Consider the following 144,179-nt stretch of genomic DNA (forward strand, 5'->3'; position numbering starts at 1 on the left):
CTCTCCTACGAGAGTATATAGATGTCTTTGCTTGGTCCTTGGAAGAGCTCAAGCGGGTAGACCTGAGTGTAGTGACTCATAACATACCCATGACACCTAATACAATGCCAATCAAGTAGTATCCCATGAATTCAATGCATGTCCATGCCATCAAGAAATAAATTGACAGGTTAATGACAGCATGATTCATCTACAAAATTGAGCACATGGGCTAGGTTTCACCCATAGTCATTGTATTGAAGAATAATGGAAAGATTAGAGTGTGTGTCAATTACAAGAAGGTTGACTAACGTGCCAGCTATTTTCCAATGACTTGTGTGCACTATATTCAAAGACATGCTTAGGAAGGAGTTAGAGGTCTTCATAAATGACCTGTGTGTTCACTCTACTTGGAGGGAACACTTAGACAAACTTTGAGTGGTCTTTGAACAATGTCAAATATATCGTCTCTCGTTGAACCCCTTGAAGTGCTAGTTTTGGGTAAATCATGAATGCATCTTAGGGCATGTAGTGTCGAAGAATGGCATTGCCACAGACTTCTCAAAGGTTAGGGTCATTGTCGATCTTCCACCTCCAATTGATTACAAGGGCATTTAATGCTTCTTAGGCCATACATGGTATTCTCGATGGTTTGTGTTAAACTACGCATTGATTGCTAGACCTCTATACAAGCTGCTGATCATATTCGAATGGACCGAGAAATGCCAACGAGCATATGAGGAACTAAAAAATTCTCTGACTAGCTGGCCTGGTAAACACAACTTGGATTACCCAATGAGCTTTGCTAGCAAACAACTCACTAAGACCGAAATAAATGACTCAACAACAAAGAGAGAGGGCTTGGCCATGGTATATGCTGTAAAGAAATTTCGGCATTATCTTTTGGCTACGCCTTTTATCTCTTTGTTGACCATCAAGCCTTGTTGTATCTTGTTAATAAAGCTTGAGCTACATGACCCATCGCTCGATGGCTACTTCTGCTTTTGGAATTTGACTTCTTCGTGGTGGTACGTAAAGGGAAGCAGCACTACATGGCTGACCATATGGCTCACATCCCCATAAGAGAATCCATCGAGCAAGGCATTGTAGACGAACTGCCAGACACACATCTATTCGGCTTTTCCAATGAAAGGGATTTGCTTAGAGCCAACATGACACCGTATTGGGCAAATGACATAGTTTAAGTGCTTGAGCACAGACTACCTGAATGACCAATAGAAAATGTATTAAGTGGCTCATCTTGAAGATCTAACCCTATCAATTGATAGCATGCAAACTCTACAGATTGGGGCAAGACGAGTTGCTACGCAGATGCGTGTGTGAGCATGAGATGCATGACATACTCACATAGGCACACGGTGGAATCGCAAGAGGATACTTCAGCAGAGACATGACAGCCCACAAGGTACTGCAATCGCAGCTGTGGTGGCCTACTCTTTTTCGAGATGCAACACAATTTGTAAAGCATTGTGATGAGTGCCAACAAACTAAGGTCCCTATTCATAAGGATCACATGGAGCTAATCCCAATCATTGCACAACAACACTTCGAGAAATGGGGGATTGACTTCATTGGACCCATTAGTCCCACGGCACAGTATTTACAAGCTAAATACATCATTGTCACCACACTATCTAACGAAATGGGCAGAAGGACGAGCTACGAGAAAAAATGATGCTAGGACCACTGCCAAATTCTTATGGAAGCAAGTGATCTCACGATTCGACTGCCCCATCGAACTTGTTAGTAGTGACCAAGGCACACACTTTATCAACGAAGTGATAGCTCATCTCCTATCCACCTTCCTAATCACCCATCAGAAATCTTCACCTTATTATCCCCATGCAAATGGACAAGTTGAATCCACAAATAAAATCTTGATGAATGTCTTGACCAAGGTAGTCTCTGCTTCGTGCAGTGACTAGGATAACAAGTTGATGGCGGCCTTGTGGGCCTACTGCACGGCTTATAAAACAGCTAAGGGTTAGACTCCCTTTAGATTGACCTATGGAACTGAGACAATTCTACCCTTAGAGTTCTTCATCCCTAGCCTAAGGATAGCCCTTCAAGAGAGATGGGATGGGAAGGAGGCATGGACGGAACGCTTGGTTGAGCTTGAATGCTTATCAGAAACTTGACTTCTAGCCACCCATGTGCTAATATGCGAGAAGGCAAAGTGCAAAAGCTGGTTTGACAAGCATGTTAAGCAGTGAGACTTTGAATAGGGTGACTTAGTACTGATGTACTCAGTCAAGGGACATAAACAGAAAATGAAGTTTCAGGGGTTAGGACCTTTCAAAGTTCGAATCATCAACCGAACTGGCAATGTAGAACTCGAAACCCTAGAAGGTGATGGCATTGGCTTATTCAATGGCAGCTGCATAAAGAAGTACTTTCCTACCTCGCACCCACTATATGAGCCTCCAATGCTAGCATTCCCTTTCAAAGTACGAGTAGCCACTATCGCTGAGGTGGACAATGAGGATGAGGAAGCTGTAGAACCAGCTTACCTAAGCATAACGGTCATTGCCAAGCACACATGCACCCTTAATGCATTGATCGATGAGGGAGCTGATTTTAATGTCTTAACTCGTGATCATTGGACCCAAATTGGTAAACTGCAGTTACAGCCCACTAACACTAAACTCAGTCCGTATGGGAGCTGATCATATGCACTCTTGGGAAAGTGCAAGGTTTTAGTTTCTATCAAGTCTGAAAGCATGCCAATGATCTTCTATATGTTGCCCAAAACTAAAGATGCAAGAACACAGTCATTGTTAGAATGAACCTTTAAGAAGCAAGCTCATGGCAATGTCAACTATGAGTCGCAGCATATCCACCTAGCCATGGGTAACATCTACATAGTTACAGCTTTCAACAAGGGCGGCGTGACTCCTTCCAAGTTCGCAAAGCCACCAATAGAGAGATCCATTGTCAAGTCTAAGGAGAGGAGTCGTGACTCTCATCACAACCCACAAAGCCTCAATGCTAGCAACCAGCTGAACCCAACACTGAAGCCCATGAACCCCAGTTCAAATGGGTACCTAAAAATCAAGGACCACCACCTAGGAGCAGACACCCACGACCTCGCAAAGCTAAGGACCCATACTCGAAACCTAGGAGGCATGGCAGAAGTTACCAATATCGATGAATGGTCAAGCCGCGATGGATCCCAAAGACCTTATTGCAAGCGCAAGGTTACTATGAGGATAACACCCACGTTTGGGTACCTAAAGCCAAGATAGAAATAGGCACTCCTCAAAAGCCACCCTCAAACTTGACCACACGAACCATTGTGGCAAGTCCAGCACTCATGCCACAAAAGAATCAAGCTGCTAAGTCCATAGAACCTCCAAAGCCTAAATCAGCAGGGCCTAAACCAATCTATCCCCCAAAACCGCAGCCTGTTACTAACAAACCACACAAATCTAGCACCCCTAGTGCCCCTTAGACCTCAGAGAAGCACCTAGTAGAGAGAAGTTGAAATAGCTTGCTGACAATGAATCCTCCTTCTTGCAAAAATGATACACTCTTCGATTGCAATGGGAGCTAGAGGGATGCCAAATAATGACCAATGCTAAGCAGCAACGTGCAATCAAGGCATCGGAATACGACCCAATATATGTAGCTCCAACTTCCTATAGGGTATTGACTACCATCCGTAATTGACCTCTATAGCAGAATGCATTAAGGGACATCCCTATTTAGATCGCCTTCTCACTGAGGAGGAGCTGCACATTACTAGCAGAGTGGACTCTAGTGACTTCTTGCTTGATGTCCTCACTTACATTACGCATGTAGGCATCTGCCCTTTTGACATGGATAGCTATGCTAATTTAGAATATAATCCGAATTTATATGCTTGGCTCATGCGAAAGTAAAACACTCATATTATGTGTTGAAGGCCCTCCATCCTCTAACCCTTTAATCCTAGGAAGGATTCTCCTCATTTCAGACGGGGAAGGCGGTAAGGCGAATCAAACCAAACACATAAGAAAAACAATAAAGGAAAATCACACATTGGAAACCTTAATGGTAGGATGAAACAACTTGTGATTGAGAAAAATGTCAATAAAATTTGAAATCAATAGACTACATTTCAGTTCAGCAAGTATGTTCCCTTTTGCTTGTAATTATTCTAAAAAACATTAATGGTCAATATGGCTTCATGATAGGCACCCATCATGGTAGGTCAAGAAAAGGCTAGCAAATTACCTTTTTCAGAAGAAGAGCAGGCAAAATACGACCTTTCGGTGGAAAGAAGGGCCTTTAACTAGTTTAAGTTTCAGCATGTCTTCAACCTAGAAGACATGGCCATTGAAGAATGGGTTGTGAGGTAGATCATTGAGCAATACAACATGCAGAAATGCATGGAATCAGTAAGCCAAGGAGTAGACTACATCCATTGTGTAGAGTTCTTACGGACTTTTCACAGGAATCGCAGCACCGTGACTGTGCGAGAGGGGGAGGAAACTCGTCAGGTGCAGGTTGAATTGACCCCGGAGATGGTAGAAAAAGCATTGGGCTTGGCAAAAAAAGTAGAGAGGAAGCCTAAGAGAGACATATATGCCTTTCTAGGAATATACAAGGTGAAGATCCACACCAACAATGACGTCAGCTTGGCAGATATTCCGGATCCCGAAATCGAACTCCAAGTCAAGATGGTGCACGTGTTGTTCTCTAGTCAGAGGTACAACACAATCATGAGCCGGATTAATGTACTCTTATTAGAGAGCATTGCAGCACGGTCGGTCTTGCTGGATGAGGTAAACCTCAATGATTTTGTGAGGAAGACCATTGAGACCTCGGCAAAGGCTTTGGCAATAGGAGGACAACCCGCCCGGAGGAGAATTCCCTGCCACAAAGGTTAAAAGGAAAGCTTCATCTTCAAAGGCCTCAATCATTGGATTTGGTGGGTTCCTTACCACCATCATCAGAGAAGCCTTGGGGCAAGGGCAGGAAGGAGGAGAAGGAGTGGATGAGACACCAAGCAGGTCACCACCTCACCAAGAACAAGAGGCATAGTCCAGCAAAAGGACGTTGAGTGAGGAAAAAGAAAACAGGGAGAAGGAAGAGCAGTCTAGCCGAGGAGGGGTTAAGAAGAGGAAGAGCAGTCTAGCCGAGGAGGGGCTAAGAAGAGGAAGAGTGTTCAAAGATGAGAGAGAGAGAGAGAGAGAGAGAGAGAGAGAGAGAGAGAGAGAGAGAGAGAGACAGGGAAACACCATATCCATGAGCCTTTAGGCTCTCCAAGTCTTTTCTTGATATTCCACACACAAAACTAAAAAGCACACAATACAATGTAAAGTAACCTAGTCTAAGTGTTGACTAGACTGACTAACTCTAGTCAGGTCACCTACTAACACAAATCCGACTTATTTACTGTAGTCACATGGAGACAGCACACACCTAGCTATCACATATGTCGGTTACACACCAAGACATACTGACGGGTGGAGCTTGATTTCTAACACTCCCCCTCAAGCTCAAACCAAAAAACTCAAACCATCTGCATCACTCCAAGTAGCTGTCTAAAGTGAATGAACTTATCTTTACCAAGTGATTTGGTAAAGATGTCTGCTACCTGGTCTTCAATCTTCACATGCTCCAAGTCAATCTGATCTGCTAAAACCATTTCCCTGATGAAATGGTAGTGAACCTCAATGTGTTTCAATCTTGCATGATAAACAGGATTGCTTGCTAACATGCCACTGCTCAAATTGTCACAGTACAACTTGACTTTGCTGTCCAAGTGTACTCCCAAGCCATTCAGCAACTTCTGTAACCACTTAGCTTCACAAGCCGCTAAGGCCGCACCACGATACTCTGCTTCCGTACTGGACAATGCAACTATAGGTTGTTTCTTACTCTGCCAAAACTGATCATGCTACTACCCAATCCAAATGCATAGCCACTAGTTGACCTCCTGTCATACGTGCAACCAGCCCAATCAGCATCAATGTACCCCATCAAGTCAAGGGGTTTCCCATATGCATAAAATAGCCCATGATCTGTGGTACTCTTTACATATCTCAGAATTCTCCTGACTGCATCCAAGTGTGGTGTGCGAGGCTTCTGCATGAACTGACTGATCAGCCCCACAGCATAACTCAAGTCAAGTCTAGTGATCGTGAGATAGATCAAGCTGCCTACCATCTGTCTGTACATAGTAACATTCTCAATCTCTGTCCCAACATCAATCTGCAGCTTGACATTTTGCTCTAAAGGTGTATCCATAGGCTTGCAATCAACCATACCATATTTCTGTAACATGTCATGAGCATATTGCTTCTGTAGCAGCCATATGCCTTGAGGTGTAGAGACAACCTCAATCCCCAAAAAATATTTCAGCTCTCCAAGGTCCTTGACCTTAAACTCGGCCTGTAAACATGTCTTTATTTCAGCAATCCCATTTTCATCATCTCCTGTAATGATTAAGTCATCAACATAGACAACTAGGAAAATATAGCCACTATCTGTCTTCTTCACAAACAGACTATGATCAGCATCTCCCAATCGGAAACCATGTTGCTGCAAATAACTGCTGATGCGAGCATTCCATGCTCTAGGTGCCTGTTTCAGCCCATATAATGCCTTTTTCAGCTGACATACATGTGCTGAAAATTTTGGATGCACATAGCCTTCAGGCTATTCCATGTAAACCTCTTCTTGTAATTATCCATTGAGAAAGGCATTCTTTATGTCCATCTGCCATTGTTTCTAGCCTCTAGCTGCTGCCAAAGCAATCACAGTTCTAACTGTAGCCATCTTTGCTACAGGGCTGAAAGTCTCCTCATAATCAAGACCATACTGCTGCGCATACCCTTTTGCAACCAGCCTGGCCTTATATCTTTCCAATGAACCATCTGATTTACATTTTACCTTATACACCCACTTGCAGCCAATAGGTGTTTTGCCCTCAGACAACTGTACCAAATCCCATGTGCCATTTTCAGCCAAAACTGAATATTCCTTATCCATAAGAGCACGTCAATCCTCATCTGCAACTGCCTCATCAAACTTACTTGGTTCTCTAAAACCTGTTACTTTTGTCATATAAGCATAATGACAGGCTGAATATCCAGTGTAAGTGTATCTATCAACAGGTCGTCTGACCCTCTCTGATCTCCTGAGCTGTGGCTCACTGTGAGCTTGCCTCTCATGAGGCGGCACATAGCGACTCTGCCTAGCACCTGGCGTCATAACAGACGGAATCCCCAATTCACTGTCTAAGCTATCACTGCTAGATGAATCATAACCTGCAGTGAGTGGACCTGTTACATCTTCAAAAACCTTTTCTTTTCCCTTATCTGTTCTCCCCCTCACTGACATATCCATGTCAGTAGATGCAGTAGTGCGACTTCACAATCGTCCTGTCCAAGGACTCACTGTAGATGATACATCACCTGTCTGACCACTCATGGAAGTACTCTCTGCAGGAGTATTTTCAGCATGACTCATACTGGGTGAGCCATCAGTAGGCACTGCAACAGGATTCCCATACCAGGATGCTAACTCATCAAATACCACATCTTTGCTTATGAGTGTCTCATGCGAAGAAGGTACATAACACTTATAAGCTTTCTGTTCCTGTGCATATCCTATAAACACACTTTTCACTACCTTAGGATCCAATTTCTTCCTCTTCTCATCCGGTATATGCACATATGCAATGCTGCCAAATACCTTCAAGTGCGAAATATCAGGTTTATGACCATACAGCCGCTCATACGGAGTGACATCATGAATCCCTGCTATAGGGGTTCGATTCAGCACATAGACAGCAGTCATCACTGCTTCAGCCCAATAACTATTTGGCAGACATTTTTCATTCAGCATAGCTCTAAGTGACTCCATCAAAACCCTATTTTTCCTCTCTGCAACACCGTTTTGCTGCGGTGTATAACTATATGTGAGCTGTCTTCTGATCCCATATTTAGCAAGATACCTGTCAAAGTAATTTGAGACATGTTCACCTCCTCCATCTGATCTCAAGCATGATATGTAACAGCCCAATTCATTTTTAGCATGCTTCTTGAAGTCTTTGAATGCATCAAACACATCATCCTTATGCTTTAAAATATAAAGCCAAGTGTACCTACTGAAATCATCAATGAATGAGACATAATACCGTGCACCACCAAAAGAAGCATTATGTGAAGGACCCCAGACATCAGAGTGCACCAACTGTAAAGGCCTAGTGCTGTTTTTTTACATGTCTCATGAAAGGAAACCGTGCCTGCTTCCCAAACTGACATGCAGGACATACATGACCAAAATGATTATACTTGAATTTAGATAATCCAAGTACTACTTCCTTCTGCTACATAGATTTCAGCTTTTGTACATTGACATGTCCAATCCGCTTGTGCCAAATCTCTACATCCCGAATGGCACTCTCATCATGAGCAAACATGGCTGCCTTAAGTCCCGGAATGGTCGCATCCAAAGTAAACATCCTGCCATCTCTTTTGCCCTTGGCAATTAGCTTGCAACCATTTCCATACTCCTCAATGAAACACCCATCTTTCTTAAACCTCACTTGCAAATTCTGTTCTGCCATTTGACCCACAGACAACAGATTCTTTGTTATGGTCGGTACATGTAATACATCATGCAGGCCTTTCTTCTTGCCATCAGGCATCATAAGAGGAACAATCCCTTTATGCTTTATGTCATGTTGGGTGTCATCCCAGTACATAGATGACCATGTGTACCTGCAACCATCTCATCAAACCACTCTCCATGCGGTGTCATGTGGTTTGACGCTCCAGAGTCAATGTACCATCTGTCATCTCTATCATGTCTCGATGCATTTCTAGATACATGCTGCATGGAAAAGAGTCTATCAGCTGGCTCATCATGAGCACCACTGGAAGATGCATAGTGCCCATGCTGTCTTTCATTTGCCTTCATATCTCCCTGCTTCTTGTAACAATTCTTTGCAATATACCCATACCGGCCACAATAATGGCAATCCTTGTCCCTGTTGGACTGACCAGATGACTGCCATGAACCAGATCCACCACCTCTACCTCGGGTGATCTCCCCCTGCCTCTAAACCCGCCAGATCCACGTTGGCCTTGTGTATTTGCACCATGCCAATTACTCTGCTGCTGCTGCTGCTATCCATAAGCATTACGAGTGTCACCACGACCTCTAGATCCTCTGCCATGCTGGCTAGAGTATAACACAGTATCTCTACTCTGAGATGCACTGGAACCTGTATTCAAACCAAGTTTGACCTCCTCATGCAGCAACAAAGCAACTAGCTCTTCCCAGGTAGGGGGCTCTTCTCTAACAGAAATGGATGTGTCCAAAGCTTTGTACTCTTTTCCTAATCCATTCAAGGCAACAGCAATCATATCATCTTCTGATACACTTGAGCCAATGGTAGCAAGTTGATAAGCTATGGTCTTAATCTCCGTGGTATACACCTGGATGCTCCTGCCATTCCTAGACATGTTGTTAAACTGTTGTTTCAACTGGATCTTCCTTGCATGTGTCGGGGTTCTATAATTTTTCATCAGTATGTCCCAAGCATCCTTCGGAGTCTCACATCCAGTGGTTTGAATTACCATAGCATCAGATATACATAGAGAAAATCAATGCAGCACCTTGCATGCTCTTTCATTCCATAGCCTGTAAGCTCTTTTTTGTTCGTTAGTTGGATTCTGTGCAGGCAACTTAGGAGCAGCCTCATCTCCTATACATAGATCCCAATAACCTCTGCCAACCAGAAAGTTTTTCATTCTGAATTTCCATAATGCAAAGTTCTTGTTGTCCAACTTCTCTCCAACTATCTGAGTGATATTGTCAGTCCCATGTGCATTAGCCATGATGCAATAGACTGTCTATCAAGTGCCTGACTCCCTACAGACCAATAAGTATGACTGACCAAGTTTAGTCCGTAACAGTTTATGACAGTTTTTTGCACTAAATTGTAGGAAAAAAATAGGGTATTTCAGCCCACTAACACCCCAAAACAACCCACAAACAAGTGATCTCAACTGTAGGTATAATTGTCAATACATAAGCTATGTGTTTGCTTCAGCTTAAGCTTCTGTAACCTCACTGCCAGCGTACATACATGCAGTCTGAAAACTGTAAACTGTGAGTAACCAGCAGCAATTTCAAGTCCAAAACTCAGTGGTAATCATGTCATACATGTTCCAAAACCTCCCAGATAGCTGCTAGTACATTTGGCAGTCAAGATATGAGCATAAAGGCACAGAACAATGCATAACCAGCACATACAACTGTCAACAAATTTAGTTGCAGATTGCAGTCAACCAAAATTCAGCATAACAAGCTCCAAGAAGCTCCAAAAAAGTCTTCCAATCATGTCATACATTTACTTTGTAGTGGCAAGTTCAATACATGAGCATCTGAGTAGGCATAGACAACCTGTCTTCGTTGACCAATGGCATAAACTTCATGAACTATTTGTGATTAACCAAGTCAATGTGACTGCATTTACTTCAGCTTTAGAATTCAGTTTTCAATGATGCTCATTGCTTGCTTCAATCCTCCATACATTCAGTATGTATAGGTCAGTTCATATAGATGATGGAACCCCCAAGATGACCTGTATTGCTTCAGTAATACACAATGCTTGTCATTGACTGTGTATGATAGTTTTCAACCTGTCAATGATTTTCAAATTTGAGTATTCTGAGCAAGAAATCTCAGCTCCAAGACATTTGATCCAATGTATACATGCTTTGATACATTCTTGTGCTTCAAAGATGCCTTCTGAGTGTAGTACAAGGCTCCTGTATGTCAATAATGACTAAATGCATGCTGTCCATTCATGTTTACAGTAGTTTAGAACTAATTACAGATCTGTGTCTATTACTCGAGCTCATAACAGAGCTCCCACACAAGCATTTACCTCTTGTACTCTTCAGATACCTTCAAGAGTGAGCATACATGCCCTATGAGTCTTGTCCAAGTGCCCCATTGATGTTTGACAGGTTGCAATCCATCCAGCTCAACATGCGCAGTTCACGCTAATTTCCAGATTTGGTTTGACAGCTGGTCCTCCTCATCATGAGGCTCAATGAGCACTTACATATGCTCAAAGATGCCCACCAAGACTCCCAGAAAGGCCTCAATCACTGTGATAAAGCATAGAGTACAAAATGAGCAAATGCATACCTTAACAGAGTAATGGCAGCCTATTTTTTTTTCAAAAAACCTTGTTCTTCAGCTTCTTCAAGTCTTATTGACTCCCTCCTGCTCCAGAGAGCTCAACCTGGCAAGCTCTGATACCATGTTCAAAGATGAGAGAGAGAGAGAGACAGGGAAACACCATATCCATGAGCCTTCAGGCTCTCCAAGTCTTTTCTTCATATTCCACACACAAAACTAAAAAGCACACAATACAATGTAAAGTAACCTGGTCTTAGTGTTGACTAGACTGACTAACTCTAGTCAGGTCACCTACTAACACAAACCCGACTTATTCACTGTAGTCACATGGAGACAGCACACACCTAGCTGTCACAGATGTTGGTTACACACCAAGACATACTGACAGGTGGAGCTTGATTTCTAACAAAGAGCAGTCTAGCCGAGGAGGGGCTAAGAAGAGGAAGAAGAAAATTGCACAGGAAAAGCAAGAAGAGGAGAGGAGGAAAAAAGAGAAAACAAACTTGCAAAAGGCTTGCAAGGAGTCCAAAAAGGCCGAGGAGGAAAGAAAGAGAAAGTAAGAAGAGGAGGAGGAGGAGTTGAGAAGAAAGGAGGAGGGAGACATAGCCCTTGTGACACATAGGTCCATCGAGCAGCAGTCCAGGCAGAACAAGAGCCGCGGAGCCCACGACCCTGCTTAGGGATGAAGGACGAAGCTCAAGTACCCATGTGCCACAACTCTGCCACCTACATTGTAAGAAGGCAAGGGCAAGGGAAGGAGCAAGGCCCTAGTCACCCCCATTCCTAGTCTCTTGGCACCCACCACCATCATCGCCATATCTACACCTGGTTCTACAACCCAGGTGGATGCCAGCACCCTAATGGCTTGGGTCCAATACTTCATGAATAAAGAAATAAGCCAAGGAGTAGGAGAAGGGACCCCTCTTGTAGGGACCAAAAGGCCGGCAACAACAAACGTCGAGTCTAGACAAGACCCAAAGAGGCACAAGTGGCAGCCTCCACAACCTCTGTCCCCGCAACAAAGAGCCCACTTGCAGCGTACAATGAATATATCAAGGTGCTTCTCTTTCAACTAGAGAAAGCCAAGGAGGAGAAAAAAATCACAATAGTAGAGCTCGAAACCGAAAAAGAGGCCATGGTTGCATCCCAGTTGGAGAAAACACGCCAAATAGCCATGGCCCAAAGGGAAGTTAATGAGGCGAAGGAGTAGCTACAAAGGCTAAAGGGGGGACAAAAGTTGAATTGCAAGTAAAACTAGATGAAGAAACCGAGGCCATACACTGCTTGCGAATACACAATAATGAAGAGATTGTGGGGATTTGTGAAGATCTGCAAGCTGAAATGGAAAAGATCACTAAAGCCACAAAGGAATTGGAGGCGCTAAGGGAGGAGCACACATGTATGAAAGAGAGGTGGAAAAATTGACACAAGAGGCATCCTCAGCACAGGAAGAGTAGCAAAAGCTAAGAGGAGAGATGGAAGATCAAGAACGGAGGCTAACAGTGCTAGCTCAGAGGCAAGGGAAAAGCCTCGAGGACATGAAGAGGAGAGTGGACGAATGGGCCAATCAGAATGAAAGAAGAGTTAAAACCTTGGCACACCACCTAGCTTAGGTGGAGAAAGACAAAATATTGGCTAAAAGCAGAGCAACGAATGTCCACATGAGTTTTGAGGCCCAACAGCACGCCTTCCTCAATATACTACTTGATGTCACTCGGACAAAGGAAAGGGAGGCTGTTGAGACAATTAAGAAGAAGCTTGGGATTGCACACAGGGCCCTAAAGGCAGGCCTGTTGATGCCAGTGCAACCAGTAAGAGTTCGCCTAAGCTCCGAAGAACAAAGAAAGTATTTGTTGCAAGCGGGCCTGACCCCACAAGAGGTAGATTCATTAGGGTTCGCCGAAGGGGCGCAGCAGGAAGCCCAACAAGAGGAAGAGACTAGATTGAACTTCGAGATGGGACCTCATGAAGAGGAATTAGTCCCATAGCCTCCCTCCCCACCATAGCCTGTTGAGATATCGAGCTCCACTCGTGATACGCCAGGGTGACCGTTGTGTATTTATGTCACCGACTTGTCAGTTGCAGACGCGGTTGGTACACCGCCCATGAATAATAGCTACATGATAGCTATCCTTATCTACTCTAGTTCGTGGCTCAGTTAGTATGCAACCTTAGTTAGTTGAGTTTGGTTTGAGACCCATATATAGGGTTCTTCTATTTCTTTGTACTTGAGTTCTTTTGGCTTACACAACTAAGAAGAGGAAAACTGTTTTCAGCCTCCACCCTTGTGTGTCTTCCCCCATTGTGCAAGCAAGAAAGCTTCAAGAGAGACTCCTTCCTTCTCTCCCACAATCTTGACATGGTATCAGAGCCTTGTTCGTGGTAAGGAGCTCAAGAAAGCAAGCCAAGCTCGCGGTGTTCTGGTAAGAGGAGCAGTGTTGCTTTCATTTTCTGTTTTGGGAGCAGATCTCTGCAGGTAGCACATCCGGAAAGTGCAGGAGTGCATTGTCTCAGGTTGAGACGCCCTTCGCGGTGAAGCAAGAGGGCAGTATATGCTGTGCGCCCGGGCTTTAGCCCTCGACGACCTTGTTTTTTTTATTTGAGGCCATTTCGGGGCCTGTTTTGGAGGCGGAACTTTTCTGCACGCACTCAAGAAAAGGCCCAATTTTATGCTGTGCAGCCACTGTTCTACAGGTCGGTGAATAGTTACTGTAAAAATTGCATTGTATGCTTGTGCGCAGAGACATTGGGAGTTACAGAATCATCCCTGTTGCCTGTTGATGCAAAATCGTCACTAGAAAGTGACTGTGTGGTCAAATACCACTTTCGCCAGTTTTGCAGATTTTCCCTTGTGAGGGTGAAGCTGTGGTTTTTTGCAGTGACAGAATTTTTTGCAGTCTTCTGTAATGGCATCTGATTCTCTTTCACAGATTGTCACTAAAAAGCTTGACAAGAACAACTTCCAAGCATGGAAGTTTAGAATGACGAATTTCCTTATGGGAAAAGCATATTGGGAATTTGTTGCAGGAAATGAAGAAGAACCAGTTCTTCCTGATGTTCCCAATCAACAGCAAATGCAGGCATTTAAAGCATGGCATGAGAGAGCTAGGAAAGTTATGTATTGGCTGTCTATCAGCATTTCAGACTCTATGATTGTGCATATTCAGAATGCAAGTACGCCAAAGGAGGCATGGGATACTTTGTCAAAAATGTATAGCACAAATACGCAAGCCAGGAAAATGCAGCTCAAGCAAGAGTTGCACAATGTGCAAAGAGAAAATATGAGCATCAATGACTACCACATGAAGGTGAAGAAGATTGCAGATGCACTTGCTTCCATTGGGTCACCAGTGGAAGATGATGATTTAGTTTCTGTGACCTTGAATGGTCTAAGAAAGGATTATGCACAGTTTCGGATATCCATTTCAGTTCGTGAAAGATTTCCTAATTTTGAGGAGCTGATTGCTCTTCTAATTTCTGAGGAGCAAAGAAATGGTGGTGCATCTTCTTCAGGAGGAACTTCAAAAGAAGCTATCTTCTACTCAAATGTTGGAAGAGGTAGAGGCAGAGGTAGAGGAGGCCGATATGGAGGCCGTGGTAGAAATCAGAATATGCAGCAAACTCAAGAAAACCAGTCCTATGGAGGAGGACGTGGTAACTCTAGAGGCAGGGGGAGCCGAAGAGGTCATGGTGGATGGCAAAGAGGCCAAAATGCAAACAGTAATGTTGAATGCTACTATTGTGGTAAAATGGGTCATATGGCTAAAGACTGCTATAAAAAGCAGAATGACATCATGAATGGAAAACTGCAACAAGGAAATTATGCATCCTCTAGTAGACAGGGTGATGACAGAAATGAGCATCTGTTTATGGTGCAGCACATGAACAATTCTGTGACAAGTGCAGAAGAAAGCAATGATGTATGGTATGTTGACTCAGGTGCATCAAACCACATGACAGGTCATGCAGAATGGATGGAGGATGCAAGGAAAATGGAAAAACCAGGATTTGTGGAGACTGGTGATGATACTGCACATCCTATTGTGCAGATTGGAAAAATTCCCTTGTCTATGCAGGATGGGAAAAAGAAATACATGTCCGATGTATTTCATGTCCCGAATATCACCAAGAATCTGGTTTCTGTTGGCCAAATGGTTGAACAGGGCTTGCAGGCCAGATTTAATCCTCATGGATGCTTTGTTGAGGATATGAAAAATAAAGGTCGCTTGATAGCAAAAGGAAAGAAGAAGGGCAGAATGTTTACATTGGATGCAGACATGTCTGAATTGAGTGCAGCAATGTTTGCACATGGGACCGGTGTAGTTGCAGATATTGATATCTGGCATAAACGCATTGGTCATGTTAATGTACAGCGACTTAAATCAATGCAGGCCCAAAATATTGTTGCAGGTTTGCCGAAATTCAAGGTTGCAGAAATGCATAAGGTATGTGAAGCCTGTCAATTTGGAAAACAGGCAAGGAAACCATTTCCTAGACATGTTCAAGAGAGTAAGAAGCCATTGGAATTAATCCACTCTGATGTGTGGACAATTAAAGCTGCATCTCTTAGAGGCTGTCATTATTTTGTCACTTTTATTGATGACTATAGCAGAAAAGTTTGGGTGTATTTTATGAAAAAGAAAAGTGAAGTTTTTGGGCATTTCAAAACTCTTAAAGCTATGGTTGAAAAAGAAACAGGCTTGCAGATAAAATGCCTAAGGTCAGATGGAGGGGGAGAGTACCTCTCAAATGAGTTTGCAAAGTTCTTGCAGGAGCATGGCATAAAGCAGCAATATTCATGCAGTTATACCCCACAACAAAATGGAATTGCAGAAAGGAAAAACATGCATATTGGAGAGGTATCTCGTGCCATGCTCAATGAAAAAGACTTGCCAAATTTTTATTGGGCTGAAGCAGTTGCTACAGCAGTCTACATAATGAACAGGACTCCCACTGCAGCAATACATGGAATGACTCCAGAGGAGAGGTATACTGGTAGGAAACCAGATATTTCTCATTTGAAAATTTTTGGTTGCATTGCCTATGTACATGTGCCAGATGAGTTGAGATCCAAGTTGGATCCAAAAGCTGAGAAGTGCATCTTTATTGGTTACTCTCTGCAGCAAAAAGGGTATAGATGCTATAACCCTTCTACTCGTAAGTTTACAGTGAGCAGAGATGTTGTTTTTGATGAGATGAGTAGCTGGTATAAACCAGTAAATGCGATTGATGATGTAGATGCACAAAATGGTAATGCTGCACAAAATTCACAGCAGCAGTCACAAAATATTAGTGGACCTGGAGTGTCCTCTAATAGTGGTTCACATTCTTCACCATGGACAAGCAGATTGAGATCAGGAGAATCTTCTCAAAGTAATGCAGATAGTGGTATGCAGGTATCACGAAAAGGAAAAGAGAAGGTTGATCAGTCCATGTTTGATGTGAATGCAGGTCACTCTTATGTGGATGGTGAATCCAGTGGCTCAGAACAGAGCATTGATGATGAGTTGGGTATTCCTTCTATTGTTACACCTGGAGTAAGGAAGACCAGGGATGTTTTGAGAGCACCTGAGAGTGAACCTACTTTGCGCAGGTCTACGAGAGCTAGGTATCCTGTGAATAGGCTGAAATATGATGGATTTACAGCCATTCACTATGCATATATGGTCAAAGTGATACAGGAACCAGAACCCACATCTTTTGAGCAAGCCATGGGAAAAGAAAAATGGGAGAAAGCCATGGATGAAGAAATGGATGCCTTGGAAGCAAATGCTACATGGGAGTTAGTACCTTTGCCTAAAGGTAAGAATGCAATTGGCTGTAAGTGGGTTTATAAGGTGAAGCACAATGCAGATGGTTCTGTGAACAGATACAAGGTAAGATTAGTAGTCAAGGGGTATACACAAACATATGGCATTGACTATGAAGAAACATTCAGTCCAGTTGCAAAGATGGCAACTGTAAGAGCAGTCATTGCTATGGCTGCATCAAAGGGATGGTCTTTACATCAGATGGATGTAAAGAATGCCTTCTTGCATGGTGATTTGCAAGAAGAGGTCTATATGGAGCAGCCACCAGGTTATGTGCATGCTGTTCATCCTGAGTTTGTTTGCAGGTTGAAGAAAGCATTGTATGGCTTGAAGCAAGCACCTAGAGCATGGTCTGACAAGATAGGACAGTATCTTGTCACTATTGGCTTTCAGATTTCCAAGGCAGATTTCTCACTTTATGTGAGAAAAACAGAGAAAGGTATTATGCTACGTGTCATTTATGTTGATGATTTGATTATGACAGGTGATAGTGATGAAGATATCCTTAATGTGAAAATGCTATTGAAGTAGAAGTTTGAGATGAAGGATTTGGGAGAGCTGCGTTATTTCTTGGGCATTGAGGTGATTAGATCACCAAGTGGGATACAACTCTTGCAGAGGCAGTATGGATTGGACATGCTGTCCAAATATGGGATGACTGGCTATAAGCCTATTTCAGTTCCTTTGGAGCAAAATGTGAAGCTAAGCACAGATGCAGGTGAGCTTCTAGAAGACCCTACTATGTACAGACGCATAGTAGGAAGTTTGATTTATATGACTATTACCAGGCCAGATTTGAGCTATGCTGTTGGATTGGTAAGTCAGTTTATGCAGGCTCCAAGGAAACCACATTTGGATGCGGCTAGACGCATACTCAGGTATGTGAAGTCCACATTGCAGTATGGACTATTTTATGAGACTGGGGTTCAAATACAGTTGCATGGATACACTGATGCTGATTGGGCTGGTAGTATTTCTGATAGATGATCTACCAGTGGATATGTGTTCTCTTTTGGGAGTGCTGCAGTCACTTGGAGCAGCAAGAAACAGCCTACAGTTGCCTTGTCGAGCACAGAGGCTGAGTACAGGGGTGCAGCAATGGCTGCATGTGAGGTAGCTTGGTTGCATAAGCTACTTTATGATACGCATCAGTCTACAGATGGACCAGTTGTCATTTATTGTGACAACATGAGTAGTATACACTTAGCAAATAACCCAGTCTATCATGCTAGAACAAAGCACATTGAGGTGCATTATCACTATGTGCGAGAGAGGGTTTTACTAGGTCTTATTGATCCAGTTTATGTCAGCACAGAGGATCAGGTAGCTGACATATTCACGAAGGCATTGGGCGCAGAGAAGCTGCGCAAGTTCAGAGACCTGCTTGGTGTGCAGAAATTGGGATTGAGCTCGAGGGGGAGTGTTGAGATATCGAGCTCCACTCGTGATACGCCAGGGTGACCGTTGTGTATTTATGTCACCGCCTTGTCAGTTGCAGACGCGGTTGGTACACCGCCCATGAATAATAGCTACATGATAGCTATCCTTATCTACTCTAGTTCGTGGCTCAGTTAGTATGCCACCTTAGTTAGTTGAGTTTGGTTTGAGACCCATATATAGGGTTCTTCTATTTCTTTATACTTGAGTTCTTTTGGATTACACAACTAAGAAGAGGAAAACTGTTTTCAACCTCCACCCTTGTGTGTCTTCCCCCATTGTGCAAGCAAGAAAGCTTCAAGAGAGACTCCTTCCTTCTCTCCCACAATCTTGACAAGCCAGACGACCAGCAACAGGTGGACACCTCTGAATAAAGAAGAGCCATACTCAAGGAAAAAAGAAAACATATGGTGGAGGAAGCAAGGAGAAGGCTGAATGCCAAACCGATACAAGCACCACCCGCGCCAATTCCACCAAGCCAGGACATTGTCCCAACAAGCTTCCACGCTAATTTGGTGATCTAGGAACAACAAGAGACCTCCAAAAACCCCTTTGACTTGAACTTCCAGTTCCCCGCTAACTTGCGTAGGGTTTTATCAATCAAGGTGGTGGAAGAGGTAATCAATATTCGAAAGCAGGCTTGGGGAAAAATGGGTAATGAAGAGAGAGCAGAACCCCACCCTTTGAGGCAGAGAGGATGCCGAATTTTGGTAGGACAAAATTTTAGGTCATGAGATCAATGTCGGGCTACGAGTGCCAGCCTACATGGAGAAGGCACCTCAATGACATAAATATAGACACTTGGGTGGTGTACTGCAACACCCTCCCATTCGAGTGTAACAACCCGATATTCATGCCATACCCTTAAAGAATGGGAGTGGATTTTGAACACAACATCCATGGCCAGTACGACTTCCCTGTGATCTATAATGCAAATTGCATCACACCGGCGGAGGAGGCCCTTAGCTTCACCCTAGAGAATCTGGGTGACTCCATAGTCTGTTTTGTAGATCAATTCTCCTCGTGCCCTAACCCTGCATTTATTACTACCTGTAATTACCTTAGGCTACTTAGGATCCTACTTAGGCCAAACCCCACCCCAAAAGAATGCAACCTTCCATCCCTTTTCTTTGATCCCAATGCCATAGATAGTTGCGCCATGGCTCAACTAATAATGTGCATCGCTTTTCTTCCCTCATGTTGATTATCCCTTCTAGAATATATGAATGAAAGCCGCTTTATGCACTGCAATCATCCATTTCTCTCTACCACCACCTTGCAAGTCTGCCTAAACCTCAAGGGGTACTTGCATAGTCTGTAATTTCTAAATAAGTCTCTTAGACCCCCTTCTCCACCCCACTTGGACGATGAAGCCTAGCTCTTGTCTTGCATCTGTAGTCCCAAAAAAAAAAGGAAAGAGATATCACACAAGACACCACGAGTTGCACGTCAACCACAGCCACTGCATCTAGGGGTTCTCAAGTTAGATGCATCCAGTGGCCTCAGTCGGCCAGCTCCGTGCCTAATCCCCTGGCCCTTTTTGATCCCCCACTACACATGCTTATGAAAGGGAAGTAGAAACCCAGGAGGAAGAAGCTTGGCGGTGAGAGCTATGGCGGATGGAGAGCAAGAGCAAGAGAGAGAAAGACTCAAAAGTGGGAACTGCAACAACCACAATGTGTGGTCGGGCCTTCCTTTATTCAAATTGTCACTAAAAGAAAAAAGAATAAGTGACTGTGATAGGCGCTCACCACCTGCAGTGTGTAGTGGTGGGTACTGTCAGTGTAGTAATACACGGGCAGCTAGGCGGAGGCGCCTTTACCCCCAACAACCTCCCACTTAAAGGCGAATCTGCCCCAGTGAGAGAGGAAAGAAAAGAAAAGACAGTACATGTACACATATACAATAGGATGAGGAAAAAGACGTCATCTCATCCAATGCACATCAATCTCTTGAAGAAGACAAAGCGCTTTGTAGTGAGGCTCTTCGTGAGCAAGTTTGCACGATTTTTCTCAATCAAAATCTTGACAAGGTCAACAGACCTGTCCTCAATGACCTCACAAATGAAGTGATATCTCACCTCAATATGTTTCATCTTCACATAGAAGACTGGATTCTTAGCCAACTAAATGGCACTCATAGAATCCGAATGCAGTGTAGGCATAGCATATGTCATACCAAGGTCTGCAATCAAACAGCCTAACCAAATAGCCTCCTTACAAGCCTCTATGGTTGCAATATACTCGGTCTTTGTAGTAGAAAGAGCCGTACACTTTTGCGCCTTGGACATTTAAGAGATAGCCCCTCCAGCATAAGTGAACACATAGCCAGAAGTGGACTTCCTACTATCTGCATGTCATGCATAATCAGAGTCAGTGTACCCCACGACTCCTATATCCTAGTTGCCATAGCAAATACACATATTTGTTGTGCCCTTCAAGTACCTCATGATACCCTTCACGACATCCCAATGTTTCTTGCAAGGTGTAGACATATAACGTGGCACAACCCCAACTGCAAAAGCATATATCTGGACGGGTGGCTATCATGGCATACATAAGATTGCCGGCAACTGATGCATAGGGAATCTTGGTCATCTCGGCCCTCTGCTCATCTATCTGTAGACAATCGGCCTGTGAAACCTTCACAAGAGAAGGTAATGGACAGCTAATAGGCTTAACATCCTACATATGGAAGCACTCAAGGACTTTATGAATGTACTTCCTCTAGGACAAATAGAGTAGTCCCTGAGATCTGTCACGTGTAATGCACATACCAAGTATATGAGAGGCCTATCCTAGATCTTTCATCTCAAAGCTCTTCTTGAGCTGAGCCTTAAGAGCATCTAGCTCCTCATGAGCTGTCCCTGCTAAAAGCATGTCATCCACATAGAGTACCAAAATCAGTAAAAAACCATCACGGGCTTTCTTCGTGTACAAGCACGGATCCATAGCATTGCGGCTGTAGTCCTATGACTGCATGAATGCATCAAACTTATGGTACCATTCCCTAGGTGCCTGCTTCAAGCCATATAGACTCTTCTTTAGCTTGCACACTAGGTGTTCCCTACCAAGGTCTGCAAAGCCCTTATGCTGCTCCATATAAATCTCATTCTGCAAGTCCCCATATAAAAAATTCGTCTTGACATCCATCTAGTACAAGTCCAAGTCAAGCTGTGCAACCAAGGCCAAGACTAAGTGTAGGGTGGTCATCTTGACCAGAGGAGAAAAGACTTCATCAAAGTCAACACCATGCTCCTGCTTAAAGCCCTTAGCAACCAATCGAGCCTTTTATACTAGCTTGGGATGTCCAGTGGTGCTTTTCAACTTGTACACCCACTTGCATGGCAAAGCCTTCTTAGGAAACCAAATCCCAAGTCTAATTCTTATGCAATGAGTCAAGCTCAGACTGCATAGCCCTCTCCCAAGAGTGACAATCACCCCTGTGCATAGCCTCATCATAAGTGAGAGGCTCTCCTACGTCTGTAACCAGTACATAATCCATAGAGGGCGCAAAACGGTCAAGAGGTCGTTTATCTCTAGTAGAACGTCTCAACCCAGGCTCTGTTGCATGACTGACATCATGTCTAACATTGGCATGTCTAACATCTGTGCTAGGAGCATCAAGTGATGCTGCACACGCTATCTAGCTGGCCATGGAGTGGGCTGTACGAGAGCAGGTGGCTCCTCCTGAAAGATAACTCTGCGTACCTCAACCACTCTCTCAGGGTGCATATGCATTTTGTCCTCATGAAAGATGACATCATGACTACAGATCACTTTCTGTGCCTGCAGATCCCATAGATGGTAACCCATCTCTCACGCATCTCCATAGCCAATGAAAATGCATTTGACACTCTTAGGATCCAGCTTATTGTGTTTGTGCTTGGACACATGACAGAATGCCTCACATCTAAAGACACACAAATGATCATAAGATGGGGGCTTGTCTTCCCATACCTCCTCTGCAAACTGAAAGTCAATGCCACTGCTAGGTGACCTGTTAATGAGATGCACTGCAATAGTAACTGCTTCAGCCCAAAAGTGCTACGGTAAGCCAGCCTGGCTAAGCATGCTACAAACCCTTTCCTGAATGGTCCTATTCATGCGTTCAGCCATACCATTTTGGGGAGGGGTGTAAGGGGCGGTCAGTTGATGCTTAATACCCCGCTCATCAAAAAACTGCTCAAAATCACATGATACATACTCACCCCCATTATTTGACCTTAGGCATTTTAGCCTTTTTCCAGGCTAGTTCTCTGCTAATGCAAGCCAACATTGAAATGTGTCTAAGACATCGGAATTTCTCTTTATGGGATAAGCCCAAACCTTACATAAGTAATCATCTATGAAAGTAACAAATACTTTGCCCCACCGAGTGACTAATAGGGCATGGGCCCACATACATTTGAGTGCACAAGAGCCAAGGGCTCACCCATGCGTTTCTTACCAGACTTTTTATGTGTATTCCTAGTCTAGCTGCCATACAAACAATGATCATAAGAATCAAAATGTGAAGAGTCAAAAGGCGGAAGATACTACAAAGCACGGAGCATTTTCATTCCTTTAAGAGACATATGCCCCAAACGAGCATGCCAAAGGAATACATGGGGGGATAGAACCCACGGACTAAACATGATTCAAGGTAGCTGCAGATACAAGTAAGGGATAGAGGCTACCAGACTTGGCACCTCTTTCAAGCACAAGCATGCCACAAGTAATCTTCCATGCAGAGTCTCCAAAAGACACAAAATACCCTGCATCATCAAGCTGTCCAGTTGACATAAGGCTGTGAGTCAACACACATAGCGGACATCATGAAAAACAAAAGAACTGCCAAAAGGAATCTACAGCCTAACATCTCCAATACCCATAATGTTAAGAGACCTCTCATCACCAAGACACACAGAATTAGAGATGTTACGATAGGTATGAAACCAATCTCTACAGGGTCTCACATGAAATGATGCACCTGAATCCAAAAGCCAACACTACGCATACATAGAATGTATCTCAGAAGCCTGTAAGGCATCGCATGAAATCCTCATCTGAATCAGTGACCTGTATGACATTAACCTCTTCTATCTTCACACTGGACTTTGCAGATACAATACTGCGCTCAGAAGACTTTTCCTGCACTTTCTCTTTTCCCTTTTCCTTGCGCTTATCATCGTGCACCTTATGGTACTGCGGCCTAATATGTCATGCTTTCCCACAATAATGACAGGTAAGATTAGACTTCTATCCACGGGACTTACTATAGCCACGTGACTTTGACCTGGACTTCTGAGAGTCCTTTTCCTTATGATCATTATCATACCTACCATGTCTGCCACCTCTAACGATCAATGCATGTGAAGAGCAAGAAGCATCATTGTTTCTCTTGTTGATTTCCTCAGTCAATAAAGCACTCTCAATATCTTTGATTTTCAGCCTATCAAGCTTGTTCGTGCATATGGAAATACGGAAGACATCCCATGATTCAAGCAAGGTATCAAGCAAAAACAACGGGTGCAAGTTGTTTTTTAACTCAACACCCTGTGACAACAGATTCTTCATGATAGCATGAAACTAACTGAAATGAGATGATAGGGATGTCCCCTCCTTCATGCGAAGGTCCATTAACTGTTTCAGCCAATACATCTGTGATGTAGGACTCTATTGTGCATAAAGCTCCTAAATCTTCTCCCATAAGTCCCATGCACTCTAATTCTCATCTTCAATAACATTATGATGGACCTCTTCTGAGAGTGACAAGATAATGGTAGACTTGCATAGCTCACCAACTTCCATCCAAACATCATCATCCATATCCTCAGGTTTAACACCCTTGAAATGCAAAGGGTTTAATCTGTAACTTCTACACCAAAACCTGTCATATCTAGGACTTCCAATACCCATAGTTGGTACCATCCAACTTGGCAATGTTAAAGAGAGGTGTGTCTTTCAGATGACCAGCCATACTGTCCCAAATCAAAGCAAAAAATGCAAAATTGCAAGTTGTTGTAATTAGTAGAAAATGCACTAAAACCACTACTAAAACTAGTTGAAAGAGTAGATATCACCAAGAGAACCACCTGTCCACCAAATATGACCAAGATAACATCAAACAGTAAGCATTACCCTCATACAAGTGCTCGAAATCTGCAGATTTCAGCTTGCTGGAATAAATGACAGCATTATGTTAAACTGTCCCAAAGTGAAGCAATCACTGATACATATGTCACTGCAACTGCTAGGTAGCAAGATACATCCAACAATGAGTGTCAAGGGGCAAGAATGTACCAAGAACTGTCAAACCAATAACCTGTCAGGCAAGAGATGTCTCATAGGTCTAGAAGTCATGCATGTAATGGGTCTCGTGGTAAGAGAAGAGACCAAGCATAAGCACAACTGATAGAGCAAGAAGCTCAATGCATAACCATCCAGGATGCATAAAAAACAAACAAACTTGTGACAGAGATAGGTGCCTGCCCCAATAGGTGTATCAAATCAGCCCACTACAGTCTAGCTCCAGACATAAAGCTCTCAAGAGAGCAAATGCATGTAACTATCCCACAAGCTCAAGCTCAAGTGTAAGTAAAACTCTGTGTACATATGAATATGCCAAGAGGCTCCCACTGGAAGTAAAGTCATATGCAAATAGAGCAAGTAATGGTCAAATACATCGAGTACATAGCATCAGACATTCCAAATCCCAGTAGGGTACATCCAAAGCATAAATCCCAAGCTATCGCAGACCCGTAAAGCATAAGCCTGAAAACAATCAAATAGCATGTAACTGACAACCAAATGTAATGCCTAGTAGGTCTAAAATGCTCAAATACATCCAAAGACGAAGCTCCAAGTGACTGTCAAGCATGGGCAAACCAAGTGGCATGCATATCTGACCAAAGCAGAAATGCAAGAAGCCTAAATGCCAAGTAGTGACAATATGCATAAACCGGTCCAAAGCATGCCAACTAAAGCCAAATGCCAGTGAATGACAACCAAGTCGGAGCCTAATCCAAGCTCAAAAGCATTCCAGAACCAAAAAGAAGCATTTAAAAATCTCCAAATACATCGGTACGATCATTCGAATCTCCGGTAAGCACCCCGTATCCAAGAACCAATGCGCATAGACCAAGTAAATGAGCTTCAGCCCACTGTATTGTAGCAACATATTCAGTGTCAAATGAAGCTCAATCAGTACCCAAATCTGCTTCAAATCAATCCCAAAGCATAGACATAGCATCCCATAACATCCGGGCATCATCGGCATCAATAGGCATTGAACGGGCAATGCCAAGAAGCATCAAACATTAAATGTCAAGTGTTGCCCTGTTTGTGACAGTCCTAGGACTGAGTATACAGTAATGGCTAAAGGTGGAAGCACTTGTATCGATCGCTGGGAGCCAAGATCCAATGCCGTGGAGCCTGAAGATGATCAAGAAGGTTGCAAACAGTGTCGGGAAGCCGGGGAAGGAGAGGGAAATGCCAGGAGGAGATCTACCCAACCCCCTAAAAATGCACCGCATTTTGCGTTGGCTACTCCTGGGGGCTGGGGGGTCTTCAGCAGTGCTACTGAGCACTTGGCAAGGATTAGGGGGCTCTGATGCAGCCCTGTAAGGTGCTAAATGAAGGCCGGAAGATCGGGAAGGATGCGGGAGATCAAAACATACCTGCAAATGAAGGTGCCATGGCTGCCATTGAAGCTCGAGTTGAAGCTCTTCAAATTTGGGCTGAAGAGAATGCCGGGCAAGCTCCAATGCCTTTGCTTTGATACGAGTTGAAAGGGAAGTAGAAACCCAGGAGGAAGAAGCTTGGCGGTGAGAGCTATGGCGGATGGAGAGCAAGAGAAAGAGAGAGCAAGACTCAAAAGTGGAAACTTCAACAACCACAATGTGTGGCCAGGCCTTCCTTTATTCAAATTGTCACTAAAAGAATAAAGAATAAGTGACTGTGATGGGCGCCCGTCACCTGCAGTGTGCAATGGCAGGTACTATCAGTGTAGCAATACACTGGCGGCTAGACGAAGGTGCCTTTACCCCCAACAGCTTAGGGCACATCAAGGGCAGGATATACTTGGGGAGGTAACACTCGCCTAAGGTTAGACCTGTCACCCTAAGCTACGCACACTGCACCCCCTCCCCTTATGCACAAACTGGGTCCCCAAGTGCGGGACAACACCCAGGCTCGTCACATGTGGTTCTGTGGTTCAACCCAACTCCTAGTTTTTCCACTAGCACAAGCACAATGCACCACACGGTAGAGCAGATGCCCCTAGGTAGTGCACCTTCCTTTCTTTCCAAGTACAAACAAAGGCCCCAACCACCAACTTTGGAGGCCCCATCATCCATGCAATGTGCCCCCGGCTTCCACCACTTTAACTAGTTCAATAGCTTCTTCCCAAGATCAATTCCCCCAAGACCCCATCATCATCGACTCACACGACCGCCCTTTTAACTCACTAAACCTTCACCAACTTGAAACTATAAGAGTCCTAGAACTACCACCCGTCTAAGAGGGAGGTCATCTTATCCAACATGTCTCCATGCAAACGAAACACAACAGATACAAATCCAAGCAGCCGAGTCAAAAAGTAAATGAAGAAGCTCATTTAGAAGAGTGCAAGACAAGGCAAACTCACCAAAAAAAGAGAGACCTTGTCAAAGAATGAAGGATGCTCTCTCAAAGACGATGGAGAGCATCAAATGTTCTACAAGGATCTCTCAAGGATGAGGGGAAACTCCCGAGATCGCAAGTTGGGTCACTTAAAATAGGTGGCCTATAAGAAAGTCGGACACAGCAGAGGAAGCAAGAAGAAAAACAGTCGAACGTGCTAAAAGTAGATGGACGGTGGAAGGGAAGCTAGGAAGATATGAGGACTATGGAAAAGAGGGCCTAGGCTATAGCCAACCATATAAAAAAAAGGGGATACCAGCCCATGGGATTTTAGGGCATGTATATAAAGTTCAAAAAGTGAATGAAAGCTCATTCTTTGGTATGTGGCAAAGTGGACTCTTCTTCTTCTCTCCTTCTCTTATCTTCCCTTTCTTACTTGCTTGTGAGTGCTTAAGGGAGGGAGTGTGAGTGAGTGAGAGAGTGTATGTGTGAGGGTGAGGGATCTTGGAGGTGAAGCCCTCCACCATCTCCTCTCTTCTTCTTCTGTTCCCTTCTCTCGTCTCGCGCATGGCTATGGAGGATGGAGCTTGGAGGAAGAGGCTTGAGGATGCTTGAGCTTGCATCACGAATCGTGGAGCTATTGAAGTGCTTGAGAGAGGAAGTAACTCAATCGGGCACCAAGGTAAGCTCACTACACTCGTAGAGAGGGATAGCGCATTAGCTATGTGAGAGGTAGCCATGAGTGCTCGCTTGAAACACTTGAACAATAAGCGGTCCGTGGGTGTTAGCAGTTGAGCTTGAGCTCTCGCCTCTACAAACCTACTGGCACTGCACCCACTTATCCTTGTACATTATTCCCCAACAAAACTCATTGTACTATATTCTCCACTAACCACTACACTACCATAGTGGTGTATGAATCACACCACATGTGATCCAAACTTTTGTTTCTTTGAGACTTCTATATAAGGCCTTCTTAGTGGCCATTGTAAAACAAGATATGAAGAAGATACAAGTTATTACTCTTAATATATTCTCTTCTATTCAAATCTCAAGGATACTCAATGCTTAATCTCTCTCTCTCTCTCTCTCTCTCTCTCTCTCTCTCTCTCTCTCTCTAACTTTATGTTGCTATCTTACTACGCCCCACTAGGCACGGAGCGAATGTAGCGGGACATAGTAAGAGAGCAACAGAAAGGGACAAAGAGAGAGACAAAAGCATTGAGTGCCCTTGAGATTGTAGCAGGAGAGAGTATATTAAGAGTAATAACTTGTATCTTTTTTACAATGGCCACCAAGGAGGCCTTATATAGAAGTCTTAGAGAGACAAAGGATTGAATCTAAGTGCGGTGTGAGTCATACAACACTATGGTAGTGGTGTGCTTCATGGAGAATATAGTACACTATTTTTGAATAGGGAACAATGTACAAGGCTACCTGAGTACAATGTTAGGTTTGTAAGAAAGTAAATCAGAGAGTACATTGGTCTTTCTAGGGATGTGCTCAAAAGTCACATCCAACTCATCAAAAAAGAGAGACCACTTGAGTAATCTTTTGTTAAATAGTGTATTTTTTGTGAGATATTCATGCACATGTTGTAAATCTGTGCGGACTATAAAAGAAACACATTCCACAAAAATTCTAAAGGCTTTAATTGCTTTGATGATGCCTAATATTTCCCATTGGTATGAAGGATATTTTTTATGTGTTTGGGAAAACATATTGGAGGTATAGTAATATATTTGTATTTGGTTGTCCTTTTCTTCTTTTTTGCTATTGAAAGGTCTTCACAAAGCACTGCTCCCCATCCAATATCAGAGGCATCTATATATACAATTAAGGGATAACTTGTTGGTAAATGAAGAGGATGCAATTTTTGGATAAGTAATTTTATTTGCTAGAGCAATTATGTGTGGAGTGGTCTCCATTCAAAATTATTTTTCCTAAGGAGTTTAAGTAGCCTAAGGGTTGTTGGAGCATTTTTACATTTAGAATAGTATCAGGAAACTCTAAAATCTTTTTAAGGACATGCTTTTGAAGCTCAATCATACCATGGTGAATTTGCAAGCCCAAGAAATCTATCTTGGTTACAAAGTTTAAGATGATTAAGGTGTTCTTGAATGGTCTAAAAAAAAAACTAAGATATCATCTATATACACCCCAAAAAATGAGAATTGTGAAAATATGGACTCTATCCACCCTTGAAAATAAATGGGGGCTATCTTAATGCCAAAGGGAAGGCTGTCCCATTGATAGTGTCTATGAGGGATACAAAATGCTGTTTTGTATATGTTTTTAGCCAAGATGGGCAATTGCCAAAACCCTGATTTTAAATCAAACCTACTAAAGACCTTTGCCTTCCAAATTTGTTTGGCAAGAAGATCTTTGATCAAGATAGAATGACCATGACTAACCAAGAATTTATTGAGAGGTTATAGTTAATCACTATCCTCTTTTTGCCATGTTTCTACCCATAATGTTTATTCACATAAAAAGCTTGGCAAGTCCACGATGAGTTGGTAGTGTCAAATTAATCCTTTCTACAAATGATCATCAATTTTTCGTTGATAGAGGGCAAGATCTTCTTCTTTCATAACTTTGTGCACAACCTTTGTAGGAACAACATTGTCCTTTAAGGGAAGAGAGATAGAGAAATTTTGGCATTTTTCTTTAAATAAGAGGGGATCTTCAAACATGTAAGCTTGCATAACTTGCTGGATTTGGTGAACAATCTCTTGGTGTTTCTGTAGTTCCTATTGTAGCCAATTCTTTGTGTTTTTTACCTTTATATGAGCAAGAGGGTGAGAAAAAGTATATATACTATGACCAAGCTTTTTTAGCAAAGGGATGCTAGTCTTTTTCCCCAAATAAGAAAAAGTAATATGTTATGCCCAAAGAGTGTAGGGTACTAAATATTGAAGGACATCAATGTCAAGAAGGAGATCATACCTCATCTGCTTCATTGGTTGAATTTCAATAGGCCATTTGAATTCACCTAGATGAAGATAAGCCTTGGTTATATTGGGCAAAGTGATCTTTTTATTATTGGAGAGTTCCACTATAATAGGACTACTGTGCTCACCGCATCAAATGGGAAGAGTTCATAAGGAGCAATTGTCAAACTTGAGCCAGTGTCAACAAATAAATTGAACTTGCCTAAAGAACATAGTTTGACACAAATATAGTTAGGATTGGTCCACCTCCTTCTAATGCATTTATGTTGAGTTTATGTTTATGGTGGGTAGTTCTGATTTGATTAATAGTTTTCAAAGAAGAAGAACCTTAATTAATAGGAGGCGAGGCAAGAGGAAGAGAGAGGAAGCAAGCTCCTACAAAACACATGTAGCAGCCTAGGCAATGTGTTTCTGTGTTCTCAATACCCTTTTGAAAGCCTTGCAAAGAGTATTAAGTTCAACTTGAATGGCTTGGAATGCTTTGATGACTTCTACTAGTTCTCCATTGGTACAAGTAGAAGTATTAATGAAATCATCCATAAATTTCTGTAGAGTCCTAGGCTTGTGCATTTGCTCCAGTTTATGAGGAATGAAAATATTAGCCTTTTTATAGAGTTTCTAAACTCATCTTGTTCTAGGAAAATCATGTGGGTTAGAGAGCAATTCTTCTTTGACTTTCTCCTTTTGTTTCTTTTTCTTTCTGTCTTTGGAAGAAGAAACTTCAGAATCAAAACCAGAAGTAGAAGCCCCCTTATGATTAGACTCATCATTGGAAGAGGCATGCTTGGACTTTATTTTCTTTAGATGTAATTGTAGAGGACTTCTAGAAGTAGAAGTGAGATATTTTTATTTACCTTTTGGATTAAAGGAGGAAGAAGGGTAATGAGCATTAATAGTTTGGGTATCATCATCAATCTAGTCTTCATCAACACTTTGATTTACTTCCCACTAAGAAGTAGAAAAGGTAGAATGGATTGAAAGGTTGCTGGTAGTGTTAACATTTGAAGTGTCATCTTTGGGTTGCAGATGTAGGGCTGGTTTGTATGAATTACCTTCATATTCAAACTTAGTAAAAACATTTAAGACTTTTACAAAATTATTCTCAATTAGCTTCTTACAATGAGAACATATTCCATTTGTAATCTGTGGATGAGCACATTGAACATGAGTATTAAGGAGAAATTTCAAAGTATTAACTCTTTGAGATGGAGAAACCTTCAAGATAGGTTGTTGTTGCTACTATAAGACAATGGTATTTGATGCTTTAGAAAGCATAGAAGGATCCTAGGGTAGCACACAACACAATTGTTTTTCCTTTGATGTTATGCACAATCAAAGGCTTTGGAGGTACTAGCTCTTGTTTTTGAAGAGATCGTACATCCAATTGCCACTCTCGAGGAAGAGTGGACTAGTTCATACATTCCAATAGAAAACTTTGAATATTTTCATATGCCTTCATTATGATGGTTTGACCCTTGTCTTTGTCACTATTGACACCTTCTAATACTCCAGGAATAGCGAGAGACATGCACCTAAAAATTATACTTGGATAGCTAAATGTGTAGATGTTGTTTTCATGTGTAGACTTGAAGTTCAAACATAAAGGATTTGTAAATCACTCAGGTAGGGGTCTTTTGTGGAAATAACATAATTTGGACAGAGTTTAAAGAAGATAGGGCCATTTGACAAAGAAAAGATTGCAACTCCTACTATCATATCCATGATTTCTTTATGGTGGGTATCTAATATAGCTCCCATACATGATACATTAAGACCATGAAGAAACAAAGGGATTATGCCTACAATTATGTATCCAACCATGATGAAACAAAGGGATTATGCCTACAACTATGTATCCAAGATGCAAGTAAGGATATTTTTAATGGTTTTTTGTATTTTATGCATAACTAGTGATAAAAGATTTACATCTTGGTCATTGGAAGTAGAATCACCAATAGTCAGAATACCTTGATCTTCAACATAAAGATTGGAAGTACGAAATTTGAAGATATTATTCTCCCCATAGATGTTTCCTACACCTATTTGTGGAAGGATCCATTTTGCACTCGGATAATAAGCCAATTCCCCAAAGATTTGTAGTGTTTTGACAAGCTGTTGAATGCTAAGGTAAAGGTCCCTTGAGTTGAAGAAGCCATAGGGATTACATGACAAAAGAGGATTTATGCACTTGATGAAAATGGCCAACACTTAGAAGCCTCATACTTTACAAACAACAACATGGCAGATATGCAAGCTTACGCCACTTATGACCTTAAACAACTTATAGCACAACAACTTCGCTTCTCTCGTAACACTAGTAACGCAAAGCTGTCGTGAAATGGTATAACATTCCAAACGTGCAAAGTGCACAAGGGATGCCTGTGTTAAATTATCTAATAGATATAAACATTATTTAGATTATCCTAATCTTTGCTTAATATAAAGAGAGAGTGTGTATATGTGCTCTTTTGCTATTAGAGTATAGCAAAAGAGCACATATACTAATAGCAAAAGAGCACATATACACACTCTCTCTCGCGCGGCGTGTCAGATCGTTTTGATGTAACGACGGAAGCATGCGCTAAACACAAGAGATGCGAGGGAGTCTGCAGCAGAAAGAAGCGACACACGAGTGGCCGATAAATTGAAAAACTCTCTCTTTTATCTCGCTCTCTCTCTCAGCTCCCCCGCCACCCATGATATTCTTGAACCCCTGCAAGAAGAATCTGCTCCAGAAAGGGGCCAGGCGGGCGATGGAGGCCGGGCCAGCGGCCTCCCTGCTGTCGTCCTCTTCCTCATTCGCGACACAATTCGCGCCCTCCGCCTCCGCATCCACCTCCTCCGCCTCTTCCTCCCCCTCCCCCTCCCCCTCCGCCTCCTCCTCCTCCACCTCTTCTTCTGCAGCTGCAGCCATACCCTCTCTCAGCTGCTCCCTCCCTTCCCGCACCTCCCCCTCCCTCTCTGCCTCCAACAGCACTGGTCATCCCTCCAGGGGCCACTGCTCTCCCATCATGGCTGCCTCCGACGCTGCAGCTTCCAGCACCTGCAGCAGCAGCCACCATCGAGCCGCTTCCGCCATAGATTTCCTAATGCTTTGCCAAAGACTCAAGGTCAGTCCCTTCCACGTCCAAAATGTTGATTATAGTCCACAAGTTCTCACCGAGGCAATGCACAGAGTGATATTTCGTCGGTTTTTTGTAACGAAATGGCTTCTTGGAGATCAATCGTGATCTCTCTTCCAATTGCCAGTTTTAAATTTGAGCTTGCGTGTCATAACAAGTATGATTGCGTGAAAGGTTGATCATAGTTGTGCTATTTTGGCCTTGAAAATAGAAAGACTGAACCATTATTGCAAAATAGTCCTCCTCTCAGAGTGGAGATTCAGGGAATGGATTTGCGATACAGATCGAAGGGATATGATAATTTAAGATACCTGGGAAAGTGAGGATGGCATTTAAACAATTGGACACGGTTGGAGTATTTATGCAAAACTCTTTACTCAGGAAATGTGGTTACCATTTGCAAACGATGAAATCCATGGCATGATCTTCGTGCATGCATGGCGTCCCTAAAATAAAACCGTCATATTGACAACTGAAAGTTTCTCTTTGAAGCTACACAAGAGGTAATGTGTGTCATGGAGGAACCTTAACATGGCAATCTATTTAAGGTCGTGTGGATGCAACTATGCGGGTTGTAGATGGAGTTGGAGATTGGGACTTCTGTGGCTGTGGTCTGCGGACATTGCTTTTGGTACGGAGAAGCTCATTTGAACAGTAATTTGCTGCTTATGAGCAGCATAGTATATTCCCAACAATTATTTCAGGCAACGAACTTTCAAACTCCGTGTTGATACTTCGTATATCCTTCTTGGCTTTTCTATTCCACTATCCTTATTGGATTTTCCATTCTATTCCCTATAAAGCATAGTTTCGAGCACAAACATAGTTGGTTAGGAATGTGATGCAAGATAGTATATTGCACTTCATCAAATCCCCAATCACTAGAAAGACTTGCCGATCAACCTAAGTGGTAGCTAACCTATAAGTGGTAATCTATTGCGTGATGGAGGGAGGGTGGGAATTTCTTCGAGGTGTATAGCTAACCTATAAGGCTGTAGTATGCGTCCCGTCCAAACAAATCATTGCCATCATGGAGGTAGAGGTGGTTGATGCCATAGAGGAAAAACATGAGATGTCCAGGCTGTGGAGGTACCCCAGTAGGACAGCAAATGCAACTCTGGTGTTCCTGGGCAGAAAAATGCAGATTCAATACTTGCAACACACTGTAGGATGTCCACCAAGAGTCTAAGCTTGCTCCCCATGAAAGAATGCAATTCTGTCCCAGCTTGGCTGTATGAAAACATAAGTATTTCCTGCATGTGCCCTGTGAAAAATTTGCAAGTCTGTCCTGCTTGGCTGAACATTGATCTTTACTGCATACTGCCATGCAAATACATCTCCTTTGGATGCGAATGTGGCTTATATATGTTGTCCATGTGTTGCCTGAAATGCTACAATAGGTGGCTTTCCACCAATTGCAGCTGTTCCTGGTGGCTGTCCACCAGAATATGAACCTGTCTGCATCTCCTTTGCTGAAAATGCAGCTATTCTGGTACCAAAAGGAGCAGTAGAAAGTTACCTTAGGTGATGGAAACATTGGTCTAGGTATGAAACTGTACCGTGTGCTGAAATGCCAATATATGGACCTGATTGGAAGGCTGTTAGCAGCCCGAACTGACAAAAAACACTGGCAAAATGCCTTAGTTGGCTGAGGTGGCAGAATCTGATGTCAGCCCAACACAAATAATACTGTCAGTAGCAAAAGCACATTAAATGACCTTAGTTGATGCTAGGCAGTACCTCTTCTGAGATAATATACAATTTCACATGTTTGTGGGGGCCCAAGCCTTAATTTGTGTCCTGTATTGGTTGCTTGATTGTTGGCTGATCTAATTAATGTTGGTCATTTCTTGTTTTGCCTAAAGAACGAAAGGCATGTTGTGTTAGATATGCTCAATGCCACATCCTTGTATGGTGCCACCAATGCTCCATGGTGCTCAAAGTTGTGAGGCCCCCATTATGAGGAGAAGCCATGTGATAGCCCAAACATTGATTGGGTCCTTACTTTGCTGTAAGATGAGGCCTACATGACCAAGTGGTAAAAATATGATCTATGTGGGTCTAGCTTACATGTTAGATAGAGCAATTAATGAAGTAGGAACTCAAGCCACACTACATCAAGTGGCGGGTCCCTATTTTGGGTCTAGGAAATATTTCATAAGGGTAGATTCTTGGAATGTTCCTAGGATATTCCTAGAAGGAACATTCTAGAACATTCCTGAAGGGGGAATTCTAGGATGTTGCCAAAAGGCACATTCTAAAACATTCCTACAAGAAACATTCTAGAACAATCCTAGAGGAAATACTCTAGAACATCTCTAGAATACTTTGCCCTTGGCACCTGTAAAAGGATGATTTATGCACCCAGTCAAGCATCATCATCTAGCAAGCTTTAAGGATTTCACTTAGAATGTGTCTAGATCTCCATCTGAGCTTCATTGGAGAAGTGCATGGGTGGACAAAACCATCATTGTATTGCTTTGGTTGCAAATAATGCAATCTGAATTCTTCTCTAATATGTTGTGTGTTTTAATTCTTGCTTAGATTTTGTTCTCTGTGCCATGCAATTTTACATGATATCAAAGCCTAGGGGGCTCTAAGGATTGAAGAGTACAAGAGAGTGAGGGCTTTAATAGCAAAAAGGAGTGATATCTATATCAAGAAGTGGTTTTGGCACATTAGAAATTGGTTCCAACAAATCAAGAAGTGTTCTAGCGCATCAAGAAGTAGTGCTGTTGTATTGGTGATTTTGACATTGAGGACTGGTCCTCAATGTCATGAAGACAAGTTAGGTGGTCTACGGAAGTTCAAAATTACAAGTATCCTTGAAATTTTTGAACTTTTGGAGATACTGTCGGGGATTGACCCAAAACCATAGTTTACTAGCGAGCCATCAAATCCAAGCATAATAGTTCCTCAAAACATTGATCTACTACAAGCTTGGAAATAAAGGAATGTAGGTACATCGTGTTCCTTAGTTACAAGCACTTTTGACAATGGTTTGATCTTAATTCAATATACAACCAAGGCATTAGACTTAGTACAAATTGCAAAACCAAATAAGGATTTGAAACATAGAGAATTAGTTGGCAAGAAAGAAGTTTGTTGAAGGAGAGATGACAAAAGCATTAATCACTTGGTTTAGAATTTGTGGAGCTAAATAGTTGGCGTTGAGATACAATTTAGGAGCTAGATTGGTAATGTCTTTGGGTATGTCTACAAAAGTTTAATGGGTTGGTTGTAAAATTAACACTCAAGTGAGACCTCAAGCATGGATGTTTGATGAATTTTGCGCATTACTAATGGAGGAGTTGTGGTTTGAAGCCCTAAGAAGGAAGCATTAGTAGAGATATTGCATTCTTTGCCAATGTAAAAGTCCACCAAAAGTGATGATAATAAAGAGAAAAAGAGTGGCAAGGGCCATCACGCAAGGACAAGGGAACCTTTTCAATGTGTGAAATTGGGTGGCATGAATCATTATGCACTTGACAGCCTCCCAATGTATTTTGCCAGGATTTGACATAAACTTGCTAACAACTCTCACTATAATATTTCCACACAATAAAAGTTAGTTGGTTAGTTTGAAAGTTAGTTAGTCAATTAATAAGTTAGTAAGATTACTATCTAAAGACTAACTAAAGAAAAGAAAAAAAACTAACGTTAATAATTAATGATTTTTATTTAATTAAAAATATATGTTAAAAAAAATCGAGAGTCATAAATCCGATATTTTTCTCGGATTGATAAGAACCATAGCCACCCTTCACGAAAGTTACAACATGAATAAGAGAGATGAGCTAGATTAATCACTAATGTTAATGTGTATAGTAAGGATGGTCTAAAAATATTAGATTTTTGGACAAGACTAGAATATTTTAGATATTTTAGATATTATCCTAAAAAGAAATGGAGATTTCTAAAACTGGATGTCATTTAAAAGAAAAGACAAGTGATGTTTAAGTTAGTTTTAGAGATTTTATCAAAAGAAAAAATAAAGAGAGGGATTTGCGAAATCGTGCGCACTGCGATCGTAGTCTACAGACAGAAAACAACACTTTGAATAGAGAAAAGAACGAGTGAACTGAGATCTTTTTAATGAAGTGTCTTGGGGTTTTACCCCCCTTTCGGAGCCAATGGAACCATCAGATTTATGATCTGAGCATCAGATCACTGATTTTCCAAGATCCCTCTCCACAAAGAGCTCATCTTTTCAGCCACAAGCCTCTTCTCTAATTCACTATAAATATGAGGCATGGGGAGGCATAAGAATATAAGGCATGGAGAGGCACAAGAAGCATAAGGAGACCCCGAGAGGCTGCGAGAGAGAGGTAGAGAGAAGGATATCCCTCCAAGAGATTGTGAAAGAGCTTGAGAGAGAGAGTAGTTACCCCGAGAGACTGCAAGGGAAAGAGTTATCTTAATTCCCTCTATCTCGATCCTCGACTTAACCATCTTCTCTTACACTCTCCCATCTCGAATCTATTCTGCCTTCTTAATCTCTTGTGTCTACTTGCGAACGATGGCCCATGTGCGGATGGCAATCCCATAACCAACAACGAAGCTTCAGACGAAGGCATCCTCGTCAATCCAATTGTGGTACTGGTCGTAAGTAATGTATTTCCAAATTGATAGATGCTTGTTTTGATTCTCATATGAGATACGTCAGGCCCCATACTATGATGCACGAGTATAGATCATTTCATCTTACGTATTCAAAAGATCGAGCTTGCAAAGTGCATGTATTAAGGAAAGTTAATTGCACCTAGTTGCATATGGCTTATTCGTTGATAGAGCAATTACAAGGAAGAATTGGTTAGGGGTTATGGATGGCATAATCATGACATTAAAAATTGTGCATACAAGAGTTAAGTAAATTTTACATAGAATCGCTCTTTGATCCCAAGGGGAAGAGCAAATATGCGATGGAAATATTATCGCAATTATTTTTGCATTGTTTGTAAAGAATACGATTGGTTTTTTTGTTGGTTAATCGAACAACATCCTAAATGCTTTTACATTCAACTAGTTGTTGGATGATTGTTCCAAGTTCTTGTGATTTATGCTAAATGCATGACAAGGGTCTGTGATGACAAGTTGCTATGAAGATAAATGAACGTTTCCCTAGAAATTGATATTAGGGCTGAATGCCTTGTTGTGTTGGATTCTTAAAGGATTTAATTAATGAAGGATATATTGCACGGGTGGATCACCTCCATGATCGCACCGCGGATTAACCCGAGAGGGCACTGCTCGATTCATGGGCTGAAGGTCGAGTGGTGAAAAGGCCAACCACGGGAATGATGTTTCGCTCCTAGACAACTTGCGGGTTAGGTGGAGCTCTGGACACCCCTTGCTAGGTCTAGAATGGAGTTGAAAATCTTCATGGCTTTCAACGTCTGGGCATGTTGGGAGATCCTATTCTAGATAAATGATTGAATTTGTGGTGCCATGTGATTTGGACCAGTTACTTCTGCAGGGCAGAAAGAATATTTCTGTTGGACAGAAGGGATACATAATTTCTCTTGTATGGGCGGGAGACAAAGATTAACTTGAAGATAAGTTAAGGAACTTGTTTGTCAATAGATTTGCTTGCTCTGTTTTCGTGTTTGTGCTATAAGTTATGCGAACGAACTATGTTGCCTAAAAGGCTTAATTAATGAAGTTGACTTTAAGTGTCACACATAAATGTGGTAGAACCTAATTAGAAAACTAAAGCTATTAAGGGAAGCGGGTGGGTGGAATCCCCGACGGATTTGTCTTACGGCAGGGTGGTCCTAGAGAACTGGGAGGCTTTTCACAAGATTTTACCGTCGTTCGACCTTTAGGTATTGTTAGGTTACAATCCGACTCATGCCGTTTTAGGGGACTGGAATGCGACTATGTCCTACGGGCAGAGAGGTTGAGTAGCGCATCCCTCTCGTTTGCCATTCTCTTTGAACCAGGTGCGGCATGGGTCTGCTTCGGCTTGGGTATCTCTGCGTAAAGTAGGATGTCTAGGATCCGATGCTAGAATGCTGTTAGGAGACCTTGGCCACTAGGAGCCCAAATTTCAGGTCGATCCTAGTGGGTTCGGCTGTGAACGTTCTGTTGGGAGGGGAATTCGGAAAACCCTAGGTGACAAAACTCAGAACATTCCATGGGAGTGCTGGGCAGCGACACTTAGATTCGTTTCTCAATAGACTGCTAAAAGCGTGCCTGGACAGCCACGGGCACCTTACACCCACTGCATGAGCAATGTCTGGACAAGTAGCAACCATAGCATACATAAAAAAGCCACAAGCTGATGCATAAGGGACTCCTTTCATAGCATTTGCATCCACGTCATCCTTTGGGCTGTTGGCTTTACTAAGCTTAAGGTAAGGAGGTAAGGGTACCCCAAAAGGCTTAGCTTCAGCTATGTTAAATTTGTCCAGTACCCTTGAGATAAAAACAACAATTTCTGCATTTTATCTTTGTGAATCCTCATGTCCAAAATGTGCTTTGCATTCCCCAAATCTTTCATGGAGAAAGTTGATTTCAGCTGATTTTTGAGAGCATCCAAGCTAGTCTTTCTTCTCCCAGCTAGCAACATATCATCCACATACAAAACAAGGTATGATGGGGCTATCATCTGTATCCTTTTTCATGTACAAACAATGATCTACATGGCTGCGTGTAAACTCATGAGATAGCATAAAAGTGTCACACTTTTTATACCATTGCCATGGTGCTTGCTTTTGATGCCAGGAGACATATTCCACGGTGGATTCCGTAAAATTATATTTATTTGCCGGGGCTCATACACAAGGTGGATTCCTTGTGCGAAAAGTTGACGGGGACGCCTGTCATTTTTGGGCATCACGTTAATTTAATGTGCAAGTGGGTGATTCCATAGTGGGTGATTCCGCAAAATACATATTTAAATTAATCGACGTTTATGAGTTTAGAGTGCGCACTCATATTAAATTAAGGTTAGGACAGAGTTCCAACCTATTTATTTATTTTGTAGCTGAAGACTGCTAGGTATTCACTTTTGTCGGTTTAATTTTATTATTTTCTAACAATTGTGAATGCTTCAGTTGATATGTAGAGCAGGCAACGGTGGCATTGGGAAGCACTAGGCGATAGCGTATATTCAAGTTATTTAGAAGAAATTATCATTTTTGATGGATGTGCGTCTTAGATGTGGGGCTAATATTTATTTTGACGCGGTTATTTATTGAAGCATTTGACATATATTTATTATTTTGTATGCGCATGGGCACACGGTTTAAATATTCATTATTGGTCATTGTATTTGGGCACAGCCCGACTCTTGGGACGCCCAACCGCTTTATTCTTTATTTGAACAAAAGCAAACACAAAAGCTAAAGCATGCTAATTGTAAATTTGGGCTATTTTATTAAATACATGCTTTGTGAAGTGCTCACACAAGCTATGGGGGGAGATTGTACCCAATTGGTCTTTTTGCTTCATGTCGTGCAAGTCTATTCTCTTGGATTTTGAGCTTAAAGTAGAGTTTTTTGTTCTTGGGGACCTTCCGACGCTCGCTCCTTCCGACGCTCGCTATGTATGCATACGACATCCGATTTGTGCACCAGCTTCAACCCATACAGGCTGCGTTTTAGTTTACACACCATCTGCTCTTTTTCAGGAACTACAAAGCCCTCAGGCTGTTTCATGTAGATTTCCTCATCAATGTCACCATTCAAGAAAGTTGTTTTTATATCCATTTGATACAGCTCTAAGTCCAATACAGCAGTAAGAGCAAAAAGCACACGTAGAGTGGTCATCTTCACAACAGGTGAGAAGATCTCTTGAAAGTCAATCCCTTCCTTCTATGCATACCCTTTAGCAACCAGTCTTGCCTTGTACTTGGGTTTCCCATCAACTGTCTTTACTTTGTAAGCCCATTTGTTTGGAAGAGGCTTCCTTCCTTTGGGCAACGACACAAGATCCCAAGTATCATTGCATATAGAGATTTAATCTCTTCCTGTATAGCTAGCTTCCACTTATCGCTGAATTCGCATGACTTGGCCTCTTTGTATGTAAGAGGCTCACCCTCATTTGTAAGCATCACATAATGACACAACATTACGGTTGCGAATAATTTTCTTGGACTGAGGTAACCACACTCTGTAGCCAAATTCACTCTCATCACCATAGCTCATGAAAATACCTTTGGTGGATTTTGGGTCAAGTTTGTTCCTCAGCTCATCTCTAACATGCACAAACTTATTACAACCAAATATGCGTAAATGGTCATATGAGGCTGATTTGCCAGACCAAATCTCCTCAGGGATGCCATTATTTAAGGACCTGTTTGGAGAGCGGTTGCAAATGTGAACCGCGGTTTTGAGTGCCTCTCCCCAAAATTCATGAGGGAGATTAGCAGTGGACAGCATACACCGTACTTTTTCACATAAAGTCCTATTATATCTTTCAACCATCCCATTTGAAGGACTGTAAGGAGTTGTAAGCTCCCTCTTAATACCATGCAAGTCACAAAAGGACTTGAATTCAGTACATGTGAACTCACCCCCATTATCAATTCTTAAGTATTTCGGCTTTCTACTTGTTTGAGTGGTCACAGATGTTGAGTGAAGAGCACAGCCGAGAGAGATGAAAGTCAAGCAGGAGTGAGCGAGAGAGAGTGTGACGGCTGGAGAGAGAGTGAGCAAAGAGAAAGTACGATTTGATAAGAGTGTACAAACAATGTGTTGGTACACAAAGAATAAAATGTATTTATACTTAGGGCACGTAAAGGATGCATTCACATGTACAATGTGCGTGTACTATATACGGGGGGGTTTAAAGCGGGCCTTTATCCCAACAACCTCCCACTTAAAGGTCCGATGTGAACCTCTAGCTAACTGACTCCCACTTGTCGTATGCAATGCTCGTGCTGAGCTTTGCTTAGACTTTTAGTGAAAACATTTGTAGGGGTGTCTTGTGTTTTAATCTTCGTCAATGTGTGAGTTGACTATCTTTCAGAATTTGTTTGATGAAATGATATCGCACATCTATATGCTTTGTGCGTGAATGATACATGGCATTCTTAGCCATATACACAACACTGTGCAGTACCCTTAGATATGCCGAGATCCTGTGCAAGTCTGCTCAACCATATAGCTTCCTTAGAAGCTTTAGTAGCTGATATGTATTCAGCTTCAGTGGTAATTAGTGCAACAATGTTCTGCAACCTGGAACACCAAGAAACAACCCCACCAGCAACTATAAAGACCTACCCGCTGGTGGATCTACGAGTGTCTAAATCACCTGCCATGTCTGCATCACAATAACCCTGCAAACCAAGTGTATCCTGCCCATAGCAAATACTTTTCTTTGTATACCCTTAAGGTATCGAAGAATACACTTGACAGCCTCCCAATGTGCTTTGCCAGGATTTGGCATAAACTTGCTAACAACTCCCACTGCATGAGCAATGTCTGGACGAGTAGCAACCATAGCATACATAAGAGAGCCACAAGCTGATGCATAAGGAACTCCCTTTATAGCATTTGCTTCCATGTCATCTTTCGGGCTGTTGGCTTTGCTAAGCTTGAGATAAGGAGATAAGGGTACCCCAAAAGGCTTAGCTTCAGCCATGTTAAATTTGTCCAGTACCTTTCCAATGTACTTTTCTTGAGATAAAAACAGCAATTTCTGCATTCTATCTCTACGAATCCTCATACCCAAAATATGCTCTACATTCCCTAAATCTTTCTTGGAGAAGGCTGATTTTAGCTGATTTTTGAGAGCATCCAAGCTAGTCTTCCTTTTCCCAGCTAGTACCATATCATCCACATACAAAATAAGTATGATGGGGCTGCCATCTGTATCCTTTTTCATGTACAAGCAATGATCTACATGGCTACGTGTAAACTCATCAGATAGCATAAAGGTGTCAAACTTTTTGTACCAATGCCATGGTGCTTGCTTCAGCCCATACAGGCTGCGTTTTAGTTTACACACCATTTGCTCTTTTTCAGGAACTACAAAGCCCTCGGGCTGTTTCATGTAGATTTCCTCATCAATGTCACCATGCAAGAAAGTTGTTTTTACATCCATTTGGTACAGCTCTAAGTCCAATACAGTAGTGAGAGCAAAAAGCACACATAGAGTGGTCATCTTCACAACAGGTAAGAAGACCTCTTGAAAGACAATCCCTTTCTTCTGTGCATACCCTTTAGCAACCAGTCTTGCCTTGTACTTGGGTTTTCCATCAACTGTCTTTACTTTGTAAACCCATTTGTTTGGAAGAGGCTTCCTTCCTTTGGGCAACGACACAAGATCCCAAGTATCATTTGCATATAGAGATTTAATCTCTTCCTGCATAGCTAGCTCCCACTTACTACTGAATTTGCATGACTTGGCCTCTTTGTATGTAAGAGGCTCACCCTCATCTGTAAGCATTACATAATGCAAGGAGGGTTCAAACCTATGTGGTTGCCTTCTTACGTATGTAGACCTGCGTACACAATGATCAACATTTTCAAGAATTGGGTCTACATCTAGAGGTATCTTACTTTCAGCATTTATTGGTTGCTGTAAGCCATTTTCAGCATGCTGTTCATGCTGTACAGCACCTTCATTTTCATTACCAGCACCTGCATTTTTATAATCAACAAGCCTATCTTGCTGTCCATGACCTCCTTGTGCTCCTATTTGCTGTCCATCATTATCTGGCTCAAAAATAACTGGCTGATTATCAGTTTCAGCCTGTGGTACAGCACCATGAGGCTCATTTTCAAAAATAATAGGTGGCTGCAAACTCTGAAATTTCACCTTTTTCATATCTTCATTAGAGGCTAAAGTACCTTTCGGCAATTTTGCCTCATTAAACACAACATTATGGTTGCGAATAATTTTCTTGGATTGAGGTAACCACACCCTCATCACCATAGTCCATGAAAATGCCTTTGGTGGATTTTGGGTTAAGTTTGTTTCTCAGCTCATCCCTAACATGCACAAAAGCATCACAACCAAATCTGCGTAAATGGTCATATGAGGCCGATTTGCCAGACCAAATCTCCTCAGGGATGCCATTATTTAAGGACCTGTTTGGAGAGCGGTTGCAAATGTGAACCGTGGTTTTGATTGCCTCTCCCCAAAATTCATGAGGGAGATTAGCAATGGATAGTATGCACCGCTCTCTTTCACATAAAATCCTATTATATCTTTCAGCCACCCCATTTGAAGAAGGGCTGTAAGGGGCTATAAGCTCCCTCTTAATACCATGTAAGTCACAAAAGGACTTGAATTTAGTCGATGTGAACTCACCCCCATTATCAGTTCTCAAGCATTTCATCTTTCTATTTGTCTGAGTGCTCACAAATGCACGAAAAGTTTTAAAAACACAATGCTTTCTCACAGCACAGAGAGAGAGAGAGAGAGAGAGAGAGAGAGAGAGAGAGAGAGAGAGAGAGAGAGGAGAGTGAGCATGACACTCGATGCTTGGTACAATGACGAGTGTACCTCTTTAGGTTTTAGATAGATATATAAGAAAGTACAAATGTGCTAAGGGTGTGTTCACACCTGAGCATATATAAAAGGCACGATGGCCCTTTATTCCCAACAACCTCCCACCTAAAGGCAATGTGTCTTAAGAGGAGAAAAGAATTAGCTAAGTCTAGATATGTACAAAGCTGAAATACATATACCTATCCAACTCCCATCATCTATCGGCAATGAGCAAACTGCTATGCTGCTGGAAGACCCTTCATGAGAAGATCTGCAGGATTATCATCTGTATGCACTTGACAAGCTCAATGCTCTTGCTGTTAAGTATATCTCTAATGAAGTGATACTTCATCTGTACGTGCTTCATCTTTGTATGAAAGACGGGATTCCATGCTAGCATGGTAGCACTCTGACTATCACAATGGAGAACAGGTAACTCTATAATGTCAAGCTCTCCCATTAGATGTGAAAGCCATAAAGTCTCCTTGCATGCCTCAGTGGCAGCCACATACTCTGCCTTTGTAGTAGACAATGCAACACACTTTTGTAGCTTGGAGATCCAAGAGACGGCTCCTCCTGTGAAGGTAAACACATACCTAGAAATGGACTTTCTGCAGTCCGCATGACCAGCATAGTCTGCATCTGTAAATCCAACGATAGATGCCTTTTGCTTTCCAAAGCAGATACACAGATCCTTTGTGCCTTTGAGGTATCTCATAATACCTTTCATTGCTTCCTAATGCTTTTTACTAGGGTTTGCCATGTGTGTGCTAACCACTTCCACTACAAAGGCAATGTCAGGACGTGTAGCAACCATAGCATACATCAAACTGCCAACAGCTGAAGCATATGGTATCTTGGCCATTTCAGCCTTTTCATCATCAGTTGTAGGGCTGTCCTCTGCACCGAGTTTCACATATGGAGACAATGGAACCCCAAAAAATTTCCCCCCCTCCATATTGAAACGCTGCAAAACCTTGGAGATATACTCTTGCTGAGATAGATAGAGTAATCCTTTTGACCTATCTTTGAGTATTCGCGTGCCAAGAATGTGATTTGCATCACCAAGATCCTTCATGTCAAAGCTGCCATGAAGACTTTGCTTCAGTGAATCCCAAGACATGTGTATCCCTGTCAGCAATCAGCATATCATCTACCTACAAAACCAAGATAAGCAGGTTGCCATCTGCTGCCTTGTTGGTGTACAAGTAGTGATCCACTTGATTTCTATGAAAATCTTGAAATTGCATAAATGTATCAAACTTATGATACCATTCTCTTGGTGCTTGTTTTAGTCTATACAAACTCCTTTTGAGCTTATATACCTTTTTCTCTTTCCCTTTTACCACAAACCCTTTAGGTTGCTGCATATATATGTCTTCATGCAGATTATCATGTAAAAATGCAGTCTTTACATCCATCTGTATGAGCTTCTTATCTTCAGCTGCAACTAAGCTCAAAATGGTTCTCAATGTAGTCATCTTGACTATAGAAGAGACGATCTCATCAAAGTCAACTCCATGTTCTGGCTTGTACCCCTTCACAACCAATCTTGCTTTGTACTTTGGCGAGAAACCAAAAGTGACCTTCATCTTGTAAACCCATTTGCATGGAAGGGTTTTTGGCCCTTTAGGTAATTGCACCAAGTCCAAAGTGTCATTTTTTGCATTTGCAGGTTCATTTACAGCAGGTATTTGCTGCTGTACAACGGGCACATTTTGTTGTCCAAAAGGTATTTCTTCTCGGAATACAACCCTACCAACCTCCTTAGTCTTTTCGAACTGTTTATGCATGCAATCTTCTCGGAAGATAACATCATTGCTGCGTACTATTTTCCTTTTCTCGGGATCCCATAATCTATACTCCATTTCATCTTCATCACCATATCCTAGGAAAATACATTTACAAGACTTTGGTTCAAGTTTGTTGCGTTTTTCCTTACGTATGTGCACAAATGCTTCGCAACTAAACACTTTCAAGTGTGCATATGATGGTGGCTTTCCCGACTACGCTTCTTATGGAACTCCCCCTCCCAAAGACCTGTTTGGTGACCGATTAATCAAGTGTACGGTTTTCATAAAAGCCTCTACCCAAAAACCATGAGGTAAAGCAGCATGAGACAGCATCGTACGGACCTTATCGTGTATGGTCCGATTCATACGCTCTGCAACTCCATTTTGGGGTGGATTATGAGGGGTAGTGAGCTCCCTCTTTATCCCTTTTCTATCACAAAATGCTTGAAAGGCCTTGGACACATATTCCCTACCATTGTCAGAGCGAAGACACTTAAGTGTCTTATCAGTCTGATTCTTAACCAATGTCAATAATTTTTGAAACTTGTCAAGCACTTCGTTCTTGCTATAAATAGGGTAAACTCATACCTTCCATGTAGCATCATCGACAAAGGTTTCAGCGAAAGAGATTTCAGCGAAAGAGACTTCTTATGAGACGTTTGTGTATGTTTACCATAAACACAATGATCACAATGCTCAAAATCAGCATAACAAAGACAAGGTAAGTAACCCAAACGAGGAAGCACTTTCATTCCAGTTTGACTCATGTGTCCCAACCGGCCATGCCACAAAGAAACAATTGGCTGCTCGGTCACGGCAATAACATGGTCACGCATACTAGATACATGGAGAGGATACAAGGTATCACTTTTACAACCTTTGGTAGTCACTCTAGATCCCTTACAGATCTTCCATTTCCCATCACCAAAGGTGGTATGAAATCCATTGTCATCTAGCTGCCTTGTGCTAATTAAGCTCTTATTGAGTTGATGAAGTACATGCCGTACATGCTGAAGTGTGAGGACAGAACCATGCTGAAACTGTAACTGCACAATGCCAATACCTACAATGTCACATGCATAGTTGTCCCCAAGATGGACAACACCATGTTGGCCCCGTGTATAGTCAGTAAACCACTCACGATTAGGGGTGACATGAAAGGAAGCACCTGTATCTAGAATCCAAGTATGCATGTCATCATCCGTATCTGCAAGTAAAGCATGTATACTAAAGTGTGAAGAGATAAAGAGTACGTCATTCCCACTGTCATTGTCATGAGTGACTACACTCACCTCTTCAATTTTGACACTGCTCTTCTTAGGCTGACTCTCTTTCTTCTCTTCCTTGCTATCATCTGTCTTCTTTCCCTTTCCTTTCTCTTTCTTCCATTTGTAACAGTCACGTTTAAAGTGACCCTTCTTGCCACAATGATGGCATTCAACATCTTTACCACGTGATTTACTGTGTTCCTTGCTATTGGATTTGCCCCTAGTATGCAAAGCACTGGAAGACTTACTGGATGCATTGTTTTGCCGATTCATTTCTTCCATGAGTAGAGCACTCTCTACATTAGCATACATAAGGATTGCATTAGAATTGCTCATAGCAGTCCTGAATGTATCCCAACTCTCTGGCAAGGTGCAAAGCAGGAACGTAGCCTTAAATTCTTCATCAATCAAGAACTTCATGGCAACCAGCTGGCTGAAAATGGAGTTAAACTTACTCAAGCAAGTAGACATTGCTGTACCCTCTTTCATACGCAAATCCATAAGCTTTTTCAGCCAATAAACTTTGCTTGCGGCACTCTTCTGTGCATACAGTTCTTCCAATCGAGTCTAAATAGCATAGGCAGAATCCAAACCTTCAATGTTAAATAGCAAGGCATCAGAAATTGATAGCTCGATGGTTGAGCATGCAAGCTCATTTAACTCATCCCAGTCTTCCTGTTCCATATCTGCGAGCTTTGCCCCTTTGGTCTTAATCGGCTTTGCCTGCTTCTTGTGCAACAGGATATTATGGCACTGTTTTGGACCTCTAAGTTATGTGCTCCTTCAAGGTTCTTAATCTGCATGAGATGACTGTTGTCATTGCTGCCAGCCATGATTTTCAGTCCAAATGTGACAAAAAACTTTCAGCAAATGTAGACCCAAACTGTCACACAAGTGACCAAGGTACAAACAAGTACCAACCAGCAATAAATGACCATGTAAAAGTAGAAATTTCAGAAGCACTAAACCTTGTGCTACAGCACTCCACAACTGATTACAGTTGTTCCAACGACAAATACATCAAATTGCATGAGAAGTCCCAAATTTTAGCTGCAATTTCTGTTGTACATGCACCCACGCGCACAAAATTTGACACGCGCAGTCAAAAGCCCCAAAATTTTTGTGCTCAAAGCATTAACCATGCATTTGCATTGTCTCTGATATGCATATAATAGGCCAATTTTACCAAAATAGAGCAATTTCAGCAAAACCCCCAAAATTTTCAAGTGCTAGGTGTCCAAAAAGCACAAATTTCACCGAAACAGTAAAAGCCCCGAATTGCACGGGTTCCAATGTGCATTAATGTTGAGAAATTGAGTAAATTTCAGCCCAATTCTTGCATGTACATGAAAAGCTCCAAATGTTGAAGGTAAAATGTCACAAATTTCTGCAAATTTTGAGACAAATATCATTGTTATGTCTTGCTTGTATCAAATCTAGACATATCCCCAAATTGTTGGTATAAATCTGCCCAAAATCCTGAACTGTGCTTACACGCACGAATGCCCGCAAAGGAAAGGGGGTAAAAATTGATTTTTTGAGCAAAATATGACCCGGGGGGGAGGGGGGGCCCATTGACCCGCCACCTTGGGATGCGACCGTGCAGTTGGCGGCTGCCACGCGCTAGACCCGTCGCGTCCTACCTGTCACGTCTGCTCTTCTGTCCATCGTCGCCTGGTCACTTGCAACGAGATCGCCTGCAGCGCTCGCCCTGTCCTGGTCACACACAACGAACCTGTCGCCCGCAACAGACCTGTCGACTACTGCCCATCACCTTTTGCTGGTCACGCCTGCCTGCTTTCCAACAGTTACTGTCGCCTTGGCAGTTGCCTTCTCACCCAGCTCACACCTAACTATGCCTTGAGAAACGTGAACTCCTAAGCTGTCTCGAGAAGCGTGCACTCCTTGCCAGCTCTAATACTAGTTTGTTATGACAGAGAGCGCGAGGATTGAGACACGCAATGCTTTCTGACAAGAGAGAGAGAGAGAGAGAGAGAGAGAGAGAGAGAGAGAGAGAGAGAGAGAGAGAGAGAGAGAGAGAGAGAGAGAGAGAGAGAGAGAGAGCATGACATTTGATGTTCGGTACAATGACGAGTGTACCTCTTTAAGTTTTACATAGATATATAAGAAAGTACAAATGTGTACTGAATCCGTACGTAGAACGTGCTTTGATACCAAATGTTGGAAAATGACATCCAACTATGGAGGAGAGAAAAGAGAGACCATGAGAGTGCTGAAGCAAAAGACTAGAGTGTACTTGTTGAATTGAAAGAATGAGAATGAAAGGTACAAGATACGTCTAAGATAGACCTAGCTTTAACTCAACTAGAGTTGATTAACTCTAAGAGTGGTGAAACAACTTATTAACTTTAGTTGTGTTCACAACACTAAGAATTGAAAAAGAACTAAAGACTAAAATATTGGGCATTGCCCATAGAATTGGCAAATTCTAACAGCAGCCATTCAGATTAGTTTTTAGCTAGAGGAGGAGAGAGAGAAGGCTGTTGGTCCATTTTTTGAATAGAAAACAACAGATTATAGTAGGTGACAACCATTTGGAGTCATTAATAGCCACAGCAAGAGAAGGTCCATTAGAGGTTGATGACATGATTAATTAGCTGGTAATAGGATTTTGGTGCTCCCAGACTATAGGTGAGTGCTTTTCTTACTGATTTAAACAGACAGTAGGCAGATTAGACGGTTTCTCCGCGAGAAATCTCTGAATTTTCTATCTTTGGTGTTCACTTACCTCCTCTAGTTAATTCTCAGAAGATCTCAGCTTATCTCAGGCATTTAGAGTAGATCTTAGTCGAATTTAGTGGATAGTAGAGGGAATTCTGTTGTAAACCCTAAATTTTTGCAGAAATTAGGGTTAGCAGCCACCTCGAGACCTGTGCCATTAGTAGAAGGCATTGTACATTGAATTTAGCACCAGAAATTCGTGAAATTATTAGGGAATTCAGATGCTAGTCCATCCGTTGTGAATTTGGGTCAGAATTTGGCTAGTTGGGGTCCAATTAGAGCAAGTCCTTGGTGAAATTCAAGGGGAAATTTGCCCAATTTGTGTGCTGATTGCATCTACAGCAAGGGGCTTTTGGATCAGCCAAGGAGATTGTGAAATCTTTGCTTGTACCCAATCCATTAGTCAACAAAGCTAAAGAAATACCGAAAAAAATGCGAAGTTTGGGATGAATAGGGTGTCTACTGTTCAAGAATTTTAAGGTAAATTGTGCATTTTCAGTTTATGTTATTTATTGATTGCTATAATTAAGTGTTTGATGAGGAATTACCACCCTATCTAAGAAGGATGGTTTCATAAGGTGTGTGTGCCCGCCGATGATTAGAATATCTGCAATAAACTTTTTTACTTGTGTCATGATACGTCGAGCCCTGGACACCCTAGCAGTGATCAGGATCTTAAGTTCACCGGCCATTTTTGGCAAATGGTCTTCCAAAAACTGGAGACTTGATTGTCCATGTTGTCCTAGGAATATCTTGAAATTGATAAATAGACCGAACGGACGAATCAAACCATGGAGGATATGCTATGCGTATATGTCTCTCGTAGACAATTTGATTGGGAGTGTTACTTTCCTCCAATTGAGTTTGCTTATAACAGTGCTAAGCATTTGGCTATTGGTTATAGCCCATTTATGCTTATGTACACCAAACCATTGATTGTTACATAACTTAGGGGGTGAAAATGTAGTCTGTAGTTGACTTTTTGCACGATATACAAGAGATGTTGACAATTGCTAGGGAAAGTATTGAAACAGCCCCGGTTTGTGCCACGTTTTATGCTAACCATATTGTACTCCCAAAGGGCTCCAAGAAGGCATGTGGGTTTACCTTAAAGTCCCAAAAGACTCCAATTCAATGATTGTTGGCAAGTGTTATAAATTATAAATTATCTTCGAGGTATTGTGGTTCTTTCCAGATTACCAAGAAGACAAGTAGTGTATCCTATGAGTTGGACTTACCTTCGGAAATATGAGTTTACCCTATATTCCATGTGAGTTGTTTGAAAAAACAATTGGGGCAAGGTGACTAGATTGTTTTGATTGAGGAAGTCTCGCGGCTTGAGGATACTACTTGTTATGTCCAAGTTGAACCTGACCTTAAGACTAATTGATCCTGTCGGACCATTTATCTCGAGTATTTGTTCAAGTGGAAAAACTGTGTGAAGGCGGAGGGTACTTGGGGATTACGCTAATTTGAAGAGTCGTTTTCCTCTGTCCTTGAGGATACTGCTGAGGATACCAATTATTCACAAGGGGATAAGTACTGTCCTTGCATATCCGGATGGGTGCTAGTGGTATTGGTCATAGTGGTTGCGAAATGACAGTGTGTGAATGCACTAAGGACACTTCAGGGTTAGGATAGTCGAGTTTATTTTAATCAAACTCAAGGCCCTATTGGGCACATTCATTGTGTGATCACCACTCTTGGGACTCTTTGCCCATTGGTTGACACATTTGTACATCGGGATGGTATGGGCTGGTGGTATGAGATAGCAACCCTTGGGATATAGTCGTGACTCGGAGTGTTGCTAGCTCCTAGGTGTAGGGGTAAGCTTGTTTGGCTCTATGTCTGGGAGGTGAGTCGGATGCCCAGTCCCTTTTATTGTTAGTTTGGCTTGCGTTGTGCCTTATGTGCAAGTTGAATCCGAGGGGGACATTTCATGAGGGTTTGTCTACAAAGTGTGTAAAGAACCGTAGGATGAGAAAGGACCCCCTCTGAAGCCAAAGGAATGGGATCTCCCTTTGAAGAAGAGAGATGAGTCCCCTTTGAATCCCCCCCTAGACAAAGATAGGGAATCAAGAAACTCATGGATCATGGACTCTGGAACATCTAAAGACGAAGGAAATGCCATTGGGAGGGCCAAAGAAGGTAGTTGAGGCTCCAATGATAACTCCCGATGATGCAATGAAAATGGGGTAATTAGAAGATGTTTTAGCTCTCACAACCTGTCTTTGCCTTCTCGGATGCAGAGGATCTTTTTGGCTCTTTGAGCGCCTTTGGCTCTGATACCATATCAAAATATTATTGATGTGGAAGCAAACTAGAGAGATAGTAGGGTTTGCAGGGAGAAACATAGTGTGTACAACAAACATTAAGAGAGAAGAGAAACTCTGAAAACATAGAAGAAGAAGAAGATGAATGATGAATCATTGAATCATGCTAAGTGAATCAAGTTGAGACAGCGGAGCCAAAGCCCTAAATATAATTGCATTGTCCTGTTTGAATCAACGGCAAAACATATAGGGAATCTGCACAATGAAGGGAGCTAAATGTAGTCCTCTTGCAGTAGGGTATCAAAGGTAATACTGAATGGTGAACGAGAGGATAGCTATTTGTAGAGGGAGCGAAGCGTAGTCCTTAAGAGCTGCCAAAGATGAAGGATATGCCAAAATCTCTTGGAGATGATGATTGCTATCAAGGCGATTGCTAGGCATCTAGCTGATGTAAACGGCTTAATTTGTTGCAAATGAAGCTTGATGATGATGCGAGGTGAGGAGGGCTAATGCTACATGATGTAGGCTGCAAAACGCCAAGTGGAGATGGATGCAGAAGCTGTTGGGCGTAAAGGCCCTTTCACTATTCTTGTGTATATATTCACTTGCACATGTGAGCACACCCTTGCAGGTGTAAGTGTACCATACCCTAAGTATAAATACATTCTTTTATTCTTCGTGTGTACCACACTGGTACACACCCATCTCTTGAATCTCCACTCTCTCTGCACTGCTGAATATGCCTCCACTCTCTCTGGACTGGTACACACCCATCTCTTGAATCTCCACTCTCATTGCACTGCTGAATATGCCTCGATTGATGCACACACTACTTGAGTGCTTCTTCTCGTACCCCTTCAAATTGGTATCAGAGCTTCGGCAAGAGAGTGTGCATTTCCGGAGCATTGGATGGGTCAGTCTCTGCATGTGAGTGTGAGCCGATGGGTAGTCGAGATCAATTGGTGGTCAGTTTGACCAGACAGATGCTAGGATGAAGTGCAGGTCGTGTTTTCTGCAGGTGATAGGCAAGTGTGACCAGTCGGCGGTCAATTTTTGACTAGGCGACAACGTTTTCCAAGCTGTCGGCACTAGACGCAGGTTGAACAGGTCAGTGGTGACCAGTGGCGCGATCCCAGCACGTGACGGGCGACAAGAGACACATCACAAGTCAACGGCTGGTTGATTCGACACATTCGAACCATTTTTTGACAGTTTTTAAAAAAAATTATTTTCAGCAACCAGGCCCCCTACTCACTGATAGGGCTTCGTGCATGTAAGCACAATGCTTAGATCTGTGCAGATTTATGCCTAAAAATTTGGGGCTTTTCATGGATTTGATGCTAGTCATGTAGAACAGTGACATTTGACCCAGAAATTGTAGACATTGTGCGCATTTACTTCAAAAATTTGGGGCTTTTCATATAGAAGTGGAATTTTGCTCAGCTGAGCCAATTTCACTGTGATTTGTGCACATTTGGACCCCGAAATTTGGTGGTTTTGGAGAATTTGTGAAATTTCTGCAACATTTGCCTGTATTTGACACTCGGGATGATGTATTAATGCAATTGAAATTTTGGGGCTTTTTGCATGGGTGATGCATTTTGAGCCGATTTGTGCATTGACAATGAAATTACAACAGATTCACTGCTGAGTGGGAGAAATTTGGAATCAGGATGTATTAAATGTTGTAAAAGGACAGCTTCTCTTGGTACATGTATTGTTGAATGCTCATTATGCAGTGAAATAGTGGTACATACAACACTTGGTTTATTGCATTTGGGTGTTACCGTGACGTATTATTGAAGTAGGAGCTATCATTTATGCATATGTATCGGATTCGATTCATGTACATCCTGTAATCAGCTCTTGGGACTGAAATTGCAGCAAAATATGTGCTTCTTGGACATCTTTGGAAAGAGTGGGATGAAGAATGGGTGGAGTTAGTGCCGTGTTTATAGGCATAGATTGTCTCATGTGGCACCCACTAAAGTCTCTCGGGTGTTGCCCCAACACTACATAATGATCAAAATAAAGCTGTTTTGGGGCTGTAAATGGAAATCAAAATAGGAATGAAGTAGGGAAAATGTATTCAATGACTTGGTTTCTCAACATGGTGTAGTAATGAACTCCCAGGAGTTGAAGTTGTCAATGTGAGAGTGGAGGTAGGATCAAAGCTCAGCACAGAAAACAATAGACAGTAGAGAGTGAAGCACGACACCTAATGCAATAGACTGAAAGAGAGTAAATTGAAAGTACAAGGTACAACCCTTAAACCTTAGGGTTGTAGGGGGGTGTTCACACGCGAACACGGTAAGTGCCCGTAAGTGTGTGTCATAAGCACATACGAAATAATACCATAAGTCTAGGGAAAAAAACCTCTCCTACCGAGAGTAAAAAGTGCTGCAATGTTCTACTGATCACCGATACTCCGATGTGAGCGTAGGCGTAAGTGAGGCGTGAGTGAAATACCCAATAAACCCCCCTGGAGTGAAGAGTGATCAAGAGTACAAGGATCATCCGCCACCAAAGGAGATCAAGTTTAAAGCATGGTGAAATGCTTCAAATTTTTCATGAGGAAGAGCTTTGGTGAAGATGTCTGCCACATTACTGGTGGTAGGATAATAGACAAGGCTGATATCACCTGCATGTAGCCTAATGTATCTCAATGTGTTTCGTGCATGCATGTAACGTTGGGTTCCGTGCCACTACAATGGCACTCTGACTGTTAGTGAACAAAGGAGTAGGCTCCGTAACAGATACATCCAGATCAGCAAGCGAGCGTCTAATCCATACACATTCAACTGTGGTAGTGAAAGTTGCCTTGTATTCAGCTTCACATGACGATGTGGCAACAGTGGACTGTTGCTTGCTAAGCCAAGATATGCAAGACGAGCCAAGAAAGAAACAATTGCCACTAGTGGAGTGACGTGAATCATAATGTCACAAGACTGTGACAACTATTACCTTTTTGTTGATTTCTAATCCATACACATTCAACTGTGGTAGTGAAAGTTGCCTTGTATTCAGCTTCACATGACGATGTGGCAACAGTGAACTGTTTCTTGCTAAGCCAATATATGCAAGACAAGCCAAGAAAGAAACAATTGCCACTAGTGGAGTGACGTGAATCATAATGTCACAAGACTGTGGCAACTATTACCTTTTTGTTGATTTCTTTATTACATATTTTATTTGGTTTTTCTTTTTGGAAGGATCCCTCTTGAAATCTAAACGCCTGAGTTGCATGGCCAGTATGTGAAACAGACAGGAATGTCTAGTGAGTCTAGACTGGACAGTTAAGGTCCAGTACAAGTCTGGAAGAGACCGATGGCACTGTAGATTGACAAGTCTGGAAGAGACTTGTGAAAGTGTATATGGACAAGTGTGTTGAAGAACTAGCCTGGAAGAGACTAGTTCAAAGTGAAGATGGACAAATCTTCAAGAGATTAGTCCATGTGGAGTCATTAGTGAAAATTCACTTTCAGTTGAGCTACATTACAAATTTGGATGTAGCCATAGTCCACAAAGATGGTCAGAAGACTAGTGGGATGCAATGGAAGCAACTCCTAAAATTTAGGGAGTTACTATTTTTGGACCTCAAAATTTGTTCGCGTCATTATCTTCGTTTTTGCACGAAGATTAATCCTATGGTCTGTGCCGGGATCAAATTCTGCACCGAGCATGGAGAAATTTAGACCGGAGGGCTGATATGGGAAATATTTTCCAATGCTGCCACTTGGCACAAATTGGTGCACTTACCTCTTTAAAGAGGGCTGGCGTGCAGTTTTTGGGCAAAAAGGGGCTCATTTTGTGAAGGGGGAGATGGATTGCTGCAGATGGAGAGCTCTTGAGAGCTGGTCTACCTTGTCTATGATGCACAGAGGGCTGAGTTTGCTTCCTATGCTCTCTCTTTCTCTCCCTGACAGTATGGTTATGCTGCAGAATCAAGGGCCTTTCTTTTGATTCAGGTACAGCTGTGTGGAATATGCTGTTTTTGCATGAGGCAAGAGCCTCTTTTCTCCAGGAACAGGAGCAGTTGTTTGTTGCCCACAAGCAGGAACAGGCGAGGGTGGTAACCTCACCAAGCAAGTGTCTGAAACAACATTAAATCAGTTCTGATTCTGGACTGTTTAGAGGTTATTTTAGAGCCCAATTGATGTTAGAATTGTGAGAAATGCGGGATCTAGAGCATGGCAAAACCGGAAGCTATGGAGGATGAAATGAGAAGTGTGGACTCATGATGGAGAAGACAAAGACACTGTTTGTTACACAAGTGAATTAGGTTCCAAGATTGAGACTTGGACTCATAAACACAATCTTGTGTATGTGGACAATGACATTGACACTTCACTGATAAGAAAAGAGTACTATCATTGCATTAAGAAAGGAAGCAAGTACAATGCTTTATAGGAAAGTAGGAAACTGCAGTAGGCACCATTGTGCATATGGGATAAGTTAGCCTGCATATCCTTGACCCTGAAGCTCCATACAAAGAGACTGTTTAGTGAGTGTGATTGCTGATTCTCAACACCCCTCCTCAATCACAACTAGAAAGGCACAAAGTGTGTAGAGGCTATAATGAGAACCACCTGCAAAGTGTGGGCATACCACAAACATGGCAAAACACCAGAGGCTATCGCAGAAAAGGCTAAGTGTGGGTACCATAAACATGGTGGACATCTAGAGGCTGTAACAGGGGCCTCACAAAGTGTACAGGGATTGTAATGCCAAGTTACATAAGGAGTTTACAAAGCTTATGGCAGGAAGCATTAGGGCAAGGAAGTACAAGGCTTTTAAAACAGTCTATTAGAGTTATGAGAGTAGAAGGACTGATGAGTCTTGTCCTTCCGATCCTGGTGGTCTTCATCTTCATCTTCTTCTTCCTTTGCTCCATTTTCTTCTTCTTCTTTGACTGCGACTAGATAGGCCTTTTGGGATCTCTTTCTTGCGTGGCAGAACTTCTCGGTGTGTCCGGTCCTTTTGCAGAAGTCACAGAAGAGCTGATCCTTCTTGCCTTTGTACCTGTTGCCAACATATAATGCATGCTCATCTGTAGAGGTACTTGGTTCTTCCTTAGTTTTTAGCTTCTTTTCTTCTTCTAACAGTGATGCCTGGATATCAACAAGTTTAGGATTTGGCATGTTGATTAAAGTTGTTGATACATTATTATATTCAGGAGGCAAGCTTTTAAGTAGAACACCGATGCAAACATCTTCATCCATTTTAATGTTGATTCCTGCAAGTTGGGTTAGGAGTCCTTCCATGTAATTAAGATGTGTGGCAAGTGATGTGCTGGACTTTATTTCAAGCCTGAAGAACTCAATCAGGAGACCATACTTTGATGATTTAGATTGTGCACCGAACAGGGTGTCAAGTCTTTTCCATGTATCCTGTGAGGTCTCACAGTTATCCACATGGTGGATATAACTGTTGTCTAGCTCCAGTTTGATAATGGCCTGGGCTCTGTCATCATTCTTTTGCCAAGTAGTTGTAAGGTCCGCGTCCCGAGGTTTCTTCTCTTTGCCATTTGTGATGGCCCAGAGACCCTTTTTCATCAAGATGAGCTTGATGCGGGTTTGCCAGGTGTGGAACCCGACTCCTTTGAATCGAGCATTTGGAGAGTCTTTTCCCATGCTAGACTTACGGGAACAGTAGCAAATCAACTTCAGACTTATTAGATTTGAGCAGCAGAAGAGTTGGTTGAGAGACACAAGTGCTAAAAAACACTAACTGAGTGTCAATGAATACCAAATCTGCAAAAGTCTTTTACTCTTTTAAAATCCAAGTGATTTTCCCCTTCTTGATTTGATGCTGATACCTTCAAATCTGAGTGACAGTACTTTAATGAACTTTAGAGAGTATTGCTCAGTGATTAAAATCACTGTTGATAACTTCAGTGAGAGAAACAGTGAGAAATGTCAGAATTTTGAAGCTTTGGCTATGGCTTCTGCATTAGGGTTTCTGGGGGCAGCCTGGTTTTTTGCTGATTGCAGGAGCTACAGTGGATCATTTTCAAAAATTTTTATATGCCTAGGAAGCTGACTTCATGGGCTATCAAAGCCCCATGATAATCGTCAACATCGTGGACTGTATACAGCACGCAGGCAGCTCGAACGTAAGCAGGCGCAGTTCTGACAGATTTCCGCGATTTCCGCAATGCTGGAGCCAAGGCGCAGTAATGCAGTCGATTTTTGTGCCAGGATGAATCGCCTTGAGTAGAGGAACAACTCCCTAGAAGAAATCGTGGCTGAAATGGCCTGGTTGAGGAGTTATTGAAGCTCCAAGTAAGGTAGGTCCTGTCTGGCTATGGCAGACACAGAGCAGAGATTGAGGATTTTCACAATGCTGAGCTCCAGATGGTCCAATGTCCTAGATTGATGTGATACAGGGAAGCTTTGTGAGTTGGGGAATACTTTTCCAGAAGGAAGCTCCAAGAGATTTGACCTGTGGAGTGAGATATAAGCAGCTCAATCTGACAGGGTGCTGCTGGCTATGGCTGCCATGGAAGCTTCAGAGAGAGTAGAGTTGGGAGATGAAGTCATGAACTGACATTGAGCTAGACTGAGGTTGAAAGGAATCAAGAGAGGCTAGAGAAGCAATGCCATGCCCAACTGGGCTCTGATACCATGTGAGAAATGCGGGATCTAGAGCATGGCAAAACCGGAAGCTATGGAGGATGAAATGAGAAGTGTGGACTCATGATGGAGAAGACAAAGACACTGTTTGTTACACATGTGAATTAGGTTCCAAGATTGAGACTTGGACTCATAAACACAATCTTGTGTATGTGGACAATGACATTGACATTTCACTGATAAGAAAAGAGTAATATCATTGCATTAAGAAAGGAAGCAAGTACAATGCTTTATAGGAAAGTAGGAAACTGCAGTAGGCACCATTGTGCATATGGGATAAGTTAGCCTGCATATCCTTGACCCTGAAGCTCCATACAAAGAGCCTGTTTAGTGAGTGTGATTGCTGTTTCTCAACAAGAATCAAGGGGCACTTGGCCCAGATGATGCAGGACAGTGCAGGGAACAATATGAGCTGAGAACAGGTGTCAGAACAGGTCTGAACCAGTAGTTACAGTGGGCTGAACAGTACATAGAATAGTATGAGTTGAAAACAGGTTTTAGAACAGGTCTGAACCAGTAATTACAGCAGGCTGAAATGGTCAATTCTGCACTCCAACCAGAAGTTTCAGACTTGGGCAGAGTTTCCCCTCTTGGTCAACTTGTTTTGGGTCAGTAATTGTACTGTTATGCTGTCAAATTTCACCCAGAATAGGTGAAAGACAGCCCATTGTACTTTCTCTCTTTTCAAAAATAAAGAAATACCGCAAGGGGCGCCTGACTTAGGGGCTAACAGGGTGTCTGTGTGGCAACAGGAGCATTCTAGCTTCTTGTTTTTCTTCTTGATTCTGTGTCTTTAAGTTCAGGTAAAGTGGGCGACTGTGAATTGGGTGAAAGCATTTATATATTTTGGTTGTACACTACCGCCCTTCCCAGTGAATAGGCCGGTTACACATAATCACCAGCCCAATCAGAATCACTGTAAGCATGTAACTGCAGTGGTTCCCCCTTGGCATAAAGCAATCCAAGAGATCTAGTACCCTGCAAGTAACGGAAGACACGCTTAACAGCTTGCCAATGTGACATGCGTGGCTGATGCATATATTTGCTCAGGGCTGAAACTGCAAACTGTATGTGTGGCCTAGTGTTGCATAAGTAAATAAGACATCCAACTGTTGGAGCATATGTGTGTATATCAAACAAATCACTGTCATCATGTAATGACAATTTAAGTTCAGGTTCCAGTGGTGTACAAATTGGTTTGCAATCCTGTAAGCCAAACTTCTCAAGAAGTTTAACAATGTATCTTGACTGTGATAACCCAATACCTCTAGCATCATGTATGAACTGAATGCCCAAGTAATAATGCAAAGACCCCAAGTCTGACATGTCAAAAGTTTGCTGCAAATTTTGTTTAAATGCTGAAATCTGATCAACATGTGTCCCTGTAAGCAAGAGATCATCAACATAAAGACAAATGATCAGCATGGAACCCCCCTCTTTACATACGTAAAGGGTAGACTCAGATGAGCTGTTAATGAATCCTTGGCTAAGCAAGAAAGGATCTATCTTTGCATATCAAGCTCTAGGAGCTTGTTTCAAACCATACAAAGCTTTTTTCAGCTTGCATACCAAGTGTTCCAAGCTCTCAACTGCAAAACCAATGGGTTGCTGTACATATACTTCCTCATGAAGTTCCCCATGTAAAAATGCAGTTTTAATATCCAATTGATGCACAGTCCATCCATAATGAGCAGCCAAAGCAACCATAGACCTTATGGTCGTCATACGGGAGGTAGGAGCAAATGTCTCCTCATGGTCAATGCCTTTTTTCTGTGCATAGCCTTTAGCTACAAGCCTTGCCTTGTATTTGGCAATGGATCCATTTGCATTCCGTTTCAGGTTGTAGACCCATTTTGTTCCAATGGCTTTCTTCCCAAATGGCAAAGACACAAAATCCCATGTTTGATTCTTAGTGATAGAATCCAATTTAGCTTTCATTGCTGCCATCCAATGCACACTCTGTTGTGCATCCTCAAAACATTCAGGCTCCTCTTCATCAAAGGTGCCTGCTGCCATAACGAACTCCATGTTATGTGCAGTATCATGCATACGAGCTTGCCGTCTAGTACGACCAGCCATGGGTGTATCCAAATGACTATCTTTCATAGTCTGTAAATACCACCTAGGCATTTGTCTTGCCTCTTGACTGTGCATAAGCTCTTGCTGAATTTCAGTTTCAGCACTTTGCTGAATATTCAGATCAGCCAATGGTTGATTTTCTGCATTTCCAAAAGGAGTAGCTGGCTGAACATTGAGTTCACTTGCTGAAACTCCAGCCGAATCACCAAATGTAATGGGTAGCAGCCCTTCAAATACATCATGGGCAGCCTAATATGTATCTAAACCAGCCAGGGACAATTCTGATTTTTCATCAAATAGTACATCCCTATTGACAAACATAGAGTTTCTAGCCTTTGCTCTCACTGCTATATCCCATAAAAATGCATTTGACAGCCTTGTTATCCAAGTTTTTCCTGAGTACCTTTGGAATATGTGCATATGCAAGGCACCCGAAGGTACGAAAGTGTCCAACAGAAGGTTTCCGGCTGTTCCAAGCCTCATAAGGTGTAATTTTCTTCAATGCTTTGGTGGGGCATCTGTTCAAAAAATGGCAAGCACACATGACGACTTCCATCCAGAAACTGTGAGGCAAGCTCTTTGCCTTCAGCATACATGTGGCCATCTCCAGGAGTGACCGATTCTTTCTCTCTGCAACCCCATTCTGCTGTGGAGTATAAGCAGTAGTGTACTAATGGACAATGCCCTTCTGCTTCAAAAAAGAATTCAGCATAGAGGACATGTATTCCCCCCCTCGGTCCGAACGGAGAGTCTTAATTTTACAACCAGACTGGTTTTCAACAAGTGCAATAAAAGCCAAGAATGCATCATACACTTCTGACTTTTTGACCATAGAGCAGACCCAGCAAAATCGTGTAAAGTCATCAATAAAAGTCACAAAATAGTAACATCCTCCCAATGACTTTGTCTGCATAGGTCAACATACATCTGAATGCACTAACTGTAACCTGGCTGTTGCTCTAAAAGCAACATCACGGGGAAATGAGAAACAATGCATTTTTTCCAAAATACATCCTTCGCACAAGTGCTCAGGAGGTCTCTCCAGTAGAGGTAATCCATCTAGCATCTGCGTACGCTGTAAGAGTATCAAGCTGCCAAAGTTCACATGCCCCATCTTGGCATGCCATAACTCTGCCTGTAGCATAGCAGGAGTAAGAGTAGATTCCAAGTACGCTGAGTGATCAACTAAAAGAGCATCCAACTTGTATAACCCATGACATAAAGTGCCTGTTAAGACCAAAGTCATGTGTTCTTTGTCTCTCACCATGCATCGGTCATCATCAAATGTGACCTGCAATCCACAACGTGCCAAAGAAGAGATAGAAAGCAAATTCTTCTTTATGCCTGGCACAAATAAAGCATCCTGTAGGCAGAGAATAGAGTGTGAGCCATCAATGGCTGTAAGCACAATCTCCCCAATATCTCTAACAGGGTATGATGCATTGTTGGCGCACTGTACAGACTTGTCAACTGGAGCTGCATGAACAAATGCAAATAAATCTCTGCGAGATGTAATATGCCTAGAAGCACCATTGTCAAAAAACCAAGTGCCTCCATCCTTAGTAGAGCTGAATGCTCGATCTGCCCAAGAGGTGTCATAACTGTATGTGTAAAAACAATAGTCCCTGTCTGCAACAAAGGACGCAGACTTAGTAGCAGTGGAAGGAGTATCAGAAACAGGTATATAGACTTGTGGGGCCTATATTTCTTAAGACTTGATGGTTACAATTAGATATTTGATGATGTCATGGAGAAGATATGCCATCCATATTTATTACTGACGGGCTGTCTGGCGGCACACCTTGACGACTGACGACTGACAGGCTGTCTGGCGCTGACGAACGACGGGCTGTTTGACGCTGACGATTGACGGGCTGTCTGGCAGCACGCCCTGACGATTGATGACTGACAGGCGGGACAGTTTTGACTGACCATAGACGCAGGCAACTGAAGACTGGCAAGGCACTGGTGCTGGGCGTGGAGGTAGGATCTAAGCTCAGCACAGAAAACAATAGACAATAGAGAGTGAAGCACGACACCCAATGCAATAGATTGAAAGAGAGTAAACTGAAAGTACAAGGTACAACCCTTAAACCTTAGGGTTGTAGGGGGGTGTTCACACTCGAACACGGTAAGTGCCCGTAAGTGTGTGTCATAAGCACATATGAAACAATACCATAAGTTTGGGGGAAAAAACCTCTCCTACCGAGAGTAAAAAGTGCCCCCTAGTGTCCTACTGATCACCGACACTCCGATGTGAGCGTAGGCGTAAGTGAGGCGTGAGTGAAATACCCAACAGTCAAGGATACACTCCACTTTGCATTACCAAAGGGAGTAGTTCGCATCATCAAGTTGATCTTCTTCGAGGAAAGAACAAAGTATTGGCACTTGAACAAATGGAGCCATCACGGCTATACAAGGACCTATAGTATAGGCCCTTTAAGAAAGATGTAGAGAAATAGGGGGTAGAAGGGGGACTTTGAACTTCTTGATCTATCAAAGCAAAAACGAGGCTTTGAATGTCAAGCTTTGTGCTGCTCTTCATGACGATTGGATTGATGTGACCAACTGAAGATTGAATATTCTCTATACTTGAGTCATCGAACTTATTGAACTAGCAGTCCATAACTCTTCAAAAGAACCTATAAGCATGCTAGGAAATGTGTGTTTTGGTGTCGGGTTGCCCAAAGAGAGGGTAAATTAGTTACACCCTACAAAAGGAAGTTGTAGTTGTCTCGCACGCTTCTTACGGCATGAGACCCCCTGTAGCTACATGCAGTTTAGATTGCATGCGCACTTGAGAGAGCACCTCTCATTGTGCACATAGTGTTTATTGCACACGTTAGGAATTTATGTCACTTGCTAGGAACCTTGGATTGAGAGGGTAAGGAGCAAGGTGTGTTAGAGGGTTCTGAAGGATGTTGACAATGGTGAGAAGGCTTGTTTTCTCCTGTCAACACCAAAAGGACCACCTTTTTATGAGAGAGCTTGTGAGTTATGGGACGAACAATGTAGAAAATCTGCATTTTTTGCGACATATCTGCTCCAAACAGCAACCTGAGTGTGGCCCTTCTCTTCGTAGAACCTAGTCCTCACCTATGTGATGATACCATGTGAGGCGCAATGGAAGAGGAAACACAAATGCGGAGAGAGAAGGGAAGAGAAAGACTGCGATGAAAGAAGAGAATGGAAGAAGCAAATCTGCAATGAACTCCAAAAAAATGCTGAATATAACTAGGACTGATCAGTTCCTGCATGCAGCCCAAGGTGTTAGTGAGGGCACCCGATCAGGCTGATGCGGAAGGCAGCATCGGAAGACAGAGAAGAGTCCTTGTATGTCAGAGCATGCTGAAGCCTGCGAAGGGTGAATCTGTGAATAATCAACCAACCAATTGGGCCTACTATAAATAGCAAGAAATGCCCAAATCTGGCGGACTTGGTCAATTGGCCCCAAAAATGCTCGCTAACTTGAGTAAAATAGCAAGAACATGCTGTCACCTACCGGATCAGCTGGTTGCCTCATCCTGGCCAGTGTAAATGTAGTCCAGATCCACTGAAAAAGAAATGCAAAGGCTGGAAACTAAGCAGCCAGTGTGAACACACCTAAAATTGACTAAAAAAGAAATGCATGCTTTAGAAAGAGCTGCCGCCTCCATCAAAACATATGACAGATTGAGCGGTAGAGCTCCTAATGTCCCTGTCTGACTCAGATTGAGGCTTACAAACAAGAGATGATTGTGCATGCCACATGACTGTTAACAATGCCTCCTTTCATTAGGTGTGAAATCCTGCATCATTTCAAAGCCTAAGTATATCTATTTTCGATTAATATCTTTTCTTGCATATTTCAAAACAAAAATGCTAATTCCACAACTGTAGACTCCAAAATTAGGAGTTTGAAATTGTTTGAAGCGAGAATTCTACATGGAAACAGATGTACAGGTTTCTCTCATAGAATATGTGATCAAAAGGCAGTCCATTTTAGTACAATAATGTCATGAGCATGCAGGAGCTCTGATGATATGCTGAAAATAGAGGTGGAACATGACTACAAGCTAGGGATTTAAAAACAAACTGATAAGACCTTTGATTACAAAACCCATTGAAAAATCCTACATGTAACTTTTGTTAAGGGTCAGGCTTATAAAGGTGGATGCTTTATATAGTTAGCAGACCATCAGGTTACAATGTAGGATTCAGGACAGCCCTGATTATTCTAATGTCATGAGCTTAACCCCCCTGCAGGATCTCCCATGATATGTTGAAATGAGAAAATTGACCAATAAGACCTTGATTACAAATTCCAATGAAAATTCCAGATATAACTACTGTAAAGGGTTAGGCTTACAAAGGCAGATGCTTTATAAAACAGGAGATCATTGGGGAAAGTAACATGCCAATGTTGTGGCAATGTCTGAATGTGTGGTAAACTTCATCTGAAAAATAGGGAGCCAATACCGAGACCAATATCTCTGCAGAATGAGATTATGCTCGAAATTTTTAGCTTGACTTGAATGGAAAGGGGAAACATTACTCTACCCTTGTACTTGGGTCCTCTAATCTATCAGCTTTGGGATCTGGGTGTTGGTATAATCTGTTCCCTTCCTGCAGTTGCCAGTCCATCGAAGGGCAAATTATGCTGTTAGTGAGTTACAAACTTACTGTTTGTTTGAGGGCAGTGGTTGGATGCTAAGGGGGTGCATGAAGTGTGCTTCTAAACACGAGGTGTGGAAACACTACATGTACAAATGCTATACATCGTAGATCTATGGTTGATGGTATTGCCTTTGGAAATCCATTTGTTGTAGGTCATATGTTTTGCTGTCTCAGCTGTGTTGGAAAGGTAGTGTACGCATCACTGCTGCATCTGGGCCACGAATTTAACCTTCTTACAATGCCAGAGATTCATTGACAGTGACAGTCTACAGATATACAGTGTAGATCTATGGTTGATGGTATTGCCTTTGGAAATCCATTTGTTGTAGGTCATATGTTTTGCTGTCTCAGCTGTGTTGGAAAGGTCGTGTACACATCACCACTGGATCTGGTCCACCAATTTAACCTTCTTACAATGCCAGAGATTCAAACTTGTGTTCCAAGCAGGATCTTTTCAGATGCATCACACAAAACAAGAGTACTACAAGATATTGACACTGACAGCCTACAGATATAGTCTTTGGATTGGATTAAGAATTTGCTGAAGTGAACAGTCTACAGATATACCCTTCAGATTGGATTAAGAATTTGCTGAAGAAGACCAAACTCTCCTCTGCATTGTGGCCTTATTATGCATAGGGCAGTTGAAGGACATAAGTGTGTTATGTTTCTCTCATGGGTGTGTTTCTTTTTTGCAGACAACCAAGAGGACAGGATGGGTCAATCATGGATTGAAAGAGACGGAGTCGATTGCTGATCACATGTACCGAATGGCTGTCATGGCCATTATTTCTGCAGATTTGCCTGGTGTCAACAAAGACAGGCATGATAAACAGAGAAGTCTCACCTCAACACTTATTTGTAAATTGGTAGATGCTTTTGTTGATCTCATGGCTAGAAGTATTGTTAAGATGCATTGATACAGTAGGAGTTTGTTCACGGCCCGAGTTTAAGCACCCATTTTGATTGGATTTTTTAAATTCTAGAACGAAACTCACATATGACAGTATTGGGGTCTTTGTGCAATTTGTGCTTGCTTTCTTTCTGTTCTAGAGCTTGCTTGATTGTAAGTGAAAAACCGTTTAGAACAATATGTCCAGAAGAATGTTTTGTTTCTGACTTTTTCTTGCTTATTGAGAGAATGATTGAAGGAAGAGATCACATTGCAGAAAATAGCCACAAGCTGAGGACCTCTCTAAGTTATATAAATTTTGCCATGAAATTAAAGCATTGGATTCCAGTTTTGGGAAAAAATATGGGTACACCTAAAGGTAACCAAATAAATATTTTCTTGAGTAGTTCTTCATCCAATTCATAGGCACGAGGATCACCTTCCTTTTTGTTTTGTTTTTTTTGCTACATACAGACATCATCATAATCTTGACAGAGGAGTTATTTCCTATGCGAACACTCTCGGCTGTAGGGACTCCGGAAATGAAGATGTCCGCTGTAGGAGTCATGTGATGGGTAGCTCCACTATCCACAAGCCAAATAGGTGCTGAGGTGCTTGGTTGTGAGGAGTGGGCCTCTGTAGGCACCTCAATGGGAGGCAACTCATAGTGTGAATGATACTCGCATTCAATGTCTCTAAGGAGATGATGTGGGCCTTTGCAGATCAGTTAGACAAGCTCTCTGGAGTTGAGTAGTTCACCAATTGTGATGAGTGACTGGTGGTAGCGTGGGTCTGGCCTCACTACTACTCTTGTTGGGGGTTGTCACCACCCTGCTTCACCTATTGAGGGTTACCCGATTGGGGTGTAGGGGTTTGATTCTTGGATTTTGCCTGTGTCTCTTACCTTAGATTGACACTCGCCATCATCATAATGGCCAGCCTTTTGACAATGTTGACATCTACTATTCTTCTTAGGTACATTGTGCCATCTAGGTTTAAGAGTAGATTGAGGGGATCCTTGGGAGTCACTAGCCTTGTTTTGATTTTGATTTTGATTTGAGTTTTGTTTGCCTTTGCCCTGTTGTTCCCTTTGAGAAGATGCAACAAGAGCCCCCTCTATCAAGGCCGTGTTATGAAATTGGTCGAATAACTGTGCGTAACACAACAATTGACACACAAACTCATAAAATCCGGGCATATGAGGTTGTGAAATCACTTGTTGCACAAAATGAAAATATTTTCTTTACAGCTTGTTAAGGAACAGGGTAACTTGATCGTCAAAGGACTTAGGAGTCCTAGTGGTTGAGAACTCAGAGGAGATACCCGTACCATAGTTACCTGGAACGGGGAACGGGAATGGGAGCGGGACCCCCTGGAACGGGGGGAACATCCAAGGTGGGGGAACGGGAACGGGGGGGAACAACACATATCTTAAGTGCCCCAAATATGCCCTGCATGATCAAGTTGCCCCAAAGAATGTCCCTCTAATTGTTCCAATACCCCTCAATGCTCCAAATTGACCCAAATGTCCCAAAATTGACTCGATTACCCCCACAGCTCCAAATTGCTCATGAATTGCTCCAATTATTCTAGTTTCCCTTGAAATTAGACAATATAAATGGATAATTACCTTGGAATTGAGAATAGGCTGAAATTTGATTGTGATTTGCAAGAGTTCATAATGCATCAAATTTGAGCTTTGCATGGACTCCCAATTGGCTTGTGGGTTGTCTTGACACTTTGAATATTCAAAAGAGAGAGAGAGAGAGAGAGAGAGAGAGAGAGAGAGAGAGAGAGAGAGAGAGAGAGAGAACCTCTTCACATGATGGCTTTGGGTCATCATGTATCTTGTAATCCAGTAATCTTGTATTTTTTTCGTAATTAATATAATTACCTTTTACGAAAAAGAGAGAGAGAGAGAGAGAGAGAGAGAGAGAGAGAGAGAGAGAGAGAGAGAGAGAGAGATTAGTGTGTGCACATTAGGCAATGGAGATAGGTGAACATGTAGTAGAAGGAGTGTGATATAAGCAAAAAGAAAAAACGTGGAAAAATGTAAATTTTTGGTCAACAAGCCTGGAATGGCCGTTCCAAACAGGGAACGGCAAGGAACGGCCCAGGGAACGGCAGGGAATGTTCCCTGGCCGTTTCACCTCCTCCAAGGATCTGGAACGCGTTAAACCGTTCCTATAGGCTGGAACAGCCGTTCCCTGTTTCTATGACCCTTACTTAGCAAATTTAACTTTCAAGTCATCCTTGTTTGTGATTTTAAAGTTTTGGAGTTCATAATGCAAATTGATATGATGGGTTCTATCCCAGGCCACATAGTGGTCAGTCAAGTATGTCTAATGCTTAGATGCTAAGTCCAAATGCTAAAACTGAGAGTGAAACTTAGGTAATAAGCCCTGCATAAGCTCAACAATAGCAGAGGTATTACAAGCCTTCCATGAGTGGACAACCTCATATGAATCAAGTGCAGGATCAAGTTGGGATTCCAATCCATGCACCAAATCCCATAGGTTATAAGAGTCTAAGACATGCCTCATCAAGTTTAACTAAGTGGTATAGTTTGACTGTTGAAATGAGTCTTATTATTTAAAGCATGCTTGGCGGATGAGGAGCTTGAACCATGAGGTGTTTGTGAAGATGGATAGATGGGGTAAGATGGAGGATAAGATGGTGGTGGCGATAGTGGATAAGAAGAAGGATGGGGTAAAGGTTGATAGGCAGAAATAGATTGCTGATGTCTAATGAGTGTTGATTGTTGTGGACATACGAAAACTGACATAGATCCATGTGATACTATAGGTGGAGGTGGAGGCATTGGGACAAAATAGCTAGTTGGGGCACAACATAATGACCAGATGGTCCACTAGATAATGCCATCGAGAAAAATTATGATACTGAATGATCCACACTCGAGTATGTCTGGGATATACTCGCAGAGGGATAACTCGAAAGTGTATGTGGGGGAGTTTGAGTCTTTGTCAGAGATACACCACCCGAAAATGGGTATGTAGAGGTCCTAAAGGCCGTGCCTAAATGTGCAGAACCCCCCGGTGTGGTGTGTGGTAAATAATGTAGTGCACTCAATGAAAATGGAAAGGAAGGTGCATTGGAAGATGGGGGAGGGATGGAAGGGAGCCTAAATGGATTTGTGGTGGATGTTGTTGTGGGAAACATGGTTGGTTCGTTTTGTCCATTAAATGCATTAGATAAAGATGCACCTACTCCAAATTGACTGTGGAAGGTTGAGTCTCTGTCATCGATACACCACTCGAAAACGGGTATGTAGAGGTCCTAAAAGATGTGCCTAAATGTGCAGAATCCCTCAGTGTGGGGTGTGGTAAATAATGTGGTGCACTTAATGGAAGTGGAAAGGAAGGTGTAGTGGAAGACGAGGGAGGGATGGGTAGGAGCCCAAATGGATTTATGATGGATGTTGTTGTGGGAAACATGGTTGGTTCATTTTGTCCATTAAATGCATTAGATGAAGATGCACCTACTCCAAATTGACCATGAGAAATAAAATCATTTGAAGGAAGGGGAAGAGAAGGAATAATTACAAGTCCTTTCAGCTTCTTACCTAGTTTTGAGTTTATAAAGAAATGCTTGTCTTCCTCATTACTCAGAAACCAAAGGTTGTTTTGAAGAGTTCCTTTTTGACAAGCATCTCTCCATCCAATAGAAAACACATAATCATTTGGCATAGAATCTGAAATAATGGGGTTCGTACTTGGCATTTTAGAAAAGATGTACTGTGGAAGTGATGAGTAATTCGAGCCAGGTTCCACTTGCAGATAGCCAGCCTATAGTGGAGATTTTGAAGGTCTTGCAAGATCATTAGTTCTATGCACCGAATCTAAAGGAGAAAACTTAGGCATACCTTCAAACTCTTGTTGAGCCCTATGCATAAGGATGAGATCATACTTGGTGGTAGAAATCTGATATGGTCTATGGACTCCATGGTAGTCCGCTACCCATGTTAGATCAGGTGGAAGCAAGTTGGAAGGTCCACTCCTAATCATTTGTGTCCATGTTTGGTTATGGAAACTGATAAGTAGTGTTGTGAATACCTTCGAAGTCACCTGACCCTTCTATTTTTTGTGCTTTTGTGGATGAGCTTTCTGATCAAAGGCCAAGGTTTCTCAAAGAGTATCTAGCTTTGATACCATGTGAAGAAATACTCTAAATGTAGAAAACACAAAACCAATCGTACGATAAAGTACAGATTGATAAACATAGAATACAGTTAGGATTAGGGTAACTGAGAGACAATGAATACAATGAATAATGAAGTGAATGAATATTGAATATACAATGCTCATGCAGCAAACACACTATGTAGTGAATGCTGAACCTCAACTCTCGTATCTCTGGGATCAAGGCAAAGGCTATAAGCTAGAGAGTATGTTGTACTCCAAATGGATCCCGAAATGCAAGAAGGCAGCCTCCATCTATCAAACACTAGCAAACACAACTAGGGAAGACTGGATCTGATGCAGACAACATTGCAGGAGAGAGGACTAAAAACGTAGGTACTTGAGGAGAGAGAAAACTAGTGACTGTGCAAAATAGGTAAATGCAAGCTGATTGTACTGGGCAACAGGTTGAAACTGACGGCGATAGCTGGAGAAGAGAGATCGACTGCAAATGTAAGTTGGATGATGATGGCAACAACTCCTATTTATGGCAACTGGATGCAGATGATGGCGATTGGCCTTGGCAGTAGTAGCAAACACAAATTTTGTGATGTTGGTGATAACCCTAGGAGATAGGTGACAATTATAGAGGTTAAACAGATGCCAGATGGTAGGAGACTGCCATGGAAGACTTTGACCGTGATAACCTCTGCGAATGAGGTTATCACGGTGATAACCTCTGCGAACGAGGTGCGGGCAATAGAGATACGGCTCTTGAAACTTGCAAAAATTAGATCAAGGGAGAGTGGTGGGCTGCATGCATATTGATAGAAAGTTTGGGACACCTAAATTAGGGTTTTGCATGTGAGACATAGTAACTCTCTAGGATCATGTTTCTTTTTAAAATAAGATGGTTTCTTCATTAATTAAGTGTGTTTTAGGGTTGTTTAAGTCGGACTAATGCATTTTTAGCTCAATATATTTTGCGACTATCGTGGAGGCTTGGTTTGTGCGAGATACATGATTGACACGTAACCAATTCACAATGTCTCAGATACCTTCCTCTTCGGAAGGTACGATGCCTTCTTCGATTTCTCCATGATGGGAGGCCCTAAGGAGACACTATGGCCTCAATAGGGAGGACGATGCATAATCTCTTTTTTCATCTTTACGAGATGTAGGGCTCATGATGGAAGGGGAGTTTAATGAATCCATGTGTATCAAATATTCTCGCTACCCTTTAGACACTCTCGGGAGTCTTGCACATTTGTTAGGATGAGTCGGTGAGGCTGGCCACCTTTCCACCAAGGTAGGATATGTTGTATTCAGGACGTTGGTGATCCATCTTCTTTATCACAACCAAGCCTGGTGTCAAGCTCAAATAACCCTTTTGAGTCATATAAAACAAAACCCTTGTTTCTTCGTTTGGTGTGTAAGATCTAAAACATGAAAGGTTTGATGATATTAATGTCAATCAAGGAGGTGCAACTATATTGGGTATCCCCCTCACTCCCCTTGGAGATGCATTACACATTCCATTGGTCTCTTAGATGCAGGGATATCCATCCTTTGCTTGTGGTGCATTGTCACACACTCCATGGGTCACTCCAACGTAGGGATTTTCATTCTCTACTTACAATGTGCCTATCCACCATCCTTGGGCTACTTATGCGGATATCATGCCGATGCCCAGTCAGTCTACACCCACTTATGGATCCACTATGGACACATCCTACATGCACGATGGGCAATTTGGATCTAATCCTCAAGTGTACTCCTTTTCCCTACCCTATGCACTCTACTTTTCATTCAACACTACCACTTCAATTGCTACAACCAAGAATGCCTTTACAGATAAGACTTGTTTTAAGGGATCGAATTTCACCACTTGGTCTAGCCTTATGCAACAAGTGCAGGATCTTTGAGACCTAGTAGTTGGTTTAGAGCCTATGCTAGACCCTTGATTGGCCCACCCAAACCGTAAACATCAATGGAGAGCTCACAATGCCGTTGCGAACGTTGAGTTAATGTAGGGTTTACTTCTTGAGTTTTACTCCCAGTTACAACATTTTCCCCTAGTATCTAATCATTGGAGTCATCTCCTTGACTACTATGGGGTGAGAGATCAAACCTGACATATCAATCTCAATTATGATTTGTGGAAGTTTTCTATTAAGGAAGGGGATAATATGAAAGTCAAGTTGGCTGAGTTTAGGTGGTTACTTGCTAAATTTGGCACTACTGGCTGCTTGAAATCATATGGCGATTAGGTCACATTCTGCTTAAATAAGTGGCCTCCTAAATACTTCCACTTTATGCAGCACATTATTTCGTTACCTTGATTGTCGACTTTCTACGAGTTTTAATGTTAGTTTTTGTGTTATGTGAGGTTGCATGATCAAGTCCACAAAAAGTCCTCTCCTGCACTTATTTTTAGAGGAGGCTCTAGTATCCACTTCTTCAAAAGGAAAATTTGGAGATGGGAAGAACTCTCAAGATAGAAGGCAGCCCGAAACAAGCGTGATACTCCTTTTTTAGACGGAACCAAAGAAACTAAAAAAACTTAACTCCTCTGACAATAACTCCCTAAAAAGAATAGGTTTTGCACACATTGCTAGTGTTCGAGCCATATAGGCGAGGGTGGTTGTTGTCATGGGGATGTGAACTTTTGATGTGTCTTCAGCATTCTCTTTCCTTTAGAAGAAATCCCTCAGTAGATTTCAGTAATTTTCAGGCTTTGGTGAAGAGAAAATATATTTTGTTGTTGTATGTCCATCACTCAAGGAGTGGAAATGCTACCTTCCCCTTGAACATCAAGCAATGCCTTGGATCCCTGCTTTGCTGAACTTGACTGAGCCCGATCCCAAGTTGGTTTTAACTGAAAAGCCTCGAGGTAAAGCTGCAACAATTAGGGATGGTCTGTCAAGTCATCATCTTCCATTCATTTTAGTATCTATTGGTAAATATTCCTGAAACTTTACCTCTCATCTTTCTCTCTTTATGTGCCAAAATTTGCTGGAGTACAATATCTGATTCAGCTCTCAGCCTCTAGCTGAATTTCAATAGATACATATCACATCCTTAGATACATGATCATGAAAAGGCCTCAACAAGATCATATGAAAGGCATTGTGTATCCATTAGTGTGGATATTTCAGTCTATAAGCAACATCGCTGATCCTCTTAAACACTTAAGAGGGACCACAATATCTCATACTCACCTTTGCATATGTTGTCTTGATAGATAGTGATTGGGCTGATTGTTTCGACATATGGGTGTCCACTAGTGGTCATTGTTTTATGCTTGGGGATTCATGTATTTCTTGGTTGAGCAACAAGTAGTCTATAGTGGCCACATCTAGTTGTGAGGTTGACTACAGGGCAGTATTTACAATTGCCTTGGAATGGTTATGGCTTAGACCCTTGTTGGTTGATCTTTGTGTGGGACAACAAGTCACCTAGTAAGGAATCCAGTTTTTCATGCTTGCACTAAGCACATTGAGGTGCATTATCATTGTGTTAGAGAGAGACTCCATACATGAGAGATTGACTTGGTTTATGTCTCTACATAGGACAACTTGGTAGATGTAATTACAAAAGCTTTCTCTAGAGAGAAGCTTAAAGCCTTTTGCAAGGCTCTGGGCTTGATTGGGGATTGATGTGCATATTCCTTGTATACGTTCACATCATTTACTCAAGGGGATTTGTTACACTTATCGTGTCCATGTGAACATCCATCAATGGGTGTGGTACTTACTACCTTAGAAATTGTACTTTCATTATCATTCTCACATAGTGGATGTGACATCCTAGCACGCTCTTCTCTCTTGTTGTTCACTTGTTTATTGTGAGTGTATGTGTACTATTGAAATCTAACTTGACACTGGTAGTGGTAGGGATAGCCTTGTTTGTTTTGTGAAGGTCTTGGGGTTGACCATTCCTTTCTCTTGCTAAGGCACTCTTACTTAATAGACTGAAAACTCATTGAAAACACTCACTCAATGATAATTCTTTCGAAAAACACAACAAAAGTCCTAAAAAAAAAAAAGTCGTGTGTGTTTCCATCTGCCTTTGCAAGACTTAGTAGGCCATTGGGCAGTCGATGAGTACCCTTTGTCCGATCCTTTGTCCTCTTTGGGGTGAACACTTGGGCTCTTGGTAAGATTACCATTGCCTTTGCAGTATTAGTAGGCCACTGGGGGTAGCCGATGTGTAGCCTTTGCTTGATGCCTTGGCTGCTTTGAGATGGGATGCCTTGGGGAGAAGAAAATAAAATGGCTTGGGCTTGTTTGCAATCCCTTTTTGGTCCCAATTTTGGGCCTAAGAGGGGGTGTTGAGCTAAAATTTCATTAGCCTCAATTAAAGAGCCCCAAAACTCAAGTTAGTTAATTAATTTTACATTTTTTGTTTTAAAACAAACATGATCCTAGAGTGTTTCAATGTCCCACATGCAAACCCCAGTTTGGAGGCCCCAAACTTTCTATTAATAGATAGATTGCCCTCCCACTCATAAAATCTCGTTTTTGAAATTCGTAGGTGCTGAAGCTTAGCTGTCTACTCCCCATTCACAAAGGATATCTCAATGAGAGCTACCTGTCATCATCTCCTACCATTTGGCGCCTGTCTACTAGCCCTCCTTTGCAGTCTGCTACCCTAAACTATTGTCACTTGTTGTCAAGCTCTCTAAGAAGTTTGCGTTTGCTACTGGCGGCCACTTTTCTATACGTGGAAATTGTTCCGAAGGTGATGCCATTAACGGGCAATCATTAGGAAGTCTCCATTTGTTGTCCTAGGCTGCCACCTTACACGTACTAGCTATCGCCTTGCTCCAATCTTTGTGAAAAAACTACGTTTTGCTGTTGGGACCCTTTTCCAGGCTGCCACGTCATTATCCATTGCTGCCTTTGTAGGTGTTCTCTTGCTGTTTGTCATTGATCTAGTTGCCCATAGTTGTGTTTGCTGCTGCTAGACACCTACGGAAGTTGCATGGCTGCATTTCGAGATCTGTTTGGAGTATGACACACTCTCCACCCAATACATACTAGCTATCGCCTTGCTTCAGTCTTTGTGAAAAATCTATGTTTTGCTGGGACCCTTTGCCAGGCTGCCACGTCATTATCCATTGCTACCTTTGTAGATTTTCTCTCGTTGTCTATCACTGATCTAGTTGCCCACAGTTGTGTTTGTTGTTGTTAGACACCTATGAAGGCTGCTTGGCTGCATTTCGAGATCTGTTTTGAGTATGACATACTCTCGAGCTCATACTCTTTGCCTCAGTCCTCAAGACACAGGAGTTTGGGAGTCAGTATTCCTTCACTGCATAGTGTGTTTGTTGCATGAGAATTGTATTTTGTTCAGATTCATTCAGTTTCTTATTCATTGTGTTCATTGTCTTTGAGTTACCATAACCTTAATCGTGTTCTATTATTGGTTTGTGCTTTGTCATATGATCGTGTTTGAGTTTTTGTGTTAGGATATTTTTCCACAAGTAGAAGAGCATAAGAATGTCAATCCTTATGCTGAGTAACTTTATAAATCAAAATGAGGTGTATCTTTGGCTGCAACAAAACTATAAGAATAATGAGATGACAAGATCTCAACCTTGTTTTTAAACGTGATGTGATATACACATACATACACACATAAGCGTCGCACGCACACACACACACACACACACACACACACACACAGAGTATGCTGCTAACAATTTGAGAAGGGCAATGCGACTAGTGGCATTGCCTTGGTCATGCAATACATGAGGTCATAGATGTAATGGGGAGAAGGAAGACGCTGCAAGGAAAAGGGGGATGTGCAAGCTTATTGTGAAAATGGCTCAATGAAGGCATTCCTCTACTAGTCTATCTAAAAGGGTTTGCCAAAAGGCAAGCTTAATTATGAGAGATTAATGTTACTTAATCTAAGTGTATATATAGCAATATCATATAGCACGCTACTGTCTCTCTCTTGTACACACACAATTGGTATATGGGCAATGAAACCAGCCTTTATTTTTCGAATCCAAGTCTTGGAGCTTTCAATTTTTGGCACACTTTCCAAGGTTGCTGCTAAACCCTAATTTCTGTTGTAAATTAGGATTTACAGCAGAGAAATTTGCAATTTCTCAACCTCCAAGGGTCCAAATGCTGAGATCTTCGGAGCCGGGCTGTAAAATGGCTGGCAGATGAGAGAGAAATCTGTAGAGAGAGAAAATTCAGAGTTTTTTTGCGAAGAATGACTGAAAATTAGTTAAATGCAGCTGTTGCCCTACCACAACAGCCCATAGATGCAAAGAACTGAAGAAAATCAGTAATTTACTACTGCTACCCTGTCTCAGTAGCCTTTAGATGCTGTCACTTGTTGCCGATTGGTCTTCTATGTCCTTGGCTGCCTTAGAAGGTCCTCCAATAGCTGCAAATTAGGCTAGTGGCGTTTTCTCCCTCTCTCTTATAGGTTGAATACACTAAAAATGCCTCTCTCCAGCCTCTAAAGACGTTTTATAAACTTGCATGGGCATTTTTGACAAGTGCTAGCCTTCCCAAATGGTTTTTCCAGCATTATCCACAATTAAATATTAATTTTCAGTCTTTAAATACTGAAAATTAATCTAATAATTATTTCGGTGCCTCGAAAAATAATCCGACTGGCCAATAATTAAATTGGCTAGGCAACTTCCATTCCCAAGTATCTCTGTGCCATCTTTGCCCATCAGATTGGCGTTAGGTACCATTAAATGTCACTTCTCTAGTGTCACCAACTAACACTTATGGCCAAATGAATGACCTAGGCCAACAACTGGCACCAGATACCACCAAGTACCTGTGCGGCATAATTAATAGCAACTTTTGCCTTTGACATCCCGTGATTTCTTTGGGTCCTGGGCTCATAAATTTACTTTAACCCCAGTTGCACCTCACATGTGCAACATTTACTTAATCATGTGATTAAAAATTAATCCACAAGTTAAGTGAGGTTTCAAAAATACATGTCCTTATGATTGTCAACATGAACTACATCGTGATTGTCATGTGATATGCACAAATTAAGACTAGAGGTACTTGAGAGAAGGAAAAGTCGCATCCCCATTTTATCGGAGATAAAAAAGGAGTCGTCAAAAGTATAAATAGTGAACCTCACTGCAAGATGATCTCCTTTTGAGAGTGATCTTCTTGCTTTGTGAAATGGGGGCTCCATTCTTGAGAAGTATATGATACATGTTGATAAAAAAGGAGTTGTTACTTTGATTTCCTAACTCCTCAAGTATAAGTAGTGAACCTCACTGCAAGGTAATCTCCTTTTGAGAGTGGTCTTTTTCCATCATGAGATGTAGGTCCTAGTCCTGAGAAATATGTGATACATGTAAAATGACTGCATGCTTAAAATATGGAAATTCTATATGATCAGATTGAGCAAGAGCATCAATTGTTATAAGTGACTTGTCATTTGCTTGGCTTGCTGCATCCTTGACCAAGGCTTCTATGATCAAGATTTATAATCAGGATTGGAGAGAATGAAGACCACTTGTGTAAGGGCTTGAGAATGCCTTGGTGACTATTAGATGTCTTAAACTTAGTAAGGAACCAATACACTTATTGCAAGGCATTTGTAGGTTTGAGGGTCAAAGCCTTCAATCGATCTAGTATCCTACATAGCATTGAAAATTTCAAATTTGACTGCTTCCCCATCAATGTCAAGTTATTGTATGGCAGCTTGTTGGAGACCCAAATGCAGCAGTGGCAGCAGAAGAAATGAGGGCGCCAGTTGGTTGGAGAGGAGAGAAACTGATCTGAATGAGAGAGGGTGGGGGAGACAATGGAAGTGATAAGTAATGCCCATAACATACCTTATTTATAGGGATTTTTTGGCACATTTGTCCTACCATGTAAAGCCTTTTGGAGGTTGTTATTGGAGACCAAAATAGCGAATTAATGTGGCACAATTTTATGTTAATGCATCTAATGACTTTGGTTGCTTAATACCACCGCTGCCAATGTCGCCAATCATGATGACAATGATGTACAACCTATTTTACTTGAACCCCAACTACTTTGTGAAGCAATCTCTACGGACCAATGACATAGGCAAAATTAGTACTTTTTCAAATTCTTAGTCTTGTGAAACATTCCATCGAGTCACACGTAGAGCTTAGAAGGAAATATAGGTAGAGGAGCATATTGACTGCATCACGGTTGTGTTATATTGGAAATATAGTATGCTTAAAAATTCATGTAGATGTTTGCTTAGATGCCTTTCCTTGACAAGTTAGTTAGCCATCATCTTATGCTGATTTTTCTTTTTTTGGATACAGGTGCGTCAAAATGGCTGTGATTCATGACATTGCTGAAGGTATTTTTCAGTGCCAATTACTGCTGATTGATCATTGTTTTAGAGTAAGAATATCATAGCTACTGCTGTGATTTTGACCTTCTCTCTCTCTCTCTCTCACTCTCACTCTCACGCGCACACGCACACACATTCGTGCTTTTTAGTGACTAGTGTCTTATAATAGACATTGGTTTTGTTAATGCTTTCTTAAGGACTTTTGTAGACATCAATATCAGTTGCTTTGTTTGTCAGACACATGCTACCTATCAGCTATGCGAGTCTTTTTGATTGTATAATTTGCACACTTTAATAGCATGCCATGAGTGCTTTATAGTGATTTTTTGTGATTTTGTTTAGTTATTGGACTTTGTCAATCTAGTATCTATTCTTGTCTTGAGATTTGAATATTATAGGACTTAAGTCTCATTTATGAGTTATTTATGTATATATTACGATTCATTTTCGATTTTGACATTTTGTCAGTTTGTTTTGAAATAAGAATCATGATGTTGCAACTTGACTCAATCCATATTATAGATAGGCTATTTACATGTAAATTTCAATTTTCTTTGTATGATATGTATGAATCATAATGTTTGAGTTCTAAACCGTAGTATAGCTTGTCCAAAGACTAACTTTGACATAAGTGACATGTCAGTAATGGATGATGGATAGGTAATGTATAATGTATTATTCTCAATTGACTCTATTATCACTCAAGCTCAATTAACCATTCTTTGTTTAAGAGAGAGTTCCATAGAGGTTTAGAATCTCTTTCCCCAGTTAAAACTATTAAAAATCCCTATTTTAAAAAACCCGCATTTCTTATTTTACCCCCTCTTGAAAGAAACTTATGAAACACGTTTTTGACGTTTCGTTTCTAAACGTTTCTAATGTTTCTGGCTGCTATGGTTCAGAGATGGCAGTAGAAGGTTAATGTAGATAGGCTTTCAGAACTTTTAGATCTAGAGGCATCTTTGTAGTACAAAATGAAGTCTGTTGGCTGTATGTAATGCTTCATGTGTTGTGATATATTGCCATTCGACTTGCCACAGAATGAAGTCCATTGGCTGTATGTAATACTTCATGTGTTATGATATATTCATATTCAACTTGCATTTTAATTTTCCTTCTCAGGTTGTGTATATTGCTGAAATATTTATCTATCCACTTAAAAGTCCTCATGTTTCTTGCTGCAGCTATAGTTGGTGATATAACACCTTCAGATGGTATCCCAAAAGAAGAGAAAAGCAGGAGAGAGAGAGCAGCCATTGATGAGATGTGCAACTTACTAGGCGGTGGTGTGGCAGGTGGCTTGGTCTTTTTGCATTTTTGCAAGATGTTTCTTCATTTTCTACCTGGATGCAGCGTGCTTGTTTATTGAGTGAGAATGTCATTGGAAGATGCTTAGTGCTATAGAATAGCCAAATGACTCATCTTTAGTTATCCTATGCAGACTAGATGCCAGCTGGAGCAAGGAAATCTTATATTTTACTGGATTAAAACAGGAGCAGTTAGGGGGCATATAATAATCAGTGTTTGTAGATGGGAAGAGCTGGCTGTGTAATGTAAAATGTTTTGTCCTGTAACTGTACCATAATTTGGTTAATGATTTGTGTTTGCCATCAGTGCATTGGTATGCTAATGTGTTCCAGGTTGCATTCGAGATGGTTTGCTTGCTTGAGTACGCTTTATCATTTTACTGTTTGATGCCAAGTTAATGTCATTTGTGAGGTAGGCCACAAGAATTGATGCTGCAAAATCTGCAGTATTTTGCATTATATCTCTGTTCTTATAAGTTCAATGTTAGCCTCTGGAAAACTGTTTCTACGACTCCAATCCATACAATTACTCTGGTTTGGGTAATGTGATTCTCCTTTAATATTGCTTGTGTTTGAATGCTGGTATCAGCTGATGAAGTCAAGGAGCTGTGGCTTGAGTACGAAAATAATGCAACTCTGGAGGCAAATCTTGTTAAAGACTTTGACAAGGTAATCTATTGGGTTGCTCTTTCCACTTTATATTTGCAGCAAGCATGCTGTGTGTATGTTCAAGTATTCTTAAAGTTGAGATCTAGTATAAACAAAAGGCAGCTATTTTCGCAACGTCACCTCATGATTGGTCTAATGATGACTGAGTCTGGATGGGCATAACTTTGAAACTTGTGCAGGTAGAGATGATCCTACAAGCGTTAGAGTATGAAACAAGTAAGTTAGAATTCAGTATTCATTTAGCAGTTCTTGATGTCTCCCAAATATATATTCCAAAGTCGTTTAGCTTTAGGACTTAAAAAGCTAGGAGCTGTGTTCGTTATCACTGACATGAGCTCTCTATTGGAAATGTACAGCACAGGGAAAAGTTTTAAACGATTTCTACGAGTCTACTGCAGGTAAGTGAATCTTGTATAAGCATGCATGTGCTGTTTCCATGAAAGTATGCTTGATCATTCTGTCACTTCAATTTTACATCTTCAAAGCACCATATTTTGGCTAATTATTACTTGTTTTGTTCCATTTGTGTACAGGGAAGTTTCAAACTGAGCTCGGAAGAACTTGGGCTGCTGAAATTATTTCCAGGAGAGAGAAATTTAAGCAATGAATTCCTGTTTTTCTTCAAAGCTTCAACTTGGAATGGTGATAGCCAATGGAATTTTTTATTTGATGTTCAAGCAAGTTGACCCTGTGATAGTCTTTTCGATGGCTTAGTGTAAGAAGACACCCCAATGAGACTGCTGTTTCCCCCTGATGTGGGTAAGAATGGAGCAGACATGGTGCTGATTCTATCATTCATATTTGAAACATTCAAGTGACTAACTAGCAAGTTGAAACCAGTACAGAATAAGTACTTGCAAATATGTTGTAATTGGTGCAAGAAACTTGCTTCTTTCTTGCATGACATCTGCAAATATATGACCGGTTAATGCAATCTAAGTTGACATGCAGTTTCTTTTGGGTGTGTCTTATAACTGTATGCATTAGCAGAAATTATGTTTCTGAGACAATGGATCTCTTGATCAACGTACTGAAAGGATATACAATGATATGGCATTGAGGAACTTTGATGAGAATGCTTACTTGTATCATTGGAAAGGAGTGCTTCCACAGACCTGATCAACATAGAACCCTTTCCTCTTGACAGGTTTGCAGCATTTAGTAGTCAGCCCTCGTCATAGGGTATTCACATTCTAGCCACCAGTTCACCAATACAAACTTCACCTTACGCTGCAATAATAAGCCTTATTATTGGTATGTTGGAAGTCTTGAGTAATCCAAATTAAGGTTAAAGGTAGTTTGTCCTCAAGGCTTTGTGTATAGGCATGAGAGCTCCATCTTTATGGAGATTGTCCTAAAATAAAGGCACGTGGCATGCAAAAACTTTACAACTAACTCATCTTCAGCAAAGTCTCCCCTCATTACCATGAATTTCTTACCTTTGACTGTCTGCTTTTGTTGGGGCATATTCGATGGTGTATTCTCTTGTTGGCCTACCTAGAGTGTGTGTGCGTGCAAGGCACGTCTTTTACCTTTTTTAAATGACAGGTACACTTCATCGTTTGTACTAACTTGCTTGGTTAGCATCATTGCAAAGCTCATGATGCTCTTTATGTGAAGCAAATGGTGTGTTCCGAACGTAATGATACATTCTTGAAAGCTACTTGAATGCATGACACAAATTCTTAGATCTTGAATGTGGGTTTTATGTGATGTTGGGTGTGAAGCCTCTTCGGGTGTAAATTCCTGCGTGTATAAACTTACGGGTGTGAACACACCCCTAACGTGTATTGTAACATATAAATACATTTTTATTCTTTGTGTACCGTGCAACACACTGGTACACTCTTACACGATTCTCTAAGCTCTCTGCTCTATCTCTGCTCACTTTGAGCTTGCATTTTGGTCAGCACTCAAGTGCAACAAACTGGTATCAGAGTCACAATGGTTCACGCAGGCCACAGGCAGTAGTCCCCAGTTGCAAGGTCGACAGGTGACAAAGAAGACCAATGTGACTCCTGCTATCTAACACGCAGGAGCAAGCAGACGACGTATCAGTCGTCGCAACCAGCGTGCGTCGTAGATTGCTTGCGACCCGCACCAGGCGAGGCGACGTAGGCTCCAGGTCAGTGGGACCAGCGGGCGATCGTTTCATGTCACGTGTCGCGGGGTGGGGTCCAGCGGGGACGAGTTGACGACCGTTTCTAGTCACGCGTTGCGGGGCTGCATGGACATCAGACGCGCATGTTAACGTCTCCTATTTTCCTTCAAAAATAAAAAATTGCCTCTTTTCATGTCACTCCCTCTTTGGAGTCATTTTGTGAATCCACTTCAGGTTGTCTACGCAAGGTTTACTTGGGCAACAATTATGCATGTGAACTAGAGGGTGTAGGTATCATTCACTTAGCCCTTGAAAATGGTCAAGAGTTGATTTTGCATGATGTCAGATGTGTACATGGCATAAAGAAAAATCTACTGTCAGTTGAGCAGCTTGATGCAAGAGGGTATTTTACTACCTTTAGTGGTGGATCTTGGAAGGTCCATAGGGGCTCTATGCTGATTGTTAAAGGTAACAAAAAGGGGAATGTATTATTTGCATTGTAAAGCATTACCTGGCAAGTTTTTGGCTGTGGTTGAAGTTCATTCACAGATGGAACGTTGGCACAAAAGACTTGATCATATGAGCCAGAAAAACCTTGGAGTTTTCTTCTCTTTAGGGAGATTTGATGTAAAAGCTCTGGACTTGATTTTTGTAATGATTACATATATGGAAAACATGTGTTCTTATTACTTTGGTGTTGTTATGAAGTCCAATGCTCTTGACTTAGTACATTCAGATGTGTGCATTGTGCTTGTTAATTCACATAGGAATGCACGATACTTTGTCACTTTTATTGATGATTTCAGTAGAAAGTCATGGGTGAATGTACTAAAGAGTAAAAAGGAAGTGTTTGATGCTTTTAAAAGGTTTCATGCACCGGTGAGAAAACCTCTTGGAAGTTTATGCCTTCCTTCTGTGTATAACCCTTAGTAACTAGACGTGCCTTGTATTTGGGCTTTCCATCAATTCATTTCACCTTAAAAATCTATTTGTTAGGAATCGCCTTCCTATCCTTGGGCAAAGGTACAAGCTTTCATGTGTTGTTCGCATATAGAGATTTTATCTCTTCTTGCATAGCAAGCTCTTACTTTTTCTTGTTTTCACATGAGTGTGCCTCTTTAAATGTCAATGGCTCACCTTCATCAGTCAATAAAATGCAATCCAAAGATGGCTAATATCTCTGTGGTTGCCTTCTGACCCATGTAGATATTCTTACCCAATGATAGGTGTTGATAGGCAGTGGCTTACATTCTCAGGTATGTACACACCATCACCTGGTGATTGATTTTCAACAATTTCTTGCTGCTGTAACCTGTTTTCAACATGTTCTTCTTACTGTCCTATTTCATCATGTGCATCAATTTGCTGACCATTATTTTCTGTGGTTGTAGCACAATAGGTTGTTGCTCATTTTCAACATCAAAAGGAAAAGAATCTTCAGCTAATGGTTGTTGAATAGCTAGTTGTGGGGGAGGTTGTTGGGATAAAGGACAATGCTCGTGTCCGCCCGTAAGGGCCAGTATCTACATAGTACATATACCTATCCTATACCTATCTAAAACATTATTAAGGTACTCTCTTCAGTACCACAAATCGTGTGTCTCTATCTCTTCTCTCTCTCAACCTGCATCTCTATATAGAAGCTCCATTGCAACTAACTCAACAATTTGTTGTCCTAGTTGCTTTGAGAAGTGAAGATGGTTTTGGTTAGGATGTTTATCAAGGTTTTGTTTGTAGCTTTAGCTTGATCATTTGCTTGTCGGAAGGATGAGCTCTTCCAAGTATCCCCCTCAATCCTAATAGTGTCTATGCAGTTCCCAAAGAACATTAAGTCATTGTCCCAATCTTCAATTACTTGTGCACTTCTCATCTAGGGTCGATCAAGCAAGATGTCATAGTTGATTCCTTTCATGACAATAAAGTTCATTGAAAAGTGGGATGAAGAGTTATACATGAAATAGCTTGAAGGTTTTGCTATTCTAGGGAAAGAGCATTTATTTTGTAAGTTGAAACACAGCTTATATGGGCTAGAACAGGCCCCTAGACAGTGGTATAAAAAATTTGATACCTTTATGCTTAGCCATGGATTCAAATGCAGCCATGTAGATCACTGCTTATACACTAAGAAGGATAATGATGGAAGTCTTGTTGTACTTCTTTTATTAGTGGATACCATGCTGATTGCAAAAAAGCATAAGCGTACTTTACATACTCTTAAAAGGTAGTTGAGTTCAGTGTTCTCAATGAAAGATTTGGGACTAGCTGAACACATTTTGGGCATGCGTATTAAAAGAGATAGAGGACATCACTTGTTTCTCTCACAAGACAAGTACATCAACAAAGTACTTGATAGATTTAATATGGATGATGCTAATTCTCTTGGTGTCCTTTTACTACCATATACAAAGCTTAGCAAAGCTGATTGCCCAAAAGATGATGCAACTGATATTGCGAAGAAAGTCATACCTTATGCATTAAATTGTGGTTTTTTGATGTATGCCATGGTTGCAACTTGTCCAAACATTGCCCATGTAGTGGGAGTTGTTAGTAGAGTCATGTCTAACCTTGGTGAACCACATTGGGAAGCAGTGAAATGTATCTTTAGATACTTAAAAGGTACACAAGACAAATGTATATGCTATGGAAAGGGTACACTAGAGCTGTAGGGGTTTTGTGATTTAGACATGGCAAGAAATCTTGACACTAGAAAGTCTACCAGTGGGTATGTCTTTACTTTGGCTGGTAGAGTTATTTCTTGCTGTTCAAGGTCACAGAAAATTGTAGAACTGAGTACTACAGAGGCGGAATATATTTCTAATGAAGCTATTTGGCTTGGCCGTTTGGTCAAGGATTTTGGTCTTTCTTCTCGTACTCCAGTGCTTGGTTGTGATAGCCAGAGTGTAGTATGCTTGGCTAAAAATGCCATGTTTCATGCTTGTACCAAACACAGATGTTCGGTACCATTTCATTCGATAGGTTTTGGATGATGACGTTGTTACACTGACTAAGGTCAAAACCCAAGATAACCCTACAGATGTTCTCACTAAAAGTCTTGCAAAGGCTCAGCATGAGCATTGCATTCGACCAGTGGGAGTTGGATAGTTAATAGGCACCACTTTGGGCCTTTAAGTGGGAGGTTGTTGGGTGTAAAGCCCCTTTAGGTGTAAACTCCTGCATGTATAAACTTACGGGTGTGAACACACCCTTTAGTTATACCCTAACATATAAATACATTTTTATTCTTTGTGTACCGTGCAACACACACTGGTACACTCTTACACGATTCTCTAAGCTCTTCGCTCTATCTCTGCTCACTCTGAGCTCGCATTCTGGTCAGCACTCAAGTGCAACATGTGAGTAGAACATTCCATATTTTCTATATCTCCATTTTCGTAAAACCTTTAAACAGTGTATTCTTTAGTGTCACATCCTTAGATACATTCTTTAGATGATCCTAACCTACAATGTTTGATTTTTACATACCATAACAACAAATCATTCATACCTAGAAGGTCTTGTTGAGGTCTCTCTCTCTCTCTCTCTCTCTCTCTCTCTCTCTCTCTCTCTCTCTCTCTCTCTCTCTCTCTCTCTCTCTCTCACATAGGTAGACACATGGTGTATATGTGGGCACATGCATGACAACCCTTTGTGCATGCACACAAAATCATGTTTACATATGCCCAAATCAACTAACTATTTAGTTTAAGATGCCCATCTTGTAGTATTTTCATCCTTGTTATTAGTCACTTGTACTAAAGAGAAACATGGTCCCCCAATTTGTTTATTGTTAAAGATAGTGGAGTTGTAAGCACTACATACATCTACAATATGCATACAATTTAGAATGAAAATAAAATTATTGGCCTTAAAATAGTAAAATTTAATGCACTTGAAATGCCAATAAATAGTAATGATAATTCATGCAATATGGACAATGCGCCTTATGCATTGTGCTTGTGTTCATTGTGCCTTCTTAACTACATCGCATCGGGCAAATAGGCCCATAAGTGTGATCTCTTAGCATGCTTCATGCTAATCATCCTAACCATTTGCTTTCAACCTATACAAACATTGATCACATGGAAAAGTGTTTAGGATTAAATAATTGATGTTGTTATGCCTAACCCACACCCCTCCCCTCTTCTTTATGTGTGTCCTTGTCTTTTTCTAAACCTTCTTAGTGACTTGATTCAAGCATTATAATTAAGTTGATAAAACCTTTTTGACACCTCAATTATTACTAGTCACAAACACACACCCACCTCCACATACACGAACCACACCCCCCGTGAAAAACACACACACACATCTCTCTCTTCCTCCCTCTATTGTTCTTTGCCAACTTTAGTTAAAACCACTAGTTCACTCATTTGTCATAGCATATCACGTGAGGATTGCATCATGTGTACCACATAGAAGACTTTAGAGATGTTAAGTGAAAACCTTCTCAATGAAAGTCATGCATACATAATCATTACTATCTTATTCGGATCCAAATCCTATATGTAGTTTGTATACACAAACATGAAAATTTAATATGTTTGTGTGTGCTTGCGACCCATGAATATTCATAATTGGGTATAACCCCACATGTTTATACACCATATATAAATGCCAAGCAACATGTGCTTAATGTAAGGGGCATAAGTGGCCCATTTTGTCTCAGCTCTTCTAGGATGGGCTTAGCAAGCAACCTATTCTTCTAGCATAGGCAACTAGTTGAAGACTTAGCATGAAGGTATTGTAACCAACTATCCTTGGACTCCTTGAGGCATTCACCATTGACCATCTACCTCTAACAAAAAGTTGATGATAATGATGTGTATATTCACACATCCATGCTCCTCCATCAATGTGATAGTGTTCAATGAATACCTTAAAGGCACCTTCCCTTTCATACTCTTATATTTGAGAGCATCTCCTCCCACACATGGAGCGCAATTGGCTTGGTAGCACGCACACACACACACACACACACACACACACACACACACACACACACACACACACACACACACACACACACACACACACACACACACACACACACACACACACACACACACACACACACACACACACACACACACACACGCACGCACGCACAAAGAGAGAGAGAGAGAGAGAGAGAGAGAGAGAGAGAGAGAGAGAGAGAGAGAGAGAGAGAGAGAGAGAGAGAGAGAGAGAGAGAGAGAGAGAGAGAGAGAGATTCAACACATTATGCATGAATAGGGATGAATATTAGAATACGTAAGCCTTTTATAATATGCTATATCTTTTAGATCCAGGGGTATGTAGTTGTGCCATGTAGGATAGGGAATATGATAGGTGGATAGGTTAGATAGATGTCTCAATTATAAGATATAATATAAGCATAGTATAGTATAGATAATATAGATTGGTGCAGTCTCATAGGCCATGTTGGCCCTTTAAAGACATTAATATCCTCTCTCTCTCTTCAACCACCATCCACCAAGTCTCATGGGCCGCCGCTCACAATGGCAAAAGCTAAGGCCCAACAACTCGAGTTTCAATGGAGGCCTAAACAACTGCAACCACCGCCTAGGAGTAGACGCCCACGTCTTCATAACACAAGAAACTCTAAACCCAGGAGGCTGAGACGCTATTACAGAAATCAAAGCATGATCAAGCTAAGATGGGTTCCTAAAGACCTCTTGCACGCCCAAGGCTACTATGAGGGAAATGCCTGGCTATGGATCCCTAAGGCTAGAATGGCCCATAGCATCACTCAAACGCCACCCACATGACAACTCATGAAAATTAGTCATGAAGAAGGTAGTAGTAGCAAGTAACAGGTGGATTTATTCTACCATCATCCTCTATCTAATTAGTGATCAATATTATTATCCTCTTTCAAATCTTTATCACTAGCATCACACCTTCATTAATTTTTGCATCAACATGTTAATACACTTAAATGCTGAGCTAGCTTTAGCTATGGGCTTCGTAATTGTTGTTCACCCACAATACAAGGCGATTTACTAAGGTACACAACAAATCAAGTCACTTCGCAAACTAGTTTTATCATTAAAATTCTTGAGTGCTAATTCATCTTAGTAATTAGATATACCAAAATCGTTTTCCTCATCGACATTTATGACAACTTATAGTTTTACACTTTATCAAAGTATCTCTCGCACACAAATTTCATGATTTGATGGACCCCAATCAATCCCAAGCTTTGGCCAAGGTTACTAGTAGTCAATGCCTTCAACGTGTCGGCACTCCCTTGAGAAGCACCACATTACTTTTTGGCAAAACCCAAGAAAGTGGATGACGAGTGATCTTGAACCCAAAGTTTGGATTTTTTGCTCCCATATTAGAATCCATATTTTATTATTTCTATACGAATAATAATAGCATTTTCTCTTATGCTATGTATATCTATAAAAAGTTAAATTTAACTATCATCTATACTGTAGAATCTGTCGTTAGGAATAGCTAACAACCAAGCTAGTGTTGAGTGATTTGGCATGTTGTAGGGTTGTGGACATTTGTATGTCTTGATATTGACTTCTCAACCCACTTGCCCTATATCTTGTACTTTTAATCTAAACTTCCAAACATCTAGAGTGATTTCCTATCTATGATATAAGGATAGCCCTCCAAGTAAAAATGTCATGCTTATATAAAATTTTGGTGCATAATAGTAATTTCACACTTCCTTCTCACTTGACATCATGCAAGCACCGTTTCAATACATTAGTGTTCCTTTGTAACATGACTTTATTGCAATGTATACTAGTTTGTGGATGGCTTGGTAAAATTTGTGGAAAATTTAGGGAATTTTTTGATTCATTTAGAAAATATTATTCATTATCATTTTGGCTCAAGTATTCCATTTGCCTTATATGAAAACGAATGCCTTTCAAGTTTTCAAAATTGATGGTTTTGAAGTCTCCAAACTAGATGGTTTGCATATACTATATGTCCCTTGAAGTTAGAAAACCAAATTGCACTTGTAGTTAACCGAATGCCAACTGAATTCAACTTTTTGGTGACTCTTGCCACAAAAAGTACATCTAACAAGTACTTTGATAAGCATTGCATAGGAATTTGGCTCAAGTTGGGGGTTAAAGTACATGGACAAGGTTGAACATCTGGCAAGGTGTGGAGGGATGAAGAGAAGAGACCTAAGAAGTAGAGCCGTGGACATAAAAGGAATTGTTTTATTTGGATAGTTGCCTTAGGCATATATGAAGTTATCCATGGCCCTAATCTATAGATGCAAAGATGATGCCCCTTGTGTATAGGAGGGGGAAGTTGCAGGTGATGTGCTTTTTATGCTACTTGCATTTGCTAGAACATAGAGGGATGAAAATAAAGTTGGTGGGCTCATAGCATATAAGAATAGGGATGGCATGGAATAATTGCTCATTGTGGGGATCTTGCAAAATGGGGACTTATCATAGGGGTTAGAGAGCCATAAACGAAGGTGGCTATCCAATGAAGTGTTAGCATATTTGATGCATATGTATGGGAACTAGATCTAAGAGATGTGGATGAATGAGGTGGTAGTCAAAGAGGACACACACAAATAGATGGAATGCATTCCATAAGTAAAGAAAAGGGAGAGTGTGCAAGCTAAAAAGTTATAAATTTGTGTACTTGCTCAACAATAATTCAATTATCCCTCTTGCATACATTCTTACTATGAATGGCTCTCTCTCATATCCTCCATAATTTCCTCATATGGTATCATAGCCACATCCTCGAGGCCTGTGAGGATGGGAGACATTCATAGGTTCTCATGAATTCCAAGAAGCTTGAGCTCAACATTTAAGTACTCTCTCAAGGTATATTGTTTCGATTCAATCATCTCTTTCTATCTATTTTTTGCTCGAAGTGTTATGGTTCTCAAAACAAGAATAAGCCATGCTTAAGGGGGTAGCTTAAAGGGGTAGCTCAAGCCTTAACTCAAGTTGAGGGGTTACCTACTTAACCAAGTCCGAGGGGGGTGGGAGGGAGGGAACCACGGGTTTTTTGTATTGTGGGGGAGTTGTTGGTGGGTGGTTGCTTGCTGATCAAGTAGAGAAGGAGAAGAGAAAGGGAGAAGATAATGCATATTAAATAGAGCTTAATGCTTAGAATTTCATTGCTTACTGTCATTGGATATCCATGTTGAAGTCAATGCCATCATTGCATGTAAAGACTCAGCACGTCTGCACCGTTTTCTTTATGGTAGGTTGTCCACAACTACCTTGTTTTCTTTCTTTCCTATCTTATCCACTTCAAAATGTTAAACATTAAGGTTAAGAAAAATTCTTTCACACGGGTTCTTTTGTGAGTCAATTTGCCTATAAGATCCCATTCATAGTGATACATCAAATTGATTTGTACTTAGCTCTTGTTCACATTGTGGATCAATCTGTGTTTCTATTAACCAGTTCATTGTCATCAACCACGGTTCATCTGCATTTAGCCTATCTGTAATTTGTTATTCTCTCTCCTTGTAAATTGGAGTTAGAAACTACCATGGAAGATAACCTAGTAAAACCTCTCCATTAAGCAAAATGTCAATTCAAGATGTAATTGATAAATTCGCGGGGTTCGGATTCCAAACTTGGCAATCCAAAATGATATATATGCTTATGTGAAAGAGCTTATGGGGGCATTATCATTGGGAGATGCACAACAAGCTCGGGACATGAATATGAAGAAAAAAATGAGAAAGCTTTGAGATACATAGCAATAAGCTTAGTTGATGAATGCATACATCACATTGATGGTATTCCAAGTGCAAAATTAGTATGGGAGGAGCTCAACAAAGTTTTTGGCACTGAATCAAAGAACTCCAAGGTGAAATTACTAATGCAACTTTATCATCTAAAGTTCAACCCACAAGAAGATCTCACAAGTCACTTGAACAAAAATAAGGGCATTAATAAATAACAACTGACTATTCTAAAAAGAATACTAGATGAAGATGAGGCTAAAGCTATTTTATTAGAAAGCTATCATGTAGATGGTTATCAAAATCTAGTTGAAACATTATCTAATATGGAAGATCTAAAGCTACATGACATTGAGGCATCCTTGAGAGAGAGAGAGAGAGAGAGAGAGAGAGAGAGAGAGAGAGAGAGAGAGAGAGAGAGAGAGAGAGAGAGAGAGAGAGAGAGAGAGAGAGAGAGAGAGAGAGAGAGAGAGAGAGAGAGAGAGAGAGAGAGAGAGAGAGAGAGAGAGAGAGAGAGAGAGAGAGAGAGAGAGAGAGAGAGCAAAATTAAATCCATTGGAAGCACTTCTACCACTACTCGCGTGACAATGTCTTCATTATTAGAAGAAAATCAAGGCTCAAATGCACAATTATAGACTCTTTGGCCATTTCAAAAGGGAGTTCTACTCCAAGCAAGCAAACTATGCAAACAAGCCACCTCAAAATCATGATGCATCTAAATCCAATGAATCCAATGATGTTTCTCCATCCAATGGACACCTATTCTAAATCCCACATTTGTAAAGTCCACCATTGGGACTCATGATGTAGCCAAGGGGACACCTTTCCAAATAAATCCAAAGCTATTTGCTTAGATCTTATTTTTGGTCACACCACATACTTATGAGTATGATAGGGAACTCATGGGGGGCAATATGATTTTGTAATAACATTCACGATGATAGTGGCAATCAATAATACCTGACTACGCATCAAGGGGGGTTTTGTTAGTATATTTGATGCATACGTATGGGAACTAGGTCTAAGAGATATAGATGGATAAGAATGGATGACATTGTAGTCAAAGAGGACACACACAAATGGATGGAATGCATCCCAGAAGCAAAGAGAAGGGAGAGTATGCAAGCAGAGAAACACATCAAATCTTATCAATGAAAGCTAGAGGGCTGTCAACAGAGGATTCATTTGTTGGAAAAACACATCAAATCTTATCAACGAAAGCAAACTATTTTAAGCCTTTGAAATCGACAAAAGGCTCTTAAAAATATTGAGACTCTCAAATAAGGAGGAGGTGGTTGCACTAAAAGAATCCAAGCAACAAGGTACATTTTTTTTTCGCTTTAAAAATATTAAATATGACTTTGTTTATAATTAATTGTATTGATTTGTGATGTTGATTTTGTTTAGGTCTCTTCTTCAACCGAATGCAAGTGAAAGAGATTTTTTGAAAGCAACTCAGTTTTATTATCATCTTCTTCCTTCATTAGTTTCAAAAGATATTTTGGAGAAGAAAAAATTTAAAAAGGCAAAGAAACCATGCTTGGAGTCATTTATAAAGAATCGTTCTTTGGATAGTGAGTTAGTGCAGAAGACACTAGATAGTATTAGTATCAGTCGAGATGCTTATATACAACTTTTCTAGCTTTTACAATCAAATATGAAGTAAGGACAAGTATGCAATTGCATATTTCCAAGGCCATTTGTGGTTATAACTATTAGACAAAGAGTGAATAACAAAGTGATGGAGATTCTGGGTGAGCCTTTCCATATCAAGGATAGCTTCAATGGCAAGAAAAAGGAAGTTGTATTCAATGAATTTAACAATATTTTCCTTGACTTGCCCACCCTACAATGTTTAATGATCAAATTCTATGACTTGTCACTAGAAGAGGCACAAGAAGTCTAGATTTGTGGTTAAACTTGATGAATGTGAGATTTTGAAATGCATAATGCTAGAGAGGGTCTCTATTACGTTGGTGAATAGAGCACTTTCATCAGATCACTGCAATCACTCAATGTCATTTAGTGTTCAATGGGAATACAACACCTGGTGGCTAGGAGCATTCGAAGTAGATATAGAGGATTTTGATATATTGTATTGGGTTTTTCATCCAACACCAAAACCTGATGTTATTAAGAGACAATAAGCAGGAGAAGAGCTATTTGTTGAAGGATTTGGGAACTACAAGATTGAGTGGCACATAGTTGGTGACTTAAAGACACTTAGATGTATGCACAATGTATCAAAGGGAGCCAATTCCATATCTCCTTGCCTATATTGCATGTCCCCAGCTGCCATAGAGTTGAACTCAAGCAATTGGAATAGAGCTCCCTCTAGGCACAACAAGGATCCATAGTTTAAGCCAGTCCTAGATATTCCTTTAGTGAATACCCATATCTATACACTTCATGCGCTTTGCATGATAGTTGAAAACCATGTTTATTTTTATATAGGATTTGCATGGAAGGTGAAGCCATTATCAGCTAAAATAGATGCTATAACAAAGATTGAAAAAGTCTTATACGCAGTTGGTCTACATGGTGGTAATGTTGTTAAGTCTAAGGATGGCAATTGTGTTCGTAAAAAGCCATCTATTGGTGGAGTGAAGGCTAGAAGGTTTCTAGGCTTTCATGGGAGACTTGGTTAGATAAATTGTAGGAATGGTGGCTCAACTATTAGATACAATCAATGGAAGTCCCTACATAATATAGTTAAGGATCATGCCGATAATGGACAAGCTCAAAATAGAAAAACCAATGTTTGGGAAACACTAGACAAAGTATTCTTTTATTGTGATAAAATTGAATGGAATGATGATGATCTCAAAGACATAAAAAACCAATTGAATATTTTTAAGAAGGCAATGACAGAAGCTTGGGATAATCAACACTTCACTCACTATATGGTAAGAAGTTTGCATATGTATGTCTGTTTATTGTCTAACTTAAATAAGGTTTTTTAATTGAATTTATATATTTGTTAACTATGCAGTAAATTTTATACAACCATACTCGATATTTTATCAAAAAATATGGATGTCTATTTGTTTGGTCAACCCAAGGTATGGAAAAATCATATTATCAAGCAAGAACAAAATACTTTAGACACACAAGACATGGAGGTGGAAGATACAAAGCAAACAGTATATTAGAGATCTTCCAATGGTTCTACAGAGACAAATTTGGTACAAATTCAAGGTCAAAGATGCAATCGCATCATGTAATACATCATCTTTAGCAAGGACTATACAAACTATCACCCAAAGAAGAAAAGAGGGATATTTAAACTATTGTGCAAAGCAAAGATTTTTATAATGGTTACAAACTAGACAAAGAGATGAAAAAAGATGGGTTTCAAGAAACCCTTGATATCTTTTAGTTTGACTCTGTTGTTGTAGAAGAGTCTCTAGTTTTAAGCAATTCACTAGGTCCTCTAGAGGAATCATTTGTTTCATCCCACTCAATGAGACCTCTACATTTCAGGAACTCTTGTTTCCTATAGCCTGGAAGGAGCTTCAAATTCTTGGCATCTCCTACATGGGAGAGTAAATAAGAGCCAAGAACTCCAAAGTATCCTACCCTAGATCCACTATATCTAGGTATGGAGCCAAAAACTCTTACATCTTCTTCCTTCTCTACCAAAATGATCTTATCTAGATCCTCTATTGAAAACTTGGGATCCAATCACCTTGGAGATAGCTTTCAAAGCCATCATTGGCAGGCTTGGAGAGCTTGATAACTTGCTATGATAAATTGCAATTGTTTGATTATTTAAGCTTCCAATATAATGACCAAGGCCTTGACTTTTGCCAAGCTTCAATGGCCTTGAGCCCTTGGCTCTTTCAAGAAAGTTGTTTGCATCTTTAATTTCTATCTGAATAATAAACCACAATAGTGTAAGATGTCAATAGATGAATATCCAATAATATTTGTCTATAATGTATAACATACTCTAATATAAATCACAATGGATATCTTAGAATTATCCTCCATACCTTAGGGTTTTCATCTTCTTCAAGAAGACTATCATCATAAAGATTTATTGAACTTTTTGGTTTTCTTCTCTAATGGAGACTTCAGTTTCTCTTCATACCCCATGTCATCAATACTAAGTCTTTACTGAATTTGTAAGAATTCTTCCTCTATAGCTAGCCCTCCCTTTTCATATTTCACAATTTGATTAATACATGAATGCAAGGCTATAGAGCTGTCTTGAAAATTCTCTCCCTCAACATTAAGACTTGCTAGTAATTCCTATTCATAACCTATAAAATTATTATCATTTTGACCCCACACTACAAGGATTGCCAAGCAATAATCTTCTTTGAGATAAAAAAAGGTGTTGGATATCATTTAGCAATATATATCTCTTTTTGTTGATGAGGTAACTAGGAAATGTTGGGACACATTCAAGAGGACCTATTTCAATCTTTGCACTCAACTCTATCTCATTTTCTTCCACTTTTATAATGTTCTCACTTTTAAATAAAGCAACATCAAATCACTGCACTAATTGGTTCTCAACATCCTCTTGAAATATTTTTCCCTTGTCTTCAACCTCTTTATCTTTGCTTGCAATATCCTCTATCTTCTTCTCTTGTATTGTGTCTAAAGAATAACTATCCATATATTGAAGATATACAAGAAATCCAACATCCCATCAATAAGGCTAAACCTTGTTTGCAAAGTTGTTCTAACATCATTGGTAGCTTCCACCGCATCACTGCAATCGACAAATTCCTCATTTTCTATGCCTTTAACATGTCCATCATAAAACTCCCTATAATTCTTCACTTTGTCTTCAAGATCCTTCAAGAGCTCTTGCAAATCAAAATGAACATTAAGCACATCTTTGATGTAAACAAATTTGGATGAATTTCCACTTGCATGGAGGAAATTAAAGAGCTTCTCATCATAGGTATCTTCGAGATTCTCTTCCTCCATTCCCTCTAGAGAAATCTTCCTTTTAGTCATCCTGATTACTCACATACCCAAGTTCTGAAAACAACAACACAAGTTTAGAGAAACAATATACGAATTCACATTTGCTCACATCCAAAAATTTTGTCTAAGCTATGTATGACATGCTCACTAAGAAAACTTGAGCAAGACATCATGTGAAACTAGAACAATGAGCCACAATGATAATTTATTTCATTCATCTTGGATGTCTAAATCCATATATCATACTCTACATTTGCAAATGCTTGGATAACATAGCATACATGTTGAATTGTACAAAATAAAATAACAATGCCTTATGAAAGGCGAATTGACCATTTGAAAAGCAGAGCAAGCATAACATTTCGTGTTTCATCGGGCATACATTATTTTAGTTTGAGGATTTATGAAACGTGGCAATGGGTTTTTGAAACCCTCTACAGGTTGACAATTTCGCATTTCATATGGCAATCAATCGTTTCACATGAAAAATAAAAATTTTAATGATGTTTGATTCCTCCAAATACTCATTGAACTATATTCCAAAGATTGCAGAAAAATAGTGATAATATAAGTTTGTTACCCGAAAATTAAATTGCTTCCTCAATATAAATGGGCCTTGTTGAGAATATACTTACTTTCGCCTTGTGATGCCTTGTTGAGGATATGGTTGTGGATGAGAAATCAAATTGCTTGGAAGAAAAATTTACATAAATACGAGCATGAGTTCTTGTATATATGTGTCAATGGTTACCATGCATTAGTTCAGAAAAGTATCACGCACTTGTTCAAAAAAGTTATATTTAAAGTGAAAATGAAAAGGCTAAAAATTCTCTTTCAGACCCATAAAGTGGTGCCATAAAAGGACCATCATGTCCAAAAATGTTAGTGACACGTGGCATAAGTTTCAAGGCAACAACGCTCTACAAGGCGCATGTGTCGAGTTAACTATGCATAATAGCTACCACACGTGTGAACAAAGGTAATTTTCAAAACCAATTTTTGGACCATAAAAGCGTTTTTTCAAAGACCAATCCCTTTCCCTGCTCCGGAACACCAGCGCAAAGTGACTTTGTCATAGCCAAAAATTCTTTAGCACCCTCTAGATAGGGTAAGATTTCATTACCCTGCACAAATTGTGCTAAAGTCTCATAAATTTAATTTTCTTAGAAAATCTTAATAAGCTCAATAGCGATGTTTTTTTTTGTCAAAATTTTCTTCGAAATATTTTTCAAACTTGTCCAAATTTGCTTTAAAAAAGTTTGCCGAGTGAAATGCGATAAGACATACCTCTCCCCCATGTAGAGTAGCCATCTTGCATTTCATACGTTGGGAAGGGCTCTACAACTGATTAAAATTTTGAGTGACTAAATGTGTTCAAGAAATGAGAAATTTAAAAGATCTTGACAAGTCCAATAGAAAAATCATATTCTACTTGCTTATGAACTTATTTTTCAAAATTTTTCCAAATTTGACTAAAAATTTTGCAAAAAAAGGTGATGTATGAAACACAAAAAGGCATACACCTCTCTTACCTAGAAGTCCCAGGTTGTGTTTTATATGTCAGAGGGCTGTATTTTTCAATAGAAATTCAAGTTGGAAGGTTAGCAGAACTTTGATGAATTATTAAAGTTTAATTTTATCATTTGATAAAATAAGTTATTGTTAAAGTGCGAATATATGATTGGCTTAGGATTGAAACTATTTGAGTAGTGTGTATTTACCACTAAGTGATTGCAAATGACATTATATTAGATTTTGGGGATCTTTTCTAATTTTGAGTTGTTTTTTGTTTTATCTAGAGATTTCAGATGGCTAGAACTAAGGCTATTGCAAGAAAGCAGAAAGTTGATCCTAGAGGTCTTGCTTCAAAGATCCATTAATCCTACAAGCCTTACTTACAACGAAATCAAAGCCAAGGAGAAAGTTTTCACAGCAGGTTAGATGTCTAAAGGAGATTAGAAGTGCAATGAAGGCTCTGGATAATGCAATTCCAAAACTGCCTTTTCAGAGGCTTGTCATGGAAATTTGTGAAAAGCATAGTCTTAATAGTTTTAGATTGACAAGGGTAGCTCTCAATTGCATTTAAGAGGCTGCAGAAGACTTTTTGATTGAGTTTTTTCAAGATTCCTATATATGTGCTGCTCATGCATATAGGCTTACACTTATGGACAAAGACATGATAATTCTTAGGAGGTTGAGATACATGTTTTTAAAGGTCCTTGAGTCAGTCCCCCTTTTTTATGTGAAGGCTTTCGATATTTTAAATGTGCCTCCATATAGAAAAAAGAAAGGTGATCCAGGTCCTAAGGTTGAAGATGTCATCCATGAAAAAGACACAAGACTACATGAGAAAGAGGAAAAGGCCATAGAAGAGTAGGCAGATAAATGGAGGGAGTATAAAAGAAAGAAGGAAGAAGAAAAGAAAGCAGAGTAGCTTCTATCTTTCGAAGAAGAGCTATCTATCCTTCTTGAAAGGGCTAACTCTAAGGGCTTCAATTTTTATTTCTTTTTATCTGGTGCTATTAACAAAATATCTGATATGATATTTTTTGACTTTGGTTGTATTCAAATCCTCAAGAATAAAATGAGAGAAGTAAATGACTCTATTATTCTTGCTGGGATGAGGTATAATATATCAAAGTTTGTTTTTACTCACTATATTTTTCTAGCAATAGGCTTTCATGTTAATGCTCACTATGATATCCATTCCTTTGCTAGGTGTGTAATGCGTGAGCTCCCCTTTGATATATAACAAAAAATTGAGGTTCTTGATCCATCTATCTCATACTATATGAGGAGTAAGCCTGATGTAATTACATTTGATCATTAGTTCAATCCAATTGACTTTGAAACTTTGGAGGTTCTCATTGGAGCCTAATTGGAATAGACTGTGTGGAGAGGCAATGTTTCCTCATCAATTCTATAAAAGAAAGCCATGGAAATGCCAAGTTGTAAGTTATATAATCTAGGGTCTCATTGATATTTTGATATTTCTTTTTGTAATTACTCTAAATTTTATTATCTTTCTGGTACAAAGCTATAAAAATATTGATTAAAGTGCTAGAGAAAAAGCCTCCCATACCTTTTGATTTACTTGCAACAATGCAATATAAACAAGTTGCGGTAAGGTCTTGATTTGAATGGTTGGAACATAATAAGAAAATTTATTCTTTAAACTACCATAAACAAGTTTCATGGTTTTACTTTATATTTTTGATTGCAGTGTCCTCATCAGGATGATAGTCACTCTTGTGGCTGGAGAGTCATTTCAAATGCTAGAAGATTGGTAAGGTTTATTTTGCTCAATGAAGATAAACTTATACAGGTAATGTGAAAGGTACTAAACTTTAAAATTGAGGTTTGTTGCAAGATAGTCCATTGATGATAATAATATAGTCCATTGTAAAAAATAACAATGAATTAAAAAACTTTTCTTACAAATATATGACAACTTACAAGGGATTGCTATACAAGTGAGCATCTTTGGTATATAAGAGAAAAGGTCATGAAGTACATAATGGTCAATTGTATGCAACTGACAAGAATGGACTATAGAGGGTGCTTGGACATTGAAGGAGAGGAGATGCATGTAAATGTAGTAGGTGAAGCTATGCCTTCAACACCCAAGGCAATCAAAGCATCAAAGAAAGGCAAGAGGACTCCTAAAAAGGACGTCCATTCTCCTAAGAAAAGTTCTCAAAAAAAGAAGTAGCTTTGTCTCATTGCTTATAAGCCCTTGTGTAAGTCATGGAGATGGTTGATAAAAACTTGCCACAATACTTGTACATGTATTTTATATTGATAGTAAAGATGTTTTTTTAAAAATATCCTTGCATTGTATATTCTTCTCTCTCCTTGTTGATATCTGCAAAAAATATGATACAAATGTTTAATAATTAGGAAGTGGAATCACATATACACTTAAGTGGATATAATATGATATAAAAACTTACTCATTTATTATTAAGTTGAAACACAAATGAGCATGGCAGTTCAATATTTTCATTTTGTAAATCCATCCTCACTTGATGTAACGTACATGATAATCTAGCCTTTAGGATTGCAATAATGTCCTCATTGAACCAAACATTAAGATCCACTATAGGATCTTTGCTAAAATTATCAAGATTTTGGTCTAAAGCAACTAGACTACCACCAACATAATGCCATCTACTATAATAAAAGCTAAGGATGAAATTTTGAGTAGCAATCATATATTTACAAGCTATAGAGTCTTGATCTATCTTACATATAAATTTTCCTTCTGTCCTAGTGTCCCATCCCTCATTAACAAATTGTATGACATGATCATATGTTAGTCTCTTCACTAAAATCATGGTCGTTGATCTTGTTATCTCAACATTAGAAAAGAAGTCAATAAATATCTTATTAGGCATAAACAAAGTAGCTTTACTTAGCCTACTTGAGATATTAGGTTTTAATGCTCTTTGTATCTTAGAAAATATTTTACATCTATAGCCCTCACTAGTAGATCGACTTTGCAAAGGCCACTCAAAGCTTGAAAAATCAGGCAAAGGAAAGGGGGATATTGATCCCCATTGGCTGTGTTGTATGGGGACAATATAAGAATGATCATAAAAGAATATTCCATTGTCTACAAGCTCTGTCTTCTTTCTACCTTTGTACATTTATTCTCCAATCGAACCATGCATGACATCAATAACATCAACAATAGACTCGATCGATTGCCATTCCTCCAGATCAGAGGGTTAGACATCTATAAGACAAACAAACAAATGTTATAATGGAAAACCTTAAACCAAGTTCAAGAAAAGAAAGACTTTAAGAATCAAATTCTTACCATTTGGTCTATACATTGGAAAATTTGAAGTTTCAGGTTCCAAATATAGCTCTCTATGCATAAACACATGTTACCCTAGTACCTCTTTTATGCTATTCTTATTTACTCCAAGCTTGAGCGAATTCTACCCTTCCAAGAAGAAATGAGAACGATCTCGCATATCTTCGCCTTTTTCCATGTTTTTCCTATTGCATGGTGATCCAACTGCCTTTGCTAATGATTGTAGGAATCATCTTCCCTCTTTTTGCATTGAGTTAAACACTGATATGGATGTGATTTGGGAGCTTGGACGCCTTGTTGAAGGTCGAATTTATGTATCCATAGCACAAAGAGAGAGAGAGAGAGAGAGAGAGAGAGAGAGAGAGAGAGAGAGAGAGAGAGAGAGAGAGAGAGAGAGAGAGAGAGAGAGAGAGAGAGAGAGAGAGAGAGAAGAGACTAGGCTACCACAAAGGAGGGAAAAACACGAGAGGGACAAAAGAAAGGAGGAAAAAAAAATATGTGCCAAGCTTTTTTCTAATTTGAATTTAGATTGAACTTGTCATTATTATTAATCTAGATATATCATTAAATAAAAGTGGTCGAGATTGTATATCATTAATGCAAAGAATGTCATAATCACGAATATAAGAGGCTAAAAATAGATATTGATAATACAAATTCATAATATTAATCTATATGTCTATTCGATGCGAAACCAACGATTTCAAGTTTAGGGGATTTTTTTTTTGTTTTTTACCTGTGCCATTAAGCATTAGGGATATTTGGTAGTTGATTTAATGTGGAAACAAGAAAGTAAACCTTTGTGAAATGAGAAAATTCAAAGCTAGCCCAATGTACATCAACAAGAAAGTTTGATATTTTGACATCGATTGTTACACACACACACACACACACACACACACACACACACACACACACACACACACACTAGCTAAGCAAACTTCCAATGGTTGTACCTTGCCAAAGTGGACAAGAGGGCAAGATGGCTATAGGAAAACTCTAATGAGGGGAAGGAGCACTACAAGGATATGAGGGTATAGCGATATCCATTAGCGAGGAGAAATAGCAGCCCGGAAGAAAAAAACACGGGCCGAAACCCGAGTGCGTCATTTTTCATGCATTTATGAAAGAGAAAGCGAAAGGGAGAGCAAGAGGGAGAGTGAGCATCTTGCTGAGAGGGAGAGAAAGAGAGAGAAAGAAGGCTTCTCACCGCCACTATTGCCATTGCTGCTGTTCGCAAAGAAGAGGAGGAGGTGTACGGAGGGCGAAGAGGAGTCGCCAAACCCTTCTTCGAGCTTTACGGTGAGTGCATTGTCCATTATTGCTTTGCTTTTGTGTTTTCTCTATCTTTTACTTGTTTTTGGTATAATTCATGTGTATTGAGAGAGGGAGAGGAAATGAGAGAGAAAGAGAGGGAGAGGGAGAGAGAGGAAATGAGAGAGGGAGAGGGAGAGGGAGAGGAAGAGGGAGGGAGAGAGAAAGAGAGGGGGAGGGAGAGGAAATGAGAGAGGGAGAGAGAGATGGAGAGGGAGACATTAAACATAATATGGAAATGAGAGAGGGAGAGGAAATGAGAGAGGGAGAGGGAGGGAGAGGGAAATGAGAGAGGGAGAGGGAGAGGGAGGGAGAGAGAAAGAGAGGGGGAGGGAGAGGAAAAGAGAGAAAAAACATTAAACATAATAGGGAAAGAGAGAAAGAGAGGGAGAGGGTGACGGAGGGAGAAGAAATGAGAGAGGGAGAGGAAGAGAGCAAAAGTAAATGAGAGAGGGAGAGGAGAGAGAAAAAAGAGAAAAGATGTTAAACATAATAGGAAAAGAGAGAGGGAGAGGGTGAGTGAGAGGTGAGGGTGAGGGAGGGAGAGAAAATGAGAGAGGGAGAAGAAGAGAGAAAAGGAAATGAGAGAGGAAGAGGAGAGAGAAAAAGAGAGAAAAAACATTAAACCTAATAGGGAAAGAGAGAAAGAGAGGGTCAGGGTGAGGGAGGGAGAGGAAATGAGAGAGGGAGAGAAAGAGAGAAAAGAAAATGAGAGAGGGAGGGAGAGGAAATGAGAGAGGGAGAGAAAGAGAGAAAAGAAAATGAGAGAGAGAGAGGAGAGAGAAAAAGATAGAAAAAACATTAAACCTAATAGGGAAAGAGAGAAAGAGAGGGAGAGGGTGAGGGAGGGAGAGGAAATGAGAGAGGGAGAGGAAGAGAGAAAAGGAAATGAGAGAGGGAGAGGAGAGAGAAAAAACATTAAACATAATAGGGAAAGAGAGAAAGAGAGGGAGAAGGTGAGGGAGGGAGAGGAAATGAGAGAGGGAGAGAAAGAGAGAGATATAAAAAATGAGAGAAATAGAAAAAAATGAAAGAGGGAGAGGAGAGAGAAAAAGAGAGAAAAAACATTAAACTTGATAGGGAAAGAGAGAAAGAGAGGGAGAGGGTGAGGGAGGGAGCGTATACGAGAGAGGGAGAGGGAGAGAGAAAAAAATGAGAGAGGGAGAGGAGAGAGAAAAAACCCATATACCTAATAGGGAAAGAGAGAAAGAGAGGGAGAGGGTGAGGGAGGGAGAGGAAACGAGAGAGGGAGAGAAAGAGAGAAAAGGAAATGAGAGAGGGGGAGGAGAGAGAAAAAATGAGAGAGGGAGAGGAGAGAGAAAAAGAGAAAAAACTTTAAACCTAATAGGAAAAGAGAGAAAGAGAGGGAGAGGGTGAGGGAGGGAGAGGAAACGAGAGAGGGAGAGAAAGAGAGAAAAGGAAATGAGAGAGGGGGAGGAAGAGAGAAAAGGAAATGAGAGAGGGAGAGAGAGAAAAAAAACACTAAACATAATAGGGAAAGGGAGAAAGAGAGGGAGAGGGTGAGGGAGGGAGAGGAAATGAGAGAGGGAGAGAAAGAGAGAAAAGGAAATGAGAGAGGGGGAGGAGAGAGAAAAAATGAGAGAGGGAGAGGACAGAGAAAAAGAGAGAAAAAACATTAACCCTGATAGGGAAAGAGAGAAAGATAGGGAGAGGGTGAGGGAGGGAGAGGAAATGAGAGAGGAAGAGGAAGAGAGAAAAGGAAATTAATTGTTGTTGTTTGTGGTAGTAGTAGTAGTAGTAGTACTAGTAGTTTTTTTTTCTTTTCTTGTTTATTGTTGTTTAGTTTTCTTGTTTTTTTTTTTTGTAGTAGTTTTTTCTTATTTTCTTATTTATTGTTATAGTAGTAGTAGTAATAGTTATTATTATTTTTTTCTTTCTTTTCTTGTTTATTATAGTAGTCATAGTCGTGTAGTGGTAGTGGTAGTGGTAGATGTGGTGGTTGTAGTCGTGGTCATGGTCGTGGTCGTAGTCGTAGTCGTAGTGGTGGTGGTGGTGGTGGTGGTGGTCGTGGTCGTAGTCGTCATAGTTATAGTCATAGTCGTGGTCGTGGTCATGGTCGTCGTAGTCATGGTAGTGGTAGTGGTAGTCGTGGTTGTAGTCATGGTAGTGGTAGTGGTAGTGGCAGTCGTGGTCATGGTTGTGATCGTAGTTGTAGTCGTGGTCGTGGTCGTCGTAGTCGTAGTCATGGTTGTAGCCATGGTTGTGGTTGTGGTTGTGGTTATAGTCATGGTTGTGGTCGTAGTCGTAGACGTGGTCATCGTGGTCGTCGTGGTCGTCGTAGTCATAGTCGTGGTTGTGGTCGTGGTCATGGTCGTGGTCGTAGTCGTAGTTGTAGTCGTGGTCATGGTCTTCATTATAGTCATAGCCGTGATCGTTAAAGAAAATGAGAGAGGGGGAGGAAGAGAAAAAAGAAGGAGGAACGAGAGAGAGGGAATAAACATACAACATAATAAAGAAAGAGAAAAAGAGAGAGAGATGGAAGGAGAGGAGATACTTAATGGATAAAAAACAAAGAGAGAGTGGTGGTGAGGTCCGGTGCAACACCACGAGATGGGAAACACTCCGACATATATATGTCAATATGTGGGTGGATGGGTGGAGACTTTACATACGTTAATTTTTGCTAAGTTACAAGAGAAGAAATTCCTTCTCAAACAATTTAAGAAAGAAAAAAAGAATGATAACAAAAACAAATTGTTTGTCGTAACGTAGACAAAATGGAAGACGATGAAGGTCTTGTTGTTCAAGATCGTGAGGCGTATCTTAATTAGGGTGTCCCATGTCCTTGCTCTCAATGCAAGCTGGCAATTAGACAAAAACGTCGATTATCTATAGAACACGTACGACGCTTCGGCGAGTTTTAATCTGAGATCATTGATCAGATGATCTTGGATTTTTAGCAAATGGTAAGAAAAGTTAATATCAATCATGCATTGTACTCGCAAGCTAATTGAATACTATATACAAGAAGATTGGGTGTGGCTAGAAAATTTTCTATCCAGGGATGTGACATCTCGTCCCAAGGAGGAGTGCACCCTTTGCGGCCAATTAGAAGAGTTCGTGGACATGCAATGGATGGAGTGCCTGAGCCAATCCACCACTTGGAAGGTACTACCCAATCTATACCGTCAATACAAGAGGAGACAGGGAGCCTTCCAGACCTACCTACAATCTTGGAGCCTGAGATGGAGGCAATGATCGATGCATTGATTCCCATGGATGTCGAGACTTCTAATCCGCTTAGAGAGGAAGCATCCATACCATTATATGATGGGTGCCGAGTATCTCGCCTGAAGACATTGCTTGCACTCCTAAGTGTGCAAGTAAAATACGGGTGGAGCGATGCGAGTGTGACCGAGTTGTTCAGATACCTTGTATGTACGCTTTGTTGATTTCTTTTCGGCATTATCATTAAAAACATTTGTGCTTTTTCAAGGCGTTTTATGATTTTTCTCAGGTTACTGAAATATCATATATTACCACCTGTAAATACCATGCTCGAGTCTCGTGATAATGCACGACATGTTTTACAAAAGCTTGGCATGGATTACAATAGCATCCATGCATGTATCAACGATTGCATATTGTTTCGAGGAGAATACGAGACTATGGAGACATGTCCAAAGTGTGGTGCTCACAGGTATTGACAGGACTTGCAAGAGCAAACCATCCCTCAAAAATTTTATTAGACACTTTTAGCTTATTCCTCGCATAAACCACATGTTTTGTACGTCCGGCATGGCGAGCTTGACAACGTGGCATGCACAGAATAGGTCCACAGATGGAGTTCAATGAATATCGATTCACGCGCATGGAGCCACATTGACTCTACCTTCCCAGGCTTTGTCTGAGAGCTAAGGAAACTTCGTCTCGGTCTTGCAATGGATAGCATGAACCCATTCGGTCTGCGCTCAACTTCTTACAGTGTGTGGCCTATAGTCCTTGTCAACTACAATATCTCTCCATGGCTCTCTACGAAGAAAGGACATCTCATCCTTAGCTTACTCGTCCCGGGCTGCTATAAAGTCAAAAATATGGACGTGTACCTTCATCCATTAATTGATGAGCTTAAGATTTTGTGGGAGGAGGGGGTCACCATGCAATATGAGCAAGCGCGATGGTCAACGATCTGCCAATATTCGAGCCATTCTCATATGGACGATACATGACTTTCCGGGATTCGGAGAGTGCTCAGGTAAATAAGCTTCCATTCTCATTGGTAATATCTATATTTTATCTCGTTCAAGTTTGTGTTCACTGGATAGAGGTGTTGGAACAGGTGTGGTTACCTCAGGTTATCATACATGTCCATTGTGCAGGCCACAGTTAGACTCTGGAAGGTCACAAACCATGAAGTAAATGGTATATCAAGGACATGCCACTTTCTTGCCAGAGGGTCAAGAACTTAGGGAAGGTTTTCTTGGATGACCTCCAACACATATGAATGCCGCAAGCTGGTATGAGCTGAAAATGGTCCACGCGGAGTCACATCCAAACGGAATGCAACGGTCCTCAGTTTTCTACGAGTTATCATATTGGATCCACTTACAGATCAACCACTTATTGGATCCCATGCATATTTTCAAGAATGTGGGCAGCTTGCTATGGGACCACATCACAAGAAAGAGAGACACTATAGGGGCCCGAATGGATTTGAAGGAGGTAGGTAAGATGGAGGCGCTTTGGCCGTAGTCGAGTGCTGATGGTCGCGTGTAGCTACCTCATGCTCCTTGGGTTTTGTCCACTAAAGAAGAGCACATTGTGAAGCAAGTAGTCAAGTCTATCCGCACTCCGACGGGTATGATGCGTTCTCTCAGGTCTGCATTTTCTAAAGATGACTAATTATCAGGGCTAAAATCCCATGACTGACATAAGATATGTCAGGTTTGTACTACGAATGGATTGTAATTGGTGTGCACATTTTGCTATTTGTAGTGTAGCCATTGTTCATAATGCTTTCTCATTTGTGGTAGTTTGTACTACCGATCGCGATCGCAGGATGTCTTACTCTAGAAATACGCGGGACCATTTACAGGTTGTCGACTTTAGTACAATGGATCTCACAAAAGGAGATTAAGACGTCCTCTATTGAATCCGTGAGGTGGGGAGTAGTGGAGACGATCTGTCTCTTTGAGAAATACCTGCCCACCAGCATGCTCACGATACAAATCCACCTTCTTGTGCATCTTGTAGATGAAGTGGAGATTGCTGGACCTATCCATATGGATGTTTTTCTTAGAGCGCTTCATGAAAACCCTGAAAGGCTTTGTGCGACAACGAGCTCGGCCGCCAGAAGGTAGCATGGCTGAAGGTTGGTTGGTGTCTAAGGCGCTAGTGCATATTTCGCAATGGCTACCAACTGTGGATCCAGACAACAAAATGCTATGGTTGCTGAAGGACGATGATAGACTGACCCGAGATGTGGTGGTTGGAAATGGGGTAGAAAAAAGAATGGATGCTGCAATGGAGGAGAATGCGAATCGCTTTTGTATATTGCACCATGCCTCTATGGAGACGTGGCTCGCCAAGTACCAGATCGCTAGGCAAGATTGAGAGGAAGCGCAATCTGATTTTCGATGTAGTACACGGCATCGACCAATTCGATATCCCAAGGGCATGGAGGAGATGCCGCGATTCATGTCAACACGATGGTTGCATGGAGCTTTGACCGCAGCGTCTCATGAAGGGGCGGAGGTCTCAATTGGAGAGTGGGAATTCTTGAGGGGATGTAGTCCAAAGGTGATGATGCGTTTAGGATTTGTCGTATCTATATTTTATATGCGACAACTAATTTGAGTGTTTCAATGTATAGTACAAAATATATGGTACAACATGGTCGCACGGACGGCATTTTCGCGTGGAGCGTATTGACAAAATGCGCTCCACAATGGACTGTGGTATCATGGCAAGGTTCGAGCAGGAGAGCCGACGACGGGCAACGGATCCAAACGCGGTTATAGATAATATGGAGTATTTTGGAAACTTGAAAAGTATTGTTACGGTGGATTACCGTAGCTTCTCCATGATACTATTCGATGTGCAGTGGTTCAAAGTGGCACTTGAAGGAGCTGGAGCAACAGTTTGACGAGGTCCATTTGGATTTCTTGAAATAGATTTTGAAAAAAATGGACGGATTTGCACGACACCTTTGTGTTGCCAGCCCATTGTGAATAGGTGCATGAACTCATTTGTTTGTTAATTGTATTACGACATGGTACATGTCACAATAGTTTAATCTCTCTTGTACGTGTCTGTGAACATGTAATCTTTTATCCAAACCCCCGACAACCTCGATGGTGGTATGTTATACCTTCAACTCCCTGAAGTACGAGAGTATATGATCAAAGCGATGTTCCGAATATAGATGATGACAATATACAAATAGAGGGGTCGAGATTGCAAGGGGTGGAGGCCACGGAAAGCTTGGAGCATGTAGAGGAGCCAACAACAGCTAACAATGATGGAAATACAAGAGTCCAAGAATTCTTTGAGAACGAGGTGGACTCATCCTTTTGTGGTGACATGTCTATCGACCTTCCAGTGTATGCTGAGTTGTGTCAGGAGATTGATATGGAACCATAGGATACTTCATACTTAGAGCATTCACTTACTCAATTTGTTGACTAATCGCTTATAAGGGTACATAAGATATGCATTTTAAGTGAGATTATTTTTTTAGGATTTATATTACCGTGCTTTGTATGATTTAAATTGATTATGCTAGCATCATTTTTTTGTTTGTGCAGGTGACCTTTTCAGGATGAGTCGAGGGATGAGCAATGAGGAATTGCAGGATATCTTCACGCGCATGTCTCCAGATCAGATGGCGAGATTCAAAGACATGGAGGACTAGGAGATGTCTCGGACATCGTCAGGCCGCTCTATTAGATCTACTTTGGCATGATCAGATGCTTTAGCTTTGAGCAGAAGAGGTCGATGCTCTAGACTTGGGTCAGAGGGAGGGAGTGCTTCAAGGTCAAGGGGATGCTGTAGAGATACGGAGGCAATGAGCCCCCGGTTAGCACGGGATACAGGTATGACTCCTTGCTCTTGTGGCGGTTCCAGGGAGCATGGCTCAGGTGGCTGCTGTGGAGGTACGGACGCGGTGTCTCCGTCTCGTCGTTCTGCTAGAGTTGCGTCACCTCTAGGATTTGTCACACCTATAGGGATGTCTACTCCAGTTACTCCGGCTTTTACTCATCCATCTGCAGGTGGCAGCCCTATGGATGCTACACTGATAGATACTATCCGGGTCGGTACACCGGATGTACATGGGTCTCTTGGATATGCCCAGGAGCGTGTACGTAGATTGGATATGCCCAGGGGTCCCCTGGATATGCCGAGGAGAGTGTACGCAGGTGGGAGAGGATCCATCTTAGACATACCCTAGAAGGATATGCCTATCTTGTCGATGATAGGCCAGGAGCCATCATCATGAATGATGAGGGGAGGAGGGTGATGGCTCGCATGAGAGAGTTATGCCAACAAGTTTTTCGGCACAATGTCTTAGATCATTGGAAAAACATACCGGAGGTGAGCAAGGACTGTATAGTAGCATCCTTGCATGAGGAGTTTCCGGTTCCAGCCACAGCAGTTAGATTTTCTACGGGCTGGATGTCAGATTGCATGCGTGCATATATGTCACAAAGACAATCAGATTCATGCAAGGCACTCAAGAGTGGGGCTGCTGCAAAGCCTAAGTGGCTAGACGTGGACGATTGGCGCCGACTGAGGGAGGAGGCTACAGATTCTCCAGGACGTTGGAGTCAGCAACGCAAGGCGGCGAGGGTACGACTAGAGGTCCGAGTGGTCCATCATCTTGGGAGTGGCGGCCACATGACATATCTGGAGGACTTTGTAAGTTTTTCTTTTGTTTTGCTTGTTTATTTTTTTGCAATATCCTTTGTACTGACAATCCTGTTTCTAACAGTTAGTATTTTGTTTTCTTTGCAACACTCCATTACAAATCGCGATCCGACCGGCCTTGAGACTCGATATGCAAAGAGGCACGGTCTCAATGCATTGATCGACCAATTGTATAGACGCGGCGGCCCTGTAAGTCACTCATCTTTCTCGTCCGTAGTTACCATGTTTAATTAGAATGCATTATTGTATGGTGGACTGATGTGTAGTTGTTTTTTTTTTGCAGAGTCCGTTCGATGCTCCTTTGCAGCGGGACGAGCTTTTAGATGGCGAGGATATATAGTTTGCCCTTGGATCCCTGGAGCTCACACCCTTCTTTTTTGGTCGCTTGATCTGTGTAGACATTTTCTATGTAGTAGTGATATCTTGTCATGATTATACCAATCACTTTCATTATGCGATCATGTATTTATTTCATGTATCAATGTTATGATTTAAGTACACTTTGTTTTTGTTTAACGAGCATTGTACACAGTGCAGAAACTATTTTGTATGGCCCAAATAAAGCACATAGTGCTATATTTGGCAAGCTGCCCTACTACATTTTTTTCCCCTGTTACTGTCGCTATTAGCGTCGAAAATTTAATTGCACGCGTTGTTATTTGCATCGTTATTAGCGTCGCAGAGGGTCGTTATCAAATTTGTGACGCTGATACCGACGCAAATAGTGACACTGATAGCAACTATTCTATTGTGTCACCAATAACGATGCTTTTTACGATGACAAGGACAAATTTTGTTATTTACATTTTCGTCACTTTTAACGTCGGTATAAGGCCTATATCTTGTAGTGGAGGTTGTGGAGCTCACATTGCAATTGGTCATATTGGAAGGGATGGATGTAAACAAGGGTGATTTTATCATGGGTTACAAAGGGTATGAGGTGAAGAGGCCAAGATTGAAAAATTTGATAAAGATGTTAGGAATTTACCACCAAGATAGAGAGGTTTGGGAAGTAGACCACTTTGAATTTACTATAGGTTTGAGTAGAAAAGATTTTATTGTGTATATGTAGCACAATTACATGTTGATGCTGGGGTGATGATTTGTGGATGTGTTGGGCCCAAGTGGCACTATGCATGTGGAGATCGTTGGCATAATTGCACATGTGGTGGATTGCTTAAGACTAGAGGATCCACTTGCAATTTAGCATAGAGTTGAGTAGAAAATTTTTTATGGTATACACGTAACACAATTAGATGTTGATGCCAAGGTGATGCTCTATGGATGTGTCGGGTCCAATTAGCACTATGCATGTGGAGACGATTGGCATAATTGCATGTGATGAAATACTTACGATTAGAGGAGCCAACTGCCATGATTGAGAAAGGTAGTGTGTTTGTTGATAATATTTGTTGTGTGTTACCTTTTAATAGTAGAAGTGGTGATTATCAGTTTGGTGTATTTTGGCTGGCCAAACTTTGAGATCTTCAATCTCTTCCATGATGAGGAGGAAGTGTAGACTAGGGAAGTAGGGAGGACAAGAGACGGTCCTTAATAGAACCTTCAACTTGTTCAACAAGAGATTGGTTGGCATGAGACAAGGTTCTTCGTAAAACCTTCCACTTGTTCAACAAGAGCTTAGTTGAGATGAGAAACATGGAGTTGGTGCTTAAGTTTATTAATGTGCTTTTCTATTTTGTCCTTCATGGCCTAGTTTGGTAGGTTTAGAGCTTCATTGTGGAGGACTTGGTGGAGCTCGACACAAATTTGGCATTCGATGATTTTGTGGAGTGCCTCTTTCATGAGTTAGTGTCGGGGGTTGAGGGTTGGCAAACCTTTGGGATTGCAAGACATACAAGTATATTTTTTCCTATACCTTAGGCAATTGTTCTATGACTTGTGCAACTTCAACATCCTTGGCTTTGAGTTGCAAGGAATCTTGGTCTTCCACTTAATGTTGCAAGATTGAATAGTGGAAAGTGATCTAGTATTTCTCATCTTTTTTTGCTATAGTTTTGAGGTTCTTCTCATGCTTTTGGGAGGCACAAACTCCTAAGATAGTTGGTGAAGGGTGGTGTTTGGTACAGGTTTGGTGGTCGTGGCTAATATGAACATGTTCCCACCAAGCAAGGATTCCCAAGTAGGTTGGGAACTCCCTATCAAACCCACTAGATCTCATGTGTTGGAGTTTGCAATCAGGTTCACAATCGAGAATCTTTCTTAGCCATAAATGAAATACTTGTCTAGTGAGGTTCGCTTCCAGCTTTGCACATATGAGATTTTCTATTGGCCAATGACACACAAGCACAAAGTCCATTAAAGCTATATTTTATTTTTTAAAATTCCATTCACATTTGCAAGCATGTCCATATCGGCTCACAACTAGTTCTTCGCTAGTGGAAATAGGTCTTAAGTAGGGGCTTTCCTATCCATGGGTGATTTCTTTGAGGCTTGTTGAACCATGGTGAAGTCTTCACATTCCTTTTGCTATCTAGCTTCTTTTGCTTCTACTCTCCTATCTTTCTCTGTGGCTTCTTCCTCTTGTCTTCTCCATTCTTCTTCCTTCCTTCTTCCATGGATCCTTTGTTTATTGTGATCCCAAAAGGCTTGTCAAGTTTAGGGTCTCTTGTGCTGTTGGTAAATGTTCTTCATGCTCAGCACTTTGCTTAAGCTAGCATAAATAGATGGAAGCCAAATGCTTGAACTTCCTTTTGAAGTGGTAAGAGGTGAGGATAGGAATTAGATTGTCACCCACATCATGTAAATTCCACTTTGTGTTGAAAATTGCCTTAACATAAGATTAGCAAATCTTAAGGAATGAGTCTTAAGTTTTCTATAAAATTAATAAATGATCTAGTAGTACGTGCATGCCTCTTACATCCACAAATTCATTTACCCTGAGGTTCATGACTCGTATACTTGGAAGTAGCTTCATTAGTGATGGAAGAAAGAGTCAAATCATCAAAAGGGGCCAATTGGTATGATTTTTAAGTTCTAACACCCAAGTCCTTTGTCATCTTCCATGATTCCTCCACTTCATGATCCTATCCTTGATAGGACCATGGTGTGTGCTCATTTTACCTCCATTAGACTTGCATTATCTTGATGATCAATAGTACATTATTTTCCATGTTTAAAAAAAAAAAGCTTTCTTTACATGTTCATTCAAAGGGTGTCTATATGTGTTAGATGTTATACTAAGGTATGAGAATAAAAAACTTTTTAAATAAATTCTTTCAAAGAAAAGTATGCATACGTTAGACTAAGGTCTAGATACGATAGACTAAGCAATAAAATTATTGTGTGACGAATCACGATTCAACAAAAAATACCAAGAATAAATTGATTCTCAGTCCATGTATGAGAGAGAGAGAGAGAGAGAGAGAGAGAGAGAGAGAGCGCTAGGGTGGCCAGCAGGTCATTTCAGAGGGTTGCAGGGTTGTTTCACTAATCTGGCAAGAATTTGAGCTACTGCAGCGGCACACCTCCAGCTGGTGAAATCGAGATCGATTGGTAGCTACAAAGCAATGGCACGTCCTTGTAAAGTCGTGTCACCTGTAAAGTGATGAAGTCACCGCTGCCATGTGCTCGGGATGAGGTGCCGACAACTGAGAAGAGGTTCCACCTCGAAGCTTGCAAGTGCATTGCTGCCGCCACTCATCCTCCAGAGCACAGAGAGAGAGAGAGAGAGAGCATTAAACACAGCAGGCGGAAGCAATCTCCAATAGCAGAGTCTGCGGTGGTGGGACATGAACCACCTAGACTGGATGTGTGGGTGGTGAGGACACGGGGAAAGGTGAAAACCATTTCACCTTGTATTAGGGCCTCCGCATCGACCAAATTTAGGGTCCCATGCTCAATGCTCATAGCTCTCACAAGGATCTCATGGTTAATACAACAAATAGTGTGAGACTCGTGTTCACCCATGCCTTTAGGACTTCCCAGTTGTGCATTGAAGATCTTCACCATGCCTTGGAGTCCTCGACCCTTGAGCCACAACTCCTACAGTGCCTTTAGGTCGGTTACACACCGCGCGATGTGGACGATCATTTTGCAAGAGAAAAAGTGTTCACCGACGTCGTGTCATGTTTTTACAAGCCATGATATTCATGGATGTTGGACACTTTGGATGGGGGATCTCCTTCGTCCTGAACATCGTCCATGCCTGACAAACTACATGATAGGTTATGTACATTAAGAAAATGTAATGCGCATGACATCAATTGAACTTCCGCCAATAGGTGTGTGTCAAAGCCTTAATACCATTGGGCCACCCCTCCTATTATGTAAAACTTACTTGCAGTTTAGTGTGTAAACACGAGAAAGGACAAATTACATGCCACCCCAGCCATTCAGGCTAGTGTGTGTACCCACCCTTAGTATCCACCAATGCCTTTAGTATCTATGGATAGCACCATAGGCTCCATGTCATGATCTTGTCTCTTCCCATATCAATCACCCTGCATAGGACTGATCTTGCTTGCTACTCAATTTCCATCATGTGCATCCTCAAGCTCTTACATGTTCCGGCTCCTGCTTTGTATATTCTAGTAGATCCACCAACAACATGCTACTTTTCTTTTTCCTTTGTCCCCTTCTTTACCCACCTAAATAGTTCAAGCATATAGCATCCGCCTCCTTCTGCTATGTCAAGCACATCACCTCCCCCATCATAGTCACCATTGTCATGACCTCTCTGCTTGTGCTTTTAAAAATGAAGAGAGAGAGAGAGAGAGAGAGAGAGAGAGAGAGAGAGAGAGAGAGAGAGAGAGAGAGAGAGAGAGAGAGAGAGAGAGAGCTCACATTGGATTAGACATTAACCCTAGTTGGCATATGCAGCTCTTGGTTGAGCTTGATGTCAACATCAAATTGAAAGAAAGGTTTAGCATTAGAAATACTAAGGGCCAGATTCTGATTAGTTAGCTTGTGGTTTACAAAAATCTACCTGATGCATGCTTTAACTATCTTAGCTAGGGCCAATTCATTAGTGATTGTCCTAAGTGGGGAGTAGATGATTAAAAAAAAGACTCTAAGAATGAATCTCACTTTGCTCAAACAACAATGGACAAGTATGGTTTCTAAAAGGTCTAGTTAAAAAAAAAAGGAATATTAAGGTAAAGAGTCAAGAACAAAAAACAGTTCTCTCCCAAAAGCAAGAACTCTAATTGATACATGTCTCCTAATAAACCTTGAGGATACCCCTACTAGATCTATTGAGGAAGGAAAACAGTTATCCTCATACATTGATTCAATGGGAGTAGAGGAGGAAAGTTTGTTAATGGCACTCAATTCTTTGTGGATGCCTAGATGGATGAAGAGGGTTTTGAAAAGAGATTAATGACTATGATCTCAATAAGCCGCTAGTAGACGATGAGCCAAAGAATGAAGATGACATAGACAAATCACAATTGTAGGTTGAAAAGGAATCCCTTCCTCAGGCCGAGGTTGCCTTGCACACATGGGAGAACTTGCTCACACTGCATACACACCTCCACTTCTCAAAATTTCAATGAGGTTAACAAAAGAAGGCTTTTAAAGGTGGATGTTGGACAAGCTAGCCCTATTACCTTAGGTAAGGATCTAAAGGAGAATGCATAAAAGAGACTAAGAAATAATGAATAATTCTATCAAAATTTTAGTATATAACTCAAAAGGCTTGATTGACCTTTTAAGAGCCAAAGTCATCCAAATTAGATTCCACTTTGCCACACACCAAAGAATGAGCTCTCATTCCTCTTTTGAACTTTATATACAAAACCCTAAATCCCATTTGGGTGATCATCTCCTTTTTACATGGCCGGAGGCCCTTTTTTCCATTGTTCTCCAATCTTCCTAGCTTCCTTTCTACTGCCCATCTACATTTACAATTTGCATAGGTCAGAGCCCGATGCTCTTAAAGTAAATCATGGTGCACCTTGCGCTCTTTTACAAAAGTATTGACTTGTGCTTTTTCTTGAGTGCCTTTCCTTGATTTAAGACCTTTTCACACTTCCTGTGTTTCCCGATTTTTCTTGGCGTGCCTTCATTCTCCATTTTACTTTTGCCTTGGATCTGTCTTCTACTTTAGATTTTTCTGATTTTCCACCTTGTTCGTTAGAGGGTTAACATTACCCCCCTCCTAGATGAGTGCGAGTCCCATGGCACTTGCTGGTGGTGAGGGGGATGGTGGTGTTGTGATGCTAGGGGTTTCTTGAGGTTATGGACATATCATGGTGGGGGTGTGTTGGAGGATTTCTGGACCGATTAGAGGGATTTATGGAACCGAAAGGCCCTTAAGTTGGGTAGGGGCCTTGGTATTGGAGGGATTTTTGGAACTAAGAGGCCTTGGCATTGGATATAATCCTTGGTATTGGAGGGATGTTGAGGGGCAGTCCAACTTGGAAGTTCAAAATGGTGTTAGATGGATCCGTCATTTAACTTTCTGGTGGCTGAGTTCACTTGAGTTGTTCCAAATGAACTTCTTCATTCTCTTTTTGATCGTAGCTGTTGTATTCACCCCTTGGTGGGTTGTGCTTTATTTGATGGCATATGGCAGAGGATGGGGAGGACATTGCATGGATAATGGGGTCTCTGAAGCTGGTAGTGGGGCCCTTGGTTATACTTGGAAAGAAAAGAAAGGTGCATTACATGTGGGTGTGTCCCACTATCGTGTGGTGCATTGTGCGCATGCTAGTGGGATGGAGCTTAGGGTGAGAGGTCTAACCAAAGGCAAATGTTACCTCCCTGGGTGTGTCCTATCCTTGATGCTCCCTAAGTAAGAAGTGGAGGATCAAAATGAGGCTAGGGGGTTAGGAAACGGAGCCGACCGATCGAGGCCACCGAAGGCGCCTAACTTGAGGACCCTTAGGTACAGTGGTTGTGGTGGATGTGCAACTTGAAGTGGCGACACGTTATATTTTTTTCATTTTTTTTAAAAAAATTCTTTTTTATTTTTCTATTAAAAAATATTTTTTATAATAATAATAACAATAATAATAAAGTTACATATTGGTGACAGAAGTTTAATCTTCGTCATTGGAGTGAGGTGGAGAAGGGGGCTTAATAGATTTACTAAGGAATCAGTGGCTTTGGAGATACCCCTTGAGATTAGGTGGACTTGAATGGTGGTGGTGGAGAGGAATGGATAATTGCAATGGGTGAAGCGGCTATCGTTCATGTCCTCTAGTAGAGTTAAACAAAATAAAGGCAATAGAGTGGCTCGTAGCATTAGTTGAGCCATCGTGCAACTATCTATAGCATTAGAATCAAAATGGAGCATTAGGAGGCCACGCTCCTGTGGGGTGGGGTCTTGCCTAAGGAGTATCCTAAGAAATCTAAGGTAATTACAAGTGGTAATAAAGGCGGGGTCAGGGCATGAAGAGAATTGGCTAATGAATTGGATTAGAGTATCATATAAGTTTTCTGAGGTGAAGGCGAGGGCATCTTCATATGTAGTACAGTGAGGATTATAGATTATAGGGAAGTCATAACGGCCATAGATACTAGAGTCAAAATCCACTCCCACCCTTTGAGGGTAAGGCATATAGGTTGCGTCGTTCTGCTCGAAGGGTTGAGTGTTGCAAAAGGCCATCCAAGTGTCCAGGTTGGTGTCATAGACCCTTCTTCTCCATGTAGGTTGGTATTCGTAACCATGCATAGACCGTGGTACTTCAAAAACTTTATTTTGCCAAAATTCAGCATCTTCTGTGGCCCATAATGTGGGATTCTGCTCTCTCTCTTCCAATCATCTTTTTCCAAGCCTGCTTTCGATGTTAATCACCTCCCATTAGGGGAGTTTTGAGGTCTCGAAAATGCCTTTTAGGATGTGGAGAGAGAGTGCTCTAGACCAATAAGAGCAAAGCCTCCGTAACGGAACTTCTATTTTTTAAAAAATAAAAAATCATTTTACAAAAATATATAAATATGATAATATTATGAATTTGTATTTTTATTATGTATTTTTAGTCTCTTATATTCGTGATTATGACATCTTTTGCATTAATGGCATAGAGTCTCGGCTACTTTTATTTAATGATGTTTCTAGATTAATGATAATGACTGATGTAATTGAAATTCAAATTGGTGAAAAGCATGGCGCTCAGTTTTTTCCCTCCTTTCTTTTATTCCTCTATTGTTTTTCCCTCCGTTATGATAGCCTAGTCCTCTCTCTCTCTCTCTCTCTCTCTCTCTGTGCATGTATCTCTCTCTTCTACCATGGATACAGAAATTCGACCTTCAACAAGGCGTCCAAGCTCCCAAATCACATCCATATCAGTGTTTAACTCATTCCAAACTGATGGAAGATGGATTCCTACTATCATTAGCAAAGGTAGTTGGATTACCATGCAACAAGCAAAACGTGGAAAAAGGCAAAGACATGAGAGCTCGTTTATCTCTGCTTGGAAGGGCAGAATCCGAGATTTTAAGCTTGGAGCAAATAAGAATAGTATCAAAGAGGTACTAGTGCAACATGTGTTCATGCATAGAGAGCTGTGTTTGAAACCTGGATCTTCAAAGCTTCCAATGCATAGACCAAATTGTAAAAATTTGATTCTTAAAGTTTTCCCTTTCTTAAATATAGTTTAGATTTTTCCATTATAATATTTGTTTGTCTTGTAGATGTCTATCCCTCTAATCTTGAGGAATGGCAACCAGTGGAATCTATTATTGATGTTATTGATGTTATACATGGTTCAATTGGAGAAGAAATGTATAGAGGTAGAAAGAAGACAGAGCTTGCAGAGAATGGAATATTCTTTTATGACCATTCTTATGTTATTCCTATGCGGCGTTGCCAATGGGGATCAATAAAACTCCTTTCTTTGCCAAAATTTTCAAGCTTTGAGTGGCCTTTGCCAAGTCCAGCTACTAGTGAGGGCTATAGATGTAAGATATTTTCTGAGATCCAGAAAGCACTAAAATCTAATATCTCAAGTAGGCTAAGCAAAGTTACTTTATTTATGCCTATTAATATATTTATTGATTTCTTCTCTAATATGGAGATAAGAATAACAAAACGATGCTTTCAGTGAAGAGACTAACATATGATCATATCATACAATTTGTTGATGAAGGATGGGATACAAGGACAGAAGGAAAAATTATATGTAAGATAGATCAAGACTCTATAGCTTGTAAATATATGATTGCTACTCAAAATTTTATCCTTAGCTTTTACTATAGTCGATGGCATTTTGTTGGTAGTAGTCTAGTTGCTTTAGACCAGAATCTTAATGATTTCAGCAAGGATCCTATTGTGGATCTTGATATTTGGTTCAACGAGGATATTATTGCAATCTTAAAAATCAGAAAATCATGTACGCTACATCAAGTGAGGATGGATTTACAAAATGAAGACATTGAACTACCATGCTCCTTTGTATTCCAACTTGACAAGAAACGAGTAAGTTTTCACATCATATTATATCTACTTAGATGTATATCAAGATCTCACTTTCTAACTAACAAACATTTGTAATTTATTTTTTGCAGATATCGAAAAGGAGAGAAAATAAAACACACTGCAATGACATTCAAGAAAAGATATCTTTACTATCAATATAAAATACATGTACAAATTTTGTAGCAGATGTCTATCTGCCATCTCTATGAGATATACAAGGGCTGAAGGGCAAATTTCTATATATGAAGGCCTACAAGGCGATATGGCAAAGCTATTTCTTTTTTGGAGAACTATCCTTTCTAGGAGTCCTTTTGCCTTTCTTTGATGTCTTGGGTATAGAAGGTGTTGAAGCTGTGGATTTGCCTTCCGTGGTTATAGGCACCGCATCTCCTTCATGGTGCAAATCCCCACCAATCTCTGTTGTTGGTTGTATACAATTGACCATCATATACTTCGAGAGCTTTGCTCTGATGTACTAAAAATGCTCAGATGTATAGCAATCCTTCGAAAACTGTTACACATTTATAGAAAAAAGAGTTTTAGTTCATTATTGTTCTTACAATAGACTATATTTTTATCATCAATGGACTATTTGCAATTAATATCTATCTTAAAGTTTAGCATCTTTCATATTACCTTTACATGTTTATCATCATTAAGATAAACAGAGTTAACCATTCTTCTAGAATTTGCAATCACCCTCCAGCCACAAGAATGGCTATCATCCTGATGGGGACACTGCAACCACCAACACAAAGTAAAACTATAAACAGGACGAATGGTAGTTCATAGAATAAACTCATGTTTCAATTATTTTAATGAATAACTTACCGCAACTTGTCTATATTGCATTGTTGCAAGCAAATCAGATGGCATAGGGGGTCTTTTCTCTAGCTCTTCAATTAATCTTTTGGCACCTCTGTATATAAAATATGTTGAAATCTAGAGTACTTACAAAAAAAAGAATTGAAATATCAAGGAGCCCTTGGATAATATAACTTACAATTTAGCATTTGCATGGCTTCCTTTCATAGAGTTGATTAAAAAGCATTGCTTATCCACAAGGTCTATTGCAATCAAGCTCCAATGAGAACTAAAAGCAATCATATATCAACAAATTAGTAGGATAAAATCTCAAAAACTCTAATAGAATATTGAATCACTTACTTTTCATTATATGGAATTATAAGCAACTCCAAAGTATCGAAGTCAATCAAATTGAGCCAGTGCTCAATAAAACTTGCATCAAGCTCATTCCTCATAAAGAATGAGATAGATGGATCAAAAACCTCAATTTTTTGTTGTATATCCAAAGGAAACTCATGTATTATACACCTAAAAAAGGCATAGAAATAGTGAGTATAAACAAGAAAAATCTTATTGCTAAAAAAATATAAAAAAGTATAAGTAATTATGGATGGACATACCTTAGGCCAGCAAGAATAAGACTGTCATTTACTTCTCTTCTTTTATCCTTAAGAATCTGAACACATGCAGCATCAAAGGAGATAACCTCAGTTCTTTTGCCTAAGTCACCAGGTAAGAAACAAAACACACTGAATCCTTTTGGATTAGCTGCTTCAAGAAGGGTGGCTAGCTCATTTTCAAAGGACTCTAGTTGCTCTATTGCCCTTTCTTCAACCCTTTGCCTCCTATACTCTCTCCATTTATCTGCTTGTTCCTCTTTAGCCTTCTCCTCTTTTTCATGTTGCCTTGTATCCTTCTCATGGGTGACATCCTCAACCCTGACACCAGAATCATCTTTCTTTCTTCTAGCTGGGGGCACATTAAGGATATTAAATGTCTTCATATCAGTGAGGGGAATTGGCTCAAGGACCTTTGAAAATTTATATCTTAGCCTCCTAAGAATTACCATGTCCTTGTCCATGAGTGTGAGCCTATGAGCATGAGCAGCACAAATGTAGGCATCTTGGAAAAACTCAATTAGAAAATCCTCTGTGGCTTCTTGTATACAATTAAGAGCTGTTCTTGTCCATCTGAAACTATCCAAACTATATCTGTCACAAATTTCCCTGATAAGCCTCTGAAAAGACAACTTTAGAATTGCATTGTCAAGAGCATTTACTGCCTTCCTAATCTCCCTTAGACACCTGACATTTTGAGAAAACCTTCTCCTTGGCTTTGATTTTCTAGAGAGCTTCTGAGGCTTTGAAGATTGATGAATCTTTGATGCTAAATCCCTAGGATCAATCTTCTCTTTTCTTGTTGTTGCCTTAGTCCTAGCCATCTGCCAAAAAAACATATGTTACTTCTTCTCCAGCATGTAAAGCAAAACGCGAGTCCCAGACAAGAGTTATCTATGCTGCATGGCGTTTTCTTGTATCACCTGAATTTTTCTCGAGCTGTCAAGTGAAACGCGAGTGTCAAGCAAGGCGCCTCCTTGCAGTTGCTTCTTTTCGCGTTTCACCGGACTTGTTGTCCATTGTGTCCAGTGAAACACGAATTTAAGCCAAGAAACCTGCTTGAAGTACCTTATTTTCGCGTTTCACCGGACAGCTCATGAATAGTATAAAAATTGACAAAACCAAGAAAAAAGAGCTTTGATCCAAGGAAAGCTTTTAAGATTACTTAAAATATCCACAGAATTAGGGAGGAAAATTGAAGATTTCCTTAAATATCCACAATATTAAGGAATGCTTTCACTGTGCAAAAAATTCTTTTGTAGTGGTCTAGAGCTAATAATAACATAAAGGATTAAGGAAAAATATCAAAACAATGCATGGAATAGAGCTTGTTATTGAAAAGCAAGATGCAGAAATCATACCTTCTTTTTAGCTTGTTCCTCACAATCTCAGCCTATAGATGACAATATGCTTGAAGGTTTGCTTTGTTGGGGAAGCAGTGAAATGGTTGGAGATTGGAAGGAAATGCTTGGAGACTAGAAGGAACACTAAAAACAAAGATGGAGTAGCGATGAAATGCGATGAAAGGTGAAGGCGGTGAATTTGCATGGACTCAACGTTCTTCGCAAAGTGTTAATAACACACGTGTGACGTACTCTCGCTTACCGGAATTTTTTATTTACTTGGAAAAGGGTTATTTAACACACGTGTGACGTATTTTTGGAAAAAGAGAATGTGCACGTCTTCTGAGGAGTTTATTACGCTGTGTTAAGTCAGACACGTGTACACGTATTTTTTCATTATTACACAAACTTTTTCGTTGGAACTATCACCACATGCTTAACGGTCGATATAAAAGCATTTCAAACCCATTTCTCCGACACTGTCTTCTTCTCTGCCAAAATTTCGTCTCGACTTCCCTTCAAGGTCCCTGCATCCTGTGTGGAGAGCAGTTCAACAATCTTTGATAGGTAACAAATTTTTTTATTACAAGCATTTTAACAAAATAAATTTGATTAATATAGAAAGAATGTTTTATAACACTTGAACAATTAAAGATGTTATGTGCTTTCTATCTTTCAAAAGCAGCATAGCTTTTCCAAAAATGATTATATCATCAATTTGTGTGTTTCCATAAAATTTATTTATTGTTCATGTTTTTTTTCTTCATTTACAATTTTTGACCATTGAAACGCGAGACAATGTCTCTGTTGATGATATTTTGCTTAGTATCGCGTTTCACCGCCACATATTAGAATAATTTTTGTCTTCAAGCTAGTGTCCGATGAAACACGATTTCTTCATAGGCATTTGCCTTACACACTTGAATTTTCGCGTTTCACCGGTCAACTAAAAAAATTCTCCTGTTTTGATTTTTTTGTCTTGGAAAATCAATGTTGGGGCCTCTTTCCCTGATATCATCTTGTTTTATTGGATATTGGTTCTATTGTGCTTTTTTTTTTCAGGGATAAATATTTTTCTGGTCAAGATGACAAAGAGGAAGCTATCTCTGGAAGGAATGGATGAGGAGGAGATAATTGAGACATCTGATGATAGGCTCTTTGATTTTTTACACACCACTGGAAATTCTTCCAAGTTTTGCTATATCAGGGAAATTTTCAATGTTCCTTTTGATTTGAAGGAGTTATTGGAGGATCTTGATGATAAACTTAAGGAGTACAGATGTTTTTATGATAGACATGTGCAAGGTTTGGAAGTCAATGGATTTGTTCATTATAGTGATGTCATGGGAGCCACCAATACATCCAGGTCAACTTTGCTCGGCAGGTTCAACCTCATTGATGAGGAATTCAGAAAGAAAGAAACATGTTGCCCTTTCCACAGGTACCAACACCAATGCCTTCTGATCCACAAGGATGTTGGATTTATTGTGTATCTTCAGTACATGGAAAATTCTTCTCCAGATATAGACCAACAGAGAAAGCTAGAGGATATTGCAAGTATGGATAAGGAGGTCGAAGAGAAGGAGGAGATGTTCCAAGAAGATATTGAGAATCAACTTGTCCAAGGTTTTGATGTAGGTTTATTCAAGAGTGACAATATCACAATGGTGGAAGAAAAGGAGATTGAGCCAAGTGCACAGGTTGATGAAGAAGGTCCTCTTGCCTGTGTTCCAACATTTCCCACTTATCTTATCAACAAGAAGAGATATGTGTTGCTAAATGATATTTAACATCTTTTTGATCTTAGAGAAGATTATTGCTTAGCAATCCTTGCAGGTTGGGGCAAAAATGACATGAATTTTATAGGTTATGAACAAGAACCACTAGCAAGTCTTGATGTTGAGGGAGAGAATTTTCAAGATAGCTCTATAGCCTTACATACATGTATTAATCAGATCATAGAATACGAAAAGGGGAGGCTACCTACAGAAGAAGAGTTCTTGCAGGTCCAGAAGAAACTTCATATTGATGATGTAGGGTATGAAGAGAGATTGAAGTCTCCATCAGATGAGAAGCCCAAGAGTTCAATAAATCTTTATGATGATAGTCTTCTTGAAGAAGATGAACACCCTAAGGTATGAAATATAATTCGAAGTTACCCATTGAGTTTATGTTAGACTTTATTATGCATTATAGATAAATATCTTATATCTTGTACTGTTGTGGTTTGTTCTATAGATTGAGATTGAAGATCTGGACAACTTTCTTGGAAGGGCCAAGGGCTCTAGGCCAATGAAGCTTGGAAAAAATCAAAGCCTTGGCCATTATATTGGAAACTTAAACAATCAAACAATTGTAATATATCATAGTAGATTGTCAAGCTCTCCAAGTCTACCAATGATGGCTTTGAGAGCTATCTCAAAGGTAATTGGATCTCAAGTTTTCAGTAGAGGTTTGGACAAGATCATTTTGGTGGAGAAGGAAGAAGCCATAAGAGTTTTTGGCTTTATGCCTGGATACAGTGGATCTAGAGCTGGATATTTTGGAGTTCTTGGCTCCTATTTGCTCTCTTATGTAGGAGATAGTAAGAATTTGAAGCTTCTTCCAGGCTATCGGAAACAAGAGTTTTTGAAATACAGAGGTCTTATTGAGTGGGATGAAACAAAAGATTCCTCTAGAGGCCCTGTTGAGCTACCTGAAACCAAGGACTCCTCTGAAGGCCCTGTTGAGGTGCCTGAAACTAAGGACTCTTCTGCAACACAATCAGACTAGAAGATGCCAAAGATTAAGGGTTTCTTGAAACCCATCTTTTCCCAACTCTTTGTTTGGTTTGTAACCATTCTGTAAATCTTTGCTTTGCGCAAGAATTTAAATATCTATCTTTTCTTCTTTGGGTAACAATTTGTATAGTCCTTGCTAAAGATGATGTATTGTTTGATGTGGTTGTATCTTTAAGCTTGAATTTATGCCAAATTTGTCGATAGAACCATTGAAAGACCTCTAATAAACTGTTGGCTTTGTGTCTTCCACCTCCATGTCTTGTATGTCTGAAATATTTTGTTCTTGCTTGATAATGTGATTTTTCCATACCTTGGGTTGACCAGATAGATAGAGATCCATATTGTTTAATAAAGTATGGAGCATGGTTGTATAGAATATGCTGCATAGTCAACAAATAAGGAAAGTTATTAAAAAACATTATATGAGTTCGACAATGAAGAAACAAACATATACAAACTTCTTACCATATAGTGAGTAAAGTGTTGATCACCCCAAGCTTCTGTCATCGCCTTTTTGAAAAGGTTCAATTGGTTTTTAAAGTCTTTGAGATCATCATCATTCCATTCAGTCTTATCACAATAAAAAAACACTTTGTCTAGTGTTTCCCAAACTTTAGCTTTTCTATTTCGAGCTTGTCCATTATCAGTGTGATCCTTAACTGCATTATGTAGGGATTTCCACTGATTAAATTTAATAGTTGAGCCACTATTTCTCGAGTTTATCTTGCCAAGTCTCCCATGAAAGCCTAGAAACCTTCTAGCCTTCACTCCACCAATAGATAGTTTTTTTGGGACACAATTACCATCCTTAGACTTTTGAAGATCTGGTTCGATAACAACATTGCCACCATGCAAACCAATTGCAGAGAGAAAATTTTCAACCTTTGTTATAGCATCTATTCTAGTTGATAATGGCTTCAACTTCCATGCAAATCCTATATAGAGATGAACAAGCTTTTCGATTATCCTGCAAAGTGCATGAAGTGTACAAATATGGGCATTCGCTAAAGGAATGTCCAAGACTGGTTTAAACTGTGGATCTTTATTGTGCCTAGAGGGAGCTCTATTCCAATTGCTTGAGTTTAACTCTACAGCTGGTGACATGCAGTATAAGCAAGGAGATCTCGAGTTAGCTCCCTTTGATACATTATACATACATTTGAGTGTCTTTAGGTCACCAGCTATGTGCCACTCAATCCTGTAGTTCCCTAATCCTTCAACAAATAGCTCTTCTCCTGCTTGTTGCCTTTGAATAACATTAGGTATTGATGTTTGATGAAAAACCCAATATAGTATATCAAAATTCTCAGTATCTACCTCAAATGCTCCTAGCCACCAGATGTTATATTCAGATTGAACACTAAATGATGTTGAGTGATTGCAATGACTTGACGAAAGTGCTCTATTCATCAAGGTGATAGAGATTCTCTCTAATTTTTTACATTTCAGAATCTCACTTTCATCAAGTTTAATCACAAATCTAGCCACTCCCTGTGCCTCTGCTACTGACAAGTCATAAAATTTGATCATTAAGCATTGTAGGGTGGGCAAGTCAAGGAAAATATTGTTAAATTCATTGAATGTAACCTCCTTTTTCTTGCCCTTGAAGCTAGCCTTGATATGAAAAGGCTCACCTAGAATCTCCATCACTTTGTTATTAACTCTCTGTCTGATAGTCCTAACCATAAATGGTTTCGGAAGTATGCAATTGTGTATTTGTCCTTGCTTCATATTTGATTGTAAAAGTTGGAAAAGTTGCATATAAGCATCTCGACTGATACCAATACTATCCAGTGTCTTCTGTACCAACTCAGAATCCAAAGAATGATCCTTCACGAATGACTCCAAGCATTGTTTCTTTGCCTTTTTAAATTTCTTCTTCTCTAAAATATCCTTTGAAACCACTGAAGGAAGAAGATGATAATAAAACTGAGCTGCTTTTAAAGAATCTCTTTCACTTGCATTTGGTTGTAGAAGAGATCTAAGAAAAATTAACATCACAAATCAATGCAAGTAGTTTAAATAAAGCCATATTTAAGATTTTTCAAGTGAAAAAAAATATACCTTGCTGCTTGGATTCTTTTACCACAGCCTCCTCCTCCTCGTTTGAGATTCTCAATATTTGTAAGAGCTCTTTGTCGATTTCGAAGGCCTAATAAAGTTTGCTTTTGTTGATAAGCTTTGATATGCTTTTCCAATGAATGAATTTTTTGTTGACAATCCTCTAGCTTCTCCAACAACTCTATATTGAGTTTCATCAAAAGATGATTCTCTAGTCCAAGGATATCCTTTTCTGCAACAAGATTAAGTGTATAACCTAAAAATCCATTGTAGCCATCACCAATAAACCTCATTAATGACGAGCTATTATAGAAAGGAGGAGTGCTATTTCTGCTAGGATCTTTGGGATATAGCTTTCCATCTAACCAAAGATCAATATTCTTCTTTCCTTCAAACCTCAGTATATGTTTCATAGACTCTGTAACCGTGATAGATTTTGTTCTCTTTCTTATCGGTTCATACTCACTGTCCAACTCAATATGAAGATGATAGAGAGGTCTTTTATGAGAGCTACAGAGATCATTAGATGATTGATCCATAGCTGAGTTATAGAGATAATTGGGTGATTGATCCATAGCTAAGGATATGATTAGAAGCAAGAACGAAAACAAAGAAGAGACTAATAAGGAGGAGAAAAGAAGAAGAGAGAAACGATGGAGAAACGATGGAGGGAGGCAATCGAGTATCCACCAAAATTCAAATTGAATATTACTTTTCACTTTAATGAGGAGAGGTAAGATCTTCATTATGACAACCTTCCCAACTTTATGGCGACCTAGATTTCTAGGTTTGATGTGACCACGAGAATATCACGACAATGACTTATTAACGAATTTTGATATTTTAACTTACCAAAATATAAACCTTTTAAAAATTCTATAAAATGATTTTATTTCGTAAATTGTTTTCTCTCTCTAGGATCTCTTACAGGGCATTTTCGAGAACTCAAAACTCCCCTAATGTCCACCACCTTGATAGGTAACACTCTACGCAGGGTGTGGGGAATTGGAAGTTGAGGTCAAAGGGTCTCCTAGCCATTTCTTGCCTCTCCCAGATTATGAGGTTGACGTGAAAGCTTGCTGGGGTGTCATCCGCACATGGTGGGATAGGTGCATGGGGGTGCCCTCACTCTTCTAGCATTTCATTTTCTCCTTGTCTCCTCCACCATCTGCTTTCTTCTTTCTCTTAGTGGCGCCTTTCTTTTTGCGTAGGTGTCTCCGTGTTGTTGTTCTTTAGGCTCCGGGGAAGGAGGTGGTGTGTCTTCATGTGGTCCAATTTCCAAGTTCACGTTCACCTCCCTTTCTTGGCTTGGCTCTTATTGTTCCTCTTCGAGGAACCCGAGTGCATCCACTTCTTATGAGGTTAGTCCTACTAATAGGAGATAATGGCATTGTTCTTCCAGGCTTGGGTGAACTCCACTAGGTTGTGGTAGCATCTGCAGTCCAGCCTTCAATGCCCTATGAGCCATTCCTAGTTTCTTTTTCATTGCCTCCATGGACTCTCCCTCCTTTGCATGGGTGATGTCCAATAGGGTTTCTAGGAAGGCGCGTTGTTGGGTGTGGAAGCTCACTTGGGTAATGCACCAAAGCTTTGACCCTTTTTTCATTCTGATTGGCCCATTCGTTTGCCCTCTTGTTCATGTCTTTGATGCTTTCCCTCTACCTCTAGACCAGCACTGTCAGCCTTCATTCTTGGTCTTCCATCTCTACCCTTAGCTGTTGTTGCTCTTCCTGTGCGGAGGTAGCCTCTTGGGTTAGTCTCTCCATCTCTGTTTCACGCATGTGAGCTCTTTCGTCCCTCAGCTTCTCCAGCTCTTTTGTGGCTTTAGTGAGTTTCTCCATTTGAGCTTGCAAATTTTCGTAGAGTGCCGCAATCTCTTCATTGTGCTCTTGTAGTAGGCATTGTGTGGCCTTGATTTCTCCGTTCAAGCGCACTTGCCATTCACCTTTTGTCTCTGCCTTAGCTTGTAGCTACTCTTTCAGCTCATTGATTTCCCTTTGGGCCATGGCCATTTGGTGTGTTCTCTCTAGCTGGAATGCCGCCATGGCCTCCTTTTCACCTTCAATCTCTGCTATTGCGGTTCTCTTCTCCTCCTTGGCTCTCTCTAGTTGAGAGAGGAGCTCTTTGACGTACTCATCGTATTCTTCGGACGGCCTCTCTGTTGTGGGGATGGAGGTTGTAGAGCCTGCCACCTTTTGCTTCTTAGGGTCTCACCTTGACTCAGTGTCTGCCAGCCAGTCCTTTGGTCCCTACCAGGGGGTTCCTTCTCCTACTCCTTGGCCCATTTCCTTATTTACAAAGTACTCGACCCAAGCCATTAGGTTGTTGGCATCCACCTGGGTCGTAGAACTGGGAGTGGAGATAGCAGTGGTGATGGCAGACGTCAGGAGGGTGGGTATGGGGGTTATGAGGGCCTTTCCCTTGCCTTCTTGCACTGCAAGTGGCATGAACTCAAGCACATAGGCACTTGAGCTAGGCCCCTTGTCTCTGATAGGGCTCACAGATTCCCCGACTCATCGTACTTGGACTGCTGCTCAATGGACTTGCATGTGGCGAGGGCCATGTCTTTCTCCTATTTTTTTCTCAGCTCCTCCTCCTCCTTCTCCTCTTCTTGCTTTCTCTTCCTTTTCTCCTTGGCATTTTTGGACTCCCTGTGGGCCTTTTGCAAGTTTGCCTTTTCGTGTCTCCTCTTCTCCTCTTCCTGTTGTTCTTCTGTCGTTTTCTTTTTTCTTTTCCTAGCCTTTCCCCAGCTAGTTTGCTCTTCTTGTTCTTTGCTCTCCTCTTCTTCCCTCAACGTCATCTCGCTAGACTGTGCCTCCCATTCTTGGTGAGGTGGCGACCTGCTTGGTGTTTTATCCACCCCCTCTCCTCCTTCTTCCTACGCCTGTCCCAAGGCTTCCCTGATGATTGTGGTGAGGACCCCACCAAATCCAATGGTTGCAGCCTTTGAAGATGAAGCTTTCCTTTTAGCTTTGGTGGTGGGAGATTCTCCTTCAGCGGGATGCCCCCTTATTGCCGAGGCTTTTGCTGAGGTCTCAATGGTCTTTCTCAAAAACCCGTTGAGGTTGACCTCATCCAGCGACTTTGCTGCGACACTCTCTAGTAGGGGGATGTTGATGCGGCTCATGATGGAGTTTTATCTTTGGCTAGAAAATAGCACATGCACCATCTTGTCTTGGAGTTGGATTTCGGGATCAGGAATGTCCGCCAAGCTGATGCCGTCATTGGTGTGGATTTTTACCTTGTCCATCCCTAATAAGGCATATACGTCTCTTTTTGGCTTCCTTTCTACTTTTTTTACCAGGCCCAATGCCTTTTCCACTAGCTCTGAGGTCAATCCAATCTACATTTGGCGAGTTCCCTCCCCCTCATGCACAGTTATGGTGCCGCGGTTTCTGTGGAAAGTCCTCAGGAACTTTGCACAATGGAAGTAGTCCACCCCCAGCTCACTGCTTCCATGTATTTTTGCAGATTGCATTGCTTGATGATATATCGTCTTACCACCCATTCTTCAATGGCCACATCATCTAAGTTGAAGATATGCCAGAATTTGAACTGGTTGAAGACTCATGTTTCCACCGAAAGTCCATACTTTGCTTGTTCTTCCTTTGAAAAAGGCAATTTGCTAGCCTTTTCTTGGCCTACCATGATGGGTACCTATCATGAAGCCATATTTATCATTAGTGGTTTTCAGAATAAGCAACAGGAAATGACTACATGCTTGTTGAATTGAAATGCTTGCATGTAGAAGTAGACTTTTCCTTCCAATAGTCTATTGATTTTAACTTTTATTGACCTTTTCCTTAATCACAAGTTGTTGCATTTTACCTTGCAATGCATGCTTTTCCTTTATTGTTTTCTTTATGTGTTTGGTTTGATTCACTTTACCCCTCTTTGTTTTGATTCACCTTACCCCTTCCCCCTTCACAATGAAAAGAATACTTCCTAGGATGAAATGGTTAGAGGATGAAGGGCCTTTAGTGCATGATCTTAATGTTTTACTTTCGCATGAGCCAGGCATAGAAACTTTGATAATATTCTAACCGAGCATAGCGGTCCATATCAAAAGTGTGGATGCGCACATGTGTAATGTAAGTGAGGACATCAAATAAGAAGTCACCGGAGGGCACTCTGCTGGCAACATGAAACTCTTGCTCGGTGAGGATGCGATCTAGATAAGGGTGTTCTTTAATGTGGTCTTCCATGGGTCGATTACGGAGGGTAGTCAACACCCTATATGAAGTTGGAGTGACATAAGTTGGGTCATATTCAGATACTTTGATTGTACGTTGTTGTTCAGCATTGGTCATTATTTGGCATCCCTCTAGCTCCCATCGCAATCATAGAGTGTACCATTTTTGCAAGAAGGGGGAATTGTTGTCAACAAGCCATTGCAACTTCTCGATTTCTTGGTTCATGGCCATGATCGTGCTCTTGCTATACGACATGATGAGATGCTGTTTGGTTGCTTGTTCCTTGGATACCTTGGTTGCAATTAACTCCGTAGCTACTTTGGAAGCTTTAATGAATACGAATTTTGACTCCTCCCAAGAGCAAGGGAGCATTTGCACTTCCATCGCTATAGGTTCTTCCAAGAGTCCTAGATCTAGTCAATTGTATCTTTTAGCCAATGTCATGAAAGTAGTGTCCAAGCATCGAAGGCAAGCAACCAAGTCATCCCCAATATTTTTAGCTAAGTCTATGGTGGCCAAGGTTAGAATTGAGCGCCACTCATAAGAGGGTCTAAGCCCAGCAGTAGGTGGTTGAGGTTTGACAGCACTAGAGAGGTTAGTAGCTAGTGGTTGTTGCTTGGTTTGCTCACGATTTTGTAGCTTGGCCTTATGTTTGATGGGCCTGATTGTGGCTACAAGTGACGCACTACTTGGTGTGTTTGAGGATTGAGGGGGGGCATCACTGAGACTAGATGGGGTCGGTTTGTTAGTAACAGGTTGCGGTTTTGGCTGATATATTGGCTTATGCCTACTAAGCTAGGCTTTAGACGTTCCATAGATTTAGCAGCTTGAGTTGCTTGTAGTTTGAGTGGTTTTGACATGATGTTTTGTGTGGGAAAGCTTCAGGATAGTGTTTGAGTAGTGCCTTTGGATGTTTGGGCTTTAGGTAGCCAAATCCAGGTGTTACCCATATAGTAGCCTTGCGCTTGCAACAAGGCCTTGGGGACCCATTATGGCTTGACCGTACGCCGATGTTTATAGTTTTCGTTTTGGCCTTCTAGGTTTCGAATACAGATCCTTAGCCTTGCAAGGCCACGGGTTTCTTTTCCTACGTTGCACTCTCTGTTTAGGTACCCATTTGAACTAGGGTTTGTAGGCTTTAGTGTTGGTTTTAGTGGGTTTCTGGCCTCGAGACTGGGTAGGTTGTGACAAGTCCCAACCCCCCTCCTGAGACTTGGCAGTGGGTTTCTCTACCAATGGCTCTATGGACTTGGAAAGAGTCACACCGCCCTTGTTGAAAGTTGTAACTATGCGGATGCTACCCATGGCTAGGTGGATACGTTGTGACTCATAGTCGACATGGCAAGAGGCTTGCTTTTTGAAAGTTTGTCCTAACAACAATTCCATGCCTACATTCTTAGTATTGGGCAACACATAGAAGATTATTGGCATGCTTTCAGTCTCGATAGAAATTGCAACCTTGCACTTTTCCAAAAGTGTATAGGGTTGGTCTCCATAAGGGGTGAGGCTAGCCATAGTGGGTTGCAATTGTGGTCTCCATAAGGGGTGAGGCTAGCATTGGAGACTATAGTTACTAGGTCTCCATAAGGGGTGAGGCTAGCATTGGGGGCTCATGTAATGGGTGCGTGGGAGGGAAATACTTCTTTATGCGATTGCCATTAAATAATGTGAGAGAGGACATGATAGAAGCTCAGCATAGAAAAACAGTAGACAGTAGAGAGTGAAGCATGTCACCCAATGCAATAGACTGAAAGAGTGTAAAACTGAAAGTACAAGGTACAACCCTTAAACCTTAGGGTTGTAAGGGGGTGCTCACACCCGAACACGGTAAGTGCTTATAAGTGTGTGTCATAAGCACATACGAAATAATACCATAAGTATGGGGGAAAAAACCTCTCCTACCGAGAGTAAAAAGTGCCCCAGTGTCCTACTAATCACCGACACTCCTATGTGAGCGTAGGCGCAAGTGAGGCGTGAGTGAAATACCCAACAAACCCCCCTAGAGTGAAGAGTGAATCATAATCACCAGCCCAATTAGAATCACTATAAGCATGTAACTATAGTGGTTCCCCCTTGGCATAAAGCAATCCAAGAGATCTAGTACCTTGCAAGTAACAGAAGACACACTTAACAGCTTGCCAATGTGACACGTGTGGCTGATGCATATATCTGCTCAGGGCTAAAATTGCAAACTATATGTCTGGCCTAGTGTTGCATAAGTAAATAAGACATCCAACTACTGGAGCGTATGTGTGCATATCAAACAAATCACTGTCATCATGTAATTACAATTTAAGTCTAGGTTCCATTGGTGTACAAACTGGCTTGCAATCTTGTAAGCCAAACTTCTCAAGAAGTTTACCAATGTATCTTGACTGTGATAGTCCAATATCTCTAGCATCATGTATAAATTGAATGCCCAAGTAATAATGCAAAGACCCCAAGTCTGACATGTCAAAAGTTTATTGCAAATTTTGTTTAAATGCTGAAATCTCATAAGCATGTGTCCCTGTAAGCAAGACATCATCAACATAAAGACAAATGATCAGCATGGATCCCCTCTCTTTACATACATAAAGGGTAGACTCAGATGAGTTGTTTATGAGCCCTTGGCTAAGCAAGAAAGCATCTATCTTTGCATACCAAGATCTAGGAGCTTGTTTCAAACCATACATCAGCTTGCAGACCAAGTGTTCCAAGCCCTCAACTCTACAAAACCAATGGGCTATTGTACATATACTTCATGATGAAGTTCCCCATGTAAAAATGCAGTTTGAATATCTGACTGATGCAAAGTCCATTCATAAGGAGTAGTCAAAGCAACCATAGACCTGATGGTCATCATATGAGAAGTAGGAGCAAGTGTCTCCTCATAGTCAATGCCTTTTTTCAATGCATTGCCTTGAGCTACAAGCCTTGCCTTGTATTTGTCAATGGATCCATCTGCATTTTGTTTCAGCTTGTAGACCCATTTTGTTCCAATGGCTTTCTTCCCAAATGGCAAAGACACCAAATCCCATGTTTGATTCTTAGTGATAGAATCCAATTTAGCTTTCATTGCTGCCATCTAATGCACACTCTGTTGTGCATCCTCAAAACATTCATGCTCCTCATCATAAAGGGTGCTTGCTGCCATAATAAACTCCATTGTATGTGTAGTATCATCCATACGAGCTTGCCTTCTAGTACGACCAGCCATGGGTGCATCCATATGACCATCTTTCCTAGTCTGTAAATACCATCTACGCATTTGTCTTGCCCCTTGACTGTGCATAAGCTCTTTCTGAATTTCAATTTCAGCACTTTGCTGAATATTCAGATCAGCCAATGGTTGATTTTCTACATTTTCCAAAGGAGCAGTTGGCTGAATATTGAGTTCACTTGCTGAACTCCAGCTGAATCACCAAATGTAATGGGCAAAAACCCTTCAAATACATCATGAGCAGCCTAATATGTGTCTAAAATAGTTAGGGGCAATTTTGATTTTTCATCAAATAGTACATCCCTACCGACAAACACCTTTTTAGAAACAGGATCATAGAGTCTGTAGCCTTTTCTCTCACTGCTATATCCCATAAAAATGCATTTAACAGCCTTGTTATCCAACTTTCTTCTGAGTATCTTTGGAATATGTGCATATGCAAGGCACCCAAAGATACGAAAGTGTCCAACAGAAGGTTTCTGGCGGTTCCAAGCCTCAAAATGTGTAATTTTCTTCAATGCTTTGGTGGGGCATCTGTTCAAAACATGGCAGGCACACATGATTGCTTCCACCCAAAAAATGTGAGGGAAGCTCTTTGCCTTTAGCATACATCTAGCCATCTCCATGAGTGACTGATTCTTTCTCTCTGCAACCCCATTCTGCTGTGGAGTATAAGCAGTAGTGTACTGATGGACAATGCCCTTGTGCTTCAAAAATGAATTTAGCATAGAGGACATGTATTCCCCCCCTCGGTCCAAATGGAGAGTCTTAATTTTACAACCATACTAGTTTTCAATAAGTGTAATAAAAGCTGTGGGAGCTTTTGCTCAACTGCCAAGACCCATGGACCGCTTATTGTTTCAAACGTTCCAAGCCAAACACTAATGACTATCTCTTACCTAGCCGACGTGTCATCCATGTCTACGGGTATAGTGAGCTTACGTCCATGCCGATCAAGTTACCTCCTCTCCCGCGCACTCCGGTAGCTCGACGATCCAAGTGCAAGCTTCAAGCAAGCTCCATCCTCAAGCTCCATGCTCCAAGCTCCATAGCCGGGAGCAAGACAAGACAAGAGAAGAGAAGAGAAGAAGAGAGGAGAAGATGGAGAGCTTCTCCTCCCCGGTCCCTCACCCTCACACACTCACTCCCTCACACTCTCACACTCCCTCTCTCAAGCACAAGCTCAAGCAAGCAAGAAGAAGAAGAAGAAGAGGAGGAGGAGAGCCACTTTTGGCAACACACAAGAATGCGCTTCTCATTCACTTTTCAACTTTATATACAAAACCCTAAATCCCTTTTGGGCGGTCATCCCCTTTTCTCTTTTTTACATGGCCGGCCATAGTCTAGGCCCTTTTTCCCATTATCCTTCTATCTTCCTAGCTTTCTTTCCACTTCCCATCTATATTTACAAATTGCACGGGTGAGAGCCCGACGCTCCTTGAATTAAACTGCGATGTGCTTGCACTCTTTTACACAAATTTTGTCTTGCGCTTTTCCTTGTGCGCCTTTGCCTTCCATTTCTCTTGCCTTGGCCTTTGTCTTTGTCTTTTATTTTAGCTTTCCGGATTTTCCACCGCGTGGCACTCGTTTACAAGATTTTAGGGTGTGCCTTTGTATTTTAAAATGCACCTTTTCCCTTTTGCAGTTGCCTTGGACCTTTAAGGTTGCCCTTGCGCTTTTGGCCTTTTCTCCTCTTCTTTCTTCAGTCGAGACGAGATACCTTTTTTCCGCCTTTGCCCTGTGTCTTTTTTATTTCCTTTTGCTTTCTTCGCATTGGGGTTAACATTATCCCCCTCTTAGATGAGTGCTAGTCCCATGGCACTCTACGTCGAAGGTAGCATGCGGAGCTTGCACCGAAGACGTGAGTGGAAGGGACTATGGTGGCTTGCCTCGGGGAGTTCGGATGCCAGTGCGGATGAAGGTCGTTGGTGGCACTGCATTGTTCTGATTGGCAGGTGATATGATTATTGTAGGTGGCGATAGGGCTACTCTCTGTTGGGAATGGCCACGCATAGCTGGCACGGGGGTTGGTGTTCGTGGGATGCTCATGGTGGATTGTGCTCATGAGGATGGTCTGGTGGTTTGCATGATGAAGTAAAGGACAAGAGGTCAGAGTGGAGTGTGGATGTAAAGCTGATGGCGCTTGCGTTGGAGGCTTTAAGACCTGCAATTGGAAAACCTATCAGGTGGTCTCTCCCTAAGGGGTAGTGCTAGTCTTGTTAGCGTGCACAAGACATATTTTGATTAGTTTGGGAGACAGGTCGAACTCTAAGCAAGCCTGGAGTATTGTCCTGCACTTGAGGGCCCAAACTGTGTATAGACTTTGGTGTAGATATGATGTGAGTGCTTGTGCATACTTAGATATTATGTAGGTAGAAGACTGCCGCCTGGTTTCTCATAATGTCATGTGGATGAAGCAAAGTGGTTTATGATAGAAGGAAGTACACGTGAAGGCGGGTGCAACATCCTGTGCATTGTGATTACATGACGTAGTAGGATAGAACCCAGGGATAGTGTACTATCCTTAGGTGGTAGACATGGGGCCGGTGCGATGAGGATGGTGTACTATGCATGGCCATTTGTGCGGTGCGGGCATCAATTGATTGCCATGGTTTTAAGGTAGAGTGTGAGAGGGAATTGTGTGAATGGTTTAGGGTGACAGGTCTAACCGCAGGCGAGACAAGGTCCCTAGGGCTGTCCTGCCCTTGACGTGCCCTGAACTAGTGTGGGTGATGCTAGGGGGCTAGGGGACTAGGGACGGAGCCAGTCGACTAAGGTCACTAGATGCACCTAATTTGAGGACCCCTAGGTGCAGTGTTGTGATCTAGGGTGATTTTTTATTTCTTCTTTTTTTTTTGCCACAGTACAATCATTGCAATATACGGAGGCTATGAGCCTTTCAATGGGTTGGGACATGTCAAGCCTCTTCTTCTCTCCTTCTCTTCTCTTTGCTTGCTTGTGTGTGATTGAGGGAGGGAGTGTGAGAGTGTGAGGGAGTGAGTGTGTGAGGGTGAGGGATCAAGGAGGTGAAGCTCTCCACCATCCTCTCTCTTCTCTTCTCTTCTCTTCTCTTGTTTTGCGCGTGGCTATGGAGAATTGAGCTTGGAGGTGGAGGCTTGAGGATGCTTGAGCTTGCATTAAGAATCGTGGAGCTATCAGAGTGCTTGAGAGAGGAAGCAACTCAATTGGGCATCAAGGTAAGCTCACTACACTCATAGAGAGGGATAGTGCATCGGCTATGTGTGAGGTAGCCATTAGTGCTCACTTGAAATGCTTGAACAATAAGCGGTCCGTGGGTCTTGGTAGTAGAGCTTGCACTCACCTCTACACCCTCGTTGCTCAATAGGGTATACTGGTTGGCATTGATAGTTGATGGCCAAGGTAGAAATATGAGAAGTTAACAAGCACCAGCAACAACTGGTGCACCTTGTACAACAAGAAGAACTAAATCATGCCACTGCTATAAGGCATGCAGAGGATATGCGGCAATTTGAAATAGACTAAGCAGAGGTGGAGAAGTTTGTACTCATGAGAAGGGTAGCCGAGAGGGAGCAAAGAGAACAACTAGAATAGGTAGCATGGGATGACATGGAGGTTGCACGATGACCAGAGGGAGTGCTAGACACAACCCCCTCCATGGCGCCAAGGGAGTCAACAAAGGGGGAGGTGGAGTGGAAGGGGGAGAGAATCAACTCATTGATAACAAAAGTAGTAGACACTGACTCTAGAATATCAAATGTATTATCATTCAAAAGCATGTATTATACATTAGGGTGATCATAGTTATCAAGTTTATAGTGTATCATCAATTTGAGAGGTCTCCTCTTGTATTCTAACCCAATGACGATTGTGATAGTGTCGACCTTGCCTCCATTTTGCAAGTCCTTCAAGTGCATTTGAATTTCTGAATGCTTCGATCTTCTTGTCTTTCTTTATCCTAGAATCTTGTATTGCTTATGCACTGGCTAATGATTTTAATTCCTCTTTTGTTCGTAGTATCTGCAATATCCTTCTATAAAACCATTGGAATAGCTCGCAAAGACTGTTGGCTTTTCTACTACCACCACCATGTTGGGTATGCTTGAAATACACATTGTGTACCATGTAATGGGACTTTTCCATGCCTTGTGTGCTCCAGCCGACGCCAGACCTTGGGGTATGGCATCCCTTTGAGGGAATCCGTCGGGATCGGCAGTTTTAGCTGGTGAGAGTCCAGCACTGCCTGGGCCCTTGTACCGGGGTGCTAGGTGCCTACCCATGCTCCACTCATTGGGAGAAGTCGTCCAAGGACCTTGGTTCTGAAGGAAGTAGAAAAATCATAAGCTAGTGGCACAGGGTTCTGCCGTTGAGTCTCTTTAGGTGCCCGGCTCAAAAAACAAAAACAAAATTGTATATGATGTGCTACATATAAATGGTTAGTCTTTGAACAATGTTTAGTAGACACAGACAATTTTATATAAACATGTATGAAACCAAAGACTTGTCTTACTATGTAGTGTATGAAATTGATATCTTCCCATGCTTTTAGGAACTCTTTCTTGAATAGATCTAGAGTAGTCTAAAAACCTCTTCTTGTCTGTATTTGTCCATGTCTCCTTATCCAACATCTAGAATATGATATCCACAGCACACCACACTTCTGCCTTTGCATGTCTTGAAAGAGGTTTGTGATCCTATACTATGTTGTGCAGCCTTCTCCATTGCTCAAATTCAATCCTACTTACATGCATCCTTTTGTAGTACTTTCCACATTTGGTAAGCTTTTTTCACCTATTATCGATGGGTCTCAAGAGGAATCGTCTTGCCTTCACGCCTCCAAGAAAAACTTTTCTTAGTATGTCTATTTCGTTGTTTGATTTATTTTTTATCTTGCACGATTTGTACCTCTCCTCCATGAAGCTTGATATTTTCCAATAACATCTCAAGAGCGGCAATCCCCTTCTTTCGTTCTGTATGGTTCTTGATCTTCCAAGAAAATCCAATGTACAGGTTGACAAGCTTCTCAATCACTCGACAAAGTGCATGCATTGTACATATATGTACATCCAATAGAGGTATATCAAAGCTTGGTTTGAAATCTTTGTCAAACTGGTGATGATTAGGCACCTTCTTCCACCACTTTTGATCAAGTGTTTTTGTATCCTCCATTCAATACAAGCAAGGAAGGGTAACTGGGCCTCTGTTACAATTATATAAGCACTTTAGAGTCTTCAAGTCTGATGCAAGATGCCAAGTAACTTGAAAGTTTCCTATGTTTGGAACCAGTGGTATCTTCTGTCTTTTTATTTGAGCATTAATAACATATGGTAGTGGAGTCTTCTGAAAGACCCATTTCAATGGTTCATAATTCTCTGGCACAACCAGAAATTTCCCAAGCCACCATAAATTCATTTCGGACTGTACACTAAAGTAAGGGAGATCATCCCTTGGCATGTTTTCCATTGCCATGTCCATCAATGTAATGGCTACCCTCTCCATCTTAACATCTTTCAGAATTTGACACTCATCCATCTTTAATGTAAAGTTCAATATGCCATTTGTCTCTGCATGTGAGATGTTATAAAACTCAACCATTCGGACATGTAGTATCTCCAAATCCATGAAGATATTATTGTATTTGTCATAAACAACCAGACCTTGTTTTGCCTGAAACTCTCCATTGATATGATAGGGATTTCCAATACACTCCTCTTGCTTTGAGTTAAGATATTTCCGAAGTCTCCAGTCAGAAGAAGCCATCTAGCAATGCGTCCTATAGTGCATGGTTTGTTAACAAGATACAACAAGCCTTGATGGTCAACAAAGAAAGTAAATGGCGTAGCCAAAAGATAATGTTAAAATTTCTTTATGGCAAATACCATGGCCAAGCCCTCTCTCTTCGTTGTCAAGTAATTAATTTCAGTCTCAGTGAGTTGTCTGCTAGCAAAGCTCATGGATAATCCAGGTTGTGTTCCCCAGGTTGGCACAACACAGCTCCTACGACAAATTTCAAAGCGTCAATGTGCACATGAAATGTGAGTGTCCAATCTGGGGCTCGTAGAATAGGTGTTGTGGTCAGAGCCTTCTTTAGCTCCTCATACACGCGTTGGCATTCCTCGGTCCATTCGAATATGATCATCAGATTGTATAAAGATCTAGCAATCAATGCATAGTTCAACATGAACCGTTGATAATACCCTATGTAAGAAACCATAACCATTGCAACTTATACCGCTCTCATCCATGGCACTCTGTATACCCTCCATAGAAATCGTATTCTGGCTCACAAATCACCAACAACTTGTCTCTACACTACCTTAAACTTCTTCTCCTATATGAGTTCTTCTACAATCTTTGAGCTAACAAGTGGCTTAATTTTCTTTGCAAGGTTGACATTGGGGTTACAATTTTCCTTGTTTGGCTGTAGCGCCAACCAATTTTTGCTCTTGTCTCAAAATTTGCAGCTCCTTGTTAGGCCTTTCTATCTCCTGTTGTTGGGCTTTGATATTTTCTTCTTAGAGGTTGCATTTTGCCTTTAAGTTATTGATGGTTCTGCTCTTGATGTACATCATTGCACTCTCCATTGGAGGTGTTGTAGAGATAGCTTTGCAATAGCTAAGAAGGCCATTCTTGCCATCTCTGACAAACCTAAGAAGGGTAGTCAGGTTGGGTGGGGTGCTAATAGTGTGAGGATCTTTGGGATAAAGAGAACCATCACACTAAAGGTTGACATGCCTTGCTCCTCCCTCATGTAGTTGCATCTTCACTGTTTCTGAGATGTAATTTCCTCCCCTTCTTTTTGTAATGGGGCATAAACATTCTCTATGTCTATGTGGAGGTGATACTTGGCATTGGTGTTGAGAGGAGGTTGCTACATGTTTATGTCCGCCATTGCACCTATGTGTGGTGGATTCTGTGAGTTTGTATCTGCTATTACACCTACATGTGGTGGATTTTGCACCATTGCTACAGAAGCGGGAAAGGCTTTAGAAAAAACTCTCACTTTTCGAAAGTTTTGAATTTGGGGCATTTAATGATGTTGCTTTCATCTTAGGGAGGAAACTGATTGAGTATCTCGACCATTTGGTACAGATGGGAACACTTTTTGACCCAAAAATGAGAAAATGTGCTATTTTTCTAGAGAGAGAAAGTTCAAGGTTGTATTTTCTTAGAGAGAAAAATGGATATGACAGTGATGATTTTGTCCTAGCCTCATTGTTAGGGGAGCCATTTTTGCAATATCTGTGCAATTGCAGTGACACCCGTCGTGAGCTTACTGTAGAGCTTGGCCCAAGAAGAGAGTGTAGCCCATGACTATGCGTTGGTTCTTGTGATGTGGGCACTCGCAAGGGTGGTTGTTTGTGTTCAGCAGCGTGGCTTTGTTGCAGTTCGTGCACGGTCATGGTTTTGCGGTGACCTAGGCATTGAACACGTTTGCACGAAGACATGTATTACCCTTCATCCACTTGTCACGTTGTGAGAGCACATTCTTGATTTCATTAAGTAATTCAACAGATGCAGTTATGTTAAGACATGACTTTTCGAAATGCTATGATGTTCATTGCAATGCCCATGCGATTGCTTGTTAAAGATGTGGCATACATTAGTGATAGGCAGAAGAAGTTGTACAAGTGGGGAGTTGCCCTTTTACCCATCAAAAGACGAAAAGTTATGTCATGATAACTTGTCAGGCTACTTGTACATCATAGGGGCTTAGTCGATTTGTACTAGGCAAGGTGAGTCCGATAGGTTAGGCAACTGGGGTGATGCTGGTGCGGGACTCTCGTGAGGTCGGGCATGGCACATGTCAGCCGGGACATGAATGGTGTAGTCCCGGGCCGCCACTATTTCCAAAATGCCTTTAAATAATTCATTAAACTCTTCCCTGTCCCGGGCCACCTTTTCTGCCCTTGAGCATCTGGTGCTTGAGCGTATGTTGGGGGTTTGTGCAACTAGTGTTGCCACTTCTTGCACGCTTCGTTGAGCTTCGACTTTCCTGGTTTTTCGGCCTTCGTCCGAGTTGATGTCGCTTAGGGCCCCGTTTCTTTGCATACCTTTTGAGGGTGGGCACATAGCGCATCGGCAGAGGGGCGTGTGCTGCATGTTTCCATCATCCGTGAAGAGCGTGTCTGCAAGCTAGCTGCCTGTGGTTTCTCCATGTTTTCCTTGTGGGGGGCCTGCAAGATGCAACCTAAGGGTTAGGCCTTGATACGGAATAAGATCGTTCGCATAGGAGGGATTTCAGTGTGGGTTATCAAACGCATGTGACTAGAAGAGGAGGGGTGGAACGTGCTATGCTCATTGTAGCGGAATGGCCCCCATGATGATGTTGACTTAGCCTCCCATTAGCAGATCTTGGCTCACGTTGAGTTGCATCGACTGATGGTCATGGATTTGGGGCAGGAATCATCCTCGGAAGGATAGACCGGAAAGAGAAAGGTGTATAGAAGGGGACTGCACCCTGATTACATCATCAGATGTGTTGGTCATGGCTTTCCAAGGTGGCAATGTGGGATGCATGCCCTTCACCTAGAGGTGGAAATGGTCATGTGAGAGGGGGACCGGACGCCCGTTGGCCCCAACTCTTCTGTCTGCGCTTGACTATTGTTGCTTGTGTGTGTTGATAGTGTCTAAATAGGGTGACACAAAAATCATTGTTTATATATATACATACTTACGAATCCATGTCAGTTCACGAGGATAGAAACCAATTGTAGAACTCGGGATTGTACTGGAGCGTGGC

The 144,179-nt window shown here is 41.1% G+C and overlaps 1 protein-coding gene across 1 annotated transcript; it reads left to right on the plus strand.

Moving 5' to 3' along the window:
* The first annotated feature begins 32,490 nt into the window (after nucleotides 1-32,490).
* Nucleotides 32,491-82,279, plus strand: LOC148033444 (uncharacterized). Its single transcript, XM_087681369.1, has 8 exons — nucleotides 32,491-33,065; nucleotides 66,664-66,788; nucleotides 79,302-79,339; nucleotides 80,518-80,628; nucleotides 81,230-81,309; nucleotides 81,489-81,525; nucleotides 81,666-81,707; nucleotides 81,843-82,279. Exons 1-8 carry the CDS (start codon nucleotides 32,652-32,654, stop codon nucleotides 81,914-81,916), a joined length of 921 nt encoding a protein of 306 aa, XP_087537495.1. The 5' UTR covers nucleotides 32,491-32,651; the 3' UTR covers nucleotides 81,917-82,279.
* The last annotated feature ends 61,900 nt before the right edge of the window (nucleotides 82,280-144,179 follow it).

The sequence above is a fragment of the Lygodium microphyllum genome, chromosome 7 (assembly GCF_053477565.2).
Source record: "Lygodium microphyllum isolate KBCC chromosome 7, Lygodium_microphyllum_v1.1.10, whole genome shotgun sequence".
In the NCBI taxonomy this organism is placed as follows: Eukaryota; Viridiplantae; Streptophyta; class Polypodiopsida; order Schizaeales; family Lygodiaceae; genus Lygodium; species Lygodium microphyllum.

Excerpts from the sequence above, each read along its gene's own strand:
- LOC148033444 (XM_087681369.1), top strand. The coding sequence starts at position 32,652 with ATGATATTCTTGAACCCCTGCAAGAAGAATCTGCTCCAGAAAGGGGCC. Across the intron at positions 79,340-80,517 it reads GATTCATGACATTGCTGAAG|CTATAGTTGGTGATATAACA; the intron begins GTATTTTTCAGT and ends TTCTTGCTGCAG. Across the intron at positions 81,708-81,842 it reads TTTCTACGAGTCTACTGCAG|GGAAGTTTCAAACTGAGCTC; the intron begins GTAAGTGAATCT and ends ATTTGTGTACAG.